The 143,242-nt window shown below is 42.3% G+C and overlaps 5 protein-coding genes and 1 non-coding gene across 8 annotated transcripts; 1 reads left to right on the top strand and 5 right to left on the bottom strand.

The window, feature by feature from the left end:
• Positions 1-439: 439 nt before the first annotated feature.
• On the bottom strand, positions 440-511 carry trnat-cgu (transfer RNA threonine (anticodon CGU)). Its single transcript has one exon. It is a non-coding gene; the product is annotated as a tRNA-Thr (tRNA).
• Positions 512-13,094: 12,583 nt separating this feature from the next.
• Positions 13,095-43,495, bottom strand: zmym2 (zinc finger, MYM-type 2). Its single transcript, XM_069663244.1, has 26 exons — positions 43,451-43,495; positions 37,239-37,919; positions 36,811-36,979; positions 33,434-33,588; positions 33,083-33,231; positions 31,894-32,056; positions 30,546-30,758; positions 29,557-29,707; positions 29,100-29,215; positions 27,655-27,780; positions 26,226-26,376; positions 25,809-25,981; positions 25,542-25,707; positions 24,530-24,558; positions 23,712-23,853; positions 23,340-23,461; positions 23,079-23,229; positions 21,890-21,975; positions 21,670-21,793; positions 20,987-21,111; positions 19,851-20,043; positions 19,572-19,714; positions 18,248-18,362; positions 17,245-17,487; positions 16,294-16,426; positions 13,095-15,918 (listed from the first exon to the last, which is right to left on the bottom strand). Exons 2-26 carry the CDS (start codon positions 37,902-37,904, stop codon positions 15,678-15,680), a joined length of 4,245 nt encoding a protein of 1,414 aa, XP_069519345.1. The 5' UTR covers positions 37,905-37,919; positions 43,451-43,495; the 3' UTR covers positions 13,095-15,677.
• A 3,210-nt stretch (positions 43,496-46,705) lies between these two features.
• On the bottom strand, positions 46,706-69,667 carry mphosph8 (M-phase phosphoprotein 8). 3 transcript variants are annotated; one of them, XM_069662762.1, is made up of 14 exons: positions 69,437-69,667; positions 66,399-66,560; positions 65,085-66,113; positions 64,557-64,653; positions 63,996-64,256; positions 63,695-63,817; positions 62,931-63,019; positions 53,229-53,369; positions 53,033-53,119; positions 52,414-52,568; positions 52,063-52,214; positions 51,787-51,911; positions 51,436-51,519; positions 46,706-50,032 (listed from the first exon to the last, which is right to left on the bottom strand). In XM_069662762.1, exons 1-14 carry the CDS (start codon positions 69,536-69,538, stop codon positions 49,991-49,993), a joined length of 2,649 nt encoding a protein of 882 aa, XP_069518863.1. In that variant the 5' UTR covers positions 69,539-69,667; the 3' UTR covers positions 46,706-49,990. The 3 variants fall into 3 exon arrangements, with proteins under 3 accessions (XP_069518863.1, XP_069518862.1, XP_069518861.1); XM_069662761.1 differs by lacking the exons at positions 46,706-50,032; positions 51,436-51,519; positions 51,787-51,911; ... (2 more) ...; positions 53,033-53,119; positions 53,229-53,369 and adding exons at positions 53,827-57,374; positions 57,811-60,160 and having other exon boundaries at positions 65,085-66,110; XM_069662760.1 differs by lacking the exons at positions 46,706-50,032; positions 51,436-51,519; positions 51,787-51,911; ... (2 more) ...; positions 53,033-53,119; positions 53,229-53,369 and adding exons at positions 53,827-57,374; positions 57,811-60,160.
• A 602-nt stretch (positions 69,668-70,269) lies between these two features.
• ttf2 (transcription termination factor, RNA polymerase II) lies at positions 70,270-81,416 on the bottom strand. The gene is made up of 23 exons (XM_069663057.1): positions 81,357-81,416; positions 80,984-81,089; positions 80,493-80,579; positions 80,318-80,387; positions 79,259-80,113; positions 78,989-79,109; positions 78,704-78,898; positions 78,335-78,492; positions 77,962-78,043; positions 76,864-76,989; positions 76,542-76,692; positions 76,119-76,224; positions 75,763-75,947; positions 75,509-75,662; positions 75,280-75,371; positions 74,686-74,771; positions 74,075-74,217; positions 73,794-73,973; positions 73,630-73,688; positions 73,157-73,310; positions 72,725-72,807; positions 71,488-71,562; positions 70,270-71,125 (listed from the first exon to the last, which is right to left on the bottom strand). The coding sequence occupies exons 1-23, from the start codon at positions 81,382-81,384 to the stop codon at positions 70,981-70,983; spliced, it is 3,441 nt and encodes a 1,146-aa protein (XP_069519158.1). The 5' UTR covers positions 81,385-81,416; the 3' UTR covers positions 70,270-70,980.
• A 1,152-nt stretch (positions 81,417-82,568) lies between these two features.
• Positions 82,569-94,453, top strand: cpap (centrosome assembly and centriole elongation protein). The gene is made up of 18 exons (XM_069663056.1): positions 82,569-82,943; positions 84,061-84,187; positions 84,327-84,476; positions 84,624-84,759; positions 84,839-84,944; positions 85,140-85,916; positions 86,054-86,888; positions 88,402-88,534; positions 88,729-88,894; positions 89,152-89,283; positions 90,198-90,335; positions 90,842-90,941; positions 91,107-91,276; positions 91,471-91,560; positions 91,727-91,867; positions 92,694-92,778; positions 93,092-93,212; positions 93,520-94,453. The coding sequence occupies exons 1-18, from the start codon at positions 82,569-82,571 to the stop codon at positions 93,710-93,712; spliced, it is 3,975 nt and encodes a 1,324-aa protein (XP_069519157.1). The 3' UTR covers positions 93,713-94,453.
• Positions 94,454-96,138: 1,685 nt separating this feature from the next.
• Positions 96,139-116,305, bottom strand: rnf17 (ring finger protein 17). The gene is made up of 37 exons (XM_069663414.1): positions 116,239-116,305; positions 114,772-114,884; positions 114,568-114,665; positions 114,341-114,425; positions 114,066-114,155; positions 113,008-113,111; positions 112,647-112,815; positions 112,393-112,469; positions 112,014-112,088; positions 111,341-111,633; positions 111,115-111,210; positions 110,007-110,165; positions 109,214-109,385; positions 108,934-109,072; positions 108,657-108,844; positions 108,372-108,501; positions 106,680-106,842; positions 106,341-106,456; positions 105,067-105,184; positions 104,877-104,994; positions 104,467-104,721; positions 104,111-104,261; positions 103,723-103,835; positions 103,439-103,529; positions 103,134-103,255; positions 102,702-102,897; positions 101,416-101,527; positions 100,834-100,997; positions 99,353-99,472; positions 99,023-99,103; positions 98,797-98,916; positions 98,663-98,719; positions 97,915-98,025; positions 97,249-97,372; positions 96,652-96,787; positions 96,376-96,562; positions 96,139-96,234 (listed from the first exon to the last, which is right to left on the bottom strand). Exons 1-37 carry the CDS (start codon positions 116,303-116,305, stop codon positions 96,139-96,141), a joined length of 4,806 nt encoding a protein of 1,601 aa, XP_069519515.1.
• Positions 116,306-143,242: the final 26,937 nt, after the last annotated feature.

Raw genomic sequence — 143,242 nt, forward strand, 5'->3', positions numbered from 1 at the left:
ATATTTGTTGTGTTTGCTTTGACTTTTGATCCTACATTCACAACACTGACGCAGACTTTCACAGTCCTAATGACTTTATTTGACCTGAACTCGTCTTCAGCATTCAAAACATTCAAGTTCTAACCTTACCGTGGGCCTGATTTGAAATAGGTACCTCTTAACACCAAGTAGACCCCAGTAGTATTTTTGTCTGCTGAGCTATTGATGCTTAAAACATCAGAGCTACTTCAACAGTGGCTACTTGGTGTACATTTCTTATTTCAACTGTGCTCAATATTTTTTTGTCTTCAGTCTTTTATAGTGTCCTGCTTTACTTGGAGATACTCATATAACTCACCGTCAACCATGAGCCAGACGGTGGAATAATCTGCAGGTTTCACTCGAGCCAACTAAGACAAAGAAAGTTTGTTTGCAAAGGAATTGAAGGATTAAAGAATGTAGGCATGGATGGGAATCGAACCCATGATCTTTGGTTTACGAGACCAACGCCTTACCACTTGGCCACCACGCCACACACTATATGAGTTTAGACCTTTTTCATCTTGGATCCAGCTGAGCTGTCTTACCAGTCAAAGGGAATTCTGGAAATCAGACACAACACAATCTTTATTCAAACTGTCTTGTAGAGAACACTTGTCTTGTGAACACAGCATAAGATCAACTGTGTCTCCTGTATTGACATCATTGGTGGTAAACTTCTAAACTGAAATCTTTAACCATCCTCCGTCTTCACGCTCTGTAGAGGTAAAGAACAGGGTAATATACTGACTAAAAGCTGTCTTTGAGGACATACAAACTTACAAGATCACTTCCTATCCACAATCTGATTAGAATTCACGACATACCACAGAAAACCTCCAGGGAGTCAAAAAAACATCAAGAGCACTAAACAAGGCAAAGAGTACGCAGCTTCGACCAAGAGAATGTCTTTAAACTTAACATCAAGGATCAGCATGAAAATAATATTAAGAACCAATATTAAGAAGTTCAAGAACAAAGCCTAAACAATAATCCAGATATAATATAAAGTGTAAGATACAGTACATGAGAAGACGTGATCTTAAAGAACTAGAGAGTGGAAGTCTATCTTGACCTGGGGAAACAGCAGTTTGTATGTAAGTAAGGATTAACTCAAGGTCCACTTACTTGCTATGATGTTTCATCTCCTGGTCTTCATCAGCTGACAGAGGTGTCAAGAAGAATGGAGACTCCTTTTTCAAGTGCGTCAATATCAATTCATCAAATTTTACACCTTTTTAAAAAATGTTTTACTTAAATTTCCACTGTGATAATTATGGAGAGACCATCAAATATATCATTTGAATAGATACAACTTTACTTATACTTTGGTTAAAATCTCTATTTCTGACTCAGCAAAATATTCAAAAACATGAAAACTATATTTTACAAGTGATACAATTATTTGAAAGATAAAGGATATCTATTGTATGTAACTGGCTGGTCTAACATCACTATTGCTTTTTTAAAATATATTATTGGCAGTTACATTATCTGTCTACAAACCAGATTTGGTGGTATCCTTGTTAATTGGACCTTCTTGCTTCCTGTTTGCCCTCTGGGTTATGTGTCGCCCACATCAGCATCAGGAGAGCTCATAAGTGTCTTTGGCATTACTCTCTTTGTAGACTCTCTGACCTCCGACCTCACTTGCTCACTCCCTCACTCTACTGCATTCCAACAGTGAATGTCAGAATGTAACGCTGATCCAGAGACACACATGCAGCCAGACCCGCTTCACAACTACATCCAGGAATAATTGAAATAAGACGGGCGCGACAGTCTTGCACCTGAGTATCAAACTCAGGCTGCTCAATCGCTAGAACTGAATGGCAATTTATAACACTGTGCAATACACTGTAGAGGAGGGGGGAATTTACAGCTGTTTGTTTTGATCTTTGGACACACTGGGCCTCGCAAAGCAACAGCCAAATGAGACCCTTGTACAAAGTCAAATAATGGGGTAGTTATATGTGTACTTAAAAAGTTTTTGGGTCATTGTAAATGAAAACTACATTTTGTAAATATTATTTGATTTCTTCCAAAGAAGGCAATGAGAAGATGATTCAATGTCCTGGTGTCTGGGTAGTGGAGAAATTGGCACTTGAGATGTGTTCAGCCTATCTTAGCGGAAAAACATAGCGGGGGGGGAAAGTGGACTACTTTTAAGTCGCTTATTGGGTAAAATTAGCAACACATACTGTGCATGGTAAAATAGACTCAATTAACTTAATGACTTGTGTCCACAAAATATCTTGTACACTACTCGTGCAGTAGTAGTAGTAGCTAGCTAGTAGCAAAAGGTTAATGAGTCACCATGTCATACCGTTTCGTGCAGCTCGAGGTGCCATTACGGTACTGGCCAATGGTGGATGGACTCAGGCATCCCTGTGAAAACACACAAAGTGTATTTGCATTGCTAGTACACAAGACCAATAAAGGCAGCTCTCCAAAAAAAAAATTTGATAAACAATGAATTACCTACCGTAATAAAAATAAGTCTCAAACTGTATTTCGTACTGTAGATACTGTACTATTACTTTAAAGCCTGAAAAGGAACTCAGTTTAAACTGAACCAAATGAAACAAATCATTTATTCAATATTCAATAGGTATAAAACATTGACAGCATAGAAAATACAAGTTAAGCACAAAGAATCAAGTTGACATTTAGCTAGCTGTAAGTTAGATGCTAACCTAGCAAACAACTCTCATTGCTTAAATGGGTTAAATTTGACAATCTAGTTCAGATTACTTACTTACTAGTGAAGATGACACTATTTTTTTTTACATTATTAGACACACACACACACACACACACACACACACACACCAGTTTATGTTACAGTTGCTCTAGCTTGTGGTCTCGCTTGCTATCTGCAATGAAGGGATTACCGTAGCTAAATAAGCTGACTGTTTACATTGAATATTAATAGAAAAGAAGGCAAAAAATAGCTGTCAAAAACAAAACAATGACAACACTTCTGTCTATTGTTAGCTACAATTACTAAGCTAACACTAGCTTGCTTTGGAAGCTAATGTTAGCTCTGTTAATACCAAAGGGAGTTGAAAAATCTAGACTCTCTCATCATCAGGATGGCTAAAAGTGTTGAGAATGTTGGATAATTACAACAGTTAGGGCAGTTAATCATAACTTGTTTTGACTACTGTAAAACAAAGTTGATAATTCAAAGTTCATTTTTACTTACCTCCTTTTTGGTGATTGATACACTACAGGACAAACTGCAAACCTAAGCAGCGCATGACAGCTAGCCTACCTTGCTGCAGCGACTTGTATCGTGTCTACAAAGGGAGCATGTTAGCTGCTGCGCTTGTGCTGCCAGCCTTGCCTCTTCACATTGAGATTAGCCTCATCAATATAATGAACTTATCCAAATACAAACAATTATGGAAACATCTATGTCCAATATGAGCTATTATAGCTTACCCTACCTTGCTACTCAGGGAGCTAACGTTAGCTTTGCAAATACACATAGAGCTGGAAAATTCTGTCCAGCTTTTTGTGAAATGAGCACAAAAGGCTGGCTTTCTTTATTTAAGCTAAACTCTTTGTAAGATGAGCATCAAATGTTTCAAAAAAGCTGCTATGGTTTACCTAACCTGTAACTTACCTCCTTCTCCACAGCATGGTAAAAGTGATAGGGCAGTTACAGCGGGTTATGAGGTAGCACAGTATGCTAACAGGTTATTAAAGAACAAAGGCAAGAATACACATATAATGTAGATTATTTCAAGCTTATATTAGCTTTAAATGATCAATGATCAATCCCTTAAAAAACTAATATTCCTTAAACACCCATTGACATATTTATTCCCACCAGAGCCGAAAGAGCTAACAGATAAGCTAAAGGGCTAACGTTCATCTTGCTAGCTTTCAAGGCTGTTATGGCTAAAGTTAGCACACAGTTGCCTACTACAATTCCAGTAGAGAAGCACATTATTATAAACCATGAGTCTAATTTCTGTTCTTTGCTCCGAGGTCCCTGGAAAATGTACTAAAACTTGAGCTAGCTTACCTTAGACCTCATTTACCACTGAGTTACTCATAGGGCTAGGCGCTAACAGTTGCTTCCAGAGAGTGGCTGAGATGACCGATTTCTGAAATTAAAAATGAATACTCTGCTAAAGAGGCTTCAAACTTTACAAAATCCCAGAACAAATATATATTTATTTTATTGTACTTTAATGGATATTTGGCTAAACACCACCAAGATCTATGCAGGCGATTATGTTTGTAAATTTGTCTCTCTTAACCTTATGATTCTGTAGTGAGAAAAAAACAGCATAAGGATGACTTTGCACATGATATTTGGCATCGAGTCTAACAGCAGAGTACGGGACATGAGTGCAGGGCTCTTGGGTCCAGTGGCTGAAGAGTGATGGGAGATAGTTGGTCTGTTGGCACGACTGACTGGAGGCCTCAGCCATGTCACTCAGTCAGTAGCCATGTTTCCACTGCAGGGACACATAGAGCTCAGTGCTTTTCAGGGACATTTTCCATTGATTAGATTTCCAGTGTTGTCTCATAAGTTAATTTTGTCTCACTAACCTGTAACGTTAAAGACACTGTTTCCAGGAGAGACGTTATTCTAAAAGGCTTACAGATTTCATGAATCAAAGCTACAATACTGTTTTATCTTTGATGCCACTTGTTTACATTTACCCCGTGTGAAACAATAAAATCATAACAAAACCTTAAAAGTGATGATAGTGGTTTCTGTGGTTGTTTATATCCCTTTTGCAGCCTGTGGTCGCTGTGAAGCCACACTTGGTCCTGTGGTGGAAAAGTGACTACAACAGTGACAGAGAGAATTGAGTCACCAGTCTACAGCTCAAAGCAGACAGGAGGCTATATTTAGCCTTTAATCACCTAACAAATTCACACTCAGCCCACAGCACAAATACCTCAGGCCCTCTTTATGTATTTCAGGAGTGTGATGAATTTGTTTCGAGGAGGCCTGACCGCTGGCTCATGGAAAGAGGTTGGTTTGTTTTTCTAGGTTGGTAGTAGACCTTTAAACTTCTGACTCCATTTTTTAAAGATCTGATTGCGCAACTTAAAAGCGTTTTACAAAATAGATTTAAAATAGAGAAAGATTAGAAAAATTACTGTAAATTGGATTTTTAAAATAACCAAAAGGAACCGTGTTAAAGGAAAAATATTGAAAAACAAAGTTTTAAAAAGAAAAGGACGCTTTACTTTTTAGAGAAAAGTTGGGAAAGTCCTTTCGTCTGAATCCAGCATCATAAGATTTCACACTGAGGTCATGAGTGTAAATTAGGCCCCGACCTCCTTAGCCACCAACAGATTAAAATGTCATCCAGTTTAGAGTTTAATTTCAAAATATGCATTTACACTGATTTTAATGAGTGTAGTGCATCCTCTTGTATACCCTGTTATTGCAATATCATGATTAAGAAAGAAAAATTGATGAGACGCTCTCTAGAGTGCATTAAGTGGAGACAGCATGATTTGTGTGCACTAGGGTGACCTTCCAGTGGACAAAATGCAACAAATGGCTCTAAAGGGTGCTCTTCCAGTGGAGAAAACCTGATAAAGCGACCTCAAGAGAGCCCTTCTACGGATGAAAATATAAACATGTGCCCTCTAGGATGCCCTTCCGGTGGAATAAACATGATGAAGTCACCTTTAGGGTACCCTGTAAGTGGAGAAAACCTGGTAAAGTGACGTCTAAGGTGCCCGTCAGTGGAGAAAACATAATGAATGCACCACAAGGATGCCCTTTTAGTGAAAAAAAAGTAATAAGTTACCCTTTATAGTGCAAACAATATGATGAAGTGCCCTTGTAGTAGAGAAAACATGATGCTGTACCCTCGAGGCCGCCCCTCCCGTGGTATAAAACATACTGAAGTGTGCTTTAGCGTGCCATCCCAGTGAAAAAGAAATGTAATGAAGCGCCTCATGTTTTGAGGAAGAAATGCAGAAACATATTCTGTAATTTTACCATGATAGAAAAAACAAAGACCTGAATTAAGTTTAAATCTTAGTTTTATGGATCCAAATGTCCCAAGATTCATCACAGAAAACTCACCGTAAAGCTGTTTTTCTACTAAACAGCCCTGCTTGATTGTCAGCTTTGATTGTCTTTTCAAAACATACAAAAAAAACGATCAATCAATCATTAAACATCCTGAATATGTTGTGATTACAAAGTGGAATCAAACAGGAAAACCCTCTGAAGGTTTTTGTTCGACCATGACTTGACAAAAAAAAGCCTCCAAATTCAAAATACTGACATGAAAATGACATTTCTGCCGCCATTATCCAAGAAAGTTTTTACATTTTGCTCACTGATAAAGAGCCTTTACACAAACCTTGTGTTGTTAACAATATAAATGATGTAATGTTGCAGCATATGTACAGTGTGCAGTCATGTGGGGCGGCTTGTTTTGACTGTCTGTCCATATAAAGAGGGAGGGGCTGCACGGGGAGAAAGAGCATAATGAGAGAATCATGTGAGGAGAGGTCAGCTCTGCGGGGACACCTACAGGTCAGGCGAGGGTATGGACACAGTGCCCACAATGCACCTGGCTGATATCACAAGGATACAATCATTGAGACTCTCCCTAAATGCCTCAAAGTAGACATAAAGAAAGATATAACATTGCATCACCGTGTGTCTCTCCAGAGCTCAGATAAAGACTGAATAAATGTTTAAATGAATGTAAAAAGCTGATTGTGATAGCAGCGTCTCCGTACTTTGACCTTGTGTGACCTGTCAGGTGCAGAGCTGTTTCAGCACAGAGCTGGAGCAGATTAACAGAGAGTTCAGTCTCCAGCTTTTCACAGGCTGTCGATGCTGTAAAATCATCCCAGTTTGGGCGTTTAATTCTGGGGTAAAGGAATGTTTTGATGATGCTTTGTCTTCTCTAGTACTTTTAAGGGCTCTCTTTAGAGGTAAACTATGCTGTGTTAACACATTTCTTATTTATTTTAACAATAATATATGTTTCCATCAAATTGTGTACATTTAAAATGTTAATTTATCATGATAATGGCTTCAATAAAGCTCACACTAAGTTATAGGTAAAAATATGTTGCACCTGAAAGGCAATCTGGCATCCTCTGATTGCTGGACTCCTCACAGGTTGTGTTTCTTTAAATGGTCATAATGCTGTTTTGTAAAATGATTCCTTACCTGGCAAAGCTCGACAACACAGTGTTATTAACTAGCTCATTTAAGAGCCTTTAAAGTAGGTACAAGTGACCAGTGTGTGCAGGAAATTGGCATCTTACTTTTAATGTGGATGAGGACTTATTAAAGTTTGCCTCTCAGCTTGAACACCTTTAAATGCATTTTGCATCCTAAGGAGCAGGAGCTTGTTACTTTCTTTCTTCAAGATTTAAATTAACTTACCATCATTAGATGTTTTCATGTTGAAAGTTCTGCAGAGGCCAAACTACATTTCATTGAACGCATAAGAGCTGATAATGTGATTAATATAGAATATTACTTTAGAGGAAAGTCTGTAGAAGAGGGGAGTAGCTGCTGTTGTAGATATGGTGGATGGGAATGTGATCCTGGCCTCAAAGGGGAACAGTGTGTGATCGAGGGGCTGATGTGTCAGCCAGTGGAAAGAGGTGAGTTTGGTGACTCTGCGCTGAAGGGACTGATGCACCCAGGGCTTCACTGTGGCTCCCCAAATAGGGTCAGGCCATCCTAAATTTAACCTAATCCAAGCCCCACACTCTGCCTCACTACCAGCCAGAGCCAAGGTTACACTGTTCTGTGTCTATAAGTGTCTGAAGGAGGGTAAATATTGCTTTACAAGCAGCCATTACCTCTGCAACAACCAGGATACAAAGACGAGTTTGGTGCATTTTGTAGCATGTAAGAAATAAGTCAGAAGAAAAGTATTAAAAATGATGAGAGGAAGGAAAAGCATTTGTGTTGCACTTTCACCCACATCCCAGCTGTCCCAGCTAAACTCTTTCCCGTCCTTCAGCCGGTCCTGCACCCCATGTTGAGGCACACAACCTGAGAAATGCAGTTGTCATCCATTCCTGCCCTCTGTGCAGCTGTACACTGCATCTACACACACACACACACACACACACACACACACACACTGGCTCTTCCCTCCCAGTCGCTGTTGTTTTATCATTAAATGGCGACATTAGTTCATATCATGTGATTCGAAGAGGATTCATTGCACATTAGAGGCCCTAATCGCCACCTATAGTCTGCCCCCCGGGCCTCGCCCACATGACCCTGCTGAGCACAGCGCTTTCTTTATGCCCCCTGAAAGAGCTGGGGATTGAGCCCAAACAAAAAAAACCCCACGAGGGTGAAAAAATGTTTTTACACCCGCCCCGCTCCCTCGCAGGCCTGGCTGTGTGGGCGCACACGCCGTTTTAGCTTTAGATCAATGGGACAAGTTACTGGAGTCTGGCCAACTCTGACAGATAGCACAGAAAGAAAAGAGCTTGCCTCTTCAAAAAATTGGGTTTTGTCACCGTGTTTTGTAACTCCACCCGTGCACATTCCCAACAAAATATGTGAGGAGAAATGGCCGCGTGTTTTTAATTTTTTTCCTTAAATCCTGCAAAAAAAAGTTTTCATGCTTTGCTTCTTCTGTATGGAGGGTGAGAGGGCGAGGCTGGGGGTGGGGTAGAGGAGGTGGGGTGTGTGCACAGGCTTATGGGAGGAGAGGGGAGAGGGCAGGCCGCCTCACGTCAGCCGGCTGCAGATTAACCTCTTCAGACTGACACAGAAGCTCAACAACGCCGCAGCTCATCCTGCAGCTAGTGATGGGGTGTTTTAGTCTCACAACAAGTCCGCTGGTGGTGGAAATGGCCGCACCCATTAACCAGGAGCTCAGGGACACTCCGTCACCCCCCGAGGGAGGGGTTCACGGCGAGGGTGCAGCGCCACCCATTGGGAGAGACAGGACAGTGCTCTGCTTCCTTCACATACAGACACAGAGGCCGTCTCGTCTCTGGTCATCACTGTTTCAGTCTGGGAATTGTTCATTAAAGCTGGAATATTCTGTGTTTCTCTTGTTGAGAACAAATCAAACGATGCCAAAAATAACCTGAATTAATGAACAAGTATTCTTCTGTGCCAATTTCACTAAGCAGCGCTGTTACAGTGTGTGAGTCACTCCACTACCACGACTACACACACTGGAGTTTAATATAACAGAGATGAAAAATGCCTGCTTCTGAAGTTTTAAATCCTTTTACCTTCAAATTACAAGTACACTATTTTGTTATCTTGAGGTAACTCAGCTTGTTTCCTCCTTAATTTGACATTTTCAGTCTAAATCAGTTTCTAAAATGATCAAGAAGCCATGGCAATTCAGATCTCTGATGATACACGATACACTTAATCGCAGCTCTATGACGCACGTGTTTCCCCCATGGTGAACTATGCCTCGGGGATACGGGGATTCAGAGACAGTAAATCTTCAGATGCTTTACAAAACAGAGCTGCACCGTTTTTTTTCAGACTTTCTTAAATTCGCTCCTTTACTTGTTGGATTCCTGGATCTACACGGAAAAAATGTGAAATGATAAGAGTGTGAAATCGCTTACTTTATGTCAGAAAATAGGATCAATAGGAAGGTTTTTCTTTGGAGCAAAATGTTCTCCATGGGCTGCAGAGCTTCATGCTGTTTTGGAGAGAGCTGGCTTACAATAGATATACATGGGAATAGTTTATCATGCAGCATGAACACAGTTAGACAAAAGTTATTTGCTAAATTTAAAGACAAATGGTTAAATGATATCTTGTTAAAATCCAAATTAAGCACAGTTATGGAACTGAACCATCTGCTCAGCAAAAGGAGTCAGTGGTGTTGCTCAGCTGAGAACGGGGATCCTTCCTCGGGCTCTTATAGTCAGCAGATTTAAAAACATCCAGGAGGGACACAGGTTGTGTCAATTATGTGACTTAGGAGAAGTTGAGAATGAATCACATTTTCTTTAGTATCATCCTTTATATGATGAGTTAAGAGCATCTTTGATGAATGAATTTTATGTTCAAGATCCTGAAACGACTACAGAATGGAACGGTGGTTTCATCTTAATGTCTAAAAGTCGGCCTCTTGTGTTTCTAGAGGCTGGAAGAAACGTCAGGATGGTTTATTTCTTCAATATCATGTCTGTTACCTGTGTGTCTACTTTTGGTTTCTGGTGCCCTTTGTCTTATTAATGGTCAGTGTTGTGACCAAGTCATCTTTGCTTAAGTCCCAAGTAAGTCTCAAGTCATTCGGTCCAAGTCTCAAGCAAGTCTCAAGTCATTTTATCTTGGGCAAGTCAAGTCACTTTTTTTTCCACCCAAGATCCAGCACTCTTACCTGTAGTATCCGGTCTTTATAAAGAGAAAAGACAAGGTGTTAGCAGCTCGTCTAATTATGATATTATTGGCCAATATATATAACCTGTTCTAAAAGTATGACAATGAATTGTATCTGTATTATCTTGGCACAGACGCAGCCATGATGATGGTCTGCTCTGAGACCGTACTGAGTAGTAACGAGTCGACTGATGAGGATTCTCTTTGGGTGCTTTGATGTTGCCATAGCGAGGAGTTTGACTGACAGCCAGTCGTCCAATCATAACAATCACATACCGGGGAGCTTTTTGAGTCGTCCAATCATGACTCCCAGTCTGCGCTGCGTACATACCTGATAGTTAGACAGAAACTTGACAACATTGAATTTTATCATTTTATATTTAACAGCTAACATTCAAACTTATGAACACACGCAAGTCATTCGAGTCATCATGCCTCAAGTCAAGTCGCAAGTCATCTTTTCTGTCAAATTTTGACGCTGCTTCAATCAAAACTTAAATTTTTTGTTGTTTATTTGTTAATCTTCTGGTTTGCAAGGTTTCTACAATGTATGTAGAGTAAAATGTGACCTGTATTTTTTATTCGATAGTTTCCAGTGAAGAAAGGATTTATATGTGCTCCTGCCGAGTCCCTCCATGAGGGAACACACTCCGGCCTCTTAAGCTTATCCAATGAGACTTCCTGTCGCCGTCACCCCGAGCTACGTCTCCCAGGCTGCTGCACTGACCCTCGGGTGTCGACAGGCCACACCTCCTCCGGCCCTGCTGTCCGTCGTCTCCCAGATAACGCTCCCCGCCTCGGTGTCATGTCCGCCTGGCACCTTGTAAAAAAAGGGACATGATAACGAGGAAGGTCAGAACACAGTGAAGAGGCCCCCGTGTTGTGCCAACGTTCACACGCTGTTATAATTCCTCGTGTTCAGTCCCTTTTATGTGATTAAATAACTTGACAGAAAGAATTAGAAGTGTTTGACATATCAAGAAAGGAATGAGATACTGCTGAAAGATGAACTTACAATGGCCAAAAGTATCTGCACACGTCTGCACACGTACTTTTAAGCATCTTTTATTGATTTTTAGACGCTTCAACCTCCAACTACGGTAAGTCTGAGAATATTTTTGTCAAAGGTTGGGGGAAGACTTTCCTGTTACAACATGACAATGCTAAACACCCAGTGCATAAATGATAAATCCATAAAGAAATGGTTTGGTGTGGAAGAACTTGTAAAACAACACCTGTGCTCTTTAGCCTTAAAGGAAATCCCTGCAGCCAGGTGGTGAAAAGCCTGAAACAATAAGAAGAGGGGCTGAAAAAACAGCAGATTAATGCTCATAGTTTAGGAATGAGTGTAAAGTTCATGTGTCCACATACACGTCGCTTTGTGGTGTGTATAATGAGCCTTATCTGATTTTTTATTCCCTTCCCCCCCTCTGTGTTTTCTCCTCCCAATCGGCAAATTTGCCCTTTCAAACAGTTGAACTTACCCTCGCTTGTAACGGGTCAGTTCACCAATATCAAAAAGAGACTTCTGTTCTTAGCTCTGGTGGTAGTTTGTTTTGATTTCTGGCTTTCTGATGTCAACAATGTGATTTAATTAACACCATCCATCCATTATCTATACCGCTTTACCCGTTCAGGGTCATGGCGGGGCAGGAGCCCATCCAAGCTGTCATTGGGCGAGAGGCAGGGTAACACCTGGACTGATCACCAGTCAATCACAGGGCTGACACATAGAGCCAGACATCCTTTCACACTCACACCTACGGGGAATTTTAGAGTGACCAATGAATGTCTTTGGACTGTGGGAGGAAGCCGGAGTACCCGGAGGGAACCCACAGCCCGATTAACACTTAATTTACAATTTAATTTGACATCTTAGCAGAAAGAATTCACTCAATATATATAATCAATAAAATTGCAGACAGTTAGATGAGAAATTAGACAGCAAACTTGCCTATATTACTTGTGATGGGGTGGCTTGGGGATGTATTGTGTACTTAATGTCTCGTCATCTTGTGTGTGTTGGGGAGGCGGGGGTGGTTGTACTAATGTCTTGTGTCTAATGTTCTGTGGGGGTATGGGTTAAGGTGCTCTTTTAATGTCTAGTTTTGTGTGTTTGGGGGGCGGGCAATGTAGGTTGTTCTCTTTTAAAGTCCGTCTTCTCAGTCTTATTTTACTTCCCGGGGCCTAAGGGCGGAAAAAGCATTTAGCTAAAACCTGGTACATCTGTCCTTCCTTTCATATAGGGTTAATGTTCTTTGTGCATTGTCCCTGCTCAAATAAAGAGACAGAAAATTAAAAAAAGTCAAACAAAATAAAGAAATGGAGCTTAACTAGAACCCACACTGACATCTTAGACTTGCGTCTTTCGTCCAAACATCAGTTCGAACCCCCGATTTTTCATTTACTATCAAAAAAGCAGCAAATCTTTGAAACTTTTGCATAAAAAATGAACGAAAGATTATCAAGATTATCTTTCAGTGGCTTAAACGGTAAATGTGCTAATCGTTACAGCTAACTTTTTAATGCTTTGAGGAAAGCAGAAAGATTCAATTCATCTCCACTGTATTTCGTTTACCAGACAAATGCATAGCAGCATTATTGCTAAACTTACGGCTCAACAAAAGTAGAAGCAGGATAAGAAAATACATGCTTATAAAAAAGTTAATATCTTAGCTTTCACCATGTGATTGTCTATAAAGATGAGCAAATAAAACAGCACCATTAAGGAGTCTGGTTAGAAAATGAAACCATTTATTTAACATGACCGTATCAGCAGATCCGCCCACACACAAAGCATCGGACTCAAGTCACAATCACTCACTTTCAGTATATACAGATAGGCACATTCACATTAGGCGTTAAAGCCCGCCACAGCGACTACTGTAGGTCCAAACCTGTGGTTAGAGGTTTGGTCACTGCCTCAGAGTCCAGCAGGAAAAATCAGTCAGGTTAACCAGGTTCCTCTGATCCGGGGTCAGTTTGTTAACGTCCTCAGTCAAGTGTAAAGGATTGGATATTGGGCTCTTAAATCCACCATCTCCGTTCCTGAAACTGCAGATCTAGATCTTTAAACGCACAGTCAAGTGTAGAAAATATCAGGAACGCAGCGGTTTGACAAAATAAAACTCATGTGGATCCTGCAGAGAAGAGACTGGAGGGTGTTTCTTATATGCTGAGCAAAAGAATACATAGTTTGGTGTTAGCCACATTAACATCTCAGTACGCCTTACATTAAAGAATAATCAATTTGATACTTTCTCCAATTTATTGAAACAACCAGGAAGCAAATAAAAGTAAAAAAAGGGGGATTTATTTATAAAAAAATAAAGGACATAAATGATGGATAGTGTAACTTCAGTTCATGAAAAACAAAATCTGTTTGAACAAATCTTTAAAACACTAGCTTTTCTTTGCAGCGCTAGCACTTGAAAACGTCTTGGAAGAAGGATAGGGCACTTAAAGTGCTCACTTGTCAAATTATATCCACATCGTTTAGAAGAGGCTGAGAACAACTGAAAGACGGCAGGAAAATACAAACGTGGGGACGAAGGCAGAACGGAAGAAACGGTTAGTTCAGAGTAATCCGAGTCCTTTATGTGTAGCAGGCTCCTGTGTGAAAATGGGCAAGAGAAGAGGCGAGGGTGCAGCAGGTTTTCAGTGGGTGATGCTTGAGAAGGAAATGTGCACCCATAAAAAACCCAACGTAAAGAGGATACAGTCAAACTAATAAAAAGGGAAATAAATAATTAGTCTTTAAAAAAAACAAAAGGCTTCTCAGGAAGGCGGGTTTTCAAGCTGGGGTGTTCTTTCTACAGCGTCCCTCTGTGGACTCAAGTAACCGCCTTGTTTCAGAGATATTTACACCTCAAAGCAACCCAATCTGGGTTTAGTACGCACATAATGCTACATTGCATGGATGAAGGTTCCCCTACTGTCCTATAAAGAAATGCAGCATGTCGGTAGGTTGCCGTTTGCCCCCTGCACCACAGCGAGGAGAGTCTCTTTCACTGTCCTGACTCCTCCCCTTCTGAGCTGAAGAAGTCCTCCGTGGTGCAGCGGTTTTGCCTGAGAGCAGTACTGACGGAGGAAGAGCGGTGAGCGGGATGATGAGGAATGGAAGCAGCGCAGTTAAATGTGAGACGATCGGTTGCCCTGACTCAGAGGAGGCGGCTGCTGGACTCGAGCTGTCGTCAGAAATTCCATCTTCATGCAACAGACTGTGCTGTCAGCGTTCTAATGCAGACTAATCAAACTAAACCATGTGCAAAAGCATCGCTGACATTTGTAGCTTGATGAAACAGGCCTGAACGTGACGTGAGCGACCTGCGAATCCACCAGAGCCGGCTGGAGATCACACCAAAACAGGACATGCAAGCGTGGATTTTTCAAGTGGACAGGCTTCAATAAATCTGAAACGGAAGGTGGGGAAAGTGTCAACCTTTACGATGAAGTCAGAACGGGTTACGCTTGACATGAGTGAGACCTGCTGGCTCAACGATACAAGCAAGGAAGGAGGGATGCTTTTAACGGTTGGACAGTAAATGTGTGATAATGAGCTTTATGGAGTGTTTGGGGTTAGCATAAAAGCTGGCGCAGTTTATCTGAACTGTTGTCAGCACTGACGGGTGATTTAATCATCTATTAAGGGAGATAAATGAAACAAAGCACTTTGGGTAGCAAGATTAGCAGCTAAATTGTGACGAGTTCTTTAAGAGCTGAACGTTTGACTGCATGAAGATGAAATGCCCACCATCCATCAGGGAATAACCAGCTGCCAGCTTTGTAAACGCGCCATCAGCCTTCCTGCTCGTCCTCATTGTAACCTTTTTTGTTGAAGCATGGTTGTGTGATGTTATAAGCTCCTTGTTTGACCACTAAAAACACGCACGGCCTTCAGAATTGATTGCAATGCAAAACATCCAATCTTCTTAAAATATCATGAAGATAACCGTCAATACACTTTGTCTTCTACCTGATTTACCTTTGTTTTAACTCCTCCCCCTCCTATAATCCCAACTAAGTCACACATTTGTGCCTGGTTCTTCTTGTTTACGAGAGGACAAAAGTTCTCTCCTCCCAATCAGCAACAGTTCGTGCTGCTCTGCACCGTTTTCTTCATCCTCTACTCTCTCTCAAGTTCCCTGCTGTGGACGCTCCTCACCAGGAGGAGACGGCGAGTCTGCGAGGAAGGGAAGGAGGACCAGAGGATGAGACAGAAGGAAGGAGAAGCACACACACACTATTAGCTATCCTCCTCTTCCTCCTCCTCTGCTGCCGACTCTTCAAGCTCTACTATCTGAGGTCCAAGCTGCTGCTACTCTACCCCAACTGCGTCGCCCCCAATGTCCTCTTCCTCCTCCTCCGCCTCCTCCTCCTCCTCCTCCACATGCTGTTTGTCTGTGTGAACGTCCCTGACCAGGAGGACTCTGGTGAGGAGGCTCTCCAGGATCTGTCGCTCCAGCGGCGTGGAGCTGAACCACAGCGGGTCGTCTGGACTGCACGACAGATCCGGCTGAACGTAGAAGAGATCCAGACGCTCCCGCAACAACGCCGGGCTGGAGGGAGGGTAGAAAGGTGCAGAAGAAAGAAGAGTGGAGGGAAAGTAGTAAAGTGAGAGAGAGAAGAAGGACAGAGAAAAGGAGCAGGTAAAAAAAAAAAGAAAAGGAGATGAGGAAAGAGGAGACGTGGACACAGAGAGAGAAAAGTGTGAATCTATTGTTCTTAACTTCAGACAACTGAGATTCCTTTCTGTTAAGTCCTCATATTTAAATAGTCAACACTGTGGTTCAGGATGTGAACAGCAATGAGTTATAATCACAGGACTCAATACACAAATAAAGACAAAACAAAGGTTGCAAATGACCAGAGCAGTCCCTGAATTAAACTCTGTACATATCAATGATTAAATGTAAATAATGTAAATAAAGTACCACTTGGATCTGTAGAGGTCGTACAGGTGACACTCGTGCTTCTTCACCGGGCAGCGCATCGAGGAGCCTCCTGAGTCGTCGTCCTGGTCGCCATCCTCCAACTTGCGCTTCTTCTTCCTCGACTCTGTTTGCACTGAAGAACCAAAAGATGACAACAATGCAAGATTTAGACGACAAAAAAACACGGCAATATATATTTAAAGAGCAGCTCCAGTCATGTTTTAAGACATAATTGCTCTGCTTGAAATAATGAATTGTGTCTGATGTGTTTTTTTTCTGATAAATTCGTTTAATTTATCACCTTGTAAAAATCCTCCCATGCCATCTCCTCCTTCTTCCTCATTAAAAATTCCCCACCTGCATAGGCCCCGCCCACTATGCACATTTCCAACCACCCCCTTTGTAAACAAAACACGTCTCTGCCATCGTTTAGTGGCAACTTGTTGAAACTTAGCCAGCTTGAAATGTAGTAATTAGTAGTAGTGACGCTAACGTTAGTAGTCAGTTTGCAAAGATAACGACAACAGTTACAGCTGGCTCGCACATCACCGAAGTGGTTGCCATAGGTTACACACAATGATATGCATAGCGTCACCCCGTCCATTAACGGGATTGGCTCCTTAGGTGTGTGACGCCTCAAACCTGCTAATCTGAAAACGTGTTGTTCAGCCTGTCCTTGGTACACTGCAGTTTAAAAGCAGAGCTTGCCGCACATGAAAAACACCATGTGGAGATATTTACAAGGTTAAACACTTGATTTTCACTGGAGGAGGTCTTTAAACTCTGCAGATAAAAACAGACACTTGCAGTACAAGCTTTAAGTGCTGATACAAAGGAGAGTCTTGAGACAGCACTGTGTTTTTCTTGGATAATTATTTAGATTTTAAATGAGGTTTATTTTTCATTTATGAGGGATTAAATTGTCACGTTATGTGCACGTGTTGGCCTCACCATGGTGGTCCTGAGAGATGGAAGGCACACGGATGCAGACGGTGGTCTCCTTCGTGACAGGATGGACAGTGTCGGGGCCGTAGACGTTGGCGAAGGAGAGGCGGAGGTGCTGCTCCACGGTGCGCAGGCCGAAGTATTTGGTGTTCAGGTAAACCAGCGAGCGCAGCAGAGCGGCAGGACTCTGCTCCCCGAGCTGCCGGCTGCTCCACAAGCTCTGCTCCTCCACTCGGCCCCACAGAGCGCCTGCAGAGAGGAAAACACTTTAAACATTCAGTCTGGGACATAAATAATCAAAAGTGTGGAGCTCGCTTTTAGGTCGGAAGGAAAATGAGGGGTGTAGTAATATTTTATCTCTCTGCAGACTTTAAGTGCACCTATTTTAAAACGGTAGCTTTATTCTCACCAAGTCCTCAACATGAAAGAAATAAATTACTAAAAGTGCGCCAGTTCAAAACTGACAAATGTAATTTTCTACCTGGTTAATATGTTTTTAATGTTTGTCCTGATCAATGACTGTATATGAAGATGGACGACGTCTCCATCTGCTCTCATTGTACGAAACAGAAGCCAAAATATCCCCAAGGAGGTCGCCATCACCTGACGCAGTGTCCTCATATTACAAATAGTGCAATCACAATATATCAGTATGTGAACAGCAGAAGAGTTATAATCATCGGACACAGCTGCTCCTAATAGAGAGCAACAACTACAGTATTACAGTGCTAAGCCACCAGTCTGTGCTCACACGAGCTAATCATTTCATTTTAAACTTCAAATTTCACAAATAATTAAAAACAAGATCTGAAGGGGCGCCGGTTAGCTCAGAGGTTTAAGCCCGTGTTTAGAGGCAGCGGCCCAGGGTTCACCACAGGCCCTCAGCCCTTTGCTTCATGGCATGCCCGCTCTCTCTCTTCCCTCATTTCCGACTGTACAACAAAGGCCAATCAAATAATCTTTGAAAATAAAATTAATGTCTGAAAATATTAATGAAAGATGGCCTTACCATCAGGAAGCACACTGGGCTGCCAGTCCTTCAGGACCTTGTTGAGCTCTTCTCCAAACTGCTGGTAGCACGGGTCACTGAACAGGTCATCCTTCCGGCCTTTGGCGTGAAGATGCTTCAAACAAAGAGAAACTCACATTATTAAAAATAAACACAAATACAAGCTTCAATCTGCGTTTGCTCAAAAGTTTAGTGTCCTCATATTTAAATGATCATCACTGTTTTTCAGGATGTGAACAGCAAATGATTATAATCACTGGACACACAAAAAGTTATTTTCTGTCTTGTTGCAAACAGATCTGCAAACTTTCCTCTCTTCTGCAAACACCCACAATTTAAAACATTTTAAAAAGGGAAGTACGAAGGCAGGCCTAGCAAAGCCACAAGACATTTTCAAGCCTTTAAAGTCACATTACTCAAACAAACTTTACGTAAAACATAAAATCTTTAAATGTTTTTAGTTCAAACATTCACTTAAAGTCAATCTTACATTTCTCTGTCAGAAAAATCAAACTCCAGAGGGCTTTGAACCATCCAGCGCTCCTTTCTGCCGCCATGCTTCTTCTGCTGCTGCCGCTCACATGTGAGAGCAGGAGGGAAGACGGTGCAGTTGTAACATGTCTCCTACTGGAAACGCGCACCCTACATTTAGTTCCTACCTCGAAAATGACCACAGATGGAATCTTACTTCAACAAAAAAGGAAAGTTGGCAAGAATAATTCTAATTTCTTTAATTAAGTGGAAACGCAAAGTGCAAATTATTTGTTCTTTTGTATTTTAAAACTTTGAAAGATTAAACTACTTTGTGGCCGTAGAGAGGAAGTCGACAAAGTTATATTATATTGGAACAGCTCTGCAACATTACATGAAATACCAAATACGCCTTACCTTTGTTTTACTTTTTATCTCTAATTCAATATTATTTGTGAAAACTTCCTTATAGTACATTTGCCTCTATTTAAGAAGAACCGATGTGACAGGAAATGGGGGAAGAAAGAGGGGAGGGACATTTAACAAAGGGCTCGACCACATGGTCAGCATGTGTGGCCCTTCTTCCATTCTTTTGTTTTCAAAGTAAACAGTAGAAACACTTTGAAGTTACCGTCTTTTCCAACCAATGTCAGGGGAATTAAAAAGAACATTTGACTGTTTTTTTCACTGTTTTAAGATTGTTGATTGTTTATTTATTTTTGCATTTTTATTCATTAAAGAGAAAGCTGATGAAAGACAGGAAATTTGGCACAATGAGGCAGGGTGACGTGCAACAAAGCCTGGTGTCCTTGTGTGAAGTTTGTGGGGTTCGATTTTCCGCCTTGGTACCAACCTGCTGGATCCCCAGACAGAGGTAGAGGATGCTGTCTGGAGAGTAGCGCTCCCCGCTGGGCCTGCAGACCTCCCTGACGAACCGGGACAGAGCCACGTTCAGCTCCTCTGAACTCAGCGACAACAGGTTACTTTTAGACCGAGCTGCAGCGGACAGAAACAGACACCAACTGCTATTACCAAACATATCTACATGTTTCCAGATATAATAATATCGACCTTTCATTTCCAGCCAAGAAGTACACATGGAGATACTTGTTGCGGATCAAGTTTAGCTTACCTGGTTTGGAGCGGCCCTTTACTTTGGTGTCGTTTGATTGGTCAGAAGCAGACAGTGCCCAGCGTTTCCATGCGTGGATGCCGTAGCGAGCTTTGAGCGGCAGCGATCGTCCTTCTGAGGGTTTTCCTGCTGGATGAGACGAAGAGGACGAGGCAGGATCTGAGGTCTCCTCCACCGCCTGCCTCTTGTTCCCCTGCAACACAAACATACAAGCTGATCAAGTCTGAATTACCAAGATGTCAGTTACTTTCGGAGAGGATTATCATTCAGTCTTTGGAGATAACGCTATCTGAAATCATGAATCAGAAAACTTTACAATCATAAGCACAATCGCGATGTGGGCATGTGCAATAGTCATAACACAGGACGTGCGATAGTGAAGCATGTCAAGCTGCTACATTCTTGCTGCTCGGTGCAGAACAAAAACCACTTTCTCGTTTCATATCACTAATCTGCGGGGAAAGTTTCGTCTGATATCACATTAATGCAGCTCTTCAAAAGAGCACACAGGGAACTGACTGCTGTGCAGCAGAGTCTGTGTGTCACCTGCCTATAAACTGTAAAGCATGTGCCAAACAACTGCAGCCCACAAGTTTAACTCTCTCTACTTTTTCATGCAGGTTTCAGAGTTGCTGAATCAAGTTTTGTTTTGTTAGAAGAAAAGACTTAAAATTCCCAAATATTAAAAAATATAATTGGGAATTGTTTATTCGTACATATAATCACACCAGTTTCCTGTATTTTTTAAAATGGCAATAAATATCGCAGAACAAAACAATATCGCGATTTTAGCAAAAACTGTAGCGTGTGTAGATATATCCAACAGAGACAAATCGTCGGCCCTTAACGTTTACCTAAATGCACTAAATGAACTTTCTGATCTGCTGTGATACTTTTAAGCCAAAGGCAAAGATGATAAAATGTCTTAACAGTAAGAAATATCAGCTCCTTCCTTTTCAGACGCTGAATTCAGAGCAGTCTTTGGCATCTCTGCTTGTTGCAGATAAGCATGTGACACACTAGTTTTCAGCTGGAAGTCAGTGAAAACAAGTAAATCGCTCTATACAGTCTAAGTGAGCCAGGACAAATGTTCTAATCGCTGCCTGTATAGATGTGTTGTATATCTGTGTGCTTACTTGTCTCCTGGGCTGTGGTCGTGGCACCGACTCCTCCGGCTCCTCCTTCTCCTCTGCCAGGACTGGAGGTAGAGAGAAACCCATGTCCTCGTCCATTCCCTCCAGGACTGGAACAGGGTCTGAGGCTGACACAGGAAACAAGACATGTTGAATTACTTTATTATTTCTTAGATTACAACACTTGATTATTATCTTTCTACCTACAGCAGGTCATGATATCAAGTCTAAACCCGGCGTTGTACTGCTTAAGACCATGGGTCAGACTGATAAAGCATGTTATACATCAGGCAGGAAAAACTAATAAATATAAATCTTATTCCCGGCCTGTTATTGACTTACTCCTCCTCTGGACAGTACGCTGCACCTTCAACCCTCTGCCGTGATAGCGGTGATGACAGCGGGTCCGGAAATAACCAGAGGGAAGAATTTTAATCTCAATTACCGTACTGATCTATTCAAAACAAACCAATGCGGTCGGATGTTACATGACACGCTGCTGTATACGCACAGAAAGGGAGAGAACATGGAGATGAATGTGGTGGTGTCTGAAAGTTTTGTCCTCCTTCGGTAGCCAGAATTTGTTTCTCAATAGGAGGGACAAAATAATCTGAATTATTAATCGTGCTCGTGACTGACAGCCTGATACTAACCGGTCTGTTTCTCCAGGTTCAGTAGATTTTTACCTTGAGGGAAGTCTGCTTCGAGGTCCAGATCAGGCTCGTATTTGTCCTCCTCCTCCTCCTCCTCCTCCTCCTCCTTCTTCTCCTCCTTCTCCTCCTTCTCCTTCTCCTCCTTCTCCTTCTCCTTCTCCTCCTCCTTCTCCTTCTTCTGCTCCTCCTCCTTCTCCTCCTCCTTCTCCTTCTCCACTTTCTCTTCTGCCTTCTCCTTCTCCGTCTCCTCCACCTTTTCCTCCTTCTCTTCTACAGAGCTGCTGCTGCTGGAGGGCTCCTCCTTTACACGCTCACTCTTCACCGTCACCAGCTTTACATCTAAAACACACAGCCAGGTCAGTGTACAGCTTTCTTCAATCACATGTAGCAGATTGGGAATTTTAGAACTGGGACATCGTTTGTAGAAAGTGTCACGTCTCAGAAACAGACATCTCTAGACAAGAATATCAGTCATTTTAAGGACTGTTTTTGGAGCAGAAGCCCCTTTTACACAGCCAGTTCAAGGCGGAATTATAACGCCTCGGTTACATTTCGTTTTCTATGAAAAATGCACGGAGGCAGAAAGGTGGGGCGAAGATGTTCCGCCTCTGAGCCGGCATTGGAGGGAGTAACAGAGGCGAAGCGGCGTCTGTGGAAACAGAACTCGGCCGCCCGGATCATCACCCGCACCAAATCGTCTGACCACATCATCCCTATTCTCATCCAACTTCACTGGCTCCCGGTGCAATACCGTATCCAATACAAAAACCTCACATACAAAGCTCTCCACCACCTAGCCCCTTCTTACCTCGGCGACCTCCTCCAAGATTACAGCCCCTCCCGCACCCTCCGCTCAGCCTCTGCTGGACTACTAACCATCCCCACATCACGCCTCAGCACCATGGGTGCCTGAGCCTTCAGCTGCTCGGCACCCAGACTATGGAACTCCCTCCCTCCCTCCCTCCCTCTCCCTTTTTAGACCATGTTTCCCACAAATAAGAACAAATACATTTGAATATATAGTATTTTTTAAAGACATTTTTTCATCATTTTCTGTTGAGAATGCTCAAGTCAGGTGTTTTTACTCACAAATAAACATACAGGTAAGTTTTACTGTTTCCAGTCAACTTCTTTAATATTTGTTTACCAAGAAAAACATTTTATAAAGTGTTTTTTGTGTTGGAAATTTTATGGGTTTTGTTTAGAATAGTTAAAACTTAAAAGGCAATTTAAAGACAGATTAAAAAACAGAATGGTTGAATCTTTAATCGTCACACTCACAAAAACATGTTTTTTGTTCCCGTTTGTGCTTCAATGTTTAACATAAAAAAAAGAAACCGTACATTAAAGAGAATCTGAATCTTTCCATCAGCATTGTATTTATGATTTTTTTTTGTTCCTCTAGTTGTAGTCCAGAACATTTAACCCTCACATGGACGTACCTGGTTTCTGGTCCTCTGCGATCACCTCAGCCATGGAGATCAGGTCGGCCTCCAGAGGGTCAGAGGGCACCTTGTTCTTCAGCTCGTTGATGGCCTGGACGATCTGCTCTGCCCCCTGCAGGGTGGTGGGCAGAAACACAGGCACGGGAACCTGGACAGGACCGGACAGGAGAGTTAAGCTTTAGTCAGAAGATTTAATCCCTTGTAGTTTAACATTTATTTTGTAGGCTTAAAAATGATTTGCTAAGACTCATGTCTTACCGGTACAGGCATAGAGACTGGAGTTGGGGTGACCTGGGCGTACATACTCATGGGCACGGGGATGAAGACAGGCACAGGTATGGGTACAGGTATATACTCCCTCTTCACACCATCGTCTACGTCTGTGGAGACAGACATACCGAATCATATCATTGTGATGTCATTTCTTCTTTCTTGTCATTTCATCATGAACATATAATGTGATTACTTTGCTTTCCGTCGCAAAAAGAAGTTTGTTTCCCGACTTTCTCTTCCTCTCTAGTGTGAGCTTAGTAATCATACCAATAAAATATGTTCAAAAAGGAAAGTAGAATAAAAACAGACTTTATATTTCAATTTGTCGCCTCCTTTAAGTACGATTCTTGCGTGTACCTGTCTGTAGAAGTTTGCTCTGCATGTGCGGCTTGCAGTAGGTCGCTTTGGTCAGCGTGAGCGGCTTGCAGAGAACTGCCTTGTTCTTGACGTCTCGCATCAAACCTCCACCGGCGTACGGGGCAGTGCCCTGGTTCACCAGCTGCAACGTGGCGGAGAGAAGAATTAAAATGTGCTGGTTTAAATGCAAACAGAGCGCTTACAAGACGATGAAAACTTCAGTCTGAGTCCCTCCAGGATTTTACACCTCCTTTTCTAAAATACCTGATTTCGCTGCAGATTTAAAAAAAAGTTGCAATGCAAGTTGTGACGTTTTAAGGCTTTTTTTGTGCGTTACATGTTACTCATCCACTGTCAGTGACTTAAATAAACGCTGCAATAAAGCCCTCTATTGGCTGAGCAAGCTGTGTGTCTTCTGACATCACTTCTGGTCAGTTTCCGAGTCCGGATGTTGAGGTCAGATTAGGCAGTTTATGAAAGAGAGACGCTCACGCCTGAGCCTCGTTAAAACAGCTTCACAGCAAGTCTCTAGCGTGCAGCGCTCCAGAGATATTTAAGGCACAGTAAACGATGCTTTCCGATGACAACATTGCAGATCTATGAAGATCAAAATTCGGTGATGGACACGTCGATGCCCGTGGGGGAAATAGTAAATTTGCAGAAAAGTTGCAGAGATTTGCTGAATTTGCTGAATCGCGACTTTGCAAACTTCCTGGAGGGAAGAAAATATTCGATCAACAAAGATCAAAGATATGAGGCGGTAAATTTGTTTGGTGCAATAATAGAAAAAGACAAACCGTAACCAATTTTTTACTCACCCCAAGTTTTGCCGCTTGCATCTCATACCCTGTGAAGAAGAAAATGAAAACCATCACATCTTTTCCTCTTACGGAAATCTGATTTTACACTGATTTATTTAGATTTTTGTATCATTACGCTTCAGATAGCCTTGATTCATTCCCATTGATCCCTAAAAACAATTTGTTCCATGCAACAGAGCTCAAGAGGCTAATACGCTTTGCCTTTATTAGATAGGACTGGGGGTGCTCCCATCAGGAGTTTTCCGGCTGACGATCACCGATAACTTGAATCAGTATCTGCCGATGCCGATCACTGATCACCGGGTCTATTTGAAGCCTCAGATTGGTTGTGTAACTGCGGCAGGCATACATCCGTGAAATATTTACGCCCCGGCAGAGAGTAACGAGGATCCATGTATGACATGAGTTGTCTGAAACCCTTGTCTGACTGCGGACAACTGACAGCAGCAAGTGATCAAGGCAAATGAATTCCAGTATTTTGGCGGATATTTCTTTTGGATTTTGCTGTTTGGTTGCTGTCGTTGAAATGTCTCTGCTACGGACGTTTAAATGAGTCTCGGCAGAGTCGCTGATGCCAACGGCTCTCTCTCCGCCTTATTGCTACGAGCTCGCTTTGAATACTCGTCATATTCTTTGACGTGACTCACCTTCAAATGTCTGATGAGGTTCGTGGTGCAGAATCCCCCAAGAGCTACTTCCTTGGAACACACCTTGCAAATTGCGAACTCACTATCTTGTTCAGACACCTGATAAAACTGCCAGACCGGTGACGCCATTTTAGTGTCGCTTAGAGAAATTGTCTCCCGTGTTTTGCGTCATCTGATCAGCGTTTAATACAGACCGGATTTAGTTAGAATGAATAGCGTCTGTTCACACTCGGTTGCTAATCAATTGGGGCACCCCTAGATAGGACATTGGATAAGATCAGAAAGGCGCGCGCTTTAACCGCTGAGCTAAGCCGCGGCCCTCACTTGAGTTTCTTCAAACGAAACAAACACACAGTTATTACCCAGTGTGGAGTTCTCGGGGCCTTTTTGTGTGACCATGATGGGCTCGTTCTGCTGGCAGTAGAACTTCAACAGACAGTCCTGGTCACAGAACTGCTTCATCTCCGTTCTCCACATCACAGACTCAGTCAGGCTACCCTGCACTTTACAGCAGTCACACCTCGCCGCCTAGTGGACAAAAAGAGACACAATTACAAAACCGCAGTCTTTGGTGTAAATACTCGCACAGTATTCTGATTTATTTGCAAATGAACAGAGAATAAGCAGACCTTGTAGTACCAGTCATGGAACTTCTTGCCACATATTTCGCTGCAGAAGTCTCGCGTCATGCCGCCGAGCTGCTTGGTCACGCCTCTCTTACAGAGCTGGTTGCAGTGGTTACAGCTGACACACTTCAGACCCAAACGCCTGATAAAATCCTGCTTGAATAAGAGCTTACATCCTGGGAGAAAAAAACAAAGAGGAGGAAAACAAAGGAAAGAATAAAATGACAAGATGTGATTAATTAAGATGAAAGCAGCGCCAGCTAGAAGCAGCAAAGCAAAATCCTCCAAACATCTCAGAGGAACAAAAATATGCCTCAAAATGGCAACAAATAAATAAGAATAATGGCTATATGTAGCTTTAAAACTGCTCAGATGTATCAGGTGTCCTAGAGATGACAGGAGAGGAGGGGACATTAGTACCTTCGCTGCAGAAAGGTCTCTTGACTCCGGAGAACTTCACCGTTTCGTGTAGCGTCTTCTCCTCTTGGCAGTACTCGCAGAACGTCACGATGCAGTGCAGCTTCTTGTAGTCCTCACAGCACGCCTTACTACAGAACTGGTAGACCTTATCCTGAAAACAGACACATACAGATACATGGCTGTATCTATTATTGCTGTAAGATTTCCATGCATGCACTTACAAAGAGCAGTCTGCCCCTGGAAAAAGCTGCTGTCAGTCAAAGCTGGTGTTCTCTGTAAACGCTAGAAGCAATAATATTTAAAATTGGCGGCATAGCTGTGGAGAAAGTCGTACAAACAGCTCGTGGTTTCGCCCATTCTACATTCCTACAACACCCAGCGTGCATTGCGCCCCTCCCTCTGAAAGGAACGGCCCAGCGAGAGACGCTGGAGTGAAATACTACTGTTTTTGCTGCAGGCAACGGCTATACCAGTGGATTGTCTAAAACATCTTCAGGTCTGCAGTCTACATTTCAAACCTGACGATTTTGAACGAGACATGACATCGGAGGCGGGCGTCTTAGATTGAGGAAATGTAGTTTAGCGAGCTCCCTCGCCTCGGCTCGAGGTTTTCCAGGGCCCATTGGAGAAGCAGATAGCGTCCTCCAAAGGCACAGGCATTTTTTTTCCTACCATAATGGCATTAGCTCCCCATAATAGCATGATAGGACTGAGGTTTGAAATCGGCAGACTGGCCCTTTAAGATCCTTTTTTCCTGCCCATCTTTGTATAAACAACAACTCTACAGACTGTCTCTGTCTCCGAGGGACAAACCTGTCCAAAGATGAACTAGGGTTGCAACTTTTATTATCAGTTAATCCTCTAGTGCTACAATGATCATTACATATTTTCTTTATAACATCTAAATAGTATATAAGGCCTGTAACAACTTCCCAGAGCCCAAGTTTACATATCTAGATGCCTTGTTTTGTAAGACCTATAGTGCATATTATCACGGAGAATCAAGGCAGCCATATTTTTAAAACCAATGCAATAAGCAATAACACGACATATCTTTTAAAATGTATAAAATTGGCGTCTAATGGGTTTAAAACGAACCAAATTAACGATCTTAAATCAGCCTTGAACCTTTCAGACTTTTTGTGCAATTCAATTTTTATAAAAAGATTATGTGAGTGGCGCTGGTTTAACTCCGTTTGTAGAGCAGGCGACTCATATACAGAGTTCAACTCCCGCCCTCGGCCCTTTGCTGTATGTCCTCCCCCACTCCCTTCTCCCCATCTCTCTCAGCTGTCCGATTAATAAAAAATGACTGAAGAAAAAAAGGTTGAACTCATTCGAGTTAATGCAAATGAGCGACACCTGACTCACACATGCAGGCCGCTGGTAAACTATAACATCTGTGAGATCCTCTGGAAGACGGTCTCACCTCCCAATCCAGGATCTCGGGCTTCAGGCTGAACGCTCCTCGACAGTAGTTACATTTCAGCTGGACGGAGTTGTTTGTGGTGGAGAGCGGCGTCTGTCCGTTCGTGGTCGTTTGAAGAGTAGCGTTCTGTGAAAAGATTTATCACAAATCATAAATAAATGATGACTTGCAGCATCCTGTCCAACTCCCTTACATAAGCATCTTAATACTTGACAAAATAAAAATACACAGCACCTGTTTTACTTCAGAGGGAATTAATATGTTGACTTTCAAATATCTCCATGCTCTAAACCTTAATTACACAACGGGGTAGTATAGTTTGAAGTCTGTTTTTGTAAAACTTGGTGGTTTCACGGAAATTAGCTTCCTCGTTGAAGTGTAAATTTATGCAACGTGGTGCTAAAAGTCTAACCAGGTCACGGAGTGTTTTATGCTGTTTTTCATAAGGATGTGTCAGATGGTAAAAGGTTAATCTGGGTTGTATTTTCCATCAGGTTTAATAACAGTATGGTGTCACGTGCTGTGTTTATGTTCTCTGAATCTGCAGAGGATCTGCTCTTCTTCCGTATTTCTATTGTTCTTATTATTCTGCTTTGCTTGGGACATTTCTGTCGTAGCGCCACGGTGACACGGCTGTCTCTCTGCTGTGCTCTCTGTCTGTCTGTAAGTTTAGCATCTTTATGAGATGTGAAAGGGACTTCAAAAAACATCTTAACTTGCCGTTCCGTGAGTGAGAACAGTCCGCTGTGTCGTTGCTGTATAAGAGCTCCAGGTGTGACGGAGGGCGGAGCAGACAGATACACACAGTCGACTTCGGCCTATAAAAACTAAACCCTGTACCTTTCTGCGGGGTCGTACGGAGGTGTATGCTTGTTAGTGTGTTGTTAAACCGCTGTGGAACAATCAGAAACGATCACTCTCTTCACTTCCTGTCCATGTCGCTCAACCACAGCTTCTCTCTCTGTTTTGCTCGCAGCAGCTTTGGGTTGAAAATCTGACTGTAGATCTTTTTGTTAAAGCTTCAGTTTTTTGGTACTATCGGACGTAAAAATAACAGATCGTATCGTGGTATTGAACAGCATCGAAGTATGACGCTATCTCCCACATCCCTTTGCCAACTCTGGGGAACGTAACCTACAGTATGCACTCACTACTTTGTACAGACATTAGGACACAGGAGTTCCTGCTCCACACAACTTCTCATTACAGGGGGCACCAGAAACACAACATCTATCAGACTAGACGCGAGTTTGATCCAATTATCTCAACTATTTATTGCACAAGATTTGCATATATGTACACCTGTTTATAGCAGTATCTTACTTCATCTTCACAGCAGCTAAGACTCTGCAGGTGCATAAGCAAATACTGTGTTTTCAACAAACTATATGAAAGAAATATCGTGCTGTCTGTCTTCTGGTTTGAAATGACAGACGAGTCCTCACCTGGAACTTGGTGACACACTGTGAGCTGCAGAAGTTGAGGATGTTTCCCTCTGGCAGCGTGGCCTGGTACTGAGGTAACGAGTTCCTCTTGCAGAAGTGACAGGTGGGCTCAGTGTCTGCACACACAGATATTTAACATTTAGACAAAGGTGCATTTATTACACAATTTTGAGTTTACTATCGCCTGCTTAGTTTGATGGGAGGAAAAGTCACGATGAGGAGCGGTGAAACAAGCTAACAGGTTTTTTTTTTACAGCTATGCCAAGGACACATATTCATACCTATTGTTAGGACATGATTATCACAACTTCTTTTAATCCTTTTAAAACTGTTTTAACGATATTAAAAACCTGTAATAGGTTCAAATTAAAGGCACACTTTGGAAGGAAACTCCCTGATCCTGCAAACTCTGTGCCTCTGTTTTGTGTTCACCCTCTTGCTGGCACGGGTTACTCACTGATGAAGGAGGTCGTCGCCAGCTTGCCCTTGTTCATGCAGTTGACGGAGCAGTAGGAGCCCATGGTGCCGCCCGCTCCGATGCTGTGGAGCACCTCGCCCGTCTTGATCAGCGTTTTGCAAGTCACGCAGCTCGCGAGCTTACTGTGAGCCTGGAAAACATCACCTTTTAACAACAAGCATCTTAGCGTTCTGCAATGACAATAAGATTATATTAAGGCGTGGATACAGCTAACTGATTAAAAATAAAAAGGCTTTGATGTCAGCTCATTTCAACGCTCAAGGTGATCCCTACGCTAAAAAAAACGAGTATTTAAAATAAGATTTCGAGAGCAATTCTTGGAGGTTTGAGACATTTTTTTCCGCACAGACAATAACATAAAAAAACAACAATCAATAGATCATCTAAATGTTTCTGTTTGTACTGGACGCAGTGTTTATGAGAAACACCAGCTCTCAGCTTCAATGAACAGCCGTCTGAATTGTACACCACTGAAGTGACAGACCCTCTGGTTTCTTCTACTTATTAGTGGCATGTTCAATAAGCTGCTGTTGCCAAGCAACAAATACAATTACACCCTTTAATATCTGGCCGCTATTGAATAAAAACACAATTTAGTTGTAAAATATTCAGTTAAAATTCAATAGCAGAATTATTATTGGTTTAAAGAGATAAAGGTGTGTGCTGAACTCTCAGGGACCCGAGGCTCATTAAAACCTGCCAATCGCCATTTCAAGATTCAGCTGCTGCATCTGAACAAAAAGAGATGCAATGTTTTATTTTATATCAGTTCAGATTTAATATTGTGCTTTTATTTATGGCCGTCTCTCTCTGGCTGCGGTCGGGAGGAGGGTCACCGCAGCTCAATAACAAACCCTGCCTGCCAAAGCCGAGCTGTAATTCTAAATGGATGTGGTTGATTGATATAAATGAGGCTCCATTCAGGTACGTTTTCCACACCTGCGGCCTGCCCGTCGGAGCTACAGTACCTGCTTGAACTCCCTGATGCAGTTGTGGCAGCAGAAGCGTTTCTGTTGGCCGTCGACCAGCAGGAAGTGGTTTGCTGACGCTCGGCTGGGCAGGTAGTCGCCACACTGCTCGCAGCAGTTCATGATCAGCCCGTTGGCCCTGCGGTAGACGTTGAAACAGGCGTCGCTGCAGATCTTGTGGGTGACAGTCTTAAAGCTGACCTCATGCCGGATCTGCAAGCAGAAAAAAGAAGACACTAATTAGCTTAACTACATTTACCTTTCTTTTACATGACACATTTCTCCTGCACGCTTTGCTTAGCTTTACTTTAGAGGAGCTCTCGTTTAGCAGAACTTTTCATTGACGTTCAAACAGTGTGAAAATGAAGGCTTGTATTTGTTTGCTGTTCTGCATTCTCTGTCCTTCAAAGTGGAAAATTCATCAATTCACAAATAGAGTTTGAGCACGGACACACACAATTCCTCCAAAAGAAGTGTCCAGCTAACCATTTCAATTAATCAGACAGCTCTTACAGGCAAGGATGCGAGCCGATTCAACTGCACTTATTTAATAAATAATTCATTTATCCAGCACCTTCCGAACTAATCAAATGTATTCAAAGGGTTTAAAAGGCCGTTTACAAAACGCAAATGGATTTCGAGGCAAATCCAAAAAGCATGACAAAAAACGATAACAAAAGTAGTGAAAATACCTCCATTTCAGTTTATGTTTAACTCTCTGATACTGTCATTACCATCGGAGCTAAACTACAACTGATTTAAAGATGTCAGACGCAGATAGTTGTGGTTTCTTTATGAGTGCAGGTGACAGAACAATCCCACAACCTAATACTGAAAGTGAGAGCTAGAAAATACAGTGAAGAAAGTCTTGCAAAACCCACAAGTGGCTGCAAGGTTAGTTTGGATACTTCTGTTGTACTACATAGCAAACTCACACTGTGGTCGGGGAGGGAAACTACTCTCCACTTTTGAAAGAACTGTTTTAGCACGTGGTGGCCGTGAAGAAGAAGCTAAAGCTTACTGAAAATGGGCCCCAAGAAGCCATGCTGAAATTAAGTGGTGGAGAGAAAAGGAAGGAGGGAACAAGAGAACAGTGAAGTCGCACAGGGAACAAGAGAGAGTGAATAATGAATGAAAGAGACCTGAGCAGGAAGACAATAAAGCAGAGGTAGGGAGGGAGACAGAGGCAGTGACATGGGGCGAATTAAAATAATAGTAAATAAGGAAACAACACATTTCTAAACAGGGATGTAAATGATGAAGGGTAATTGAAGCCTAAGTGTAAATGTAAAGGAATTATTCATTCCAGTGTCAGGAGTATAGAGGGACATACGTCTCTGTGACTGACCTCTGTGAGCTTGCCGCACACAGTACATTTGGTCTTGAGGCCCGATTTCGGAGGGTTCTGCTTGTTCTCGTACGCTCCTAGACATCCCGTGCTGCAGAACTCCTGGAAAGACTCGCTGGAGTCGACCTGGGCCACGATGGTACCCTTCATGTTTGTGATGTCCCTGACAGACACAAAAAAACACAACAGAGCATTAAGATCTCAGAAAATGAGAGAAGACAGCCATTATTATGTTTAGATGTTTTAGGGCTGCATGATGTCGGAAAAACTGACTTTTCTTTTCTAGATCGTATACTGCAACATGAAACAAAGGAAGGCAATATAACCAGATACATGCATCGTGCAGCTCATGTACACATGTGCAATTAAAAACATAACTGAACATTGTTGTTCATCATTTGCGTATTTTAAACGTCTGTTTTATTCTGACACAACCAGACTTGTTTCAGCTCCTTGCCTACAGAAATCAGCTTCAATATTACAATAATTTTCTCATTTGGAAATAAAAGATGTTCAAATGTATGCAGCCCTAGCACGGGTTAGAGTCATCTAACAATTGGGACAGGCAATTATTCAAAACTGCTGGAAACTCACTGGAAGCTTTATTTCACACAGCGCAAAACCTGGAATATAAATTGCACCAGAATATAAACCGTAGTCTGTTTTGGGGGGTAAAAAGGTTTTCTATTGCTATTCACGAATAAAAGCGTGTATACAATTATTTGCAACACTATTTTTCAATTCAATTCCTTTGAAACACATTCAAAACACACAAATTACAGCCAACCGTCTGTTTCAGCAGAGTCGAGTTTGCAATCCTGCTAGCTCCCGGTGTGGTAGTCGAGCTCAGCCTACAGTAACGCTGATTGTTGTGAGGGTGGCGGCTGCACCGGCGAGCATGACGGCGCATGTCAGTTACAAAGCTTTAGCTAGATTATAGCGCATTCGTCTGGGTAAAATACCTTAACACGATAAAATACCTCTCTGGTTTATTGGTCGCACCAAAATGTAGGACACAGATCACTTTTAGATGAAAAAAAATGTATTGAAAGTGCGTCTTATACACCGAATATTACGGCAATCGAAATTCAAACTGCATCACAGGTTTGTTTTATTGTCGAACTCCCACATGATTTATATACAACCCTAAAATTAAACCATAAAACATCTCCTGCCCAACGAGACTCACTTTTTGCACATGGTGCAGCTCTTCTTGGGGGCGGGTTTGTGTGAGAAGGCAGAGAGACAGGTGGTGGAGCAGAACAGGTGCGTGGAGCCTTTACGCTGGTAGGCTGTTTGGCCCTTCTTCAGAGGCTTTTTACAGTTAGCACAGGTCACCTGGGATAAACAAACACAGAAGTGACTTAACGGTCAGGAAGTTTTACAACAGAAATAAATGATCCATTTGCTCTTAGTCGTACTTTTTAAACACCTGAACACCTTTTGTTTTAGCCTTGTGATCACAAATCGTGGGGACAACTGAATCTCAAACTGCAGAGTTAATGTACATAATGTGACGACACGGGACCACATGAATTACCTTGACGGTCCTGGGCTGTGGCTGGGCGCCTGAGGAGGAAGTAGACGAGGAAGACTGGCCTGGAGGTTTAGGGAGGGAGGTGGCTGGTGACGGAGAGTCGACCCCCGTCTGTTTCTGGTTACGGGGGACCGAAGCGGACTGAGAGATCCACGAATCTGGAGGGCAAGGAACAGACTGAGTTAACCTACACGTCTTTCATTCTTGACTTTAAGATAAAAAGTGAATTCATCCTAATTTTCCCTTTAAACTTCATTTTCCTTCCTTCTTGCAGATATCCGAGCATGTGTATCCTTTCCATGATAACCTTTTTGCCTTTATTGGACATGTGTAAGGAGGAGGGGGAAACAAAGAGAGGCAAAGGTATGGCATGCCTGAAAGATCACTAGCAGGAATCAAACCAGGGAAGGTATTTGATAAACCATACGGCTACCAAGACGACCAATAACAGAGCACAATTAGCTTTTTAACGCCCCTAATACAAGTGACAAAGTGTTGTGCATCGAGAAGTGGCTGCGTATCGGCGGACACTGCGAACATGCAGCTATGATGCATCCAAAAACAACAACAATCCTCCAGCAGCCACTATTAGAGATCTGTATCCCTACAGCGCCATCTGTAGTCCGTGTGGAGCTACACAAGATCATGACATTGTCTCAGACACAGTCCAAATGTCCCACCTTATCAATTCTTATGCATAAAAGCCAAATAGTCTGTGAGGGTTGAGGACTGACCCATTATAGAGTCATTTGGGAACCATTTACGCTTTGCATGCACGCTCTCCTTATGTCTGGAATGCTGCTGATTTTGCTCCAGGGAAAAACCCACAATCCACAGTTTGCTAGCGTTAACCGAGTATGAAGGGGTATGTGTTGAGAAGAACAACTCTTGTGTGTCTGCTACTAAAGCTGTCATCTTCTGAACCCGATCGGGCCTGTTGTCTTCCGCTCAGCACGCAGGGGGGTGTTTAGGAAAGTTTGCAATGGTTCACGCAGGTTCACTCAGTCAGACTCTTCTTTTAAGACTATTTTTACGGCTTTCTGCCTTTTTCATTAGATGGGACAGCTGAACAGAGACAGGAAACAGAGGGAGGAGAGCGCGGGGGATGATATGCACCAAATGATCACAGGCCGGGAGTCGAACCTGCGATCAGTGCGTCGACATGAGGCGCCTGCTCTACCGACTGAGCTAAACCAGCGCCCCAGTGAAAACCTTTCTACTCTCCCTACTTTGCATTCATTGGTTGGTAATCTGATTTCTCTGTGTTCCCTTTCTCTGGGTGTCAACATCAGTTCTGCTTTGTGTAAAAGAGACCCACAGAAGAGTGAGATTCCCTCAGAGAGAACATCCTTTATCCTTACATAGAGGTGCACTTTGAAGCTTACTTGTAAACAAACAAAAGCTTTGTATACATTCACTGCTACTCTGCTAAACAGATTATTTGTTTCTCTTGGGCTCCAACAATGGGGATCCGAAACCTGCATTTTTATATTTATATATTTTCTGGGCTTGCAGTTTTCTGTTTTCCTGCAGTTACCGGCACATTGCAGCATCTTTTATCGTACCTGTAACCTGCAGGTAAGTCGACTGGTGTGACCCCATAGGCAGGAATGTGTATGGCAAAAAAACTGCTCCACATCTAAAGGTCAAGAACACTCAGGATACCTTGAAATGAACTTAAAGGGCCAGTTCACCAATTTTCATTCTCAGTCCTATCATGCTATTATGGGGAGCTAATGCCATTATGGTAGCTTATGTATGTACGGTTTGGTGCCTTTGGAGGACGCTATCTGCTTCTCCAATGGGCCCTGGAAAACCTCCACCAGACTACGTAAAACGAGCTCGCTAAACTTAACTTCCTCAGTCTAGGACGCCGCCTCCGATGTCATGTCTCGTTTAAAATCATCAGGTTTGAAATGCAGACTGCAGACCTGAAGATTTTTTAGACAATCCACCGGTATATTCTCCTATTTCGGATTCTGTACCGCTTCTGGGCCATTCCTTTCAGAGGGAGGGGCGCAATGCATGCTGGGTGTTGTAGGAATGTTGAATGGGCGAAAGCAGGAGCCCCTTTGTACAACTTTCTCCACAGCTATGGCGCCAATTTCAAATATTATTGCTTCTATCGATTACAGAGAACACCAGCTTTGACTGACGGCGGCTTTTTACAGGGGCGGACTGCTCTTTGTAAGTGCATGCATGGAAATCTTACAGCAATAATAGATACAATTCAGTTTTTTATTTCGCTTTACTTGCAATTAAATTAGTTGGGTTGCAGTTACAAGTTATAATCTCTTCTTCCATCCCACTGCCCTCCTGTAACACAATGCATGACAATAAGCCTGGTCTGTTTCCTTGTGATGAGCATTCATTCATAACCCTTTTATATTTTTACCATTTTTCTCCAGCAGAAATGTAGTAGCATCACAGAGCATTTAAACCAAAAAAGCAGCTTACAGAAAGAAAATAAATGGGATGCATTTGCCAGGATGCGCAACTTATAACACTAATGACATAAACCCATCCACAGACACCAGTTGGGGAAATATATCAAAGAGTTTGAAGGCTTATCAGCAGGCAAAACGCTGCTCTTCACATGACAAAGTAACCCAACAATCCAATCCCAAGTGTGCTTGCAGGTATTTGATTAGCCAATCATGTGCTCTGATGTATGACTGCACTGTTTTACACCAAAGGTTAGTTATTGGTTGTGTTTGTGCAAGAATGAGGCAGGTGGTTCAATGTTTGTACGCAACATTTTATAAGATACAACTTCATTAATCCTGAAGGAAATTACAGTGCGATATGAATAATACAAAATGCAAACGACTCGAATATAAGTGAAAATGTAAAATATAAATGTGTGGGTTAACGCAAAAGAGACAGAGCCAGAAAAAACAACATTACAAAAGTTCACTTTAAAAGTAGGCAGGAAGTAATGTAGATTATTGTCTCTGAATTTTAGGGCTTAAGATCTAGTCATGAATAAATCAGCTGCTACTGACTCACCTGATCGACTTTTAGACATTTGTGTTGCTCTATTGTTTGCGTCTCTATATTTTTAATTTTGCAGTATTAAATATATTTTTTGTATGTATTCAAAATGTGTGATTATTGTGTACTTTGATGCTTTGGAAAAATTGTTCCTGACACTTTTATGCGACTAAAACTAATTTAGTTAATGCGTGTACTCCTCAGTCACAAATGAGGTGGTAAATCAAGAACTAATTACGAGATAAATAGACACAAACTGCAGGTTGCTCAAAAGTGCCAATCTCGTGATATTGCTGTATTATCTAATTTTCACAGTGCGATGCAGATGTAATAAAACCAGGCTCTAATTTCACCTGAGCATGCCAAGTTTAATCAAAATGCATCACCTGCTCTGTTGTGCGTCCCCGTGTCTCCATTCTGGACCAGCTGGCCCATGGGACCCGAGCCCCGCCCGGGGTTGAAGGAGGCTGTGTGTCGACCAGGTGGGGTGTCGGGATTCAGGCTGAACGTGCTGCTGATCTGGAGACCGTTTTCCTCGGCCTGGCCGTCACCTACCTGGGCAAACAAGAGGCTTAGGTCAGTTTAAATCATCTGGAGATGCAATGATGTCGTATGCTGTGAAGTCTTAGATGATGAAGCAACATTAGCATGAACACTATTTGTTTACAAGTGTCTTTACAAAGATATGATCATCAGAATAAACCTGCTCCAACAATCTCTACCACATCAATACACCTCACATTTTCTGGAACCAGTAAGAAGAAGGCAAAAAATACATTATATTTAAAATAAACTCAATTCAGGTGATTCGTACTTCTGTTTCAGCTGCCTCTCCGCCCTGCAGTGATGTCACCGATGTGATCATCAGGTTCATGTCGGCCTGGTCGTCCTCTGGATGTGGTGGAGTGTTGGTTGCAGAGGTGGTGCTTTCTTTCTGGCTACTGGAGCCCAGTGTGGTGACGCTGGCGATCCTGATCTCTGAATCCGGCTCGGTGCTGCTGAGTGCACCAGGTGAGTGTGCTGCGGAGGAGCCTCCAGGGTGCGCTGGCGAGGAGGAGGAAGTGTCTTTCTGCTCGGAGTCCTCCTCATCGTCAATGACAATGGGCTCTGCTGCTGTGGTTGGAGGTTTAGGTGCTGCTGCTGTGGATGTGCTGGAAGACGCAGGTGAAATGGGAGTCTTGGAAGGCGTCGCCGCTGTGGACATGTCTACAGCGGCCGGCTCCAGGCAGTCTGTGCTTGGTGTGTCTTCTGTGGCAGAAGGCTGGGGAGTCTCCTCCCCTACAAGAACCACATCATCGTCATTGTCCTCCGTGCCACCCTCCTTTGTGTCTCCATCTTCGGTTACCATTGAAACGGCCTCCCCAGCCTCCTCTGAGGGAGGCGTGGTCTCTTGCTCGGGGGAAGGAGTGGCATCCATGGGCTCCACCCGCTCCCCTGCCTCTTCTGCTACGGCAGGGTTTGGATCTGACTCCCCGTCCATGGCTAAGGCAACCACCTGGCAGCACAAAGAAAAGAGGACAATTAGGTGAAGCCAGCAGCCGCAGTGATTGGTGTCACGATGCCTGACAGCTGTTCAGGTAGAGCAGGTGTCCCAGGAGAGAAACTCCCCCCCCACAGAGCCTCCTTCTGCCTGGAGATGACTCATTGCCATTTTCCACTACCACCTTTTCTGTGTGAATGTCATCATTGGCTGTTTTTGGTGGACTTGTTTAAGTGTGAGCTTGGTTAAAATCCTACCTTTACACATCTCTCTAATTTTCAACCACTCTTGCCCCAGATACGAGCCTTTGAATTTAAACTATCGAGCAGAAGCAAGGACCCTGATTTAACCGGATGCTGTGCTTATTCTTGGCTTGAGCCAAAATGGATGCCATGACAATGCTGTGGCGGTGATTTGACCACATCTGCTGCTGTGGTACATTAATTAGGTCATTGAGTTCTAGGAAAGCAGCTAACAATCATTTTCATTGTCGATTTATCCGTAGATATTTTCCAGATTCATCGATACGTTTCGTTAAATGTTGCATGTAATATATTAAAAGGGTTGCAGGATGGTGCGTGTCTTTGTGCTCCAGCGTCGAGCCTTTCTGGTTGCATGTGCTGCATGAAACGTGGGCATGAAAGTGGGCAGCTAAGTAGCGGCGATGTCTCCATGTCGTATGAACGTAGACTCTCAAGAGCTGCTAGGAGCCTGCGCAGCAACGGAGGAGGCATCTTTCCTCCTCCTCCTCCATGTCACATCTCGTCCTCTCCTCTACACCTCCTCACCCAACCACCCGGCACTCTACTCCTCCTCTCACCTGCCGTCATTCACATCCCTGCTCCCTCCCTCCTGTGTGCACAGCCTCTTTCTTGTTGTCCCCGGCAACTGGTGAAGCTACACCTTGGTTGCCATAGTGACGCTAAGGCCCACCACCAACACCACAACCACCACAGGGACCACCACCTCTACATCTGGGTGCTGTTGAGTTGGCGAAGACAATATTAGAAAGAAATCCAGATGGTGTGACGGCGATTTAATAAATGCATTTAACAGAAAAGTATCCTTCAAAAAGAGAAGACAATACGATGACAAGAAACATGTTGTAGGCTGATTTGGAGCCACACTCTGGATCAAATATTATCTAAAGCACTTTTGGGGACGTCTGCACTCACTAGTGTTGATCTGTTTCTGTCAAAACCTCCCTTTCATGTTACACGGCAGTGAGGGAGGCTGTGAGCCACACATCACATCGCTGCTGACAGCTGCAGCACAGAAACTCACACACACACACACACACACACACGCACACACACACAGATGCTAACTCACACACACACTCCCGTGCAGCAGACAATGATCTTTGCAGCTTTATGTTCTCCACCATGAACAGGAAAAGCCTTTAAGCATCTGAACGCAGCCTGTAGAGCAATATCAGAGCACAGTCTACACTACAGAGGAAGCCAGGTCATATCCTTGACATCATCACGGCGGCCATTTTGGCCCCAGCGCTATCAGAATCTGAATCAGAATCAGCTTTATTGGCCGGCTTTGTGTTCAAGGACTGCACAGTAAAACCACATGCTGAATTAATAATAAATAAGAAAAGATAAGTTATGCGAACGAGACATGCTTTCTCACTAACCATGAAAAAATTATACCTATTGGATGGAGCCCTTGGCATAATGGCCGTGCTTTCACAGCATTTTCATGCAATCAGATGAAGCCCAAGCTAGCTATCAGCAACCCTCAGCTTAATCGGTGCAATAGAGAGTTTAATACTGCTGTTAACTTTACTAACAAATAAAATAATACCATTTTTCAATATTTGACATGACAGTTTCCTTGACCAAACTTTAGCTCAACCCTCACATGTGCAAAACTCTCGCCCTGCGGTGCTACAGACAACAACTTCAAAGGACTAGCATAAAGTTCAATCAGCACGTCTGACTCATCAAATATCAACCATTAAACATTTAACACAGCAGAGCTATTGTGCTGTATTATCTGATGATTCAGGTTCAGGTTACACCTGGACCAAGGCCATAAATACAACATCCAATTGCAATTCTGACTCTTGTAAACACTTTAAAAATATAAAGGCTACTGTATATCATGTGTGTTACATCCTATCCCTTTGTTTACAGCCCATGTTATTCTGCATTTTAAGGCTAGCATGCCAGACACTTAACATATCATGCTGACTAATTTCATACTATTTTAAGTCAAGGCACTGTCTATTCATAGATCCACATGGGATGCAGGATTTTAGTCATCTTACTCATCTGAAAGTTATAAGAGAAACAGGCTGAGCTAAAGTTAGCGGCAACTCGGCTCTCAGCCTCCAGAGCACAGCTAAAAAGCATCGAGGAACGAAGGACTTTTAATGTAAAAAGGCTTTGTTTGGTGTTTTTACCAGTTTTAAATATCAGGTCAGTTGTTTAAGAGCAGAAAAGATCTCTGTGGATAATTTGGCCCCTGTTAGAAACCTTGTGTACGAAGAAAACGGAGGGAATCCAAGCCTAAAAGTCAAGCTAATGTTGTTAGCAGCTGCTTAGCTCGCAGCCCCTCCTGATATATTGTCCACCAAAGACACCGATTTTAACATGAAACTGTTTTATTCTTATTTTGTTTTTTAAACCAGTTTTAGTCGCTGTGTTTATTTGTTTTGAAGACGAGGAAGCCTGTGCAGATAATTCTGCTCTTGGTAGAAATTTTGTGAACAATTAAGACTGAAGGAAAGCTAACCTAAACAATTAGCTACCATTGTTAGCTTTAGCTCAGCTTGCAGGCCCTCCTGATGTGCTGTGTTTGCCAAAAGCGTCATTAACTTTACTTAATAAAAAAAGCCTTCTTAATGTGTGATAGGCAACTGAACACAAGCAATAAAAGCAATTATCATTCTGTAGTTTAACTAACGAACCGGTTTCTTTAGGCTGCTGTCATCATCTGGATACTCTTCAAACTGGCAGCATTATCAAATTATAGATAGGGATAAATAATAATATTGATCAATGCAAACATTCATTCAGCGGTTTGTAGTATATTTCTTTGACTTTCTATTTTTCTTTCAGCTATTTAGTATTTGGTGTTTAATGTAACTAACAACAAACAAGCTAAAATACACGCCTGAAGATGCCAATATGCTGAAATGTTTTCCATATTTGCCTCTTTTCAAACAAAGCAGATACACATCATTTCTTTAATGCAGGTGTATTTTGTGTAAAAGGTCAGTCTAAGTTTGTACTTTTGCATAAAAACATTATACATACATATACATGTTATTACACAGGACAAACACCAGACAGAACCAGAGCTGCATACGTTATGTGTGATGAGTACTTCACTGTAAAACTGAGGCTGGGAGAGGAAGGGTTGCTCGCTGTGACCATGTGACAGGAAGTACAAGTCAAAACAGCATGACATTCAAGATCAATAAAGTGTTCTGCACTGTTCAACAGCACAGGATTGCAAACTGTTCTACAAAGCTAGTGATGGTGTTACTTGAGCTGGTGTTTTAGAGGATATAACTCAAGCAGGTGTGTTAAGAGAACCGGGTTACAACACATCTGCCTCTGTGGGGTTAACTGGTTTCAAAATATTAAGACAGGACCCACAGGCTGATGTTCAACACCTCCCCAAAGCCAAACAGAGGAGCAAGAGAAAATACATCACTGCTTTTACATCCTGATATTACACCAACAGACCAAATCTGTGCAAAGCAACACAGTGGTGCTCTGAGAGGAAAAAATAGCCTGGTCCAGACTCCTTTCAGACTGCAATGCAGAGCTATGAGCCTGCCTGCATTCACGTGGATGAGAGGAAAACGAGGCTCCAGCATTAATGAGCTCTGACATGCAACCTTGCTCCAAACGTCAGCACCAGGTGGACAGAGAGGTGGGCCGGGCTAGGGGTGAGGTGAGACTGCCTGCGTGCCACAAAACACTAAAAATCAACGGCTGCGCCACATCATCACCTCACACATAGGTGCTCCTCTACCTGTCTGTTTGCGTATGAAGCCAAGTTGACATCATTTCCCCAGGCTGCTGTTTGCGCCAGTTGCGCAGATAACAACAGACTAATAACAAATTCAAATCAAACGCCTGAGATTATTATATAAGGCTTATGTCACTGAGAAGTGATGCGTAATGCGCAGCCACCACAACATCCCCCAAGCCAGCTGATGGGCCAAAATGCAGTCCATTCCGGTTACCTGGCAGCTGAATGCAAAACTAAACCCGGACTATTCTCAGCCCCACACAGCTGATGGGCTCTCCTCTGAAATGTTAGGAAATCTGCACACAAGGACAGCCTGTACAAGCTTCCAGGGGTCGTTTAAGTCCCCCCTGGCCGTGCCCTTGATTATCAACACCGGGTAGAGGATCAGATCCATAGCGAGCACCAAATCCGGTCAAGGCACCCGGTTACAGCGGGGCTAACACTCGACCTGATCCGAGCTTCCTTTCCCTTTTTCAGCAATAATATTTAACAAACTTGGCTTCAGAGAGCAGAACCAAAACTTTAATCAAGAGCAATAAACAGAACCAGCACTACCTGAGCTGCGCAACTCTTCCATAAATAACCCAGGTAAATGAGGGGGTAGGTCGGCTCCCAAGTTGGGATCCAGGAGAAACGTGGTTCAGGGTGTTCCGTTCCGCTCCGCTCCCACCCCTGCCCTTCCTGGCGCAAACAGCCATTGGATTAGCGGCGGATCGAGGGGAGGAGAGCAGACACAGACTGCGCCATTGTTAAACACACCACTAAAAATGATCACAACTTATCCACATCAAATGATTTCAAAAAGGAGGAGATGTTACACACACTGACACTCAAAAACACACATCCTAACGGCTGGAAACGTGTGGTTTAACTACACCACCACCCCCACCGACCATCCTCCTCTCGTGCAGTTTATTTTTCCAGGCGCTCACGTGCCAGTGGCAGCAGAAGAGACCAGGAATTAGACAAAAAAGCCCGATTTTTATGATACCTGTGACGCTGGGTTTTAATTGGAAAGTTACCCTACACAGAGTCCACCCCTGGCGCAATCAGTGGCAACTATACCCGGCTGCCGCTAGGGGCGCCCCAGCGTTACGTATCACATGAACTGCCTTCATTTGTGTCATGCGGTGGTAAACAACCTGGCGCAAAGAATTTCCCGCATCGTGTTTACATGAGTCTCTCGGGGGTTCTTGAGACCCAAAGTCACGCATTAGCCTAATGAATTCACAACCATGTAGAATTTACCCCCCTCCCCTCCTCCTCCTCCCCCAGCGGAAAACAGCACTGCCTGCCGTCCGCCATTAGGGAGCGAACTGAACAATACTGGAGACTAGAGGCGGCAGCAGCCACAGCACACACACACAGCAAGAGGGGGAATCTGTTCAAATTAACAGTTTATTTGTTCCCTAATTGTGTCTCCTCGCCCCAGAGTGAGTCCTCAGAGAGTCCGTGGACTTCCGGCTGTAGGCCTGCACAAGTTCCCGAAACTTTGACTAATTAGGCGTAAAACTGGAATATAAAAAACGGCTGTGAAATTCGCTTACCGGAGTAGAGCTCGAAACGGTGTAGCGCCACTTTTGTGCCTTGACATTAATCCCGGGGAGCGCGTGCGCACAACATAGAACTTTCCACTTTCCGTCCAAAGATCGTCTATTGAGCAGAGGACTCACTCGGCATGGATGGCGTGTCAAGTGACGTAACACGCCACGTTGGGGGGCTGAAATGAGCACTTGCCTCCACAGAATTGAGAAGACATTGATTATTGATCGCATAAGCTACATTATATAGACAGATATTTTGGATGTGGGTAATCTGCTGATTATCTGTTATCTTGCATGCCAAACTGTGCACAGCAGCCACATTGAACATTTATAAAGGGGGACTGAAGAATCAAAGAGAAAATTTTAAGCAATTTATCCATCTATCTATCTATCTGCACTCAAACTTGACCCACATAACTGTTACAGATTTCAGCCAGTTTTTGCATTTTTAACACACATAAATGAATAAACAACAATGGCTTCCAGTGAGAAGAGACATTCAATTTGACAAATTATACAGCATGTGTGGTTATCAATAATACAGTTTATCTCCATAAAACACTGGCATGGTCCTTTAAGCAGGAAGTCCCTCCTTCAACATGTGTACTCACGTTTAATGTTACCGGAAGTAGAGGTAGAGTGAGACCTCTTTTGTTACTATCCTCTCTGACGGCTTCCATTCGTATTTCTGTTTTTTTTTCGTCGCGCAAGCGCAGGAAGAGCAATCAGGTTGCATGGTTGGCAATCAAATTGCTCCATTAAGCCGATTTAACCTCACAGATACATATCACCTCTCCCATGTAAACTGACACCAAATCAGTCGGAAAAACATGATTTACTTTCATCATGAGTGGCTTTTTATTGAAGCGGTTACAACAAGCTGCATTGAAGTACACACCTCGGGTCCAATCAGGGGCAAGGATCCGGGTTGAAGGAGTTCATGCTCTGTCGGTCCAACATCGGGTTTCCTCACGTAATTTCACCCAGACTAACAGGAGGAAGAACCAAATACTCACAGAAACAAATACTTATCCAAAAGCAGTGTTATAAAAACAACAGAAGAAGTCCTGGTAGGATGAAAAGGATGTCAAAAGAGCTAGAATACAGTTAAGTACCATAAGAGAAGTCCAAACTCACTTCTTAGTACATCAAGATCAAGATAAAAGCATCTCAGGAGTTACGTTCTGACTTTCTTACGTCATGGATGAAATAAGGGTAGAATAAAGTGATGATCACGTTTTTAATATGGCGGATCAGGTGCGTTCAAGGGACCAACACTTACGGTTAAACGTGCGGAGCAGATTCACGTGAAGGGGTTTGAGATGGAGATAAATGATTTCCAAGCCTATAGCCCCGCACGTTTCTTTTACATGAGCAGATTTCGTTGATTAAACACCGCAGGGAATGGAATATATGGTTTTATTTCCTTAACCAATCTGACAAAGTAAACAGCCGGGTTGCCAGGTCTGCTGTCTGTGTTAGTTGGTGAGCAAAATGACGGGGATTTCTATGCTCCAACACACAAATCACACTGGAATATATCAAAATGTGATCCAGATTAAAGCAGGAAAGGGCTTAAAACTGATCCTTAATCACCCAACTAGTTCGCATAGCCTTTATGAAATTACATCGTCTGTGAGGCATTTGAGGACTTCAGTTTTTTCCAAATTTGTTCCCTGATGAGTGCAAATTTATAGTCCATGGTGCAAACGCGATGTTTAGGTCTGCGTCCTTTAAAATGCATGTGTCTGATGTTTGTTTGCATGTTTCTCTGTATTTGTCTACAGGGGTTTGTATTTATCAATATGCAACTGGTGGCAGATTTGACATAAACACAGCATCTGTGTATAAATAGCCTACAAGGCTTTTGCAGGCAAAGCAACTAAAGTAGTCTACATTTATCTATGCTATATGCTGAATATTATTGATTAAAAAATAGCACTGAAACTTAATTTTAGCAGCTTTTACAAGAAAGCCACCTAACAAAGGCGTTATTGTAATGATCCAGTGACCTTACCACCAACACTGGGTCCAAACAAGTTGGCAGTACTATGTCAAGTTAAGTCAGTTATTCTCAGTGTGTACTTAAAGGAATATTACAGCGATTAAGTGGAGCACTTCCAAAAGGTTTTGTGACTCACGATAGTCAGATTAATGAAAGACTGAACAAAATCCAACACCAGAGCCTAAAGATTTCTGACTTCTGAATGAGTCAAACTCTCAAAACACTGGATCCTACATTTCCCATAATTCTTTGTGACATCATCTTTTGTAATAGCCATGTGAATGCACATCAGGCTTTCAGTATATGGTTGAAATAAGGAAATATTAGCTGCAATTTACTCAGGTCATAATAAACATTAGATATTGTTTTAAAAGGACCATTTTCTTCAGAATTAAAGCTTCTATTCTGGTACTTTTAGTATATTTTCATTATTTATGTGTAAGTAAGGTTTTGAAAGCAGGACTTTTACTGGTAACAGAGTATTACTACACTGTGATAAAAGTCCTTTCTTTGAAGACATCATTCAACTGTTTTCACAGGCTTTGAAGTAGTCCTCATGAAAGGTTTACTTAGCATTATGTAGTGTACATACAAAATATATAATCAATTAACAGGATTTAACACATCTTTATTGATTTATAGATAACCAACTGTATGTAAATGGCTGATACTGTGCCAAACCCTGCATATATTATAGACTTTTATGTACATATTGCTGATAAAACTTACCCATCGTTCATCATCATTCCTCTTTTTTATTCACGAGACATTTCGTGTTTTGCACCGTGTTTGTTTGAGCTGAGTTCATCTGGTTTCTGTTTTCCAGGGAGGAAAGACTGAGGTGTGTTTAAAAGCCTTGAGAGGGTTTTTATGAGTTCATCAACCACAGAGTTTTTCTCCTTTTCTAGTAGCTACACCAAACCGTTTAGTAACTTCTTTCTTATGAACAATATCACGTGGCTTTCATCAGTAGATGGAAATGTTGATTTTCTGATGTTAAAATTGAGAAGCTGAGCTCTCCAAGGACTTCTCATCCATGTTTTTGATTTTATAACCATTAAAATCATCTTGACAGTTGATTTTGGAAACTAATAGTTCAGCAAACAAAAAGAATCAGAAACATTTAGTCTTTAGCAAAGAAAAAGACACTGCAAGGTCCATTTAGTAAGCGATCAGGAGCTTTAAGTCATATCACATGATCTACAAGTACTCCAGGCAAAAAAATGATGAATGAATACACTCAGAGAAATGAGTGGAAATACATATGTACAAGTTTTATTCAGGACAGAAACACAGCCTCAGGCTCAGCAGTGACTGACTGCAGCATCTATTCAAACAACATAAGGCTCACACTTTTCTCACACAGAGGGTTTACCTGCAGAAACACTCAGGTAAATATATCGAAACGTACAAGTGTGTATGGGAGAGTCTGAAGCTAAGACAGAAGAGCTGTAGTATCTGCAGCCAAAGGACACAGGGGATAAAACTATCAGCAAACAGAGAGAAGAGTCTCAAACAACAGCCTGTTCACGCTGCTCTTAAAGGAATAGTCTGCTGTTTGTACACAGTGAGACTTATCTCCAATAAAAACCAACCAATTTTGAACACAAGCCTGAAAATCTCAGATATCTTCGTTAATGTTTTTCCTTCCATGCAGCCACTGATGCTGTGAAAATCAATTAACAGAACCTTTAAACTTTCCGTCAAAAAGGTCAATAAAGGAGAACTGAGCACAACAGAGGCGGAGTTAAAGTCTAGATTGGTATGAACAGTCAGTTTTAACGACAACAAAGGAATGTAACCTGCCCTGTAAGTGTACATAAAAATCTGCTGTTGATTTAATACCATTTGGCAATAAATAGGAAATTCATAAAACAGCCCTTCCACTGCCAAAGTCCAGACTTATAAGTTTATATCATTATATTTTAAAGACTAATCCTATAACTTGTAATCTTCCCCATCTGTTTTAAATCTGATTGTTTATGTCTGATCACAATCACAGGCATCACTTCACTTTAAAGCTAGTGGGATTTAATAGTCTCCAAAATCTGAAACCAAAACATTTGATTCCTTAATCTGACAGTGTACGGAGAAGATGAAAATCTGTTTAAAGCCAATTAATGGCTGATGTTGCCTTGGCTTTATTTTAATTTAATTCCCCTGCTACTAAACATTCAACCAAACACTGAAAATGAAATGTGTTGGAAAAAAGCAAAAAATAGTTGGTCTTGTAGGAGTGTCAGCATGAAGGAAGGTCTTTGTTCAGACTTCTGGAGCATCTTTATGCCTTTCAAGACTAAACTGAGTTTTATATCTATGACAGGTAAATAAGAGGTAAGTAACTCCATATTGGGATAAAATAACAAAAAAATATGTTTAAAAAGTTTTTGCTCAAGAATGCACGCAGAACAAACCTTTGAAGCCTTTTACATTTTCATGCAAACAGCAGTGATTACAGGTCTCCAAATCGCCGTCAAGCTGTTGATCGTACTGTTGCTTTAAGCGTCAAAAATTGTACAACTGGGTATTTTCCTCCTCCACTTTAAACTTTGTCAGGACTGAAAGAAAAAGTGAAAACTGTGGGTATTAAGGCAGCATCGAGAGGCCGGCAACAACTTGGAGTTTCTGACAGGAATATCTAACGCCGCAGAAACATGTCACCATGTCACAGTTAATAAAATCATACAATCAAAAATCTAGGCGTGTTCTCACATTTGGCTTCATGTCTTACAAGAAGGACTCTTAATATAATCTCATCCACAGCTTTAAAATCTGGACAGAAACAGATTGTCAGAGGAGAAACAAAGGGAGCGTTTGGCTAGGTCAGGCTTTTTACAGCGTGTTAAAGAAACGTCTAAATTCTGCAGCTATCACTCAGCGACTAAAAAGCTTTTCAAATTAAAAGCCCCTAACCTTTACGAACAGGAGGGCCAACTAAGATAACACACTCTAGCCCTTTCAAGTAAAAGCAAACCAAACGTTTTATTGTACACACAAAATAACTTAAACTAATCCTGTGTTAAAACAAAAAGCAACAAAGCATTCATCAGATGACACTTTATAACTGTATATTTGTATGTATATATCTATATATAGTATGTGAATATTTACAGACCAGAAAATATAAACAATAACTCTTTGCATGGAAGGCAAAACAACATTTTTCTTCATTCATTAAAACACGCAACAGTTTACTTTGCAATCACTTCTATCTGATGTATTTACTTGTGGTTATCTAATTTAACGACGCACACATGATCCTGTTTACACTTGATTTTTAAATTGCGTTTTTGGCAACCAGATCACACGTGGACAGCGCAAAATAAGCAAAGTAAGCAACTGCCGCCAGGTAATGTGATCGTTCAAACCGCAGTCAGGGACACATCTGCCTGCCTTTCTTTTGTAGTGCAAAAGGTAAAGTGTCCTGATGCTTTCCCGACAAGGACATAACCGGATAAATGAGTCATCAATGCAGGATGTGGTGGTTGTTCTGGTGATGACGCCAACGCTTCAAAAAACGGTCTGGTGTTATATCTGTGCAAAAGGACATGACGTTAGAAGAAACAAAGGAAACATAACAGACTGACACAGACACAGGTGTGAAGCGCAGCGTGTTTCTGCTGCCGACTTGTATACCAAGTGTCAACAGGGTGTGAAACGTGTCTGTGCTGCAGGACAGTTGATTCCGGTTAGAACCTGTATTTCTTAATGTGAGTGAGATATGAAATAAGTAACTACACCACTGACAGAAAACTGGGCTCTGATTTTTGGTAAACAATATCTGCGTGTAGAAATTTAAGCTAAAAATATTTCCATTACCTGTCATCAGAGAATTGCTAGACTTGACATGAACATCACATCATAGCTTTAGAAAAGGCTTTTGACTGACTTCCACCAGGATAAGAATACCATCCTCAGGGAAATGCCGCATGTTAATATTTTTAAATAAAACGTTAGTGAATACAACATGAGTAGGAAACTCGTTAGGTTGGTCCAAGAAAAATGGTAAAAAGTGAAAAAACGGGAGATGAAAAATCCCCTCTATCTTCTTCAAACGCATCCAAAACACTTCTACACACAAGCTAGATTTACAAACACACGTGTCTGTCATGTCCACGCCGACAGAAGGTGAAGCGAGGAGAAAAGGCACGACCCAGAAGGTTTCCGTCTCCAGGGTTACTCCAGTGAGGGAGAGGAGGGAGTCACTGACCGCCTCCTTCTACCAGGAACCTGCATAGCGACGGCATCACCAAAAAATGGACGGGCTGCTTGAGGGTTACTCAAGGTTTGATCGGCCTCACAAGATTGTCTGATTTGTGCTGCATACGTGGATCGACGCAGAGCTGCTGGACAGGATTCAGATGTCATCAGTGAGTTTCCTCCAACATCAGAGGAAGCTGGCTTTTAAATCTCACTTCACTGTGTCTCCCAGAAGACACTGGGCCTGGCATATGCACGTTTTTGTGCAGTGGTGTGTTTATTTGTGTAATTTGCTAGGTTGGTCAGGAGTGTGACCTTTGACAAGATCAGAGGGGGCATCACTGCAGCTGGACCCTGTACGCACAGATGAGGAGCTTGACCTGAAGAAAGAGGAACATGAGAGAAAAACGAAATGCAGTCAACACACTAAAAACATGCTTTTTTTTTTACACAGCAGCAAAAACAAGTCACACGTAGGGGATCATTTCCTCTGCTGCAGAGAAAATCTGTTGTATGGGTACATTTTTGATTTGAAAAAATACAGGAAAACTGGGGCTCTAAAGTTTAAGGCTGGTTATAATCTTTACTTTTCTTATTGTCAACAAGTCTGTTGAAAACATCAAGTCTTATCTGTTTATCTGAAGCCTCATACAGCTCAATCCTCTGTGCCAAAAAGCACAAACATTAAAAACTCATCAATTGGCCACACTGCATGTCACGTTCCTATATTAGCAAGAACACATACTGTAGACACAAGTTTATTTTGACTCAATCATAAGGTGGCTGCACACTGCCCAGACAAATGCTGACCAACTCCTACCAACACCAACTGTCGGGGCAGTGTGTGCCGACTGTCTGTGTGTGTCGAGGAGTTGTTCAAGTTTGACATGTCCAGTTGGGTTTGATGGAGTCGTGTGCGTCTTTTCCCAACAAACCGCAACATTCTGAGAGTGCGTTCCCTTGACAACTAGCCTATACTCACGCGTGGAACATCAGTACGCATGACTTTCTTTTACTAATGTCGATTAACTATCTGTCTGTTAAGCACTCACTTTAGTTTAGGTTTCACATTTAACTTTAAAATGGCTTCTGGAGAGAGGAACGTGAAGAACGTGATTGTGCTGTGGGAAGAGAAACCCAAACTTCATGACATAAGGTCCCAGGCATTTTCCAACCGCGATAGCAAGATAAATAGTGAATAACAAGCCCTCCACTTCGTCCAAGTAAAATACAGCAAAAACATAAGTAAGACAAAGTAGTCAACAAAGTTGTCGGGACGTTCTAAAGACTGCAACCAGCAACTGCCAACTTTAGAATGTTGGTGGGTTGGGCAGTGTGCAGTCACCCAACACTGACCTTCTGCAGAAAATACGTACTTGTTGTGGCTGAATGTGTATTAATCTACTTACTGAAAATAGTCCCAGACAAATGCACTTTACTCCTTCTGCAGACTGCCATAAATTAAATTTGTCATCAGTTTATTTTTCCAAAGGAATTGGCAGCAGGAGGGAACTTGGGAAACATTAGGTGATGGATTAACACACTACTGGTTGCCTGTTGGTCAGAGTGCAACTCCATCCTTGCTCACTTCTTCAGACACTTCTCTGTATAATTCTGTTCTGATCTTGTGCAACATTACCACCGCTAACAAACAACTGTGCCAATAAACCTGCTGATCATTTTATTATATTTATAGAAGTCTCAATCAGACTGTTTGACGGCCCGATTGGCAGCAGTCGTATTAATGTGTATGTCTGATATTGTGTGTGTGTTTGTGTGTTACCTTGGCTGTTGGAGCCTCTGCTAGACGAATGAAGAGTCTGTTGATGCCTGGAATCGGACTGAAGGAGTAGATAAAGTGACTATCCTGAATGTTTGAAGGCAAAAATGAATAAATTAGGAAAAATAAACATTCATGCACTGATGTCATCTTCTTCAGTAACAATGAAAGCCAGTGTATAGAGAGGTCATTTCTGAATGCAAACACTGAACAGCTACTGCAGTAAAAGTATCTTCTGTTTTACCCATTTATGTTTTTTATTTTTGCTGATAAAGCAAATAATTAATATTAATAATAAATCTGTCTTTTAGCTAAATGATGCTGCGCTGTGTGCCATTTTTGTAAAGAACCAACCAGGAAAATAGGCAGCTGGAACTTGTCGTTGAGCACCACGGCATGAACGCTGCAGGGGCCGCAGAGCCTGGCTGCGATTTCATTCAGGAAGTTAGCGTGGAAGATGAAGAGGAGGATGCCCGAGCCTGCAAAAAAAGCGGAACAGAGGATTTGTGGATCAGAGAAAGATGGATGGATAAAATATGTCCATCCTCTATCAGTTCATAGCCTATGGGTAAGAAACTTGGTTGGATCAATGACAACATGATCTCTTAATCCGTGCGAGATGATGTTTACCCTCTGGTTGTGGCTGTGACTTGAAGCCAAACTCCATGGAGAAGTCCGGTCCCTCACAAAGCCTGTGGCAGGCAAGAGGGAAGACGGGCTCCAGCAGCACGAGACGAGACTCAAAGTACGCTCGGATTGTGTCCTCGGCCACACTGGAAAGCCTGAGAGACAAGTTGGCCGAAAGAACAGTCTTAATAACTGCACAAGAATGCAAACACACCAAAAGGGAGAGAGTCTGTTTTCAACCCTCCAGAAACACCACACTTTGGCATCAATAAAGCACTTTCATCTTTCAAATCCATATGTAGGCTCCATCCATTCCCCTATAGCAGAGTTTAATGAGCTGTTGTTAGCACTCACATGCTGATGTGGTCCTTGATGAAGTCGCACACCATCAGGTTGTTGCTGAGCTTGGCGAAGTACATGGCCGTGTTCTTGTGCTTGGACAGGATGTTGCAGTCAGCTCCGTACTCCAGCAGGAGGCGCACTACGTCAGCGTTCCCTCTTTTGCAAGCCTGGAGTTAAAGACAGGAAACATTTACCAACACAACCTGTGACCGCTGTAAAGATCCTACAGCAACAAAACACTCGGGCGAAGAAGTTTGATGATAAATTAAATTTCTCTCCACTAATTTATCTCCCAAACTTTTCTGAGTTTTACAGGTGGGCGTAGGTGTATTTTTATTTAATCTTTGCACAGAGTTAGGCTGGCTGTTTCCCCCCCATTTCTAATCTTTGGGCTAACCTTATCTCACAGTCCTTAAGCCACAGCTCCATATTTAACAGTCAGACATCAAAGCAGGATACTTCTCCTCTAACTCCCAGCACGCAAGAAAATTAGCATCATCTTCCTCAGTGTGAACGATTCCTGTTACAGTTTGCTTGGAAAAATTAACCTGGTGCGAATGGTCAATCCTGAGTTCGTATGATTGTTCTGGGTCAAACACAGGTCAGGTGTAGGTGTTAGTTGTAGCATTACCTTCATCAGTGCCGTCTCTCCACCTAGTGTCTGAGCGTTGACATAGGAGCCCGCCTCCAGCAGGATGGCAACAGTTGTCAAGAAATTCTTACAGAGGAGAAAAATAAAGGTATGAGAATGTAAATAATGATGACCTTTGCCCGTCGTCATAGCAAACTATAACACACCCGTCTAATCTTGGCTGAGAGGCGGTTACCTTTTCAGCAGCGTGCATCAGGGCTGTGGTGCCGTTCTTCTGTCGTCCGTTCACCTTCACGCCCTTCTTTATCAGCAACCTGAGGATGTCGTCCTGACCCCCTGCTGCTGCCAGCATGCTCAGGGACATCCCACTGACGTCCTGTTGACAAACAGAGAGAGAAGCAATGTAAAAGGTAGAAGCAGCAAACCAGCCTCCTAAAGACATGGACTGATGATTTGCAGTTCGTCCTACAGCTGAAGAGGGGGGATCCCTACAACCTTAGTTTTCAGTTAGTTCCTTAAGAGAAAGTGATAGGTGAAACAACTGTTTGAAGTTACTGGTGTAATTTTTTCCCCTCCACTGCTGCAGGGTTGCAGGGGGCAGAAGCCAATTTAAGCTGACATAGGGCCAGAGGTAAAACAAATGCAATTTACATTAGCCTCAGTCACTCAACAAAGTCTCTTTCAGCACTTGTGTGTTACAAATAATCTATGGAAATGTCTAAAAACAAAAAGCCTGTTACAACTCAACGAGGTGAAAAAAAACCATGATGTCTTCATGACATTGAAATCTTCAAGTTTTAAGCCAAGAAGCATTTTATTGTACAAGCAGAAGTTTCTTACAATACTTGATAAGAAGCATTAACTGAAGGCATCATAATTACAACAGGATGGAGAGTAACACACACAGTCTGTGCTTATACAACAGCAATGAAAGAAAGCCATTTACTATACAAGAAAAAAAGTCGCTGTGCAACACTAAAGAGCAATGGAAGTGAACGAATGATCATCCATCATTGACCTAAAACTGATTCATATTCCAAACACAAGTTTATCTGGGGTGTAGCCCTAATCACTGTTTATACTGAAACACATATATCCCTCTTAAAAGGAAGCATTGACACAGGAAACATGTTTGCTGTCTCTGTGCATTAGTTAGCATGGGTTAGCTTACCCAGGTCTGCGACCCTGCTCACACTCAGTGTTTTATTTATGGACACTAATAGCTTTGGTATGAAAGGGTGAACACTGGTTTCTCTACACAGGCTTAATACAACTGCTACTGAGGATAACAAAATCTTCTCGATCCATTTGAACACACAAAAAACAAAACAAAATTGTAGATTTCTACAATCAACCGACTCGACCAACAGATGGCTCAAAACCCACTTGAATAACCAGCACCGAATGAACACTGTAAAAGCGCCTAATCTCTGAAACTAAAATGTGACAACCCTGTTAAACCAGGGCGACGGTCTCACAACCTGTGGCCAGCTGCTGCGTTTGGTGCAGGTTGAACCTGTTTTCAAAGTGCAGTAGAAACCTTTGACAGGTTTGTATAAAGTTAGGCTTCAAATGAAATGTTTAAGGAGATCAAACTAGGAACAATCTTAATTTGATTAACATCAAAAGGAATTTCTCAATCAATGCCCATTTCTTTAACAAATGTAAAGCAATTTCAAAATTCTTCTCTTAACTTTTTTTTGTTAACACCATATAAAAAACTTAAATGAAATAAAATCCTCGACTGTGGGTTTGCTCACAGGAGCTCAAAGCAAAATCAGGGTTTGTGTTTGACACAATCAACATGTGATATAGCAAATATTCAACATAATAAGGCAATTGTATCTTGGCAACTGGATATTAATGTCCCAAACCTTCAGATAATAAAAGCTTAAAATAAAGTGATACAAATGGGACCAATGCAGTGTATTTTTTTTAACCTCAAATTAGAGTACATAAAATACAAGTACTAAAATATTCTACACAGTTGCTGTATAGTGATACAAAAAACAACCAAACTTTTCAGCAGCTTGTTAACACACATGAAAATACAAACAGAAGAGAAGATAATGTAACATTTATAAAACAAAAATATTTCTAATATTTAAGTAAGAGGTATATAAACAGAGCTCCTAATTCTCTAACATCAGCAAGGAAGGTATGCCGTTACTGCTGCAGGCAATCAGGCGCCATCTACACTATAGGCTACTGGCTAAAGCAGGAATATAGTACACTTGGGCCAGGCATTAAGGAATTAGGTCAAGCAACTCAAAGCACATCTTCCACGTTGCAGGGACAATGCAAAGATTTGCAAGTAGGTTTCGTATTTCTTTATCATCAAAATTCGTAAAAATGCTACTGAAAACAGAACAGGCAGAAAGATCGATGTTTTGAAGTAAAGACGAGTAGAAATCCCTCTAGAAATGCAAAGTCTACCTTTGCTCATCGCAGGGTTTGAAATGCCCATGTAGCAGTGGCTAGGAAGTCCCAAACAAGTCGGCCATTGTTGTCAACACTCTCACAAATATTGTGTTCAAAATTGTGAATTTGCTTTGGAAGCCACAGTGGCTACCTGCCACAGGCAATGACTAGTGGCAAGTTGCAAATGAGGTTCACATTTACTTAATGATCACACATCGAAACTAGAACACTCTCTAGAGATAACCTGTGATAATCTGAAAAACTGACAGTGTTACATATTTAACTGTGTTACATACGTATATGCATTCTAACCATATTTAACATTAAAATCTGCTTTTTCCAGGCAAACCTACAGTACAAACATCCTCCGAACCACCTGTTAAGTGTATATTCATGCAACAGCACATCCATAGCTTAGTCCTGTCGACTTACTTCTGAATACTTGGGAAACCTTTCAAAGTGTGACTAAAGGATTTGCAGGGTCGTCTGTAATTGCTGTCAAGATCCACATGGCTACAGAGACCAAGGTTCATAGACAGTACATTTCACAACAAATCATGATCTGCTGAATTCTAGAGCCCCTTAAAATTTGAGGTAAAAGCAGAGCCCCCACATACCGCAAGTCTTACTGTTCACTTGTTTTAAAACATGTCCAGTTAAAATATTTACAGCGAAAGATAAACAGGACCATCCCACTCCGGGTTCTGATTTTGAGTCTCTGGTTCAAGTCCTACACTTTGTTTTGAGGCGACTGGATGCCCTCTTCTTTTCATTGACTGAATTGAGTTATGTACAAAGTATTTGACTTCCCTCCATGTTCTGGTGTTCAAGGCAGGCTCTGCAGCTAAACATGCATCACAATCCTTTTTGCCTGGCACTTTCACCAGTTTACAGAAGTCTCCAAGCTGACGCCTCACAGCGGCCTGTTCCTCCTCACTCCACAACCTCTTATTTCTCTTTGGAGGCTTGTCAGCTGGAGTGACTCGTTTTCCTGCAGTGGACTTGGGTGTAGTGTCCTGTACCACTGGTGTTCCATCAGGAACCCCTGGTCTATGGATTGTTGGGACAACTTGTGCAGTTGCAGGAGCCCTAGATGGGTCTGTGAGGTAAGCTGGTGTACTTGGATGGTTTAAAGGTGTGAATGAAGAAACGATAGGCCTGCTTCTGTCATTTAGTGTTGAGAACGCAGGGATCATTGGTGGACTTGCAGTATTTAATGACGTGTATGTAGGAACCATTGAGGTACTTGGAGCACTAAGGGTGCTATAATTAGGAATCATTGGTGAACTTGTAGTGTCCTGTGGGCTATACACAGATTGGGGCGCCATACTTGTAGCATTCTGGGTATAAGAAGAAGACATCGGCATGATTATGTTGTTCTCTGATGTGTAGGCAGTAGACATCAGTGCACTTGTAGTGTTGTGTGGGGTAAATGTAGGAACCACTTGTGTATCAGTGGCATTCAATGGCGTGAAACTAGAAATCAATTGTTGACTCGAATGTACCAAATTAGTGCTAGTAGAACACAAGGTTGCATAACTAGGAGTCATGTCTTGTGAGTATGCTGTAGTTGAGTCTCTCAAGTGTGTTGGTGGTGCCATTGTCATACAACAGTTTGAACTTTCCCTCAGGTGATCTGGATTGACTGTTGTCAAAGTACAGACAACGTTTGTGTCTTCCAAATCTGTCTTTGGGGTTTGGACACCTGCTTTTGGACTCTCATCTAAATTTCCTTCAGATCTACTTCTCCTCCGTATCGTCTGTAGTGTGTTGTGCACGTAGTTTTTTACATCCGTCCAAGATCTTCCACAAAGATCTGGTTCAGCAGCTATGCAAGCGTTGCACTCCTTTTTGCCGGGAACCTTCATCGCTGTGATGAATTCACTCAAGTAACTCTTCACAGCTGTCTGCTCCTTCTCACTCCAAGGCCTTCTCTTCAAAGGAGGCTTTTGTACAGTTCCTGAAAGAATAGAGTGTAAATACTCATGATTACATAAGAAATGTATAATCTTTATCCAATTAAGGTTGCATTATACTCTCAATATTAAATTATAAAAACATGTAAACTTCAGAGCTTGACAGTTAATTCCTTAACTTGGTAAATGCAGGATTTCATTGTTAGCTGATGTTTGCAAGACTGCTCGGTGTTGTCAAAAGCTCCCAGACCAATAAGTAAGTGGATAATGAGTGGAGAATGTTATTCCTAATGCTGTTTCAAATGTCAAAATAAACTGTCAAGTCTTAAAGGGAGTTTCAGTACAAGCCAGATTGGGAACATTGATTGGAGATTGTTTAGGTAAATCTAACTTCATTTTGAGATCACTCTTTTTCTTGTTTAACCTTTGTAATCAGAGCACTTTAAGGTTAAACAATCCAAAGAAGAAAAAGGTACTCACCATCTTTTGCAGTGGTTGGTGGACTTAATGGCAGTGTGCGATCCATTTTGAGAAGTTGTTTGCTTACTTCCTCCAGCTGCAAAGCATTTTTTGAGAGCCTGTAACATTCCTGACTGGTCCGTCCCACCAGCATGGCCACTCGATCCAATTCACTTTCACTGAGGCTCATTAGCTGCCAGCAGCTGGCAATCTGCTCTCTTAATGATGAGGACAGGAGTGCTTCTGGGTTTTTTACTCCACATTCCATTGCAGCTCTTCGGAAACAATCCAATCCTCTAATAAAGGACGGACCTTCAGTCCGTGCAAACAAGTATGGGTTATTTTTTGCCACGCCTGCTTGTTCTCGATTTGCAATGATTAATTCTATTGACGAGACCATACTTTCTGTAAGCAGAACAAGCATGTTCCTCCCATACTGGCCTTCTAGCTCCAACCTGGTTAAATTGGTTCCAAGGTCCAGCTCCAATTTTGTGCTTCTTCTTATCTGATCTGCAGAGGGCACAAAAGTGTCCCTACTCTTTCTACAAGTGTAAGTTTGCAAGAGCATTCGACCAATATTTCCTACCCTTCCTCTGTTAAACAGACACACATCTGCTAGAGTAGCCTCGCTGAGCTTTTTCCACGTTGACAAACTAGGACTTTCTTTCAGCTCCCTCCTGGCTTCATCTTCTTCCCCTGTGATAAACCTGTGGAGTTTAATCAAATCTTCTGTCACAGTAGATTTGTCTACTTCTTTCTTGACTTCATGCTTTAGAGACAATGCAAGTGCCTTGCGAGAAAAACACCCACTCCATTTTGTATCAAGAAGCTGGATGAACTTTTTCACTTCGCTTTCAGTCTCACTGTCCTCTGTCATGCGACTTTCCCCGAAAGCTATTTCTGCAGCTCGTTTCAAGGAGTAGCCAATCTTTGAGACAAGAGAAACAGTTTTAAACTTGCTGGAACTCGGATCAAAACCACTAACTTTCTTGGCTCCTTCAACAGCTAATTCAAATCTGGACGGCTGACATACTTCATGCAAGAACTTAATGCTCTTGTCCACCTCATTCACAGCAAGCACGAATCTACCAAGTTCCCTCATCTTTTGTGCAATATAGGCAAACTGAGACTTGTCATGGTCATACTTAGCAGACAAAGCATTGCCATATTTACAAATAAGTGGGTCATTTCTGATATGCCTTGAGATGTCATCTTGGTGCATGATGTGGATGATTTCCTCGCAGCCTCCAGTTAGGAACTCTGACATTGGAAGCAGTCGGGAGGCAGCACTGTGGACACTGCTTCTTTTTGTCCTGTCAGATAATTTCTGATCTCCCTTTTTGGCCTTACATGATCGCTCATGTCTCCATAAATCAGTTTTGCGATAGAAAGCAAAGCAGTGCTGACAAGGTAGGTAATCACGAACGGATATGCTGGGATTTTTTACCTGTTTCTTCGTCACAATTTCTCCCTCACCACTTTTGAGAACTTGGCAATTATGTTCATAATCGCCTTTATTGCGAATTTGGTCAAGCAAAGACTGCCTGACTTTGGATCCTCTGGGAAAGTGTATTGCATGAGCAACATCAGTTTCCTCGCCGTGTTTCCTTTCCAAATGCTTTGCTAGTTGGGTAAAAGCCTGTTTGCAATATAAACAGAAGTGCTTTTTGCACGGCTCTTTCTTTTCCTCAGCCTCCATGCTTGGTTTTGTTTCAAGCACTTTCTTACAGGTCCTTGAACTGGATCGTGTTGGCTGGTTCTTCTCCACCTTTTTCCTGCGGCGTCGTAACCGTGTTTTAGTTACGCCCTGAGCCAGACCCGTACTGTCTGACTGACCTTCCACAACATCCTCAGGCTCATCACTTGAGTCATTTGCTTCCTCGTTTGAACTTTGTTCCTTAGCAGCAACCTTTTGTTGTCTTCTCCTTGTCAGTATCCTTCCAGAAGTTCTGGTTGGATTTAAATGATCAATGTTCAAATGTATTTTATTTAATAAACCACTGTTCATGTCCTCTGACATCCTTTCTTCCTGTGCTTCCTTCTGGTCTTCCTTTTCCTCATCGTCCTGCTTGGTATCTGAATAACATTGAGTGTTTTTGGATTCAGTTACATCCTTCCCACCTTCTTGGATGTTTTCATGATCCCTTAATGTCACTTGCTCACTGTTTGTGCTAGAAGAAGAGCTATACATTTTTTCGCCTTCTTTTGGACCATCCAAATCTTGTGGGATATTCTCTTTTACTCCTGGAGTACCCTCTTCATTTCTTGCACTGTCAAGGTTAGAAGTCAACCTAAGAGCATCACTTGAACTTCTCTCTTCAATCAAGCTCCTCTCTGCTTCAAATGACCTCGTCTCACCAATAGTACAAGCCTGTAAAAGAACAAGTATATGTAAGACTCTTTGCCAAATCAGAAGCCATGAATAATTTGAGTAAACTTAAAAGACAGACCCATTAGGAAAATAATGTGAGGGGATTAAAACTAAAACAAAATTTGGTTGGAGTTTTGGTTAAGTGGTGGTGGTAGGTCAGGTAAAATTTTTTAGTTTTTCCATTTTCAAAAACTTTTCTCCTGCTGTTTTACACATCAGCACCTTGGCAATGCCCCACACTGATCCAGGCTCATTCAAACAGAAGTCAACGTGATGGCCACACATCACTTTAAAGCCCAACGTCGGTATCAAAAAACCCCTGACACCTCTCAAATCTCCGGTACAAAAACCACATGTGACCCATTCGAGAACAGTTAATGGCTTTATTGGATCAAGCAGCGTTTTGACATTTTGAATGTCTAACCAGGTATATGTATTCATGAGGTGTTGGATGAAATGCTACATGAAGAGAACAATATGCACTGACTATTCCTACATGCATCGCTTTCAATCAAAACAAAATTTTGGCTTAGCATCACAGCGTTTTTTAAGTAAAAACTATGAAAGTGGTAATTTTACACAACATGTCTTCATTGTGGCTAAAACATATACGAGTCCAGGACAAAGCCAGGTATAGGTGCAACAAATGGGAACACTTTAATGGTGTTCAGCCATTTAAATAACAATTAGTTTTTAATTTAGATGTTATGTAGCTTTCAAATTTTTGATGGTGAGATAAAATAGGTTCCTAAATGTATGATATTTACTGGTGCATGCCTGTTATACATATTGTGCTATGATTATGACGATGATACATGTTCTAAAAGCATTTACATTATGTACCTGCTTCATTAGGTTCATCATGTCCTATTACTTCATGTGTTCAGTGTCTTCTTCCACTGGCTTGTTCCCTGCAAGAAAAGATGACACCATGGTCTCTAATGTGCACACATTACAATGACATTTAAGTTAAGAATGAATATTTGTTTACTATTGTTCAAGTACATGTTAATTAATATAGCTATTTCATTTTTCTGCCCACATAAAAGCACAGAAGGTCAGGTTGAAAGTAAGCAACATGGCCCTTTAAATGCCAATACATTGTATACGGTATAATTTAACTTTAAACCCCTCTAATTAGCACACTGCTGTTCTAATTTCATAAAAGACCAACTTACAATAAATGAAATCTAACCATGTGACTAAGTCATAAAACATTTAAATAACTACAACATGGATTAACAAACATTATGTTTGTTTACAGAAATTAAAGCATTTGATGCCACACTCTTACCTGGGTCTGTTGCAGAAGGTGCTCTGGAGTTGTGAAAAACATCTTGAGGTAGATGTAGATCTTGTAGAGACAGATTCCTTGATGCAAACTTTTTTTTTTATCTATCAGCTGTATGAGTTTAGGACTAAGGCCCTTTGAAGGTGACGAAGTTACCTCTGTTACATGCTGTCCCATAAGCCATTTCCCTAATGTTAAAAGGTTCGGTATTTTCCATTCCTGCTGGTATCATTCTGGGATTTTAATGATTACATCCAAGTTGGAAAATTGCCAAAAACACTTGTTAATGTGGCCTAACCATAGACTGTATAAAAAGATGGACGACGTGACAGCTACCTAAAAGTGAAACCAAAACGTTTTGAGCGCCCCCTGCTGACTGGCTGCAGTGTAAGTCATAAAGCCCGCCTCCTCCATGTTAACAGATGGGACATGAGTCAAAATATAAAATCAAAACACACATCAAATAAATTCATGGTTTCTGTCATTATAGCTAGTTCTTATCATGCTGATTTATGTCCAAGTGTTCATTTTTCTGACAAGTTTATTTTTAATTTGTTATTTGATGCTATAAAAAGGATGATTGACAGCTCTGTTGACAAATCCGGCTCCTGCAGTGTTCTGTTCCCGAGTAGCAGAGGAGAGGAGGAATGGCGAGAGGAGAGGAGTCTTAACTAACACTAACACTACAGTCATTGAACTTTCCATATCCGTGAACGTTAACCTCAAACCAACATAAAGAAGCTGTTCTGCTGCTAAACATGCTGGCATGCGTGGTCTTTGCCGTTTTTTTCGTTAAGTTCAGTGTGTGTTTTGGTTAGCGGAAGTGGCTACGGCGGCTCCACCTGCCGATCTCTACTGCGCAGACTCTGGCTTCAAATGACGTCACCATTGTGAGACGGCAGCGCCTAACACAGGGGCTATTTTGGCATCAATTCCGTACAATGACTGCAGATGGAGACACGTCATCCATCTATATATGCAGTCATTGGTCCTAACAGATACCAACAAGAATTATTTTAAGTTTTGAAGATTGTGCTTTAAACAACTTGTCTTGTGAGTAACTCCACACAGGACAAACATTTCCTGGAAGAAATATTCAAACAACATTGTGCCTCCTTCTGTGAATTGATGTGTAATTTCAACGCAATGTTAGCTAATGATTTTTAATGAGAGGACCTGACTGGGTAAGTGTTAGGGTATCTTTTTCCATGACAGTCACAGCACTTTGTTATACCAGTCAACCACAATCGTCAGACTGCACAAACACTCCAACACATACACACTGGGACAACCAAGGTGCGAGCAGTAAAACTTGTAAAATGTGCTTTTGATATTGAGGCATCAAGAAGCCTTAAGAGAGTCAACCAAAAGTAGCCTAAATATAAAGGTCAGAGGCCGGTACTAAAAAACAAGATGGCTCAGGTAAAAGGTTTGAGAACATTTACAAAAATAAAATCTAATGATAGGGATGGAACATACCTCTTGGTCCAGATTGTAGTCCTCTTTGGAATTAAGTGCCAATTTAACTGCCATGTAATCTCCACTTTTCACAGCATCCCGCAACTCACCTGACAGGGACAGGGTAGAACCAGGTTTAGTTTAAAGGCAGGTAGACATTATAGATCTCACAATCCAACGTAGTATACAAGTTATTGAACAAAGAAAAGTCAAACAACAACAGTTTTTAAAATAAATAAAAATACTCAAAACTAAATAATGAACAAATCAAGTATATCTGAACAAAAGCCTAAAACCTGTAAAATTACGAGTTAAAACAATCTTAATATAAAGCAGAAATTATTGCTTTAACCACTCATTTGCCACAATAATAGTACAATTAAGGGCAGCCTGCAAATAGCCTGGCGTAGGGCCTACGGCTGGAGATGTTGTAGTGTATAGTTTAATTAATAACACAGCCTTGTTAAGCTGTAGCGGCGCAAAATTTAGGAGCGATTGTGTAGTTAGTTTCTAGTTGAAAAACAAATGTTGGCAACACCCACAGCTCCTATCCATGAGTTTTCTTTAATGGAAGGCAGAGCTGTTGCAGTTTTGAAGATAATGTTTTTGTTACATTTTTGGAAATAGTAAGGAAGTAAAAACTGTTGTTGCTCTGAGGCCTTGGTTAATGATACTCCAGTAGACATTGGTATTATTTTAGAATTTTAACTAAGTGAGAAAATATCCAATTAACTATCTGAAAGCTTCTAAGTTGCAGCGGTAAAGATGTAAATCTAGTTACTCACTGGGAGATAACGGTGGACCTGACAGGATCTCATCTTCCCCGTTTAGATGCTTCTGGAAGTCGTCCAGAGTCATCCAATCCAGGTTGAGGTCCATTCCTAGACTCAAAGTGGCTTGACCCTTATCTGTACAACACACAGGAGAGAGAGAGAGAGACACTTAATTAGTTTGCAGGCTAAAACCTCCCACACTGCAATTCAAACTACCTCCTATTCTCTCAGAAAAGCTTATATCATGTAATGTATGTTTCAACACAATTCTCACAAGTAAAGTAACAAAACTGAAATCCAATCAGAAACGTACCAGATTTATCAGCGCCCTCTGCTGGGTCCTGCATGTCCTGATTGTCATCACATGCCATGAAGAGTCTGGGCTCACTGTCCTCTCTCTTCTTCCGCCTGTCGTCTGCTGAGGATCTCCTCTCCCAGCTTGGCCGCTGCGCCTCCTCTGGCCTCTCTCTCCTCTCCCGGGTTTCCTCTCCAGGCCTCGGCCTCGCTGTGGATTCCTCTCCTTCTCTCTCGTCACTGTCCAGGCTGAAGCCGTGACTCTGGCCGGGTCTGGAGGCTGAAGTGGGAACAGAAAAGTTGTGAAATTTCTTGGGAGTCAGAAAGCGACTCGGGTGCGATTTATCCTCCATCTCAACAGTCAATCAAGAGGGTCACATTTTTGTGGCCCTGGTGGGATTAACTGCTGTTTTAGTTAATAATAATTTGATTCTAATTTTTTCTGGCAATCAAAAAGCTAGCACATATATTTTTAAAAAGGGAATGAATCAAACTGTAGACACATCATCCTTATGTTCGGGCCTCTGCACAAAGAGTCCAAAGGTCATCAACAACATCAGTGTCTGTGTGTCATGGTTACCATCTGATTGCTTGGTCTTCTCTGTCTTCTCAGGCTCTGGTTTCTGAGCTGGAGACTCTTTGGTTGGCTTGGAGACCTTCTCAATCTTTCCTATTAGCTGTTGTTAGAGAAAGAAAATACAACGTTAACACCTTGTATCTAACACCTCAAAAAAAGTCAGCTGTCCAGGAAATTGCAATCCGGGACTTTTACAGAAGAGCTACATTGTTACAAGTGTTTTAGGTTGAAGAAGTATGTTATTATGTTTTCTTTGTTGACACACAGAGGACAACAGTGCAGCATCTCTGATTATTGTTCATTACATCAGCTCAGTACTGTTTCCAAGTTCTGTGTCTGTGTACACAAAACCAGTAATCCTAAATACTGTGTAATCTCTACTGTAAATTATTGACAACAACAAATAGCTCAGCCAGGTGAGTTTCGACCAGATAAACCAAATAAACACTTTCTGCAAGTTGTAATGTACCACATTTAAAAATAAAATGCATATTAAAATAACAGAAAATATGCATTGCACTAATGCTGTACCTTTGTGGGTTTGCTGATGCTCTTTTCTGGGGTGGGCTGATGCACTGGCTGCCTGCGGGGGGCGCGGTCCTTGGCCTCGCAGTTCAACAGGAACTTCTCAAACAAGTTAGTGGAGCCTGTGGCATCCTTCTGTCCCAATACCTCCTCTTTAGCCACCTCCTCCTCCTTACCCTTAGTGTTGCTAGCTGCTGTGACGGATGATGAGGAGGACGATGAGGATGTGGAGGAAGACGGGACTTTAGGCGGCGCGGGCGTGCTCTCCTGCCCTTTGCTCTTAGCTTTCCTGTGTAAGGTGGAGCTATCACTAGAGTCTGAGTGTGGGGCAGCCTCCTCCTTGCTCTTAGAGGTGAGGCTCTTTAGTTTTTGGAGGCTGCTTTCTTTTAGCGTAGTGTCTGGCTTCTTGCTCTTTTTGTCATGAATGAGGTCCTTAATGCCCTGTAGCTTTACTTCCCACTTGCCCTTCTTCTGCTTAGACTTGTCTTCCAAACGGGCCTTTTCAGAGGACTTTGCTGCTGTATCTGTTGACGCACTATCCTCAATTTGAGACTCTGATGGGCTGTCGCTCAGGTCGTCTTCCAGAGGTGCAGCTGCCTCATCGTCTGATGTTTCAATCTTCCTTTCCTTCTTCCCTTTTTTTTTCTTTCCTTCCTCTCCCTTTTCTTTCTTCGGCTTTCCTCCCTCTTTTCCCTTTTCCTTCTTGTGTTTTTTGGAGGGGACAGGCTCATTGTCCTCCTCCTCAGAGTCAACCACACGCTTTTTTGGTTCAGTCTTTTTCTCCTTGGGAGGAGAGGGTGGAGTCAGGGCTCTCTCTTCTTCTTCATCTGTCTCTGGTGCTGGTACCGGCCTGATATCCTCCTTCCGTTTGTCTTTCTTCTTCTTCTTCTTTTTCTCCTTTGGAAGTGGCTCCTCTTCCTCTTCCCGGATCTTTGTCTTTTTCTTCTTCTTGATGGGTGTCACATTTGGATGATCTTTGTCGCTGTCACTCTCTGAGTCGGCATCAAACACGTCGCTCTTTGTTGGCAGCAGCTTCTGACAGGAAAACAAGATAAGAAATGTCACATTCTAACAACATATTTGTATTTTTGCTTTTTCTAAAGGCTTCCTGTGGACTTTAAACCTTTAGTAACACTGTCCTTTCAATGGTGTCAAACTTTTCCCCTGATGTGCAGGTGGCTAGAATGCATAAAAATATGCAGCAATAATACAGCTTAGTCAGTCTAGAATGCTACAATGAGTAAGAGTCAACACTGCAATCCATCAATTATTGTTTTGGTGAATACAGTATCATTATACCCGACTGTCATTTAGACTTACCACAGTCTTCTTGACTTCTGCTTCTTTCTTGGCCTTAACTTCAGCCATGGCCTTCTTAAAAGTAAGGAGGACCTCTCGACAATCCTCCAAATGGGCCTCCGGCTCCCAAGTGTCATCGTCAGAGCAGTAATTTTTCCACCGCACTCTGTAGAGCACTTCACCCTAAAAAACAGAGAGAGAAAATATGTTAACACTCACTTACAAATAGGGCAACATAAATAATCGCTCATTGCAGAAACGCATACTTCTGGACCTGGACCACACTGTAAGAATTTTTGCGTGGCAAACAAATGGGGCAAGCTAGGAAAATATTTCACTGTCAGGTCCAGAGTTTCCGAGGTGATGCATGCACGCAAAAGTATTTTTATATGAAAACCAAACTTAATTTCACACTTGCAGCTCAGAATATATCAAAGGAACTCCAAATGGTATGCAAACTTGATTACAGGACAGCCCAGACTGAGCATTAAAAGCAGAGTTTACAGAGAAACATGCTGAAAAACTGTTAAAGAATTCATTATTGTGAAGCTAGGGAAGTTAATCATTCATTTGCCCTCCACAAAATACAACAGTTGAATTAAATCAAAATTTTAAGTCATTTTTGTTTACTTTTAGCTCTTGTCCAATGTCAGCTGGGATTAGCTCCAGCCCTACACGGCCTTTCGGTGGATTAGTACAGATAATGGATTGATGGATGGATTTAGTCAGGACATTATTTTCATTACAGAGCTGTAACTTATTCCTGACGCGTTGGCTTACATCAAATGACCCAGAATAAAGGTATAAAAGTTAAACTATCTTCTCAAATGTAAATGTGTCTGCAGAAATAAGAAAAAACAGATATTAACTGAAGAGTCTCCCGAGGATACAGCACATCAGAGCAGTTATCAGTGTGATTAAATCCATCTTATGCTTTCCAATACTTGTATTCTGTTCCATTCATTACACTGACATGCTTTTTCATGGCTGCAGTTGCCCTGTACTTCATAATCAGATACAGAGTTCTGGTTCAGTGCACCTTCTACAATCACAGTAAGTGCACTGTTATTATGTTATTATGTGGCCTTTTAACATTGTGCCACTGCCCTTATCTTTTGCAACATTGCATAAACAGACATTCCATTTCAACTGCTGCAAATTCCTGCAGCGGGCTTACTTTCTCACTTTGCCTTTTTTCACTCTCCCTGAGATTATCCACACAGGTGGCACAAACCTTGGTGAAACTCCCAAGATACTCTTTAAAATCCAAGGCCAGCAGTTGCCCAATGTTAAGCCAAATGCCAAATGTTGGTGTGTGAATAGCTCACTAGGGATAGTATTGGCTCCACTGCCTCTTTTATCATGTGATCCTCATCTTGCACCTCCTAGCCGTCCGTTAATTATCCCTACAAGGGGTAACTTTTTATCAGTCACAAATGTAATATTCCTAAACTTTGTGGTTTTATAGTGTGATGGAAATCCATACATTCACTAAGGTTCTTTCTTAATCTTTTAGCACAAATTGGTTTATCCTGTCCTGTAAAATATTAATCAAATGAAACTGGTATTATCCTTTATATAAGAAATTTGCTACCTTTCAGAAGAAATGTAATTTTGCAATTAGTGTTGCAATTAGCATAGCTCTGCAATTGGAGATATTTGTTGCTACTGACATAACATTTTTAATCAGTTGGATATAACAATGCACAACTTTGAGTAATGAGCTCTCCTTTTCGCCCCACCAACTCTCTGCTTAATCCTGTGTCTTTGTCATGCTAATCAATGTGCACACTTCATAAACCTTTTGATATCCAGCTGAGCTCAATCATGGCCCATTAACAATGTTTCCCCAGCATGAATACACTTATGCAACATAAACATTTCTTATTCTTATAATCTTATAAATTAACTTTCAGGTGTTATAAAAGCAGGGGAAAATCTGATTGCTTAAATTGATGTAAACAAACAGTGAATGTGGAGTATGTAGAAAGACCTTGCACTCAAGGAAAAAAACATACACCACCCTCCACCCCACTCCCACTTATACATATGCTCTTGCTCACGTGAAGGGCTAGGTAATATGTAAGTGTAAATATGTGCCACCATATTGTGACAAAGCACGAGTTGGTAAACAGGTCACTCAGTTTAGAAGTAAACATATTTTCCTAAAGAAATGGTAATGAACTGTGTAACCACATCAACAGAGCTGAAACATATAGGTAGTCTGATTTCACTCTGGTTTTTAATAACATGTTGATAAGTTCTAGATAATTAATAAGTGAGTTAGACACTTAAAATATTGGCCCATGAGTAACTATCGCTCGGTAGGATGTACACAGCTGTCAAATATTAGTATGGTGCATGTTATAACGAGCAGTGTCAAGAACTCAACTGAGATATACTCGTAGCTTAACGTAGCAGGCACACGTTACAAGTACGTTACTATTCTTACAAAAACACAACGTTATTTTAAGTGTATGTGAGAGAAAATAATCAATTGCAGTTCATTATAATTCACAAAAAGTTAAAAAACACGGTCAGTTGACACCACGATGGGAACGTAACGTGCAGCCGTTGGTGAATTCACATCGAGTATTACGTCAATTGCATGTTTTTAACCGTTAGCAAAACTCGCAATACAATATGTTCTACAAAGAAGAGCACTAGCATTTTTCTCTAGTATTTTATTAATCTAGCTGTGCCACTGGCCAAGAGCACCCTTGATGAAAATATTTGCAAGCTTGCAAAGCGTCCGTCCTTGGCCCCAGCAGGGGAGAGGCGAGCGGACATCATGGGAGAAGTTGTATAGAAAAACGACGCTATGTTTGGACGAGCAGTGAGCCACAGCAACGCACAGAAGTCGCATAAGATTAAGAGGCACAAGAGCAATAAAATGCATCAATATCCACCTAAAATAGAGTGCATACATGTGTTTTATTAACGTAAAGTGTTTGGACACAGTTGTAGGTGGGCTATGCGTCGTGAGAGTGGAGTGAAAGCAATGCCAGCCATGTTTGCAAAGCTAGCCAGGCGGCTAAGTAGCAGTTAGCTAGCTTTACCTCTTCCACCCGCATGTCAATGATCCTTTCCACTTCGTACACATCTTCTCCTTCATCTTGTTCGCTGTCCGCAGGCTCTACCTTCTCGGTCTCAGCCGCCATGGCTGCGGGTTGGTGCTAAAATGTAGCTATTTTTGATTCAGCACTCGTAAAGGCCGCGCTGGCTGTATGGTTACAGAGGCAGGACGCTCGCGTACCTGACTGTAGTTGCTGCACTAGCTCTGCAGCTCAGAGGGGTACAGACGAGCTACCGCCCGCTCTAACAATGCTGCGTTCACTTGCTGCCCCTAACCTCCGAATCTAAGGTAACGGTACTAGCTCTAAATCAGTGTGGGTTTGTCGGAGCATGTAAGTGTAAAAACGACTTCGTGCCTTATAATAAGCAACATTAACAACTTAACTTAAAAGGAGGAAATAATTCGTGATGCTAAATATTGGCATTCAGCCAACACATACATTGTTTTAACAACTTTTGTCTGCCATTGCCTTGAATGACGTTTTCCTCTTCCCCCTTAAGTCATATCATGACTGCATGGTTTATTGCGAGGCATGTGCTCTACCAATAACAATTGCCCAAATTGTTATTTTATTGCCCATCTACTGTGTCGTTATTTCAGATGTAGAAAATCAAAACTCCGATTTTTTATAAAGGTAGCACGGACAAAAAGAGAGGGCAATGAAAACATGGTGGACTGTAAAAGGCAGAGCAAAGCCAATATATCAATCTCACAGAAAACATTAGCACGTGTTAATAAATCATAAAGAATAATAATGAAACATCTTTAACATACCGTCACCATTTATTACACAAAATTAACTTTGAATATGCAGGGTTTAGATTATATAGGTTGGTGACAATAGAACCATTTATATGAGCAGGATGAATTCCTTATAGAAAGAGCATATGATTTTAAATTAGCAGCATCTATATAATGAAATCGGGGGAATTCATTTTAAAATCCATTTTTCCTTAAAATTTCAATATGAGCAACATACTTTGGTAGCAAATTAGCCTGAGCAAGTAACAGGAGTTTTACTTGTTAGGGGAGTTTTTGGATTCATTTCCCTAATAATTGATTATTATTTAAATGCAGTCTACACAGCGTAAGTGGTGACAGTAACTCATATAACTTAAATACATGGAATTTATTAAAACATACACATATCAAAAAAATACACCATACTTAAACGACATTTCAAAAGAGCTTTGAAAAAAAATAAACTCAATAGCTGACACAAATAAAATGAAATATTTCAGCTACTACAAATTAAAAGACTTTGACAGAGGAAACACCTGTTTTAAGTGTGTCCTTGTGATAAAAAATAATTAGAACTTGAAAGACATTTACATACAAGCATCTAAAAATATAACTAAATTGTTTGGACTAAGAGAAGAGTAGTTAAGAGACATGCTAGCCTGCTTTGGCATTTGCACTCAAACACAGGTCCCTAGTTATAGCGTTATGACCTTAACTCTGAATGTGTGTATGAGCAGCTATCTGGTATGACTTTGGGTCTAACAGCGTCCTCCTTTTCCTCCTGTCTCAGACACCGAAAATGATTCTGAGGTCAGCCAGGGAGAGTTTCGTGAAGGTGCTTCCTGTTCCTGACAGCACATTCTGGGCCAGCTCCTTCTTCTTCCCCTGCAAAGTGGAAATCTTCTCTTCCACCGTGCCTTCACACACAAACCTGGAACAAGATACCAACACAAACTATTGATTAACACACGTACATAACACTAAAATACAGGAATGAAAACAAGGCATTCAGTAAGTTTGACTTACAATGACCAAGCATTCAAATTAAATTGTGTTAAGATTTAATTAGAGCTGTGAATAAAACATTCCCTCAAAACAAACCTTTGTTGTTTCACTCCTACTTACATGATGTGTACATTAAAATTTGATCTCTTTAGACAACTTGACTGTATTTTGTTGTCAGCTTCTTTATGTCATTAGTTGATACTTGTTTCAATATATTTCTTGTCCCATGAAGTAAGAGTAAAAAACAGAACCCACATGCATACATCAAATGTCCTGCTGATTCATTACCTGTGGATGGTGACGTCTTTAGTTTGTCCAACTCTGTAGATTCGGTCACAGGCCTGATCCTCCAAAGCTGGGTTCCTGTCAGAGTATTCAATGTTAGTACAAAACTCCTTATTACACTGACCATGCCAAAAAGATTCCTATTTTATCATTACACATCATCTGTTTGTGAAGACAGAGCCCCTGCAAAAAAGCAGCATGTCATGGCCAGCCCAATCCATTGAAAACCTCCTGAATGTGATCAGGAGGAAGATGGATGGTCACAAGCCATCAAACAAAGCCGAGCTGTTTGAATTTTTGCGCCAAATTGGCCTGACGTCACGCAACAGCAATGTGACTGGTGGAGAGCATGCCAAGATGCATGAAAGTTGTCATTTAAAACCAGGTTATTCTGCCAGATATTGATTTGTGAACTCTTCCTGAGTTAAAACATTCGTATTCTGTTTAAACATGAACTTGTTTTCATTGCATTATTCGAGCTCTGAAAAACATCTTTTTTGCATCTTTTGGTTATTTTAACAAGTGATCATTTTCTGCAAATATAAGACCTACATGAGAATACTTTATTTAGAAGTTGGAGAAATGTTGTTTACAATAAAACAAAAGTTAATTTTGCTCAAATATAAATGTATAAATAGAACCAGAGAAAAACATGTTTTTGCTGTGGTCTCTTATTTTTTGTCCGCAGCTTTATTTAAAGTAACAATCTCGAATATTTCAGTTTCGTGCTCTTGAGCGCCACCCACTGGCGATAATTGATTATTACAGGAGCGCACTTCAATAACTGGGCGCCGCTTGTGATTTTTTCCGCAAATGTCGCCACAGACACCCAGTCCAAAATTCTACTATATACTGCAAATGCAAAGGTGGGCCATAGGCTTAAACACTATTGTGTTAACTCATTTTGTCATAGATAGTGACTTAAAAGACATTTATTTAAATTAAAAAGTTTGAGATTGTTACTTTAAGTGTTTATTTAATGGAAAATTATTTGTTTGCTAAATGTTTTAAAGGAATCACAGTTGAAATTAAAGCGCTGAAAGGGTGAAGAGAAGGTTAGTGTCAGTCAAAGCATAACCACTGGAAGGAAGTCAAGTTTCAGTTCAACTGAAAGTGCTTTAAGTAGTTAGAGGGTCAGAAGTTCAGCAAAGGTTCAAGTCAAGAAAAATAACAAGATTGAATTAAAAACAGCACCATTAAACAAACACAAGCCTTCGTACTCTTTGTATTTATCTCTCACCAGTGCATATCAATGAGGAAGAGATGATTCCCTCCAATGAGATTGAGTCCAACTCCTCCAGCGCAAAGAGAAACCAGCATCACCTTTGGCAGACAAACAGAAACATGAATCATATATTAATGCGTGTCTCTCACAATAGGCTTAATGTTACACTGGTCTTGTTCCAGTTATATTGTGTGATAAAACAATGGGCTTACAGGCATACTTCCTACACACACTCCACACTTTAGTCAGCTGATAATTATTGAAAATATAGGCCTGTGACAGTTGATGAATACAAACCTTTAACAGCAACAAAAATATTAACTTTGTTAAAGGTTAAATTGCTGTCTGGTGTTTATATATAATAATACATTACTCTTATTAATGTATTAGTAGTAACAGGCCCTAGTGATGCGTTTTATATTTAGGGTCAGGAGTTTTGAGATTTACCTGAGGTCCTTTAGGGTTAGTGTTAAATTCTTCCACCAGGTCCATGCGGCGTTTGGGGTTGACAGTCCCGTCAATAACGCCGTACCTCAGGCCCATCTGCTTCAGGTGAACGGCTACAATGCGGAGCATGCTGGTCCACTGGGACACGATCACGCTACACATTACCAGAGAGGTAGCGAGGTTAGAGATCGTGTATACAGAGGAGCATGAGACAGACAATCTTCCTCGGCAGATGGAGAAGTTCTTAAAGTGCCAAGAAAACATAAATTTTGAATGTCAACATTTCCAACTCCCTCTGCTGAGGAAAACTATATGACACAGTGGAAAGAGGAGGTGGATTGAAGTTGTTTGGCAGATGTTTCTGTCTGCCAAAGGAATACTTTGGAACTTTTTCTGACGGAATAAAAGATCAGTAAACTCGAGCACATTTGGTGTAGGAGGGAAACTTGTGTCAAAGTTGTTGAATGTTTTACCTTCTCTGATCAGCACTCTTCTGCCTGATTGCCTTCAGCTCAGAGACAATGGCAGAAATCTGAAAATTGTGACAGAAGACTTGTTAAATTATGATAAAAGAGAGAGAGAGTTCACATATGACTTTTGACTAAGGTTAAAATCTGTATAAGAAATGGTAGCCCACCTTGGAGCTCTCACTGGTGTCCTCAAATAGCTGTGAGGGGAAGCGAGTGCCGTTAAGTGCCACGGTGTCTTTGGGGTCAGGGCCCGAAGACGAGGGGCTGGACGAGAGCGACAGAGCATTGAGCTGCTCCTCCAGAGACAAGACAATCCCATCACCTTGCAGCTCCGTCGAGTCAAGAGTCTGAGAGGAAATATGTTTACAATTCAGGATATTTATGTGTGTCTTTTGTGATTGCAGTCAAAGCAGGTAAGCCGAGTCAGAGTATGTGAGTGTGTGTGTACCTTCTGAAGGAGTGACAGGTGACAGCAGCACTGTCGGAGACGCAGCAACAGCGACAGGATGTGGACGGTGCTGGACGCCTGCTGGGGCTGCTGGGAGCTGGACAGAGCAGTGTCAGCCTGGGACATACCAAACTCATGAGCCACTGGGGAAGGGAGAAACAAACACATTATTATTATATTATTTAATTAAAAAGCAAAATATGATCTTATTTACTTTTTTTATTTTGTATTCAATTTGTTTATTTAAAGATATAATTTTAGATTTTCATTTACGTAAATGTCTAAAAAGGAAAACAACCGTCAGCGAGGAAAATCAAGAGTTACAACCGAAACAGAGGGAGCCAACCGTAGACGTCTGGTTATCTGAGATGTAAGCACCCGCAATTACCGTTTATCGCCATAGGGTGGCGCCAAATAGAACGAAACTGAGAACTTCGAGATTATGACTTTAAAAAGCAAAATATCATCATTACGTAATGATAGTTTCTCAATATGTGCTTTTAATAAAATCTTTGTGTGCAAAACATTGACTGCTCAGGATTGGGGGACGAATATAATACCACACAATCACATGCGCCACAATAAAACTATAAAACGAGCAGATATCTCACCTTTGTCGAAAGGATTGGAACCGGAAGTGTTTCCCTTCTTCATGTCATTTCCTTCATGTCTCTTCAGATAGTTCTGCAGAGTGGATCTAGAAAAAAAAGAAGACTTTACAGCAGCCCAACTCTTTATTTAAGCAGTAACACATATTACGGTCCGAGGGAAACCCTAAGCATCCATGATTGTAGTCTTTAAAGGGGAGTATTTATTAGTCCACATTTCTTTCTTATGCACTTTTCAATGCTTTTGATGGAAGGCATCATGAGATCAAAAAAAGTTATGTGGGCAATATCTCAAGCAGTTAGGAAAATGCAAACATAACACAAACAACACAAAATTCTGAGGAAATTTACATTTGTTGTTCAAATATTAATGAGGGAGCAGCGGGAGGATGTTTTTATCTCCTTCTCTTGCCTAAAAAAATGGTCCTGTGTGTGAGCAGAGCAGCATCAATCTCGAGCATTTTCAGAGCCAGATCGTAGTTTGAAACTCTCTCAACCAAAAAGGGAGTTATTACAAAATAAAAGACAAAATGAAAATATGGGAGATGTTCTGTCATAAATGTTTGCTTAAAATAATCAGGGAAGTTGTCATGTTACCTGGATTGGGCGAAGACAACATCATACACAGCCTGTTCATTCGGGGACAGTTTGAGTTGATGCACCTCGCAGGTCCGATCGGGGAGAGACACCTGAAACATTAAACATCTCACCTCAGCCAGAATCTAGAGTGTGTGTGATTCAATGACAAACTAGCAAGGTGTAGCCTTCGCAGTAAGTGTCCTCAATGTAATGTTGTCATAAGTATAAAATGTCTGTCTGTCCCTACCAGAGGTTTTCCGCTGGTGTCCAGCTGGGTTTTGGTGCGTCGGAGCAGCAGAGTCCTGGTCAGGATGTTGAGTCTCTCTCTGCCTCTCTTGGAGCCGTTGTCGACCTGAGCTTTCCACAGTTTGAACTCATCAAATGGAGCGCAACGCAGAAACCTGACACGTGGGCGGAGAATGACCGTGAATAAGCATGGAGGAAGCATGTGTAAGAGGAACGATTCTTTAAACTCCTGTATTCACTGTGTTTTTGTCTCACTTGAGCAGAGAGTACATGTCCAACAGGTTGTTCTGGATGGGTGTGCCGGTCACAGCCCAGCGTGCACGAGCCCTCAGCTGACAGACCGCCATGGAGGTCTGCACTTTGGGGTTCTTGATGTTGTGGGCTTCATCCAGGATCACACGCGCCCAGGTTATCCGCAGGAGAGGTGCCGAGCGTGACGACTGAGGGAAACAACACGATATGAAGTGAACGTGTTTGTTTTTAGGTCTTATTGACAAGTATTACATTGACAGTATTTTCAATGCAACTGAAGCTTCAGAAGTAAAGCTTTTAAATGTATTTAATTTAATGTATAAAGTCTTTGCTTTACATCAGAAACAGATAATACTCACCACAGCTTCAGCGTCTTTGCTGGGTTTCTCAGCCTCCTCTTTCTGGACTGGGATCTCCTTAGAGACCAAACTGTACGTGGTCACCACCACATCATGTTCTGCCAGCCTGAGAGAGGGACAGAACACACTCCATTTAGACTGAATTTGTTTGCTAAATAAATCCCCCAAACTGAATTTTGTCTTCAATGCGTTCTGAGTTCATGATTCAGTGTGTCAGAATGCGTCAGAATGCTAAGAGGAGGTCTTTTGTAACGCTTTCTCCAGTCAGGTTCAAAATGTTCTGCGCAGCTGTGTTCCTGTGTTTTCTGACACATTCAGACTTTAAAACAAAACAAAACAAAAAGAAATACAACATATATTTCTTCCTTTAGTGGTAAAAACAGAGTCAAATCCTGTGATGTGTATGTGTGCACGCTTCCTCACACTTTGGCGCTTCTCTCCCTGTTGGGGCCGTGATACAGGTACACAGTCAGCTTTCCTGTCTTCACATGTCTGTCGATCTCCCTCTTCCAATGATGGATCAGGGAGGCGGGACAGATGATCAGAGTGCTTTTAGAAACCACCACGCTCGAGTCTGCATGATGAAAAAACAAACTAATTAAATTTGCATACTCAAAATATTTAAACTAAGATTTTCCCTTCATATTCAGACATAGAAATCTAATTCAAATATCAGTTGTATGAGCTGTAATAGTTACTTTGCTGTATCATACCAACTGAAGGAGTAAGAAAAGTCTGTAGTTACCAGCTTTGGACATCCAGCCCTCAGTCTTCTCCTCTTCCTTCTTTTCATCTTCCTCTTTTGCCTTCTTCTTCTTGGACAGTATGAGAGCAATCATGGTGAGGGTTTTCCCCAGACCCATGTCGTCGGCTGCAGTCAAAAAGAGAGAAGAAGAAAAACAAGAAACAGAGGAAAAAAACAATTATGATGTGAAGTCCTTTCAGAAATGTCATTTTTAAAGAACATATTCCTGGCTTAACAAACTGCTTTGTTTTGAGAGAGAAATTGATTATATTTTCAGGGAAGGAAAAGAGACCACTACAAATGTTACTTAAATCAGCATCTCTCTCTTCATGTCATGGCCAGCACACTCAAGATCTGAACCCCATTGAAAACCTCCTGAATGTGATCAAGAGGACGATGGATGGTCATAAGCCATCACACATAACACAGCCGAGCTGCTCCAAGAGCGGCCGAACGCCACCCAGCAGCACTGTGACAGACTGGAGGACAACATGCAGAGATGCATGAAAGCTGTGTTTAAAAACTCTTCCTGAGTTCACACATCAGTTTTCTGTTGTTTAAACATGAACTTGTTTTCTTTGCATCATTCGAGGTCTGAAAAACTTTATTTGCATCTTTTGGTTTTCTTAACCAGTCGTCATTTTCTGCAAATACAAGACCCCAATGAGAAGAAGTGAGAAATGTTGAACACAATAAAACAAAAGCTACTTTCACACAAACCCATAAATAGTAGAACCAGAGAAAAACACGTTTTTGCAGTGGTCTCTTAATTTTTTTTCCGGAGCTGTATGTATAAACGTATTTTTCTTTGTCTTGAGTTGAAATAAAAGATCTAAGAAGGTTTCTATGGCAACCAAAGGCATATTTCTCTCAAATCTTGATCACAAATTTGATTAAATCTGGAATGAGTATTACAAAGGCTTGCCTGAGGCTGGTAAAAAAGGAAAGACACTCTAAAATGTGCAGTTTTGACACACAACACGATACGTCAGAACAAATACATAACTCTTGGGCTTATTTTCACTCCTGAAAAAAAAAATGTACCATCTCAATCTCACATCTCACATGTTAAAGAAAGGAAATAAATGGTGAACGTACCAAGAATTCCTCCACAGGGATTCTGGGTTTCTCTCCAGAGCAGCCAGGCCAAAGCTCTCCTCTGATGGGCCAGGAGCGTCACCTAACCAACCAATCACCGGAGGACAGTTTTATTTATAGGTATCAAAGTGGACCGATCAAAAAAAGATAGTTTTCATATCCAGCTGCAAATGATGCGTCAGGCTCAGATGCCAGACAGCCCAGTTCTTCCACAACAAACCATTATTTGGAGAACTTGCTTTCTGCATGGGGGCTTCATCAGTTTTAAAAAGGAAAGTTACCATATTTAGTTTAAACAATAGTATGTCGACATGGCTGAAGTTCTGTAAAAATCTAAAAACTGCTGTCTGATATTCTGAGTGAAGTGTGTAACCTTGATTCCCCTGGGATCCGGAGTTTCGGCCTCAGCGTCGGGGCAGGACTCCAGGGATTTGTGGAGATGGTCGATGGCCTCGCAGGTGGCATTTTTCACTGCCAGCAGACGGTCGTCAGTCATCCTGCCTCCGTAAAAGGCCTGGGCCTGTGCATTAGCTGGAAACATACAGGAATGAGAGTTAGGGTGTTTGAACGAAAAGTGAAAGAGAAGACAAACCCATCAAAAAGTACAAAAAGCAAGGCATCAAATATTGGTCAGGAAAAGAGCAGTAAGAAAGCTTTACAGACACATTTTAATACACAAATTAAAAAGTTTTAAACAGTTCATATAAGATAAATGGCCTGAAAGAAACTAAGAAGGTCTTACCTCCATGCATCTGTGTGTATCCCTGGCTAAGCTGGAGCCCCAGGGAGCTGCCTGAGGCCTGGTGTAGTGAAGCACCCTGGGCTGGTGGGGCAGGGAGCAGGATGGTGCCGCCCTGTCGGCTGAATGGGTTAACCTGACTGACATCCCGACTGGCATCCCTGCTCGTAGATGCATCCTGGGATCCTGAAAGTGATTCTGAATTACAGTTGCAATAGTCAGCGATCGGTTCAGTAGAATGAAGTGGGTTCTTTGAAAATCATTCACACTGTACAGTGAGAGATTTACCAGGCTGAGAAGCGGCTTTGAGGCTCAGAGACTCCAGCGCGTCCTCCAGCTCTTTGACCTGAGTCCTCAACCTCTCACCTTTATCTGGTAGAGCCGCTACATTAACCACAGAGAGAGTGGCCTTAACAGGAGGGAGAAAGAGATGAGATAAACAACTGATACAGATAAAACCGACACATGGAAAATACAAAGATCCATCTATGATATCTACTGCTTTTCAAATCTGGCTAACCCAGCAATCATGTATTTCATAATTAGTCACTTGCTCACCTTTTTCTGTTCGAGTTGTGTAGTGAGCAGATTGCGCAACCCTCTGGGGTCTCCCTGCTGAGCTTGGGCCTTAGAAGCTGGGTTGAATCCAGGGAAGGCAGTCAGGGTCTTTTGCACAGCAGAGACAGGAGGAGTTTTCTGAGCAGCAGGTTTTACAGACACCACTATGACATCATCATCATCTTCGTCCTGGTGGCTTTTGGTTTTACTGGACTCTGATTGTTTGTTAGATGTGGAGCTCCTGGAGGCCGGGATGCTGGTACTGGGTGCAGATTTAGAGACACTCTCTTTTACAGCAGGGTCAGTCTTTTCCACCTGGCGAGTTTCTCCATTGGTAGGTTTCTGAAGCGAGTCCTTGTGAGGATCCTTTGACGTCTGGTTTATTTTCTCAGGATGAACAGCCTTGGCACTGGCAGCAGGAATAGTATTTTCTGCTTGTCCCTGCTCTGTGTGGCTCTCTTTAGCCTTGTCTGGCACCTTATCTACTGTTTGTTCCACGCTGTTAGCTTTGGAGCTGTTTTTGTCCTCATCTGAAACCCTCTTCTTTACCTTCATCCCTGCTGGAAGTTGTTTACCTCTGTAAGTATCTGCTGAATTCCCTTCCTTCTGTCCTTCCGCTGCAGCACCTACGCTCTCCACTTTTTCTGTCAGATAACTTTCTCTTCCTTTTGCTTTATGACCTTCCTCCCTGTCTTTCTCAAAACTTTTAGTCTCATCACCTCCCCCACCCTGCACCCTTCTCCTTTCAGAGTCCTTTTCTGTCTTGCTAGGGGCTTTAAAGGGGTTTCGGACAGGCGGCAGGCAAGAGGGGGGTAGCTGTGTGTCTGATTGAGGCTTTTTGTTTTCTTTCTCTGGCTGAAATGACAGAATACAACAGACATGTTAAAAATGGACAGCAGACAATTAACAAGGAAACTATTTCTGAGAGTAGGAGATCAAAGTTGACGACAGAGTTTAAGAGAGAAAAGTACACATATACAGCTAATTATTTCAAGATGGTAACAAAGGGTTTTTAAAATATAAGTGTGTATGTGTTGTGTGTAACAGGTGTCGTCTTACTGCGCTCCAAGGAACGTTTCCACACCACCTCTGGCCTGCTTTTTTACCAACAGTACACCGGTAGAACAACCTTAGAAAGAGGAGAATAAAGTAAGCATAAGGAAACTACAGACAGGTGTCTTGTCCAAGAGCCAAATCTGAATGTAAAGTTGTTTTGGGCCATAAAACCACCAACCTGTGGCTCTGCTGTTGTTGATTGTAGGTGAGAGCCTGGAGTTCAACCACTGAATCTTCATGATGGAGGCAGTGGGATGGTGTGATGCTGGGAGAGATGATAATGATGATAATGTCAATGCAAATCAAACACAGTAACCTTTAGGGAAGCATAACCCAGTTTAACCAAGCATGAATGAAGTTATAGCTGATTAAAGTGGGCAGTATCAGTATGTGCCTAAGAGATAACGTTAGCAAACCAAACGTATAAAGCTGTCAATTAAATTGTTAAAGGATTATACAGAAATCTAAGGAATAAACAGATGTTTCAAACGCTTTTGCTGGTCTAATGCATCTCTCTTTTGGTCACTTCAAGTTTCCTAAAACTTCCTTATTGGAAAAACCTGCAGCTTTTTCCACAATAAGAGGGTTTATAATTCCTGTCACTGCTTGAACTCATGTTGGACACACGGTATCATTTTGACGGGAAATACCCCTCCGTGATGTAAATACCTTGCCAGCTGACTGAAACCACAGCCTTGCTTGTCAACGCAGACGTAGAAGCTTTTGCCTTTATTTGGTCCATCTTTCACGCCGGTTTTTAACATACACACGCAGCCTGTATGGGGAAATAGAAAGCGAGTTATTAGGCAAAGAATATACACTTCAACTCACTGTAATTTTGTCACAGAAATGCCTAGAAGAAAAGGGTTTGGTTAAGTTTAATGTTAAAGCTAGATGGACCAAGAGAAACTGCCTTGTCATTCACAAAACAAACTGTATGTCTGGGAATAAAACATTAAGGTGACCTATGGAAACTCAAGACAATATCTAACTATCTATATCGTAGCAAAGAATCAACAACAATTGATTTATTTTGACTTACCGTGGACATCGCATATAATCTTTTTCATTGTGCCAACGCTTTCAGTTCACTCTCATTACTAACTCAACGTGATATTCAGTATTTTCGTATCGACCAATCACAACTGTCAGAGAACGTATCCGGTGTTTGAATGTCAGTATAAAATCTGAGGTTTACATTATATAATATAAACAATTATGTTAATGTTGAAAGGTATAGTAAACTTAGTATATGTAGTAATACAGCGAAAACTACATGAGTACGCGAGTAAAAAAAAGGGGAATCTTAACGTTTCGCCAGTGTATTCACCCGATGAGCTTTATTGTGAAATATATTTGCGAAGAGCAGTTAAAACCGGATACGAGTCATTTTTTTGAAACCGATTTTACTTTTAATTTTTCAAACGACAAGTTGTTTGATTCTTTACATATAATAGCAATTATTATACATATACAATTTCTGTTATTTCTGTTAAAAAATAACGAAACATTTAAGAAATGCGAAACGTTTAAAAAAATGCAATTGAACTACATTACCCACAATGCAACACACTAGGTTGTCGTCGTTACTCTCGCGGGCTTTGTTTTGATATGGCGGCAGGCTTCGAAACTTTTGTCTGTTGTGTCTTTATATCGCATGTTTTCGCTCCAGTAACACCGCTTTTCACCTATGTTACAGGTAAACCACACTTGTTTTTACACTTTTGATAATGTTGCGAATTTTTTTGACACGTCACTCCATTTCAACTCTACATTTCAAACTTTTTGTGTCTCAAGTCAAACGTAGCCTACTAGCAACAGGTAATATCAACAAGACAGACAAGCCTTTTAAATGCAGTGATTTGGCTAGCACTCAAAACGATCAGGTTAACTGTATCGTCAGGTAGCTTAGCTGCATGTAATGAATGTTGTCACACTGCCAATGATTCAGCCGTTTTGTCTTTATTAAAAGCTTCGATTAAGTTTGTTGTTGCTAACCAAAGAGACACTCATTTAGAACCGATACTCTGCTATTGTGACATTCTGTGGTTTAACTTTTAACCAATCTAAACTACATACTCATTAAAATAGCTACTGTTATTTAAACATTAGACGGTTACTATATATAGTTTTCTTGGAATCATCTAAGTTGGAGTCAGTGTTTATTCACGGTGTGATTAACCCCTAACCTGTCACCATAATCTGTCGCTCAAATCCCGGATTAGCGAGCCCTGCATGAGACAGCGCGGTCATCATGTCATCTCCAGCCGGGCTTCAGTACTCGCAGGCAGACTTCTTGGCCAGGTGGATGCCAAGTAGCACCAGAGCCGGGGTGATCCTTCCGGACTTGACTGGCTCCATGCGCCACATCTCTGCCGTGGGGTCCCCGTCCCTGGAGCCAGACGACTCGTTTGTCTCCGACTTCGCCCCCCTGCCAGCCTCCGTAGACAGCAGCTGCATAGGTGTGGATGGATATGCCCGGTCACCTGGAGGAGAGAGGGCTGGGACTGACAGGCCAGTGAACGGTCTATCCTCTGTGCTTCCGAGGAATTCAGATGGAGAGTTGGACAGTTTGGATGAGATGGCAAACACGTCACAAGATCTGCCCCTAAAGATGAAGCTAGAACAGGTGAGGAAGGCAATTTGGATGTCAAAATGTTTGAACATCTTTGAACAACTATTGACAGCTCTTAAAATAGACATCTATTAGACAACACAACTGCTGCTTTTTCACACCTAAACAGATACTTTTTTTATAATCTATTGGTACTTAATGAAGTGTCCTTAGTTATAGCGGTCTTAAGTGACAACACTGAGGCTGAATTAACACCTTATTCTACTGTCTAGATAAATTTAACAGCTTGAGTCAAACAAATATAAATAGGCCTCCTTCAATGTATCTAATACCAGTATAAGAAAATCTCTTGATGTCCTAGCATTTGAATTTCTGGCACTTTGTGTGTAATTCAGTGTTGATTACATCACCGCTTCCTAGTTACTTAATAACCCCCACCTCCATCGCGCACGCTCCGACACAAACACTTTGCCTCTACCTGCTAATATTAGTAGAGTTCACCTGAGGCTAGTCTATTTATGCTGGCATGGACTCAAATAGTGGTGGAGGTGTGTGCATGCAACAAAATAAGCACTTTTAATATGTTAAGTCATTCGTATGTGCAGTGTGTGGACAGCCAGTCACAAATAAATTAGCATGTTGGAAAACACTGAGCTGTAATTAGTGGCAGTGTGGGGTCACGTTGGGTTAAATACACTGTGATAAGTCTGGTAAACAAAGGCCAAGGCCCTCGTTAATTGTTTTAAAGCCTACTGCAAAGCACTGGGAGACACTTTGGATGAGAGAGGAATGCCCTGATCTGACATTTTCAGTCATGAAATAGATACCTTGGCTTTCGCTTTCGGCTACCAACTGGGATCAGATACCACTGCTTTATTGGGAACATTGATACTTGCTTAGTTAGTTGGTTAGTGTGTTGTGTTATGTTTTGTAGTGCAACAGTTACCCCTTAGAATATTGGCTTTCAGATATTAAACTTGTTGTTGTAGCAGGCTCGAAAAAAATCAGCTGACACTTAAACTCCGTCAATGGTGGCGAGATAGGTCCCTCCTTCTACCTCAAGAAAAATGGCTGCTGCTGGCACATGCTGAAGTATGTGTACAGAGATGCAGACATACAAGTCTGGTTAGCTACATGGCTGGTTAAAATGTAATCTTCTGTGTTTGTGCAGTTGAGGAAATGGCAGCAGCACATGCAGGAGCAGCTGAAAGCCCATCAGTTGGAGGAGCTGCTTCGCCTGCAGGAGGAGCAGCAGAGGCTGCTGGGAATGATGAATGGATCCCAGGACTGCACAGGAGGTAAAGAAGAGGAATTAAGAAAATGACTGCAAATTTGATTGTTTTCAAGACATAAAATATGATGTGTATATATGATATGTATTTACTCTGCTTCCCAAAACTTATCTTAGCTTCTTCATGTGTATATTTTTCTTCTTAGAGACCCCGCACAGCCCCACCTTAAACTGCCATAGGGTCCCACAGGGTTACGCTTGTGGGCGTCGACAGGAACCAGAGCTCTCACCAGCAGGGAGACGGGAGCAGCTACAAAGAGGTCAAGATTATGAGGAGGTGGAGGATGAGGAAGAGGGTGAGAATATATTTTTATACAGATTTTGTATTTGCATTTTGAGTACAGCAGACGACATAAGCCAAGCTTTTCTTTCTTCAAATTGTTGTTAATATAATTGTGGAGTTAAATCCCCTCTGTGTGAAACTCTAACTGTGTTTCCTACAGGCACGTGGAGCTCCAGAGAAGATGAACAGAGTGTTGATACGAGCCGTTTTTATGAGCATGATGACACGTTAATACAAAGTAGTGGTGCAACTTTGACTGACGACAACAGAGCGAAAGACAAAGCTGTCCATGATAGGTAAATACGATTTTTTTTATTCAGTGTTGTCTTAATGCATACATTGGCTTCAGCTCTTTTTGTGTCTGTCCCTCTTCAGACCTATAAAGCCGGGTATCGGTGGTCAGCAGAAGACGTTTGAGGAGTTGTTGGAGGAGCAGCTGAGGCTGGAGGAGCAGAGGCTGAAGTCTGCCCAGCAACAGCAGGTCAGCTAATATTAAAATCATCCCTTTATGAACCTTAAAAGTAAAATCATCAGTACATAAACACAACAGACGAAAGGAGAGTTTTTAAAGCAATTTCTTTCAGATTGAGTATCTTTTCATTGTAGCCATAAGTTTGTGCGGGAAACGATTTCAGTTCAAGCTGACTGAGTTATCATTGTGTCTTCTCACCTATAGAGCCAAGATGAAGCTGCTGCTGCTGCCCCTCCTAAGAGAGCCTTTCTGAAGCGAGGCGAGGGCCTCTCAAGATTTACCAACAATCGCAAAGCTGTGTTACCAAAAACAGAGTTAAAGAAGGACCCGAAACCACAGCCCCAGGCCAGAGTACTGTCCCGCAGCAACTCAGAGCCTGTATCTTTACAGAGAGGTGGAAATAATAGCGCTCAGCGGCTTCCTGTCCAGCGTAAAACCGCCACACTCAACAAGGAAAACCGACCGAGAGGTCTCAGTTCGCCGCCTCAGGACAGCAGAGGTGATAGTAAGGCAGCGAAGACGAAGGTTTTGGGGAGTCATCAAAGGCAGAACACGGCTGCATCACAGTCCATTCAAACAGACACTGACGGGAGACAATCCAAACATCAACTGGAGCAAATAAAGGAGCAGAATAACAGGAAAGTTGGTCCGTCTGCTCAAGTGGTGAGAAACGCTGGTAATAACATGCAGCCAAATCCTGTAACCAAACAGGTGGGCATGCTGAGAGGGCCGGAGACAGCTGACAATGATGCTGCAAGAGGGAAAGGCTGTGTTTCAAGAGAAGAAGGAGGAAAAGGGTCAGAGGGAGGAGGAGGAGGAGGAGGAGTTCCTCAGGATTCGTTTGAGCTGTCGTTCCAGGAGAAGCTGCAGCGTTGGGACTGTGACCGGCAGCTGGAGAACATGGAGCTGGGAGAGTTCGAGCTGCTGGAGCAAGCGGCCGATGAGCTGTCCTTCTCGTCCAACTCCTCCTTTGTCATGAAGGTGCTTTATTCATCTCTGTAGTGGTTGCTTGTGCTCATTGTTTAATCTGGAGTTTAATTTGTTTATTTTTGCTTGGATCTCAGCTCCCGTGCACTTGATTAACCTTTTATATTAAACTGACTGTTCTGTTCTCACAGGTTCTTCAAATGGACCAGCTGCAGGCTGCCAGGGGTCACCCTCCACGACGGCTCTCCTCCACACCCATCAAGTCACCTCCAAAAGGTGCCCCTCGGAGGTGCAGAAGTGTTGGTAGCAGTGCTGGATTGGCGAGCCAAAGCCGTTCCGTGAACCCAGAAGTGTTTGTGGTAAAGTTAAGGGACGATAAGAACAGTGTTAGTGGTGGGGATACAGAGGAACTGGACAGCGGGAGAGAAGACAACCAGAACTCTGATGTTTCATCCTGTGCCAGCTATGAATCTGAAGACCGGGGAGTGGCTGTCAGACCACCTTCGTTTCCCAGCACCCTTTGCTTTCCTGCACAGTCACACCTGCCATACGACAAGCGTTCATATCAGGACGAGGACAGCTGCAGAGACTCGGCTTCAGACGTGACACAGGTCGATGACAGCGAGAGTGACAGCGTCCTCAGCAATGCAGAGTCCACTCTCACAGAGGACAAAGACGGGCAGCAGGATCGAGTTGTGTTTGATGACAATGACACCTGGAATGACCTGGAGGACACTGCAGTCAGCACAGCCAATCACAGCAGAGGAGTAAGTCCAGTTTCCAGGGTAACGGCCAACAGAGCCTCGCCTCCTGAGCGGACTCTGCTGAGGAAGGTGGCAGGGAGTAAAGTTGTAGAGCTGGATAAAGGCACAGTTATCGGGTCAGCCAATCAAGAGCCAGATCTTCCTCCTGCCTCCCAGCTCATGACGAGGTTGTTCCCCTCGCTGAAGCCAAAGACCCAGAATGCAACTCTCCCCCCTCCCCCTGCTGCTGCTCCTGAGCCTAAAAAGCCAGAGGAAGAGACAGGTGAGACAAACAAGCCTCGTGAACATCACTATACAGTTAGACAGGAAGTACATTTTTATCACTGCACACAAATAAGTGTGATTGACAGCAAGTCACACATTTAAAGTTTTCTTCTCCGACTAACAGTCCAAGAATGAAACGATATTCAGTTTGCAACAACCTGACTGATGCTGGATTTTTGAGTCTTATTCCAATAGATGTATTTGGCTCTTGAATAGTAATCCTTTCATTTGAGAAGCTCATACAGTTAAAGCTGGCTTTTTTTTGCTTCTAATGAGTTGTACAATTAATCACGTACTTATTTTACTTGATTAAGTTATTGTTTCAGCACGACTCTGTCCTTTTGCCTTCGATTCTTATTTCTTTATGTCTCTAACACTTGTACAGTATAAACTTTACAGCACTAAATACCACAACAATACTTTAATTACCTTAAGAAGCTGCACAAATTATTTATTTACTAAATTATAGGAAATTACTTTAGAGAGGTGTGTCCTCCAAACCACAAGGGAGATAATGATGGAGATAATGTTTGGCATTAATTTGCATGTAAAAAAATAAACTAATCTAATTTCATATATATATATATTATAATAAATAAACTTATTATTCTATTCTAGAAATGGTGAGGGATGTCTTATTATTGATGTTTTAGAATTCAGGCTGTCAAAACAACGCGTTAATTTTGGTTAATTAATTAAGTCAAAGAAACTAACGCAGATTAATCGCCTACTGTTATATCCACTGACCTTATATGGCGCTGATCATACGACCATATACGGCAGCTTTGAAAACATGTCGGAAACACGTGACACAATGTTACTTGGCTTTTAGATTATTGTTATTTTGTTCATCTGAGATCGATCATTAAGAGGCCTTTTCCGTTTAAAATAAACCTAAATCTGTCGCTGTTTTAAAGCGTGTTAAAGGTGCCGATGTCGTTTGGAAACGAGCGATGGTTTTGAGACGTCATTAATAACATCCCTCGTGAACACGCGGCTCACGTGCTGTGACAGACTGCTGATGAAAACAACAAAGCAGACAGAGAGAAAGAGAAGGGGGCGGGGCCAGCAGCTGTGTGCAGAGGTGCAGGTGTGTGTGGGGAGGACTGACTGAAAGGAAAGTGATAATCAGATTAATGTAGTTTGTGAATTAAGAGTTAATAAGGTGAAGAAGAGAGGGCGATTACAGAGTGGAAGTAAGACAACCATCTAGAAACAGGCTACATGTAATGTGGTGCTTCTCACAGAACTCGTTGATATATGCGATTAATTGTGATTAATTACAAAACCTTTAATTAATTCGATAATTTTTTTAATCACCAAATTAGAATAATAATCTTGTCATTTATTTGCCCTGAAATCCCATATATTTACAACTAAAATGACCACAGATCAGCAGTCAAGGATCAGATGTTCAGTTCTTGCAAGGCTGGGAATGTTTAAAGTTGTATGTAAATATTTGTGTGTGTGTGCGTGTGTGTGTGTGTGTGTGTGTGTGTCCTCGTCCCCAGGCCAGCAGCTCCAGTCCAGACAGCTGCGGGAACGACTGGTGGAGCTGGAGATCGAGATCGAGAGATTCAAGAAGGAGAACGCTGCCCTCACCAGACTCAGACAGGAGAACGAGAAAACCCAGGAAAATCTCAGGTGAAATATCAGACTGCACTTGTTGTTACTTTTGGACTATTAAACCTACCTTCAGAAACAAAGGTAAATGGCAGCACAAAGCTGTAATGTGTTTCTTTATTTTGTCTTTTGTTTGGGGTGGAAATATTCGAAAGACTTATCGGTCTCTTTCCTTAGCGGTGTGATTTATCTCCTCTTTGTTGTTGTTTTCGTAGGAAAGAGCGTTTGGAGTTTGAGCAGACTAAAGCCGACGAGCTGGCAAAGTTTGAGGAGCACAAGAAGGAGGAGAACAGGAAGCTGCAGAAGGAGCGCAAACTGTTCGAGAAGCACGCGTTAGCTGCCAGAGCCATCCCCGACAAGAAGGAACGAGAGGAAATCCAGGTGACAAACCTGTTCCATGTCAGCAATTCATATGTTAATATTTTAAGCTGGCTTTTTTAAATACAATGTATAAGTTAGTTATATTAATGTGATGGTGCAGATGGTGCATTTTGCAAGTTGGCAAAAGGGACTTAACGCAGGACGTGGCAAAGCCGTGTCCTCAGTGACACCTGCAGTGTGGAGTCCTGTAGTAATTAAGAATGAGATCTTAAAATAGGTGGAACTCCCCTTTAATCTTTCCATGTCCTCCCTGCCAGGCGTTAAAGCAGCAACTGAGCGCCCTGCAGGAGGAGCTGAGGGGGAGGGAGAGTCGCTGGGCCTCCACACACGGTCGGCTGAGGCAACAGATCGACTCCCTGAACCAGGAGAACGGTTCTCTGCAGGAAGAGGTAACCATCTGACCTCTGACCCTTTTACATCTGTGATCTCTACCTGGGTACATTCACTTGATAAGGAAAAACATGTTAATCTACCATAATCAGGATACGCAGAACGTATTGCATTACACCCCTCTCCTAACAAAATTAGTGCGTTGACATGGGTTTATCAGACCCGAGAAGTCCCGCTAATAAATGCCGATTCTCTCTTTTCCCATTGCCAGTGAAGTATACTCCTTTTGGTCTCTTTTCTGCTGCTTCACCGCCTGACGAAGAAGCTCTCTCACTTCGCTGTCTTGACAGTGTTGCTTCATCCTCCACGAAACAAAGAACAGACTGCCGTTCTATGTTGTTCTTTTGTATTTTGGCGACAGCGGCGGGAACTTCAATGCGTGTCATAGCACCTCGCCGAAAAGGGGGCGGAGATTAGTGTGTCGACTCGCGTTTTGTGTTCCCATCTTTGCTGATTGTAGCGATAATTACCCGGGCCTACTGCAGTCATTTCACCCAGGTCTGAATGCCGATTGTAACCTTTCCCACTAAGCAAAAAAGCCGAGTGTTGGTGGGTTTTTTGACCAGTGGGAAAGAGGCTTTAAATACAAGGGCATGGTTGGGATGCATTTTAATAAAGGGTGGAAAATGGGGCCTATGAGTAGCAGAGAAATATATCAGTTAAATGTTTTTTTAAAGGGTAATTTTGCAGATTTTTAACCTTCCCTTTATCTATTTGAGGTAGGCATTTAGTGTAAAAAAAGCATGCTGTTACTGCAGCAAAACCTTTATTCTTCCAACAACTGGCAATGTAGTTTGTGGCTCAGACTAACTACATGCTACCTCTGCTGCATGATCAATTATCAGTTGCAGAAATATATAATATAATATTATATTAAAAAAATGTTAAAGCATTCTTTCTCTTGTAATTTCAGATCCGTATGTTGGAAAAGCTCCGCCTCAGCGCCTGGAAGAAGAGCCCGGTCAATGCAGAGAACAGCAAAGAAACAACAGAAGCTCCAAAGATGTTTGAGAACAACGTGCCGTCTGTGACCAAAGGAGTGAAATTTGCAGTAAGCATGTTCATACAATTTAGTCTTTTTATTTTCTCCGGAAAGTGTCAATAAAAGTCTGTGTATGGTTGAGACCTGAGTAGGATAATAAAAAACAAGACAACATGTTTGAAAGCAGGTGCGTGCTGCAGACGTAGGTGAGGACAGCGGAGGAGCAGTCCCGCCTAGACAGAGAGTCGCGTCAGGTCCAATATGCTCCATGATCCGCCATTGCGATGTCGCAACTCTCTCTCTCTCTACGGCTCTGAAAGTACCATCACTCACTCACTCAGTCAGTCAGTTACTCCCTCAGTTAATCACATACAGAACTGTGTGTAGGGCTGACCCCGGCCGTCAGCCAAGAAGAGGGATACAGGGTGCTCTCGGTAGCAAGGTCCAGATGAATGCCAGGTTCTCTTAAAGGCTAAAAGTTCACTGTCCTAGCCACACCTCTAGGAAGTAGGCGTGGATAATGTTGGAAAAAAGTCTGTGGCATAAAAATCTTCTTTTTTTCACTTTGTTTTCAGAGTCCTCTTGACTCCAGAGGAAGCAGCAGCAGTCCTCCACTCAGCAGCATGGCTGCAGCCACTGCAAGGAGCTCCAGGGAGAGCAGCCAGGCTTCTGCAGGTACAGTGAAGTTTCAATCACAGGGAGATTTCTTACACTGAACTTTTTTCGGACAAAGATTTCTGGCACATTTATTTTTTGTTTTTATCAATCAACCCTAAAGATAAAGGTTTGTTAAGTGAACTAATGGCCAATGTTGTTCTCTTTTGTGTCGATTGTCAGCAGGTATAAAGAGCAGCCTGAGAAAGCCATCAGTACCAGGTTCCTCATCATCATCATCCTCCTCCTCTTCCTCCACATTGCCTGGCAGGAGGAAAGAGGAGAGGTCAACACCCGCCCCCTGCAAGAGCCAGGACAGACCGCCAAACCAAGAACAGTCACATAACTGCTCGACGGTAAGAATCATCCTGTGATGTTCTTTCCTCTCTAATCTACACTGCTATACAGTTTACACCATCAATGATTGTTCCTTTACTGCTGCACATTTACAGGAAAATACCAAAAGACAAGAAGTTGCTGCTCACCATAAGGGCTTAGTAAATGCATTAAAGTTTAACGGTTTGTTGTTTTTGACGTCTCTTCATTGCAGAAAAGAGATTCTCCGCCAAAAGAATCAGAGTGCAGTGAAGCAAAGGAGCCAGAATCAGCTCAGGAGGTGATCACACACCCTGATGGGAAGGTGAGAGAGTTGAACGATGTGTCACTTTGCACATCAGCACAATATAAAGTCCTGACAACTCTGTGGCTTGATGGAATTAAGATACAAGACGGCTATTGAAGTTGAGTTTAAGTTCAGTTTGTTGTTATGGATGTTAAGAAGCAGCTGCTGGTTTTGTTCCCTCCAGATCGAGAAGGTTCTGGCGGGTGGTGATCGAATCATCGCCTTCCCCAACGGGACCAGGAAGGAGGTTTCAGCAGACGGGCTGACGGTCAAAGTTACCTTTTTCAACGGCGACACCAAACAGATCACAGCCGACCAGAGAGTGGTGAGACATTTACCTTATGTACATTAAATACAGGCTGCTTGATGGTGCAGTGGTTAGCGGTGTCACCTCACAGCTAGAAGGCTCCTCGTTTGAATCCCGGTTCGGGCGTAGTGGGTCTTTCTGAGTGGAGTTTGCATGCTCTCCCCGTGCATGTTTCCTCCAGCTTCCTCCCACAGTCTGAAGACATGCTCGTTAGGTTCATTGGTGACTCTAAATTGCCCGTAGGTGTGAATGTGAAAGGTTGTCTATCTCTTTGTGTCAGCCCTGTGATTGACTGGTGATCAGTCCAGGTGTAACCCCGCCAGACCCCACGACCCTGAACAGGATAAGCGGTTGGATGGATGGATGGACAGACATTAAATTTATTTTCACAAATATGCTTGTGTTAACTTACACTGAGCAAATCACAAGTGATACTTCTTCATTAGTTTAGTTAGGAAAGAGAAAGTTGCTGTTGTGAAGTCATTGACCCACCTTATGAAATTAAGGTTGGCAGGTATCTGTCGTCTTTGACAGGAGATTATATTCTCTGATAATTATAAACTATGGATGGTTTTAAATACCTAATTTCTGTTGAAATAAACTTGTTTTTGCTGTCAAGGTTAGAAAAGTTGCAACGCTCTGGTGCTACAACTAAAGTCTTGGTTTTCAGTCAGTCAAACTCACTATGAGACAATTTCCCTCTTTTATTTAGCTTAAAGTGATGTTTGAATCCCAGTGTTGTGTAGAAACATCGCTTTACTGTTTTCCTTGAGGGCTAACCTACGAAAGCATCTTTACCACCTGAATGGTAACTCTGTGATGTGTCTCTGCTCCTCCTGTTCAGATCTACTACTACGCTGAAGCTCAGATTACACACGTCACCTACCCAGACGGCATCGAGGTCCTGCACTTCCCCAACAACCAGACAGGTGAGTGCAGATCAATAAACTCATTACATAACAAGGCCTTTATTTTAGATTTACTGGAGTAGGTTTACTTTTCTGATATGTAAGTTTATATTGAAGATTAATATAGTTGAGGTTATTATTTATCATTTCTTTTTTCCTGGATGTAAATATTCCTTTCTTTCTTCTAGAGTTCTGGTTATTTTTACTTTGCAGTTTGGGATCTATCCATCCATTTTTATGGATTTAGATAGATTCGAGCCATCTGCTGGTCTTATTTTCATCTTGTATATTTATACCAGCATGATTTTGACGACTGTATTTTCTACCTCTCTAGAAAAGCATTTCCCAGATGGCCGTAAGGAAATCACCTTCCCAGATCAGACAGTCAAGAACCTTTTCCCCAACGGCCGGGAGGAGAGCGTGCTGACAGACGGGACCATCATACAAGTCAAACCGTAAGTAGAGACCATAGCTCGGGCTCGTCCTGCTGCCTCTGTTGTTAAAAGGTCTGATTCAGCCAAATGTCTTTGTTTTTCCTCCCTAGATTTATTTTCTTTTTCACTGTTAGTATTTCCTATCGCTTTAATAATAACTTGAAATTTCTTGTTTTTGTCCAACCAAGAAAAAAACCATAGGATGCTCAGTTTACTAGCTGAGATAAAAAACATTAATTGCACTCATTGAAGAAGATGGAACAGAAAATAAGCTAAATCCACCTTTAATGAACGCTGACTGGGTGTGAATGTGTGCTGCCTCTCTCAGGGACGGCACCAAGGAGATCCACTTCAACACGGGCCAGAGGGAGATCCACACGGCCGACTACAAGAAGAGAGAGTATCCTGACGGCACCGTGAAGACCGTCTACACAGACGGCAGACAGGAAACGCTGTACCCGACCGGACGACTCAGGGTCAAAGACAAAGATGGAAACATCATCGTGGACAACAGGGTGTAGAGTCGAGGTGTCGAACAAACTTTAGACATGTCCTTTATTTCCCAAAAACAGACAGTTTGTCCTTTTAGTGCTTTTCTATCTCAGTGAACTTCTTAATACTTGAACGTGCTGCCACGTTAAGGGGCAAAGCTACAGCTGGCAGTCAACAGTGAACTAGTTTAAAGAAGTCCTCAGCCTTTCAAACAGGATTTTAATTTATAGCTTTTATTTATTTACGCATTCAACATGTTTTTCAGACTTAACAGGAAGTCCACAAAGCACCTTAAACGTTTCAGTGATGCCGTGATAACAGCCTCTGAAGGTATCTGAAACTTTGCAATTAATCCGTTTTTATGCTAGTTCTGTTTTTTTTTTTAAGATTTTATTTTGGGCTTTTTATGCCTTTTATTTTAGAGAGAGGACAGTGGATAGTGGCGGAGATGGGGGAAGAGAGAGTGGGGATGACAGGCAGCAAAGGGCCGAGGGCGGGAGTCAAACCCAGGGCCGCCACATCGAGGACTACAGCCTCTGTATATGGCCGCCGATTTAACCACGGAGCTAAACCGACACCTTGATGCTTGTTTTTTGCCGGGATTTTTAAAGTTAATGATCTACCACCAAACTTCATCCAGTCGCATTAATCTGAATATTAAGATCAGAGGAACCGTATTGTTTACATTTTCAGTAAAGGCCTGGGGATAATGAAATGCTGTACAGTAACAAAATGTCGCCTGTGCTGCAGATTCAAGCAGAACTACTTCAGTGTGGCGGGTTTTTAAGTGTTTGTTTACAATTGTTTTGATTTGTAAAAATGTTAAATACATATTTATTTCCTTAGCTGACTGTATATGTTTTGTAAAATAAATTTTATCTTCTTTCTATTTAGAATCATGAGTCTGTTTTGATAATTGTTGAACTCTTATTTGGAAAGAAAACTTCAGCCAGCATTTGAAGACTTTAATCTTCATACAAACAAATCCGTCTCACAAGTCAAACGACTAGAAAACAAAGTGACAGGTAAACGCAGCTCGCTCAAACACAACAGCTAGACTTAAAAGTAAAACTCTGCTTTACAGGAACATGAAAGTAAAATCTTCTTTAACATATAAAAACTCAGAACAGCAGTCAAACAGAATGAAATGATGTTAACAAGATTCTCCTCCAGGAGTGAACCTGCATAAAAAAAAAACAAGACAGGAATTTATCAGCAGCTGCTCAAATAACATCAAACTCATGTTTTATGTCGTAAAGATTCAGCATGTTACGACATTTCATATCAGAACCAAATGTCTCTAGGTCTTCCACAACTCAATCATCACCTTGGAGTCCAAGTACCGTAAAATGCAGAATAGAGGTCGCACCTGAATATAAGACGCAGTCTGTTTTGGGGTTATTTCAAAACTATTTAAATTTTTAATTGAAACACATTCAAAACACACACAAACTGCAGCCTACCGTCATGTCGAGTTAGTAATCCTGCTAGCTACTGGTGCGGTAAGTGAGCTCAACCTACAGTAACATTAGCCCCTTATACACTGCCAGTTCAAGTTGGGATTATTCCACCTCTGTTACGTTTCATCTTCTATGTAAAACACACGAAGGCGTAATGGTGGGGGCCAAGTCTTTCCGCCTCCGAGCCGGCATTGAAGGTAGTAACAGAGGCGAAACTAGTGTAAACATCGGAGCCGGCAGTATGTTTATGTGAACCACCACCTCGCGCACGTTTTGCTTCCTCAACGCTGTGAAAAAACACACACTGGGGCTGCTTTACGCCGGCGTGGCTTGGTCCAATGTAAAATGCCAAAGGCTGCAGGACAGCGGAGCTTCCTTACAGCGCTGTGTAAAAAGGGCTGTTGATTGTTGTGAGTGTGGCGGCTGCATCGGCGATCATGACGGCGCACGTCCGTGACAAAGCTTTAGCTAGATTATAGCGCCACCATCTGGACAACCTAACACGATTTAAGACCTCACTCGGCATTTTATACTGGTACATTTGTTTATAGGACACAGCCCACTTTTTAGATGACAAAAAAATTTGTCTTATACACAGAGTTTTACGTTAATTAGGATGGATTTGGAAATAATGGATAATGGAAAAAACACATGTTAACTCTTTTTTATTCACTTAAAAAGCTTTGAATGTATAAAATGTAAAAAAAAAGGGAAAAGTCCAACATGTTTCCTCCGAATCGAAAGTGATGACTACAAATAGCTTTTTTAGAATCATAATTTCTTAGCAACTATAAATCTTTATCTTTCCAGTCAAGATTCATGCAACATAAGAGTAATTGCTTTTTGAAAGAGACAAATGTGAGGACATAAAATAAAACACAAATCAAGCCACATTTTAAAGGCACTTTGTCTTGTGATTTGACTGTATTTAAAATGAAGCTTAAAACTTACATGAACTGCACCCTGTGGGCCGAGGAGGTCGTTTCCGCTCTGCTTCACTCGAGCTCGGCCAGTCCTCTGCTCACCAGAGTCAGATGGACCAGCTCTCCATCCTCGTTGTACAGCATCACCGTGAGCTGTGGTTCCCGCACCTGAACAGGCGACAAAAATCAGTTATTATGTTTATTACACTACCGGGTATCTAAAGCAACCTTTCCTGAACTGTCGGTCCAATTCACCTAAACATCAGTAAACATAATGGCTCTTATTCTTTCATGTTGTGTGTTTCTTACCACAACAGAGGCTGTGATGTTGCTGTGTAGCAGGTCCATCATCTCCATTGTAGCCTTCACGCTCCACTCGGGGCTGTAGGGCAGCACGCCTTCCTCCGTCTGGACACTCGGAGCCTTGAAGCCGCCGACTTTGACCTTGAGAGCCCGCGACGGAAAGCCCAGCAGCTCGGGTGGTATCTGACGCAGCCTGACAGGAAGTGACAGAAAAATCATTAATGGGATGTCCTGAGTGATGAAAGGAGATCATCTACAGTCGAGTATGTGTGCGGCTCATACTTGCTGGGGGGCAGAGTGTCGTCAGAGCCGAAGTCAACATGCTTGACCAGGATCGTGACGGGCTCCATGCTGGCGAAGTTGATCAGCTTGGCCCGGTAGTACTTCCCATCACTGTACTCTGCCAGACAAGGACCGCCTGAAAACCACAGATTGGGCCATTTTACTGAACTCTGCAGAGAAATGTCAACAACACAATGTCTGCTGTTATTGAGTAAAAAGAGCAGCAGCTGCTCAGGTTTAAATGTATTTACATAGACAAAACCTCTGTGTGCTATGTCTGCATATTACGGCCATCGTCGGTCCTCCTCTGGCTCGGTTTTTCAGAGAAAAAACCTGATTATTTTCTAAATCTGCGGTCCTGGGTTCAACTCCCGCCCTCGGCTCTTTGCCGTCTGTCGTCCCCACCCTCTTCCCCAGTTTCCAACACTATCTACGGTCCTAAATAACGGTAAAATAATCTTTAAACAAAGAACAACAACAAAGGTTTCTTCTCTGAATATTACCCCAAAAAGAGGTTTTGCTGACATGATGGTAAATAACGTTTTTTAAAGCTCCATCGGTGCCTAAAACCCGACAGATATCACAGGTAAATGTTACCCTGAGGGAAGCTGGTGAGTCGTGGCAGACTGTTGATGTCTTCATTGATTCTCGTCAGAGCCTCATCCAGAGTCTCTCCATCCACCTCCACATCACTGGTTCCCTCCAACGGCCACAGGAACAGCTGCAGGACACCCAGACACACAGGGATTGTCTTCTTATGCATACAAGTCAAGTATGTTTTGAGGTGACAGCGGGGGCAGACCTGACCGAGGATGGAAGGCTATTCCAAAGTCAAGGAGAAAGTACAGTCGACCTCCAAGTTTAAAATTAGAGCGGGGCCCTGCGTCAGAAGATCTGAGGGACCTGGAGCGGGCCCAGTCGTTCAGGGCTTTAAAAACAAGCGGCGCAATCTTACAGTCAACCCTGAAGCGGATTGGAAGCCAGTGAAGAGACAGGACTAATATGCTCCCTTCTTCTGGAACCAGTCAGCAGCATTTTGGACCAGTTGCAGGCTGGAAAGGGACGACTGGTTGATCCCAGTATACAGGGAGTTACAGAAAACCGAGTTGGGAAGAGATGAGCAGCAAACAGCAGAAAACAGTTTAGTTTCCTTTAAGAAGGGATAATGATAAAGTACAATTTAATGACTTGTGAGTTGCAGTTGCAGGGTAGTGTTTAGTTTGTTTTGGATGATCCCAGTATCAAGATTTGGTTGATAGTTACCTCATTGGGGGTCCACAGGTGCTTCACCCTGACTTTAAAGTGCTCTCCCTCCTGAGGCAGGTTTGGGTAGATGAATGGCCCCAGCATCGGCTCCTCTGGGCCCCTCAGTCCCTGGAGACACAGCATCTGTATCAGTCTCAGACTTTGTCATCCTGTGATTTGTTCTTGTCGAGTAAAGACTAAGCATGACTGTCAGCTGCAGCAAAAGGCATCCAAACAATTTAAATGTGTTGCCAAATAAAGTAACTGAGCTCTTATAAACTCAGTTCTGAGACTTTTTAGGCTCACTGTTTTGATCGTTTCTTTCTCAACGTCTTGAATCTTTGTTTGGCTTAAAGCTGGTGTTCTCTGTAATTGATAGAAGCAATAATATTTCAAATTGGCGCCATAGCTGTGGAGAAAGTTGTACAAACGGTTTGTGGTTTCGCCCATTCTACATTCCTCCAACACCCAGCATGCATTGCGGCCCTCCCTCTGAAAGGAACGGCCCAGCGTAAAACCTAGATTGAAGTGTAGTTTAGCGAGCTCCCTGGCCTCAGCCAGGTGACGCGCTTTACGTAGTCTGGCGGAGGTTTTCCAGGGCCCATTGGAGAAGCGGATAGCGTCCTCCAAAGGCACAGAGCCTTACTGCATTTTTTCTACCATAATGGCATCAGCTCCCCATGACAGCATTATAGGACTGAGGTTGAAAATCGGCAAACTGGGCCTTTAACACAAGAACGGCAAATACAGGTGACTGTTTTAATACCTCAGCGTTGATGTCCCAATCATCCAGGAAGGGTGGAGGACTCATCATGTATTGCTCCTGCAGAGAAACAGATATTCCTGAGTATGTTTTGGCATCTCTGATAAACAGAATAAAAGACAAACATAAAAACAAACCTTTGCTGAGATGGTCTGGTCCATAGAGGTGTGTTCGTGGTGACACACGATCCTGCTGAGGCTCAGCCCGTCCAGGAAGAGCTCAACTGTGAGCGGTCCCCTCGGGTCAGACGGCAGCTCCTAACACACACACACTCGTGCTCACTAACTATAAACACCTATTCCTCTATATATTTACACGGTACAAGCACATTCAGGTCTCTATAAAAGCTGAGTGTAATTCTACCATGACTTGCATGTCCACGCAGCGGTTCAGCAGCAGCTCCCTCAGCAAGGCCAACGCATCCAAATGCCACCGACCACTGACCTGAGTAGAGACAGAGACATAATTAAGTTAAAATAAAATAAAGTACTACAATGATATAATTTTTACAATATAAAAGTAAACACTTTTAAGATCTATATGTAGAGAATATCAAACTCTAGAGCTCCAGCCCCTTTTCGCTGAAGCAGACTGCTCTGAAAGTCTCTTCAGTGGACCATCAAGATCACTTTGTGTTGTTTTTGTATTTTAGATTTGGCTGTTATTGATCTACCAACACACAGAAACTCTTACAGGTTTGATGCTGTGCAGCTGGCAGGGCATGCAGAGCTGAGGGACGTCTTTACACAGCGGCATGGGGTACACATGCACCACTGGGATGTTCTCCACCAGTCCGTAGTCCACATATTGTACCTGTTAGCACACAAACACATGTACATTTACTTATAAAGATAAAGATAAGATCCATAAACTGTATAAAAAGGACGACATCACAGCTCCCTAAAAGTGAAGCCAAACCCTCTCTATCGCCCCCTGCTGACTGGCTGCAGTACAGGTCATAAAGCCCGCCTCCTTCATGTTAACAGATGAGACATGAGTCAAACTATAAAATCAAAATACACGTCAAATACATTTTTCTCAAACATGGTTTCTGTCATTATAGTTAGTTCTTATCATGCTGATTTACGTCAAAGTGTTCATTTTTCGGACAAGTTTACTTTTAATTAGTTATTTGATTCTATAAAAAGGGGGTGTGGCCTCATGATTGACAGCTCTGTAGACAAATGGGGCTCCTGCAGCCGTTCTGTTCCCGAGCAGCAGAGTAGAGGAGGGCAGCGAGAGGAGACGTAACTAAAACAATCACTACCGTCATTGAAGTTTCCATATCCATGAATATCTGCTTCAGACCAACACAAGAAGCTGTTCTGCTGTTAAATACGCTGACATGAGGGATCTTAAGTGTTCAAGTCGAGCTGAAACGGCATTTCGAGAGTATCTAGCTTCCGTGTCATGACGTATTTCCGAGTGAAACAGGACGTGCAGGCGGGACATATCATTAGAGGGATTTGATTTGATCGTTGAGAAGTGGGCGTAGACAGACGTTCTCCACAGCGCAGTAGCTAGCTAACTGACCGAGCGTTCTTGGTGCTCTGCGGCTAAATGTTGCAGATTGATTGGTTGAAATTGTTTAGCTCTAACTTACGTAAGCACGTGTGAAATTTAGTTTTACCGGAAAAAAAAAAGATCTGATTTTGATATAAGAATACGAAGAAATGGATTTTCTGTATCTTTTTTGGCCTATATTGTCAAATAGATGCACAATATTACCGGGGATGTGATCTGAAAGGTTTAAAATGACATTTTCATTTCACCTCAACTTTAAGTGTGTGCTTTGGTTAGAGGAAGTGGCTGCGGTGGCTCCACCCGCCGATCTCTACTGCGCAGCTCTGACTCCAAATGACGTCACCGTTGCAAGATGGCAGCGCCCGCCTCGGGGTTATCTTGGCTTCCATTTTTTATAATAAGATCAGATGGAGAAGTGTCGTCCATTTTTATATACAGTCATTGGTCGTGTCTAATAGTCAGCAACAGGTAAAAAATTAGGCTTGAGTAGAATCATATTGGAAATATTCTGAACTGACACACTGGCAGGGAAGTGAAAAGATATATATCATATTTATAAGTCAGGTGTACTGAAAAAAAAAAAAAGACATCAGATCTTTGTGATGGTCTTTGTTTCAGTGTTTGTGTGTGTGTGTGTGTGTTATCTTGACCTTTACGTGTCCTCCCTGCACCTCCAGCAGCTGTCCCCGGTACCACAACATGTCAGATCCGATGACAGCACAGCCCTGGACTGACTTCCAGGTGTAGGGCTTCTGTCTGGGCAACGTCTTCATGCTCTGCTGAATCCTCTCCCTCAGCAGCTCCAGCTGACACTCTGAAACACGCCCAACAGCCACTGCTTCACACACTGGTATATGCGCCATATGAACACCGTATACAGATCGTAGTTTCATCTTCCATTTTCCTTGCTAAATTGAAGCACCAAAGTCAAGATAATTAAAAACCCCCAAAAAATACTGATTTGAGAGCAGACTTTTGGCTGTTGCCCCCTTCCAGGCAAACTGTTTACAGACTCAAAACTTGAACTCATCATGTCTTTGTTGTTTTCCACGATGCACGGTGGATCAGGATTTCTCTCACAGCAACAAAACAAGGACGTGTAAAGATTTTATTGTGTAACCAGCGAATAAAACACAAGAAGAAGAATTCCATTTCTGCAAAAATATATCAAGTATTCAAAAACAGGTGTTAATCTTAAACTAAAGTCGGTAATATTTTGCTCTTATACACACCTGCATTCGATGTTCTGACGTAAATGATACCGTCTTCTCCGATGGCAGAAACACTTATCTGGATGTGACCGAGGCACGGCAGCTCAGGTGGGTGGTACAACTGAGTCTTCACCTGTACACAGAAACCACATTTATTCACATAATATTTTACTTTATACTTTAGTTATATTCAGTAGATTCTCTCAAATACTTCTTTTACACATCCAGGCAATGCAAGCTTATTTGTATGGCACCTTTAAGAATGATAAAATATATAAAAGACATGAGGATAAGATATAAAGGAAAACCCAGGGAAATATTAAAATACACAAAAGGCTTTTAAACTAGAGATAAAGATAAAAAGATGATAATTAAAATGCAGCTACAGTGCAGAGCAACATAACATATAGTACCAATTTTTGTTTAAGGCAGCAGCTAACGAAAAAGTTTTAAGACTTAAAGTTATAATCTCCAAGTTCTCAGTTTCGTTTTATTTGGCCACACCTTATGGCGATAAAAGGCCAATGCGTGCGCACACTTCCCAGATAACTAGACGTCCACGATTGGCTTCCTTTGTTACAGTTGTAACTCTTGATTTTCCTGGCTGACGGTTGCTTTCCTTTTCAGACTGTTTCAATCGAGTTTGTTTCTTCTTCTTTGGATTTTCACTTCTTGTTGAAGTTGTATCTGTAGTCATCCATCTTTTCTTTGTTTGTTCAGCCATAGTAGATTACTGTTTACTCGCAACACTTGCAGAGAGCGGAAAAGCAGCCGCTTAGCTCCGCCTACCCTCTCTGGCAGACCAACCACTGCTGGCTGATGGAAAACGCGTCACTAACTGGGCGCCGCTTGGGATTTTTTCCGCCAATGTCGCCACAGACACCCAGTCTGTAATACTGCAAAGTCAAAGGCTTTCATCAGTGGGCCATCGGCTCAATCACCATTGTGTTACCTCATTCGGCGATAGATAAACTTAACAGACATTTATTTACATGAAAATCTTACTTTAATTGAAAGAACTGAAAGTTGTAGCAGAATGTTTTGGAGATTTCATTACCGATATATGGTGCATAAAATGTTGCCATTACTGGTTTGGTTTTACCCCAAGGAAAGTCAGCAGACTGTCCCAGTTTGGAGAGTTTATACAACATTGCATATTTGTGAAACACGCATCGTAATCCATTTTAACTTTTGCACCCACTGATTATTGTGCCGATGTTGATACTTGATGTGTTATTGTATTAAGACAGAATCTTGGGGCATAAAAATAGTCTCTTGTGTTGAGCGTGTTTGTTTTGTGTGATCACCTTCTCTGCAGACATGATGGTGCGGGGCGCTGGTTTTGGATGGGTGGGAGGGCAGACGGGGGAAGGTGAGGAGGGGATAGTAGGAAGAGAGGGACCTGGGGGAGTGAGTGTTTTGTCTCCATCAGGACCACCGGTTTGTGTCACCTTCACTGGAGACTCTGCATCAGTTTCTCGGGGTTTTTGATCACCAGCATCTCTGCAATAAGACAGGGACTCACACTGAGGGACTAAAATAGATGCACACTAACATCAGAGAGACGTTGGTTTAAAACTGAAAAGAGAACATTAGCTACCAACAACAGGCACGTGTACTACCTGTTCAAAAATATAGCAATAAAATGAGAAAAAAGAGACAGTAAGCAGGAAATGCACTGCGAAGACAATGTGCTCGTGTTATCTAGTATAATAATAATAATAATCACACACTCAGACCTTGGTTTCCTCTCCCTGAGAGCGAGGCCCTCGCTGGCTAGAAAGTCTGCGATGCTGACGAACTGTCCCATCCTGTTGGAGCAGAACAGAGTGACGGGTTGTGGACACTCGTCTGTCAATTCCTGGATGACAAGAGAGGAGAGGGAGACATTCAGTGAAAGTAGGTCATTGCAGCAGCAAAGAAAAGAGGTGCGCAAAGTAGGACAAGGAGGAAGCTTAGACATTATTCATCATTATTATCAAATGTATGCGGTTAGAGAAAAGGAGGCAGAAATGTGTGCACAAGGAGAGGAGGGAAGGAAAACCTTGATGGTCATAACAGCCGAAGCTCCGGTCAGGTAGTAGGAGAATAAGTCGCAGGCTGTAGCCGTCCAGGTGGATCGACCTCCTGCTGGTCTGAAAGGGAGAAAGGAGAGCGAGGAAAATGTCAAGGTGAGAAAAACTGAAGCATGACGGAGTAAAGCAAACCTCAGAGGAAACCTTGCACACACTTCAGATTACAATAACGAGCTACTAGCTTTGATACATGGACACATACTGGATGTGTCTCAATGCATTAATAAATACAGTGTGTAAATGTGTTTGTAACCTGATGTCAGTGAGCGTGCACTCCAGAGTCAGAGAACCGATCAAGGAGGAAGGAAGCGGCCGCAGGTTGCTGACAGGGATCTTCACTGTGTTGCCATGATCAGTGCGCATCACCTGGTACCAGCGAGCAGACAGGAAGACACATATCTAACCACAGTAATGTAAAGGAAGGAATCTATCTGTACGTCTGCTCTTCACATATCTAGAGAAGTGTTCATCCGAGCCGAGCATTCAGCCTATTCTGCACTATTGCAATCTAATGTTAAATTACGCCTCTAAAATAAAGTCCTTCACTTCATTAGAAGGCCAATCAAACAAAAACAAGGGCACAACTATTATACTGACTTAGTGAAATATAAATAAAAAACACATTTTTATAGTTTTCATACCTCTGCAATCTTGCTGGATGTGACGTCCGAGCAGATCCGTCCTCTCTCCCAGACCCCGTTAATGTGAGCAGCACAGTACATGTCTGCCTTCCACACCATGTCGTCGTCGGGCTCCATAACCGCACACTCCTTTTTCACCAGCTCACACATCCTGAAAAACACGGCATATAAAACAGCCGGACCTTTCCTTGGTTTATTCTCGTTAAACACCTTCAAAACGACCTCTTTCAATGGCATCAAATAAGCAGCCACTGCACTGTTCACACATTTATTGAACTGTTTATTCTACAAAAAAGGACTGATCTGTTCCTCGACTGGAAGAAGAGAAAGTTAGAAATTGTGTTTTTGCTCCTGACCTTTTCAGCTGAGGGTCGTACTTGCTGAGCTGGACGTAGAAGCTGCTCGGTGAGTTGACGTGGCTCACTCTGACTTTAAGGTCTTTGAGCAGCGCAGGGAGCTTCAGCTGAGGCTGAAACTCCATTTGCTCATTCTCCTCTCCATTGACTTTTTGGTCCAGGGCATCGACGTCCTCTGTTGCAACTCCAAGATCAAGTGGAGGGTCCCAAATGGCGGAATCGTCACCAGCAGGCCTGGTATCCTTGGACTCTGTTCTGCAAGAGGGGAGAAGAAGAGATAGAGGGAGGCAGGAGAAGAAAACAGAGGTGTAATGGAGAAAATGAACGAGTAAAAAGAGTGAAAATATCTAAATAAAGATGAAAATATGATATAAAAAGAAATTAAACAAAGCAAACAAGGCCACTCTCACCCCTCTTTGAAGCAGGCCAGCTCCTCATTGACGAGCAGCTCGGCGATGTTAGCTTGTGGCCCGTTCAAGCTGCTCTCAAACAGTTTCACCAGCAGAGGCTCAGTCTTAGGGACTGGTCCTACATGGGAGAGAAATGGTGTGAAGTAAGTGCAATATCACAAATACATGCTCACAGACTCACACACACTACCTGTAGCCACAATAGTGACCAGTTTCTGGTGAGCCAGGCTGATTAATCTGCTGGTGCAGGCCTCACTCCAGGTCTCTCCATCCAGAGGACTCACTTCTGACAAACAGCAGTGGATTGCCTGGACAGCAGAAGACACACGCTCTATTAAGCTTACCCAGTGCTATTCAGTATTGTAAAGCATACAAATACAAGTGAATGTGCATATTATTTATATTATCTGTAAAGAAAAGCGTCAACAATTCAGTGTAACGACATTTATGCTTTTGGGGGTCTACCTTTTTGGAAGTTTAATCCAGAATATCACAAGTGTAAGCCGACATATAAGATTGAGAGTGTGTGTCTAAATGTAAATATTAAATCTTAAAAAAGTACTGACAAAATAGCGGTCTCGGATCCCATCAGCTTTAGTCTGACGACGATACAGCGAACAGTTCGCATAAACAGCTTCCGTCAAAACTTACTTTTTCCGCGTGCTGCATTGTTTACAGAAAATAAACTGTTTTTCTTTCTTTTCTGTAATTTGCTTTAATTAATTAATTAATTAATTAATTTCAAATCATGATGCAGTTCAGTAAAAGTCAAAAAGTCAAAATGAAGCTTTGTCAGGTCTGTCCTCAAGAGAAGAAGAAAACTACTTTTAAAATGCTCTTTTGTTCAGTGGAATTCGGATCTGTTATTTCTGATGCATTCGAGGAAGTCGGGAAATCTGAATGCTGAACAGTTTTCGTTACACAGAGTCAAGAGAATTTATGTCAAGTTGAATTTGTTATCTAGAGCAGATGGTTAGCTGTTAGCATGCAGATGTCTTTATATAAGGCAAATCGTTGTCAGATGACGCTGATGTCATCACGCCGCATTATGTTTTCACCTGCTTCTGCTCTCCACACTGACACTGTTTTTTTTCCCTGCATCGATGCAGCATGCCGATACGTGATTGGTCAATATTACTCTGACGACAAGCGTAGCACAAATGGAGGCCAGAACACTTGCCTTCCCTACAATCCACATAACTGCAAACAGTTTCTACATTTCTATGAGATTAATGAAATAGTAAAGGAAATAATCTTGGCAACTTCAGTACCAACAGATTAGTTACAGAATTGATAATCTGCACTGCAGCATACAGAAACTAAAGAACAAAAAAAACTGGATCTTTTGTTGAGGACTTCTTGCCAGGTGGGTCAAAGTCTGATATCATTCTTCAGAGACGACTTACAGCAGGTGTGAAAATGAAACATAAATACCAGCTCATGAATCAAAAACTGTTTTCTCACCATGGAAGGAAGTGCAAAGAACTCGTCCTTGATCTTCCTCAAGTCGCTGACTGACAAGATTTTCTTATTGCCAAAGTCAACGTACCGCACCTCCACTTTCCCTCCTTCTGGATGACCTTCATTATGCACACAAAGATTACTTTAGTGTATTCAGCTTCTTTGCTTGTGACATGATGCATATAATCTGTGCGAGGTGACTCCAGAGCGGGCAGGAGCTGCTTCAAACAGCTGTGTGCTCATGCTCTGTTTGAATCACTATTAAACACACATTAATAAGCAGTATTGCAGGTAAAGCAAACATTTATTCAAACTGTGACCTTAGCACAGACACACCCTCACCTATGACCTGAGCTCTGTACCACAGCTCGTCCTCATAGCGGGCGACATAGGCCTGTTCTATCACAGGACAGTAGACTGTGAAGTCATCTTCTCCAGCTGCTGTTGTCGCGTTGTAACACTCCATGAGCTTAGACGACAGCAAAAAAGACTCAATGCTGTCAACCTGGTGGAGGAGTGGGGAGGACGGAGGTGTGGGGAGGAGGGGAAAAGATAAAAATTGAGACAGACAAAAGGGTGATGACTTTAAAAACAGAAGAGTTTCTTTTTATGACATTTCTTTCTGTGCTAACCTTCAAGGATTGCAATGTTTTCTCTCCACACAAGCACAATTTTGTTTCTTCAATTACCGTAATATTCGGTCTTCAAGACGCACTTTTAATACATTTTTTCATCTTAAAAATGGGCCACTTCCTACATACCGGTGCGACCAATATACCAGTATAAAATGCAGAGAGATATTTGCGGTATTTTACCCAGACGGTAGCGCTAAGATCTAGCTAAAGCTTCTTCACGGACATGCGGCGTCATGAACGGCAGTGCAGCCGCCACCCTCACAACAATCAGTGTTACCGTAGGCCGAGTTCAACTACTGCACCGGGAGCTAACAGGATTGCAAACTCGTCATGGCGAAAAGAAGAATATATACTTTATTAATCTCACAAAGACCCGAAATACAGACGCGCACAAACAGGATCCCATGGACATACACTAATGGAGAGATGTCAGAGTGATGGGGCTGCACATGGACATGCACCCCGAGCAGTCGGGGGATTCTGTGCCTTGCTCAAGGACACCTCGACGTAGGCCAGAGAGGGAACTGACAGCTACCAGCCCCAATTCCATGCTTGGTCCGTACAGGGACTTGAACCACCCTCCTGTTCCCAAGCCAAGTCTCTACAGGCTAGTGCTTTTCATTTGATTATTCCCTCTAAAAAAACACAGATGTTCGAACTATTTGAACATCTATTTTTGTGCAATACGTCTACAAGACGGCATACCAATACAACGCGAGACAAACGTACGTGCAAAGATATTCACTGAAACATAAACATGCCTTTAAAAGATCAGCACAGGCTCACTACACCAAAATAAACAAATATAATAATCAGGTTACTGAACGGACATGCAGCGCTCTGAGTGAGCTGTGCTGTGACAGGTATATTTATTAAAACATAAACATGTCTTTTAAAAATATCATCATTCTCCGCCATCATCACCACACGCCACACGGCTGTTGTATTAGCTGGTTTCAGCTTGACTAATGGTTATTATTAATGTATAAAGAGACATCGTGATGCATTCAAAGATGCTCCGTAAACAAGAGAGTGCGTGAGACAGCCATGGTAGTTTTTTTCACATCGAATATTCATTTTAATAATCGGATCCGTTTTTATTAAAATACGGTCATAATATTCGTTGACAGCCCGACTACAGACTGAGCTACTGTCTACTGTAAAACAGATGGAAGGCTATAATTTCTGTGTGTTTTAAATGTGTTTCAAATTAAAATAAATTGAAATAATGTTGAAATAACTAGTACACACGTTTTTATTAATAAATAGCTAAAGCAAACCTTTTCCACTCTGGGATACCCCCCTAAACAAGCTGCGTCTTGTAACTTAAAAATTATATCTCAGACAACAGAGACTGTGCACAGTATATAGATTGTGATTTATTAGTGTGCATATTTACCAGCTGGATGTAGAAGTCAGACGGACTGTTGATGTGGGACACCACAGCATTGACCTCTGTGTTGATCTTGGGGTAGACAGGAGGGTAGTAAGACAGGGGCTTCCTGCCCAGGGACAATGGAGAATAAAACCTGGAAGCAGTTTTAGAGGGGCCTCGTCAGTTGTAGAAACTGAGATACAGAAAGTCCAAACTGAATTTAAATCCATTTAATTCTCTTAATTATAAATTTACGTCAGATTTGCTATTGAGAATGTTTCCTGGGAACTTTCAGATGCTTTTGTTTACCTGGCCACTTCAATGAAAACCAGGAACTCTCTGATAGAGATAGTCACATCACTGGATTGGTCCATGGGAGCTTTCTTCAAGTCCACCAATAAAGAGTCTCTGTCCTGACCCATAGGCCGCATTTCCACTGCTGCAGAGCCAATCACACTGCGGAACTCATCCCGAGCCTTTTCACTCCAGCCCTTTGACTGAAAACACAAACGCAGTAAACTCAAAGCAAACAGACCTCCTGCTCCTGCTGCTGATTCTGTATCCATCTAAATCTCAGAGGTCTTACCAGTTTATACGGGACCAGGTCCTTGAGTGAACACCGGATGGCCTGAGGAGCAAAGGAACGCAGTTCTGCTTTCACTTCCTTACACACCTTCCTCAGGTGGTTGTTCACAGCCTTTAGTGACAGTGAGGGCTCATCCTCACTGGAAAATGTGTCAGAGGAGAGGAGAGGATATTTAGGAGTATCTCTGCACAGAATAACTCATGTAAGTTTTAATGCTGCACGTAGTATATATTTAAGCGCAACTTCGTCATTGACAACAAAACCATCAAATACTGCGTACCTCGGGATAGTGAGGTTTCTGGTTAGGCCATGGTCAATGAAGAAGACTCTGATACTGGAAATCTGGGGGACTGGGCAGGCGCTAACAGCCTCAACACATCCATTCTGTTTGACTTCAACCACTCTGCCCCGGCACCACAGTCCCTCCTTCTGCTTTACAAAGATCTCGGAGCCTGGAGAGGAGCAGAGAAATGGATTAGTTGTCGCTTTCCTACTGATGATGGGAACACAAAACCCGTGTCGACGCGCTGATCTCCGCCCCCTTTCAGGCGCGATGCTATGCTCCGTCTGTCTAACTCCTGTGACTCCTCGACATCTCAGCTACAAATTCCGCCCGTCTCCGACCAAGCAATGCTCGAACATCGTTCCAAATTTGTTGCAGCTGAGTTTGATACACAGACTGAATCAGTAATAGATACAATAAAGACCAAACCACCGTAACATCTTCACTGTTTACTAACCCTGTTTCTGGCGCGTTTGCAGAAAAGAGACTGAAAGGAGTATACTCCGCTGGCAATGGGAAAAGAGACAATCGGCGACAATAGAAAAACCCACATCAACGCGCTAATTTCGGTGGCACAGGGGTAAGAGCTGCATTCTCAATATTATCTGTTGGGAAACAAACAATAAAAGGGACCACAAAAGAGTGGAATAGTTTTATCGACAAGCATCGTCAGCTGAACATCTGCTATTTATCTTCTAAACAAATAGCTTCCTATTTGAACAACCAATTCTAATTTGACTGACAAAATTCTGAGTCATGTACAGCCCTAGAATAGTGCTTTCACACATACCAGTCTCCACCGTGTCACTTGAAGTGAAGCTGTAACCCCCGTTGCTGCAGAAGTGGTTGATCTTCCTAGATAGGATCTCGCTCTCCCTCTTCTCCACCACATAGCGGACGTAGAAGTGACTCGGGCTCACAATGTGGGTTACCACAACCCACTGGGTGACTAGGACAGAGGAGCGGGGAGAAATGGGGAGGAGGAAATGTTGAATTGACAAAAGAGTTACAATGGAGAGATGAGAGTTGGCAGGGAAGATGCAAGGTCATAATAAAGTACTGTAAAACTCGGTGTACAAGACGCACTTTTAATACCTTTTTTTTTTTATTTAAAAAGTGGGCTGTGTCCTTTATCCCGGTATAAAATGCAGAGACGTATGTTATTGTGTTACGGTATTTTACCCAGACGGTGGCACTACAATCTAGCTTAAGTTGTTGGATGTTAAGTGGTGACGTCACACCTCCACATTAAATTGTTTTAGGGTCCAAGCCGCTACAACGTCTCCCGTTAAATATGCCGCAGTGCTGTTTGTGTTTGACTCACTGTTTGAATCGAGGAAAACTAACTTGATTGTTGCTGACGCTTCGTCGCGGACATGCACCGTCATGATCGCCATTGCAGCCGCCACCCTTACAACAATCAGTAGGCTGGCAGCTACCGTTAGCTACACCACCGGTAGCTAGGATTGCAAATTCTACATTGCGAACACACATGGTAGCTTGTGTTTCAAATAAAAATAAATTGAAATAGTGTTGAAATAACTTGTGTACACGTTTTTATTAATAAATAGCTATAGAAAACCTTTTCCCCTCTGGGATACTCCCCAAAACAGACTGCGACTTATATTCCGGATTTTACGGTAAATGAGGGAGGAAGGAAGCAGGATAGGTAAAGAGACGGGGGATGAAGAGGGAAGAGGGAACAAAAAAATGAAGGCAAAGGGAAATGAATTGGGTAAAGTTTTCCAGTCAGAGTCAGAGAAGAAGGAAATAAGGACAAGGACAAGTAGTCTCAAGGTTTCAGAGTACAAAGCTATTTAGGGAGCAGGAGAGCAAATGCAAGGATGTCCTTTGTGTTACAGTGATCATCGTTCATCATGTTAGTTTTATTATACTACCCCTACCACTTCTCTTATTGACGAACATCTCATTTTTCCGTCTCCTTTGGATTCTCCATCTGTCATTAGCCAGCTCAGGGCCAGTTGGTGGGAGCGCTGCAGAAAGAAACAATGCATTTAACAAAAATAGACTAATTCTAGTCCACCTCCATAATGTGCAAATGTATGTTCGGATTGGATTTGACGTTTTTTAACAGGAACATGCTTTAAAGCCACACACACACACCGTGCTGTTTGTCCTCCTCTATAATCTCCTCAACAATTATGTCTGGAGTTCCGAGGTCTGAGGCCGAGCTGTGGGGGGAGAAGTGAGACCTGCGACGAGGTTTGGGGCTTGGAGACCAGCCCGGTGGCGTGGAACAGTTGCTTCTCGGACTCCCCTGGTCCTGTTTTTGTGGGCTGGGGAGCTTGTTGCGACTGGGTGGGATACAGTCTCTGTTCCTGCCCTCTGCACGCTGCCAAGGGGACTTTTTGTTGGAGTTTCCCGGCTGGTATTCTTTTGGTGGAGACTCGGACAAGCTGAAAGGGAACCGCAAGAGCGCTTAGTTTCAAAACACAGATGCCACGTTAGTTAAGAGCCAGAACAGAAGAATGTCATTTACAAATACTTAAAGTGGTAATCTCAAAGATCTCAGTTTCGTTCTCTTTAGCGACACCTATGGGGATAGACGGTAATTGTGGGAGCACACTTCTCAGATATCCACAGCGACAGCGTCGTTGGCTCCGGTTGTAACTCTTGATTTTCCTGGCTGACGGTCGCTTTCCTTTTTAGACTGTTTGCCTTCATCTGAGCGTCAAGTTTGTTTCTTTTTCTTTTGACCATTTAATTAACAATGAAAATAGTTGTGGGAAGCAGCCCTAAAATTTAAGAACATACTGAAAGATATCTAAGGACTCACAGTTTTGGGTTGCTGGCTTCCATCTTCAGAGACAGCGCCAGGCTCTGGTTAAGACCCTCTGATTGAAACACACAGCTGGAACACACACACGCACACACACACACACACAGACACACACACACACACACACACACACACACACACAAACCCAATGTTAAAATCAATAGTATAAGAATAGTACTATTAGTATCAGTAGAATCAGAGTCTGTCACTAATGTTTGTCAGGCTCCCCCTGCACAAGAGGAGCTGAGAAACAGGACAGCAGTATTTCATATTCCATGACACTGACATGCAACATATTTCATAGATATTTGTAATGTATATTTTTGTCATGCAGATACTGTTGCACATTATAAACATCAGGCTGAGAGAGACAGACCTCAGTCCAGAGCCCAAGGTTATGCATTCCATATCGAAGGACTGCTGATCGACTGGAGCCTGCAGCGTCTCCAGAACCTGTCACACACACGCAACATAATTAAGCAGCCGCTGGATTTTAAATCATCTTGTCTGACTTTGTTGTAGTAATAGAGAAATTGTTGGATAATAACTGAAAAAAATTCAGCCATATACATACATTGTGCACTCACAATAGGTATCTGCTTGGATGTATAGAAGCATAAAATGTCACACCTTATCCAGGGTGCAGTACTGCTCCAGGAAGGGAACTCTGCGTATTTCTCTGGCCATCTGCATGGCAATCCCCAGGGACTTTATCCTCTCCTGGACACGGCACAGCTCCGCTTGGCTGGTGGAGAATCGCTCTTCCCATTTTGTCAGCTGACCCAGCTGCACATCTTTCCTACGGATAAAGACAACAAACATCAAGATAATCATTAAAGACTTAGAACAACTCTACTACTTCAACTCATTCGTGATTTTCAAAACAATCTTTTGTGTTTCATATCAATAGATAGGCAGTTGTTCTGAAGAGAACATGCACCATCTCATTATACAGCTATTGCGTAAGTAAATTCTGAGTGTATATCCATACCACTTTTGACTAGCATGCATGGCCTTGTCTGCAGCTTGCTTGATCTCCACCTCCAGCCGAGCTCGGTCACGCTTTACTTGTTCTGCCAGGCCATTCTTCAAAGTCTGCACGGATGAAACAAACACTTGTAAAACTAAAGGACAAAAGTTTGAACTTTTCTGACATGTGAAACGGATGATGTTTTTCTACGAGTATTAAAGGAACAATATGTAATATATTTAGTGGAATTTATCATAAAATGAGCATGATATGTCATCAGAGATTAAGGAAGCATGCTAAGTTGAAATACTGGCTTCTGCGACAGCAATCCTGCAGTCCGAATATTCTCCTCCTCAAATGTCAACTCGGTGCAGAACGTCTGTGTGTGTTTTGGCCTGCGCGATCCCGCCCACTGCCCATTTCGACACCCCGGGTTGCCAGATATGAAACAAATTGACACACAGGACTCGTTGCTTGTCATTGTCAAAGCGCACGTCATGCTCTCGAGTAGGTTCAGTATCCTTAAACTGGCAACCCGCATGAGCTTCGTGTTGTAGAAGCGTAGCTCTGTTTAGGAATAGCTGAGTGCGTGAGTGTGAGTGGTGTAGCAAGTGAGTGACAGAGACAGGGAGTGAGTGTGTGCGCATGAGTTATGAGAGTGAACCGGGATCGGAGCGGATTAGCGGAGAGTGTTATCGGTAACCGAAAATAGCAGTACGACTGTACAGTAAGGCTGTGTGCATGATAAAGCCACATACTCCTCAAGACTGAAGCCGCGCTCCTGTGTCTTGCTTCCTGCTCGCTGCTGTGTGTGTAAAGTGACGGGAGTTAGACGCAGCTTCGGCCGTGGAGTAGATTGATAAGTCTCCCCTGTGCTTTCCAACCACAGTTGGAACGCTGAAGCGGGAAAGGCTAACATTCGAATCTGGGGAGGAGGGGGCAGGGGGAGACAACGCTCTCCAATATTTTGAATTTGGACTGCAGTACCCTTTTTAGACGCTAGATGTCAATGTTACATATTGTCAACATTCATGTTCTAAAAGCTGTGTGCAGTATTTTGGATCTAGCAGACTTTTTACCTCATTAATGTTTTCAAGAAGAGAAAGATTTCTTGCAGCCTGGACCAACGCCTCGTCCACCATCCTCTCAGTCTTCTCGATATCAGCTGGCTAAATAAAACATAACCAAAATAGGATGGAAAATGTTATTCTGCCATGAGGCATTTCAGATGCTCTAACTGAAACTATAACTTGAGCTTACTTGAGTAAAAGCATGACACAAGGAGTTAAAACATTAAAAGTTGGGTCTGACATGACAACTTTCTCCACCAACCAGCCCTTGTGTCCAAACATACCTGCTCCATATCTCCTGCACTGGCATTACAGTCTGGGGATGGAAACGTGTTCCTTTTGCGGTTCTTTGATTTCTCACACCGAAGGCTTCGAGAGAAAATACAAAACAAAAGCAACTGTAAAGGTAAACACACATTTTCTTTCTAAATTACAATCTAAAAACTACAATCTTAAAAACGAATCAAGTGGGCAAAAGTTGTAAAGATCAACATTCAGAAAAGTATATTACTTCTTCATCTTGTTCATTTTAGCTGTGTAGATGAGGCCAATGATTCTGCTGTCTTCCTGCAGAGCATTCACTCCACCTTCAGGAAGGGTCAACTCAACCTGCAGAGAGTGAGGTGTTCATTTTCATCTCACAGCAACAACATTAGCAGCCTTGAACTTAATGTAAACCGCAAATTTGCCACTCTCTAGCTCCATGATGACTTACCTCACAGTCTGGACATTTAATGGTGCCGTCACATTGAATGGACAGCAGGCAAGATGTGCAGTAGATGTGGCCACATAAAAGCACACGAGGGAGGTTGCCCTCAACTTCATCCTCTGAAAACGAAAGAAAAAAAATTATAGACCAGGAGGTATAACGCAAAGCCAGTAGTGCTTGTTTTAGTTACGTTTCCTCTCGCCGATCCTCCTCTACTCTGCTAATCCAGAGCAGATCGGCTGCAGGAGCCATATTTGTCGACATCAATAAACAGCTAATTAAAAATAAACTTGTCAGAACAGTTGGATGTAAATCAGCATGATAATAACTAACTATAATGACAATGTTTGAGAAAAATTTTAATTTTATAGCTTGACTCATCTGTTAACATGGAGGAGGCGGGCTTTATGACCTATACTGCAGCTAGTCAGCAGGGGGCGATCAACATGTTTTGGCTTCACTTTTAGGGAGCTGTCATGTCGACCATCTTTTCATACAGTCTATGGTGCACAATCCATCAAGAAAGGGTCTATTTAGTCTTCTGTTCAAAACCTCACAATATCTTCTTACATTATGTTAATATGTGAATTTTTACCATTTGAAAACTGTCAGCCAAAAAAAGAAAGGTGTGTTCAAGAACTTTAAGTTTTATCCGGAAACAACATGGACAACACCATGAAGAGGTTTTGATTTTTAACTAATCTAGGTCACTATATAGACAGTAACTAACTAATAACTTAATACCGAATAATAATTTACAAATGACCCAAAAATCTATGGAATGCCTGTTTAAATAAACATTTTTGACCTTGAATCTAACATTTGCTTTGGTCCGCCATGTTTCAGCGCGATATGACGTCAGGTCGGTCAACTGTCGTGCCCCAACTTATTTTCTTCTCCGACTAGAGGAAATATACATGTGAATTTTCCCAGTGAGAATATCTTTTTACAACCATTCAGACACAACGTGAAGCAAGGCACAGTTTAGCATGACATCTCGAAACTTACTGAAACCTAAACACTTTAACCCCGCGTAAAAATGATCATGGAGGAACTCGACATAATTCAGTTGATTTTTAAACATCCAGCTTGTTGTTGCAAGGAATATTTATGGGGTTAACTTAATACTTCTGCTGAGCAAATTGGCGCGACATTAGTTAACGTTAACCAAAGGTTTGATGTAAGCTTTACCTACCACATCCCAAAGGAAAAACCCTCTATAAACCTTGGAATTTTTTGTTTATTTTGATGATTATTAATATTTAACACGTTATAGGTTCAGATACTGATCTACGTTCTTCGGTCTTTCAAGTACCTGCCAATACACCTGCCTGTTACATTAGCCAATTAGCCAGCTAGCCGCGACCACCAGCTTGCTAGCAAACTGCCTTCTTTTAGCTTGTCAATACGTTGATGCTAAAACACGGTATACCTGGGCGATACACTTTCAAAAATGACATTTAAATATCCTACCTGGGAGAGTAAATGCCTCTCCACATAACTCGCAAATCACGGCGCTGTTGTTGTCGCCGCTGTCCATCTTCAAGTCTTGATAAAAATGTGTTTTTTTTCGTCTGACACGAGGAGGCGAGGCCGGTTTTCTTTGTCACGTGACCATGCAGCATGATGCATTCAATGTCAATGGAGAATAATGGATGATGTGTTAGTTACAAACTTTTAATGGTTCAATTTTACGTTGCCTTTCTGGCTTTTCTTGCTCATTAATTCTAGATCTGTCTTGGCTTTTCGCAACAGGTATTATTCGCCCTGCAGATAGTCTTGTAGCTCATTAAAATGCTGGTAATGTTTTCATGAGAAAGGGCATGTTTAATGCCGATACATCTGATGTTTTAGCAGACCAGACAACTAAACCTTTCTCATATCGCGGGTGAAATAAGTTGTCTTTTTTTGCAATTTAGCCATTTGTGTAAATATTATTTTGAGCCAACTGAGTGATTTCTAAAAAGGGTGCCTCTGCAGTTTCCAGGTGGTAGAAAGATAGATTTTAGAGTTTCTCTAAATAGAAATCATGAATTGGTAGGGGTAAAAGTGACTTAAAGGGGGTTAAAATGACTTAGGAAGTATGCAGACAAGTTCAAATCTTGTTATATCTAAACTTAGATATAATCTCACAACAGTTTACATTCAGTAAGGTCATCAAATCAAGCCATGTTAGGTATCCCATATTTGGACACTAAATGCACATTATAGCATCCAGTACATATGTATTTTATGAACACCTGTTATGAAGTCAAATAATTTTATTTCATGCTCCTAATTATACAATGTTTTCCTTTGACACTTGGGGGCGCCAAAGACTAAGGCAGAGAGGCTGAGACGCAGGTGTTCTGTGTGCTGATGGATTCACAAAGGCCAGGTGGAAAAATACACCCTTGAGCTCTTTAGATGTACAACCATTCAATTGTTTTTGCTCTGTCTTTGATAGATATTATGTTATACAGTCTGAAATGGTTAAATATGCATATTTGGCATCACATTTCATCAGACAGAACATCTCCACCTGTTGGAAATATCCAGTTTGACATCTCTCTGTCTGTAGATATCTGGTTAATTGTTAATGGTGATGTTGTATGGATATTTAGGATGATGTTAACATATGCATGGAAAGCTAATATAGTATTAAAGTATTTGATTTCACTGAATGTAAACCTGTAACAGTTGGCTACGACAGATTGCATCATTTAAACTGTGTGTTTGATCTGTTTTTACTTTTAATATGTTCCTTATTGTTTTACTGTTTTATTATCATCATGCCTTTTATCTTTCACAATTTGAATTGCTCCTGAACCTTGCGTGGTGTGATATATTCTTTTGTTTCCTTTTGAACCAATCACAGGGCTCCTAACAGCAGCATGTCGCTTCTCTCCTCCATCTGAGCACAGCTGCCAGCAGCACTGTCGCCTAAGGACAACGGCCAGCCACCCAGCGAAGCAGCAGTAACCTGGAGTGACAGCCAATGGAGCGCAGGGAGGCACAGACATCAGATGGTAAAGGTAAATCATCTAGTATTCAACACGGCAAAAACTTTAACCTTCAGAGAACGCTAATCCAAATCCCTGGAGGGTTCAGACGGAAGTGCAGCGCATCAAGGAGGTCTTTCCTCTTGGAGCTGGCAGGATGCAGCCCCAAAGAACAACTTGAAATACATGTGATTTAACAGAACTCCCGCCTCTGCAGTAGTGTCCAAATGAATACAGCTGCTAGCGTTGATCTGAAGTGAAAGTAGAAAACCTTTGTGTGAGGTGTTAAAACACCGGCAGGTATAAAGTACACCTGTCTGCTAATAGGAGGCAGGAAAGCTTCCTAGATCAGTTAACACATTAGCCCACGGATGTTTAACACTTCATCTGACTCGCCCTCTTCTCTTTCATCATTTTTTTGAACATTTCCTATGTAAACTGAGCCATTTATACTTCTTTTATTTGATAAGACAGGGCAAAATATCACATTAACCTTTTTCTATGTATGGCAGCAATTTACAGCATGTGTTTAAGAATCTAATCACTAAGAAACTATGTTTTTTTTATTGATAAATCGCTTCTTCAGAGACGTTTGCTGCTAGCCTGCGCTCAGTTTTTGCCCACTCCTGTCAAACAAAAGAAAATGTCCTCCCTCCTGTGCTCTGAATTCCTGCAGATGGAGAGAGAGTGGAGTTATGCATGAATCTGATTAGGGCACTGAAGGAATCTGGCCATTGGTCTTCACCAGGGCAGGATGATCATAGACAGACCTAAAGGGGGGCAGGGTGTGTATATGTGTGAATGTGTACTAGGGTGGGGGGTAGTGGACATGTTTACTATGGGTAATGAACCAATCAGCAGGCCGCCCAGGGGGGAATATGGGGGTGCCAGTTAGGGGAATGGGGGTTGCCCCCCATCTTTCCTCTTTCCAAATGTGGGTCACTTCCCATCCTCGGGTGATTTCCCTCGTGTTTCCGTAAGAACAATAACCCTCCTTCAACCCCCCTCTAAAAGCCTTATCAAATCATTTGCTCGTTAATGATGCTCCTAATTAAGCCGTGTTGTCTCGTTAGCTCTCTCCGGATGTCTTTGTCTGCTTCATTGTCATCATTTAGTTATTTCCTGAATCAATTATTGCCCTTCACGTCTTAGGAAGAAATGATGTCTAGAGGAGGACGTCTGTTTGTGTGTACCTCAAAAAACACAACATCCCTCCTGTTCCTTTGATTCCCTCCTACAGATGAGAGCATGAGTGTTGGGTAGGAGTGTTACGGTTAGATTAGATTGACGGTGTGCTCGCTAGAATCAATCAATCACACTTTATTTGTCTGGCATTTTTAATTCAAGCCAATAAAACACAAAGTATAACCCCCCCACACTCCCATAGTAGCAATAAGTGGTTAAATTGCCACCCAAAAAACAAATAAAAACAGGATCTATTAACACACTGTCATAAATCTCATACATTTTAAAATTCTAATTGGTAAACCTGCATATAAAACAGACAAAAACACAATTAAAATGACAAGATAAAAGGGTTAAAATACAATAAATAGACTAAATAAAAGGTTAGGCATATAAGGTACATTAACAAGACCAGAAGTTAATTAGCATTGATGCTACTTCAGCAAACATGGATTGTTTCCGTGGAGGACCCTTTTATCTGTCTTTGAATCTTGGAAGAAGCCCCACTGACCCACTCACTTTGTGTGCATGCTGTGGAAGCGACCTCTTCCTGCTTTTCAGGTTGGGTTATGACGGTCTGAATTAATATAAAAAAAACACAAGGAAAGGTCACGCACGGCCCAGGAGACTCATGGACTGGCTTTAAGTACTCGCCGCTCCCCCAGGCGACCTGATCACAGCATGAAGAGAGCAGGGCAAATGACAGTCGCTTTATACCTTCCCTGATCTCTTTGTCTGATCATAGAAGAACCTGCTATCACACAAAGAGGGCTTACCATCAGAAGTAAGAGATCTGCTTTCAGCCCAATAAAACCTCTGGCTGTGAGGCAAGTCAGTCTCATTAATTAGATCTGATGCACATTTGAATTACTCTGTCTGTGAAGTCAACTTTCTCTTCTGATTGGTGGATATCTGCCTGCGAGTAATGGTTATAATTAGATTCCAGGTCAGCTGACACAAACAGACACAGGACTGCTCTTTTTTATGTGAAGGGACCACATCAATACACGATGCACATTTTGGGGGAGGGGGATGTTTCATATTTGTTCCCTCTAAATGGACCCATTATATCCGCTGGTTACTGGTTTCCAACTGACAGCCTGGGGCTATCTTTAAGGGCTGGGGGCCTTTTTAGTTGCAGCCTTTGGAGGTCTTGGTCTGTCCAACCCACTTGCACTGTTGTGTTTGTGTTTTTTAGATAGCAATGTTATTTTGAGATCTTTTTTAGTGTCAGGAACCGGAGATATTCTGGCTATTTAAGGTATTTTAAGGGACCCTACAACTGCTGTTTTAGGGCACTCCTTATTGGCTGTTTAAAAGTAGATAACTGTTATTTTAAAGAACCTGTAAGTAGCTGCTTTAAGATAGTCATAGATACTTGTCATGTTTGCTTGTTTCTATAGCAATGCAATCTTTGAGATTGTTCCACTTGATTTAGGGTCCGGAACCAGACGTATCAATGAGCGATCAGAAAAATATAAATATTTAAATGCTCTGCTGCAATGCAGTTCATTAGTCCTGCAATGAAAATGAGAAGCAGTTTTGCCCTATAGCTGCTGTTTGAAGGAAACCTTTAGCAGCTTTTTGTAATGTATATTTCAGCCAATGTTTTAGGGTACCATTTAGCGAATGTTTAAAGATGACCTGAAACAGATTTAAAGCACCCTTCGACAGCGGATCCTATATCCGTTAATTTCACATACTGTGTCTGTAAAGAGCTGTTTTAAGGTTGTTTTGTTTTTCTTTTCACTTTATTTATTTACTGGCCTTTTTATGCCTTTATTCAGAGAGATAGCACAGTGGATAGTGTTGGAAACGGGGAAAGAGAGTGGGGATGACACGCAGCAAGGGGCCGAGGTAGGAAGTCCAACCCAGGGCCGCTTCATCCGGGACTCTGGCCTCTATACGTGGGCCGCACACCAGTTTTTAGGTACCCTTTAATGTATTTTTGCATTCTTTCTATTAACATTTTGGAAAGTTGCAGTTTGGTTAGGTTCTGTTGCATCATGTTGTATTTTAACAATGTTGATGTGAACATGGAATTGTTGTTTCACACAGTGGCATGACAAAGCATCTGCATTTGACAACCTGAGAATGAAATCGGGCCAGGTCCATAGTCTTTGAGAATCTATTGCCAAAGAGCATTTGAGCTTTTCCGGAGGCTTATGGGGGCCAAACGCCTCACGAGTCAGCTTTTTCTTTTTTCTTTTTCTAATAAATTGTTTTTTCTCTTTTTTTACATCAGTGGAAATTGGGTATGAAATTACGTGTCATAAAGGAAGTATGTATTAAAGGACTGTTGGATTACTTTGCATTCCACCATTTCTGTTTTTCTGGTCCCTCAGCGTACATCAAAGTCTGTTGTGTTAATCCTCGAACAAACTGGTGCCAGCGTCATACATCCCACCTTAAAAGAGGGCACCAGGCCACGGCAGCTCCAACAATCCCTCATTAAAAACAATCCAAAGTCATGGATACTGCCCGTGAACCCTTTGTGCCTTGAGTCACCCTCCTTCCCCTCCTTTCTCGCACTCACCCACACTTACATGTACATTCACATGTGCACTCATTCACATAGAGGTTATGCTTCCTTGCATCCTCAGCCCTTCATTCCTTCGGTTCAAAGGGACAGCGAGAAGGCGGAGGTGGCCGAGGTACCAGTCGTTGGAAGTAACTGGAAAAGCCGGTGAGTTTGTAAGACTGGCCTCGCCGCCTCTGTGACCTAAAACCCGTCGAACATCACACAGATCCACATCAAGGGGAAGGATCGAGAGAGGGTGGGAGAGAGCGAGAGATCAGACCAATCGGGCCGCTCGTTAGCCCGGCTTGCTAATCGCTCTGTCCCTGAGCATTTCATAACCTGTCCATCCTAAACACATTCGGCTCACTCCGGTTGCCAATCGGCCTTTTACACCAGAGGCTGTCTTTGGAAAAGCATGTTGTTTTGAATGTTGTGCAAGTCGTGAAGGGTTGGGTCTAAAAGGGGGCGGAGCCTGGGTGATTTTTTGGAGAGGGGGGAGGGTGTTTTATTAGTAAGCCCAGAGCAGTCTCTGTTGCAATTATCTCACTTTGCTGCACTCACAGAATGCTTGACCTGCTTCTCAGCATCGATATGGCACATTTCTCAGGGCGAGGCGGGGGTCGGCACAGAGGGTTCCGATCTATGTGGGAGTGTGTGTGTGAATGAAAGATACTTTTGACTGTGTGTGTGAGAGAGAACATGTAGAAGTGTGATAGTGTGTGTGTTTCTTTTACCTGTCATCTGCCCTGTGGTGGGACTGAGGCCGTGAGAGCGTCGGCCTTCCTGGGTGGGCGATAGGAAGGGTTGAAGAGGCAGAGTTGGCTGATTTACCTTATCACAAGACCCAAATACAAGAAAACCCAACCCCCTTCTTTTAAAGTAGAACAAAATACACACTCGTACTGCAAGAATACATACAGGACACTGCAAAGAAACATACCGTATCCAAGATTTACCGTATGTTGTTGAATGTCACTCGTACTTTACATCTTATCTTACGGCAAAAATGTTGTTTTTTATAGTTATTGTAAAAAGAAAAGAAAAACAAACATCTCATTTACTTTTAGTGGTATCTAGAAGGGCAATACACTTTGATAGTTTTTGTTTTATGTGCACAGATTCTGGGACATCAGACTTGGACAGAGATTACAAAACTTGGACCAATAAAACCCAAATTACCTGCATGGCTAGATACCACCAAGAGTGTGTGGAAAAAAAGGACATTCTTGGACTTTTGTTGAACTGGTCATCAAAGTATAAGAGCAACAAAAAATGCGTTAAACCTTCAAAGATCCTCTGCATTACAGTGCAGGCAGAGTTTAGCCTTAACATCTTCCAGGCTGTTATTTCTTATAGGCAAAAATTACTGATTGGAGCTGCTGGTTCTGGAGAGTACGAGGATCAAACCTGCAACATTTCAATCAGGAGAGACTTCATTAAGATAGAACAATTATTTATTTACAAGTTTGGAAAGAATGAAATGTGCAAAGTCTTTGGCGATTAGACTCCATCGTGAGGTCTTCATGTACTTGAAGATGTCAAGAGGCCAAGAGGAGGATATGTAACCCCCCGATGGAGTCTAGACACTGGTGGTGAAGACAGGATGAGCTGAGGAGCTGGACTTCGACACTGATTAGATTGATTGGAGGTGAACGGGGTGGAGGAGGGTCACAATGATCGAGCTGAAGCAACAAACTGTCTGCGGAAGAGAGGAGAACAGATTTAAAGTTTGACAGCAGCGGGATGATTGGCTGACAGACGTCGAGGTTGAATCTGGTTGGTTTAGTACTTAAATTGTATACGCCCATAATCAGCTGATCACCAGACAGGAAGGACAGAGCGGGAGAGAGAGAACGCGACGTGAATGAATTATGCTAATGAATGAGTATGAACAGTCTTCCTGGTTGAACTTACGCTCAGCTACATTTAACCTCCATTCATTTTTCTGTTTCTCTCTTGCATGCTAATCAGTAGATGAAACATGAAAACAAGCAGCACCTGATGGATACAGCAGGAATTATGATCTTTCTTTTGAGACATCGAAGAACAAAATCTCTCCTTTCATTTTCTTTTGCTGTGTAGAGCAGAACGTCTATTTCCACCCAGGCCCTGACATCAGCGGATGACAACAAACACTGTCAACACATTTTGTGTTTGCCAAATGGTGACATCTGTCAGGAGACATGATTCGCCTTCCACCATCAGGTCTTTGGCATTCACTCAGCTACCGCTCTCCCACCTTCATTATTTCTGCATGAATCAGATGGAGGAACAGCTGCTCCGTTGATGCAACTCGAATATAGAGCAGAGAAACTTTGGAGCCAGAAATTAGGTCTGCTCGGACAATGTGCTGAAGTATCAAATTAGTTATTACTTTATTTTATGCAAGACACTCTATTGGCATGCAACAATATTATGTTGTGTAATTCTCAGATACAAGCAACAATGGGGGGAAAAAACTGTTTCTCGTGGTCTTCTTTACAGGTAAGGATAGAGTGGATCGTAAGATTGACAGATTGGTTGGAGCAGCGTCAGCAGTAACGCAGGCTTCTAAACCAAAATGTTGTGGTCAGGAAGGGACGGAGCTGGAAGGCAAAGCAACCTATGTTCCAACTCTCACCTATAGCCATGAGCTTTGGGATCGCAGATACAAGTGGCGAACATCAGCTTCACCTGCATGGTGGTTTGGTTCAGCCTTACAGATAAGGTAAGGAGCTCAGACATCTGGAGGGCGCTCGGAGTAGAGTTGCTGCTTCTTTGCATTGCAAGGATATAGCTGAGATGGTTTGGGTATCTGATCCGGAGGCCTCCTTGGTGCCTCCCTTTGGAGGCTCTGTGGGTACGTCCAACTTGTAGGAGATCCAGAGCAGACTAAAGCTCGCTGGAGGAATTATGTTTCTCATTTGATTTGGGAACAACTGGGGATCTCCTGGGGAGCTGGAAAAGTTGGTGGGGAGAGGGACATCTTGGCTATCTTGCTTAGCTTGCTGCCACTGTGCCTGATCCCAGATGAGCTAAAGAAAGTGGATGGATGGATGATTGGAGTTGTCTCAGTATTTCCTTTCTCCCAGGCCAAAGAAAGACATTTTAATTCCATCACAAGGGTTTTCATTTTGGGCTGAAATTCAAACTATTAAGTCTGCAACTTTGCACAGATTTTCAAGCTTTGCGCCTTAATTCCCAAATGTTGTACCAAAGATTCCTTTTAAGGAATTGAAAGTCTAATTTAATTTATTAGGACTAGAATGCCAAATATCAAGTGAAGAAGCAACCAAACCCCGTGGAATTTGTGCAGGAGCTGTTTTCTTTTGATGAATGAAATTTAAAAATAGGTATAAGTCCAATGATTTTACCATTTCAAGATGTTGGCAACAAGAAATGAGCAATGATCACTCGCATACATTCGAATCCTGACTCAACCACTGGTTCACCTGTCCTTCTTAGGGCAGGAACTTGGGCAGAAGACACACACCTGGGCTCGTTGGCAGGAATCCTTTCTTTCCTGTAAAGCTGCTTCAAAGCGCTGCCTGGAAACTTCAAAAGCTTGAGAAGTTCAGTAGAAGTGGCGCTCTGCTTTCCTGTGGAACTCAAAGCCCTGTTATTCATCAGACTGTTGTTTTTAAATAGTCATGGATTTACAGTAAACACTTACACTAACTGTACAGCAACACACACCTGGTGCAGACGCAGGAGTGTGACAGCTTTAGCCATGAGTGAGGAGACAAACGAATGGAAAGTTGGCGTCGTATACGAGCAGCGAGTCCAAATTGGCTCCAGAGTTACATTAGAGCTGTGTCTTTTCTGGCTTCCATCTCGGCAAGTTGAAATGTATTGTGTGTAGGGGGGAGTGCGAAGGCTTCGAGGTACTGATCCTTCATGTTCACTCATTAATAACTTAATAAATCAGATTGTGGTCTAAAGACTTCTTTCTGGTTTGGCACATTTCTATAATTAATGTCATGTATGTCAGAATCTGTTTTTGTGGCCGTCCAAGTCAATTCAGGATAAATTCAGGATCTAGATGTGACTGTCTGACACACTGGTCCGGTGACATTGTTTGAATAAGAATACTGGAAATCTGTTGTAATGCTACATACCACGATTGTTTATGTTGCTGCATATTTAAAACATGAGTGGTGATGAGAGCTGATGATATAGATATGATTCACCAGGAAGTTCTCCTACAGTACAATCTGATATGGCCCAACATTGCTCGCACGGTGACAAGCAATGAACCTGCAGGAACCTGCATGTCCTAATTTTTGTGGCACGTTTTTGTGGTGAATAAGTACCCAGAACTTTTTGATGCCCTTAATTTTCTCCAAATATGAAAAGAACTCTCTACTGTTGGTCTCCAAAAGTCCAAACCCTCATCCTTCCACTGGAGATAGGAACTGGCAAAGTATAAGATTGCCATACAGGGCAATGTACGGTGGGCATTGTTTCTGCACGCATTAGGGCCTCAACAACTTGGAGACATGCTCGCTAATGGGACACCTGAACTGCAACCTGGGTGGGCTATCCAGTTGAGTGCAGGTTCCAATTCCAATTTGCCCTCATCCACTGTGTCAATCAACTGCTGTCAGTGACGGTATAGGTAGACGAATAAGGTTTGCAAAAGGCTGGCAGTCGGTGGCAGAAGATGGGCCAAACAACACGAGACCATTGCCCTGGAGACCGGGGTACGAGTCCTCAACTTGTCCATGTCATTGGATATGATGTTTCTGCATGAAACAAGGTAATGTGCTGTCTATCAGTTTTCATATCTCCTAGAAGATTTGACTCATAGTGTGAATATTTTAGGACTGAGCTGGTCTGTTTCTGTCTGGGCTGGATTGACTGTCGATTTTAACAGACCCATTGTTCAGTGGTGCAAGTTTTCTGTGGTGGGAGTTTATTTCCCTGAAACGATGACACAGAACGAACAGAGGTGAACCTCAGGAAAGGACACAAACACCTGCACCTATACATTACTGGAATGCTGCTGTTCTCCGTTGTCATCTCAAACATCCCTTTGTTGTCAACTCTTCTCCCCTCTTTGTTGGCAGGCAGTGAGTCTCTATCATCTCCCCTCTCACTCTGTGTCACTGAAGACAGACAATGACAGCAATGCCAAAACCCCACGGCCATAATTACAGCCCTGACACAGAGCCGCACCGCCCTCTTGTCAGTCAGATCCACAATAAACCATGACAGTGACCGTGGAGGAACACCTGGGTGAATGTCTCAGAGGTGACGAAAGGCTAATGTGGTAGTAAAGAGTGGCGCCGCGCCACGAGCGCACTCATGACCCTGTAATCTGGGGAAGCTGGAGAGGAAATGGCTGACGGAATGACTTCCTGAAATGTAGTTACACAATCATAAATAGTGTTGTCTTCTCAGCCAGGGCCACAGCAGCAACAGTCTGACTGTATGGACGTATTGAGAGAGTTTTGTTGTGGATATTAATGTTTCTAAAACTAAGTTCAACCATACTGCATATTGGTGAAGCATGAAAAGGTTGTATCTGGGATTTTTATACACCTGCTTCCTCTAAATTTACATTGATCTTAGAATTTCCAACTGATATTTTGCACTGATACTTCGGCCTGTCACACATTCTCTTCTTCTCAATGAATGAACTACTCACGGTAGTCACAAAGGAATGTTTAGCATCTAAAGCATTATGAGGTACTTTGTAGTAGCATAGAGATATGTCACAAGCTTGGATCATTACTCATCAGTCATCAGAGTCAAACAGGACAGCTTGTTTTTGTCTTTTGTCATTAACTTGCAACCTTTATATCTCATTAAAACACAAAGAAAAACACTTTGATACCACATGGGTTTTATTTTCATAGCTCTTGCCATCAGTTCTGTTCACACTAATTATTAATTAAGTACAAATATCCAGTCCCGTCTCACACATCTGCATACAAAAAATGACTTTATACATTGAAATAGCTGTCAGTGCATACGCAAATTTAATATACAGGTGATGTGCCAATCCTTTGAATCCTTTTTGCATCGTGGCTATCAGTGTGCAACTTTTTACCATACCAACGAACCAATCTTTACCTTGTGTGGAAAACGGATACGTCAAAGAAAGTCACTATAGGGTGTCATTTAACACCATTGCATTTTGTAGTCTGGAAGGCAGGACATGAAGAAGTCAGGTGACCTTGGTCGTCATAGCTACAATATTAAAACATGAGCTGTGTCCCGATCCAGGGGCTGCAGCCTTCGAAGGCTGTATTTGAAGTCCGATTGCGTCACAGGAGCACGCAGAAGGCTCCTTCAGATGCGGCCGACAAATGTGTCCTCCGTTTCCCCGGCCCACCAGATCCCGAGATACACTGCGCGCCAATTCAAATGTAATGGCGGACTTTTAAACGGCCGAGGAATACACTTTAAAATATAAAAGTTTTTGGTTTCAACTCAATCAAATAGCTACACATGTTTAAGAAAACGAAAGGGCCCTTGAAACAAATTATCTTTAAAATAATAGGTTAACTTATGCGACGTTAGTTATGCTAGCTAGTTAGCCTGCTAGCTACCTGCTGCTGGTTGACAGGAGCGGCGCTTAGTGACGCAAAGGTAAACCAGACCGTCTCATGTCAGTTCGGCTTTAGCGGTCTAAGCAGGCTCTGAATGGAGCATCCTCCTCGGACCTCCTCCTTTAAAGGCTGCAGCCCCTGGATGGAGATACAGCTATTAAGTAAGTAAGCAATTAAGTAACTTCGTAGAAGACTTAAATGACACGAGGTAGATCATGTGACTTAAATACGTTGCATGATTAAGTTTAATAAATCAGTGGTGACTTTTAATTTCACACGGGACACAAACTGGTCTCTCGTGAGATCATCAACCACCCATCAACCCCCACCTCCTACCTGTGTGGACTCACCTGACATGGTGTTTGGACACGTGCTCTTCAAGGAAATTAATCTCATTGTGTCATGGTAATAAACTTTGAATTCAGATAAAAATCTTGTTTGCTTATATAGAGGTCACATGTTTGTCTTGTAGTTGGAGGTAAAGTCCTTCTGGCCTTCTTCATATTACTCACAGTGGTTTGAAGGGCTCAGCATCAGGATCTCTGTTATCCAATGTAGATGTTGTTGTATTTAATGTTGGGATTTGTTTCATAAATGAATGTTTCTCTTTGTGTCTCTCAGCCTCCGTGTTCCCTCTGCCTGCTGTACCAGCTCTCACATTTCCCTCTTAAGTGCTCTCCACATCTCCTCTCCTTTTCTCATTTGCATCTTTCTCCTCTGCCTCTGATTTTCTCCAGGCTCTCGGTTGACCCTCCTGCCCTCTCTGTCTCTTTCTCCCCTCCAAGTGCCGCTCTCTGCCGGTCATGTTTCATATGTTCCCATAAATGGGCCTTCATCACCCACTGGCACTGGCGTAATCACTTACATGGCTTACTTGACTCCAGCAGACGTCCCCTCGTGTTAATTTCAGAGTGCACTTCTTTAGTTTCCAGCTTCGGGCTCTACAGTTGTTTTTCCTGCATTGACATTAGCTACATTAGTGCTGAAGCACGCAGGCGAGGAGGCACATTGCTTAGCAGCGTGACGGCAACGCAGGCACTGACGCACATGCATACACATACATACATAGTGAAGCATGTGTGTACTTGTATGTTTGACTCAGAGGGATGGGTGTCAGTTTAATGAAAAGATCAACAGCAGGATAATCGCCGGGGTAAACAGACACTGCTGTCTGTTTGATAAAATGCCTGTCAGCTCACACTTATTGCTAACTCACTGACATCATGCTGAGAGAGTGTTGCCGTGCAGGACGTGGTTACATGAAAAGAGGTGGATCCGGAGAAACCTTTGACCTGTGAAATTAACACTTAAACTCTCCTTTAAACGTCAAAGAAATCCATCAAACGTCCGTAAACACCTCTCAAACTGCTCCTGTTGCATCATCAACTTCTCCCCCGCCTGTGTTTGTGCTACAATGGAAATAAAGTAGTAAATTTGCAAACTGTACAAATATAAAGTGCTTAAACTTTTCTTCAAATGCCACTTTATACTTCTACTTCAATTCTACAGTTATTTGGCAGCTTGAGATTCTTTACAAATTGAGATTTCTGCTCAAAAAACACGTATAAATAGAGTCGAAATGACGGGTCGAATAATAGATGCACACAATATTATCTGGCTAAATTGTTTAGTCATTTTTTTAAGCATAAAAGCAAACAAGTGTCATGGTTCCTGGCTCCTCTAAATGAAGGATTTTCTGCGTTTCTTCTTAATAATTTCAGTAAATTTTAGGTTTCTTCTTCTGGTCAGTAAAAACAAGCAGTGGTTAGGAGTCAATTTGGCCTCAGGTTCTGTTGATCTTTTCTAATTTTCTAAACTAAACTACTAATCAATTAAATCATTTGCAAATTAAGTCATTTTGGTGTTGCTAAATTATTACTGTTATATCTAAGTCCACAGCTTTTGTTTGTTTCGTTAGAGCTCTGTAACTGTAAGCTGTTTGCAATCAAAACCGATATAAGCTAATTAAAGTTGCTTGTGACAAAGATAAACAGCTTACACTGAATGTTTGCATTAGAATGAGATTCAGAATGTACAGTAGAAAATGGTATCATAGGGGGCTGGAGTTTGCACGTTCTCCCCGTGCATGCGTAGGTTCCCTCTGGGTACTCCGGCTTCCTCCTAAAGTCCAAAGACATTCATATTATTTCACTCACTGGTACAGTTTGACAGATTTGTCCTTCTCCTCTTCCTTTGTACTTGGAAGTAAATAAAAGAAAGTGTTGATTTTTAACTTCTAAGAAAAGATGTTTACTCTGCAGGCATATTCATAAGTCAGATTTCAGATGTTGTATGGACTAAATCTCACAGTTACATTGAGTACAAACAAAATGTACTTTGCAGTAATATTGAACACTGGCAGGAATGAAGGCCAACAGACAGTGAAGCAGTTTCTCCTTCTCTTGTTGCCTGGATACACATTTCTCGTTCCTATGAATGTAATTTAATGGGGTCTTTCAGACATTGATCAAAGCCATTTTAATTCATTGTGATAATCTGGCACTCATGATTAGGGACTCCATCACCTCCTGTAAAAAGCTCTTATTGCAGCTGAATGATTCCTGCCATGTCACACAGGAATGATGCCGTATTTAAACCCATTAAAGTGATGGTGTTGTTGGTTAGAAAGTCACCTTGATTTGTCAAAAGTCCAGCCAAACACTGTTTACATGATAACAGCGTGAGTCTTGATGGGTACAGTTGTTGAATTTGCACACAGTCGGGAGCCCTGATAACTCAGTTGTGTTATTTTTGGATTAATGGCCTCCAGCGTGCAGAATCAGCTTGAATTCTTGCATTAGTTAATCCATTATGAATCCTCCTTCATTTTCTTCCAGGGCCTTCAGTGTCCATTAGTAAGAGAATAAGCATGAGTCAGTCGGATCGGGCCCACACCCTCCCTGTTTACACTGACACTAATGACTTGTCCCTCGCTGCAGCCTCGCCGCGGACATCCACACATGGAACTGATTCTCGTTTGTGCACAACAACCCGAGACCGCCTGCCGCATCGCTCCAACGGCATCATCCTGTAAAGCAATCAGGTGGTGTTGGAGACATCCGCGATTTAAGCAGGAGCAGGAGTTGATTATAAGTGGGCCAAGCATTGAAAAGGGAGCATATGGGCCAAGGAGAAGCATGACATCAGTGTCCACACGTGCACATGGTCTAGAAATAGAGTCATTGTGTTTGTCTTGGCTAGTAGCTGCTATTATTGGGCTTTTGTTAAAAGCTTGTGTCAAAACGTGAGCTGTTGCAGATATCATCTCGCACATGCCAGGAAAACTGTTTATAGAATGATTAAATCAGCCGAAGGTATTAATGCACCCAAGGCTATACAGACGGTCAGCTGAACATTGCAATATCACTCGACTGGCCTGGTATGTTTACCCAGCAATGACGACAGAAAGAAAAAAAGAAACGCTTTGGAAAAACACTGCGTGGTTGCGAGCATAAAATCTCCCCGGCACTGAGAATATTTGAGCAAACTGTGGCTTTTTCCTGGTGTGTCTTTACTTTGCTTTACCGCGTAGAACGAGGGGCCACTGCCTGTATAATGTAACGTCAGATTAAGGTACCGCCTCGAATGTAGGTCAGGAAGCGGCTGCCGAATGAACAGAACCCGTTTCACAGCGTGTAACATAAACACTTTTCCCCGATCGGTGCCTGCGTGGCCACATTCCTCGATCGCCAGAGCTCTCACGTTCCGGTAATCCCTCATTAAAACCTCAGAATGACAATAAAATCCCAAACTGTAATCCACCCATACATGCTCGACGTGTCTCACATGCCTTGTGAAGTTAAGACCAAATGATTCGCGACTTTCAGCCTTCATTGTTCCTAAGTCCTTAGTACTGTGTGTACAGTCATGATGCAATCATGACGAGTGCACGCTGCACTTGGAGGAATTTTACACACAAAAGGAGTTGACTTTGGCTTTAAACTCTCTTGATAGCAGATGTCAAGAATTGGGTCTGACTGTTGATAGTATGGGATTACAACACACCTGATCAACAGGAACACAATAGGCATTCCTGAGCTGCCCCTCATTCAGGTTTAATGCTTAACTCGGCTGTAAATACACGGATATAGATCGGGTTGTGCAAAGTCAGGGCAGTGTGTAAGAGCCGCAGTAAAGTCCTGTGATGTTAAGGCGAGTCGACGGTGTAGCAAACGCCACAGGATGTGCACCTCAAGGTGAGGTGGAAAAAGATTTCTGACGTGGGTGTCGTCCTGGAGGGTTGGCTGGTATGGCTGCCCAGACTTCTTTGGGGTGGGGGCAAATGATGAGTGGGGGGGGATCAGTGGACCGGCACAGATTTCTTCCGGGCCTTTCTGAGTGCCAGTGTCCAGACGGATGATGATTAACGGGGGGTGACTGGTGCTTGGCTGGAACCGACCTGAGATCAAATCAGGTCTGGTCCAAAAATAGAACCGGGCTACCTTTCCCCTTCTGGCCTCTCCTCTTTCTCCCCTCCTCACCTCCCTTTGTCTTACCCTTCCTTTACCCCTGCTGCTTTTCTTCCTCCCTTTTTCTTCAGGTTCCCATGAAACAGCTTGCAGAGGGCTATTATTAAACATTTGCACGTGTGTTTCAACAACTATAAGATGGATTACCATGAAATTTGAAGACTTTTGTGTTCCACACAGGGAGAATATGTTTCAATGATGCTGCTGATCATCTGACTTTTCATCTATTGCATCTAATTTTCCCAATACTTAAATTACCTTTATGTGTTTCCCATTAAAGCAGAATGCTAATAAGGGCTTTTCACAGATACTAATATACTTTTAAAGCAGCCATTAACGCGTTAGACGTTGGGAGACAGTTACAGTTATGGAAAGTTCAGCGACTGTAGTGTTAGTGTTAGTTACATCTCCTCTCACCTCTACTCTGCTACTCGGGAACAGAACGCTGCAGGAGCCCGATTTGTCAACAGAGCTGTCAGTCATGAGGCCACACCCCCTTTTTACAGCATCAGATAAATAATTAAAAGTAAACTTGTCAGAAAAATGAACACTTGTCATGTCTTCAATCTTTTTATACAGTCTATAGCTGTGTCCCAATCCAGGCGCTGCAGCCTTCGAAGGCCGTATGTGAAGGCTGATTGCATCACAGAAGCACGTCGACGGCTGTCCCCACTTACTCGACGTTAGTTATTCTAGCTAGTTACCTGTTGCTAGGCGACAAGAGCCGCATTTGGTGACGCAAAACCAGACTGTCTCATTTCAGTTCGGCTTTAACGGTCTACGCAGGCTATGAATGGAGCATCCTCCGTGGACCGCCTCCTTCGCAGGCTGCAGCCCCTGGATTGGGACACAGCTTATGCTTTAGTCACATAAAAATTCCAGAATCATTTATTTGGATGCAAAATTAGTAAACGCCCCTGAGCGCAGGAGGAGTCATTTTCCAAGAAATTTTTCAAGAAATTTCTAACTAACAGCTACAAATAACTTATTTTGTCATCACCATTCCTTCCCAGCTTCTGTCATCATTTCCCCACCCTTTCTCCCTTTCCTCACATTTTTCTACCTTCCTTTTGTTTTCTTGCTTGCTCCCCTTTCCTTCTCTCACTTCCTTGCCTTATTTCCCTTTATCCCTTTCTGCTGTCTTTTGCAACTTTCCTACCACCCAAACTCTCTCTTTTTTTCCTCTCTTATCCCGTGTGTCCCTCTTCTGTTCCGCCTCACGTGGTCTGATCTGACCGCTGGCATCGTCCTGTTCCAAAAAGCCTCTGAGTGTTTGAGCTCAGCATGCAACAAAGAAAGGAAACTCTATTTGTAAAGCACGCTTCATGCAGGGTTATTCAGAGTGCTTTACGTAAGACAGTTAGACATAAGATCTAGCAAAGTCCTGAAACTGATAGAACAGCTAAGAGAAAATATATGATCAAAATAACGATGGTTTTGTAGCTTTATGAGGAAAGAGGTCAACCTGGTTTGTCCTCGATTCATGTGTTCTTTGCAGCAATGTCGTGAGGGGAGAGCAAAGCAAAGAAAGCAAACTTCCACTCTGACTATTATAATTGAGGTACAGGCTGAATGACTGCATAAGCCGCCAGCATCTCCTGATGACTGATGATGCATACCTGCCTCTGTCATCCTCCTGAGGGGAAACAGGGCGCACGAGGCACAGGACCAAACATTAGTGTGATGTTTTTCAGGGGGATAAAAATAGACTCTCAAGTGCCTCGAGATGGTGGAAAAAGTCACTGATTTGACCTTTTAAGAACACGTGCAAAAGAGGACATTTATCTTTGCCCTTGCAGAAGTCTATTGTCAAAATTATCGACAAAAAAAACCAAGATTGCTGAAAAAGTTAAAGCCTAAACCACTTCCTTTTTCATTGGCTCTTAGTTTAATCTGCAGTAACATCACTGTGTATGCACAAGCAGTTCCTGTGCAAACTATTTGTGCATAAAGTGGTTCAAAGATAAATAATTAATTTTTTCTAATAATCTTATATATCTGCATACAAGCAAGTTTCCTCCACAGGGTGTCTGGGCTCAGCCTGAGAGAGAGAATGAGGAGCTCAGACATCCAGTGGAGCTGCTACTCCTTCGATTGAAAGGAGCCAGTTGAGGTGGTTTGGGCGTCTGATTAGGATTCCTCCTGGGCAATTCCCTTGGGAGGTTTCCTGGGTACATCCAGCTGGTAGAAGACCACAGGGTAGACCCAGAGCTCGCTGGAGGGATAAAACATCCAACCCGGCCTGGGAACACCTTGGGATTCTCCAGGAGGTCTACAGGAGGAGCTGAAAACTGTTGCTAAGGAGATGGACGTCTAGGCATGCTTTTTTTTAAGGTCTTACCTGTTAGTCTGTTTTATTTAGTTGTTCCCTGGCCCTTTGTCACATGTTATATTAAAAGTAAAAAATCAAACAATATACCAACTGATTATGGCAAAGCGAGGCCTTAGAGTTAAGTTTCACGCGTATGTTTGAATATAAACCTTTTCATTTCAGACCTTTTCTCCTGACGCGTGCGCTAACATTTCTAAGGATTGTGCAGCACTTCAACCAGAACAAAGAATAATATTCTTTTTTTAAATGTTCAGCCTGGAGCTATACTTAGCTCGAACAGCGTCTCAAGGCTGTACCTGAGAACAATAAGGGATCCTTGCATCAACCTGTGCCTGCAACATTTTGCTACCATGGCAGCTGGAGCAGGGAGCACCGAGTTCATCGAGCTACCGCACGAGAAGCAAATAGTTAACGTTGCTGCAGTGTGGCGTCTCTTAAAGTTAATACACAATCAATTATGTCTTGCAGAAAAAGGAGTGCATGCTGTGTGATCTCTCAAAACATCAAAACAAAAATAATACAATAAAGGCAGCTGAGTTTTTCGGAGCAGAGGTCACCGCAAGGTTAATTTCTAATTATCGAGCTTGAAAGGATCATGTGGCTGTAACTTCAAGCTGAGTTCTGTAAGAACACCTGCAGTTAGATAATGTGAAAAACCCCTTAAAAAAAAGACCTCCTCCTCAGGGGGAGTCACATGTTTGATAAACACAGTGATGGCCTGTGTGTGTGCTGTCAACACACACACAAATTACCCCGTCTAATCTGGCCAAAGTTTTATAAATGGTTATCTAACTCCCCAGCAGGCAAAGTTACATAATACTTATCTAACCACCTATGAGCGGGGCAGGAACATCAGTATCTCTGTTTCCGTTTTTAAAAAAAAGACGTGAAGAAGCTGATTAGTACAGAATCTACACAGTGAGGTCCATGGGTGGCTGTCTGGCAGACAAAGCTGTTTTTCTTCTCGGTGTGTTTCCCTTGGCAGAGTGGTCTCAATTTCACTTTAGGAAGGAGTGATTGTTTTTTCATTATAGTAAAAGTTATTAAAAAGGAAAGTAACCCTCCAGCATCCTCAGCAGGCAGCAAGAAGCTCGTGATAAGTTCAAATGTATCAGCGTCTTAAAGTCCTTTTGAGGGGCATTTGTTTGTCTCTTTGTTCCTGTGTGAGTTTAGATGAAATGGAGACATAAAATTGTCTGTTGGGTTTGTTTGTTTTTATCAGAGATTGGAATAAAGTGTTATGCAAACTGTAATCATGGGAGGATTATGAGACAATGGGCCTCTGGGCATGGAAATGTAGAAGTCCCCCCACCCCTCCTACATCAGATATAGACTCTGTTTAAGATATGTTTTTTTGTGGTTATTCTGTCCTTTTAGTTGTTTTTGCATCTCTTTGTGTTGGTATTCATTATTTATTTGGACTTTCTCGTTTCCATAATATTGCATTTTCTTTTATTTGTTGTCTATTTTATAAAATGCTGACCCAGACAGCTGATCCAATACCGTGCACTGCATGCGTAGAGTCGTTGTGCAGAGTCACCTACATCGGCGGTCACTCAGGGTTGAGTATGACCGTCTTCCTTCTTGGTCCTCGTTGGTCTTCAGTTGGGCGAAGAGGCCGACTCCGGGTGACCAGTGGTGGTGTTTGGTGTAGTTTGGGCCTTTTTTGCGGAGGATGTCTCCTTTCTCAGTCTGCATTTTTCATGCGTGTGCGATAAAAGGTCGTTGCCACACAGTGTAGCACCTTCACAGACGCCCTTTTGGTTGCTGTGGTTTCCCAGGTGTTGAGGTATCTTTGATGTTCATCTTGATGTTGTCCTTTCACCTTTTCTTTTGGCCTCCCGGAACGTGTTGTCCTTTGAGCAGCTGGGAATAGAGGACTTGTTTTGGGAGGCGAGAGTCAGGCATATGGGTGACCTGTCCGGTCCATCTCAGCTGGTGTTGGGTAATCGTGGCAGTGTTGGTGGGGATGTTGGCTTCAGCCAGGATGCTGGTGTTGGTGCATCTATCTTTCCAGCTGAGGTGAAGGATTTTTCTGGTGATGTGCCTCCTGTGTCTTTACGTGCCTGCTGTAGGTGGTCTAGCTTTCTGACCTGTACAGTAGGATGGGCATCACAACTGCCTTGTAGACCAGGATTTTGGTCCGGGCCTGGCGCAGACTAAGAAATAGTGCAGAGGAAGAGGGCTGTCTGACGCTAAGGTGAAGCAGTGACAAAATTCGAGCGTACACTTGAACTGAAATGCACATTTAAATGTTGGACTTTTTGAAGTGGCTAAAGTCTGTGGTACTCCTGACCCCATCTGTAGCGGTGCTTAGCTTAGCTTTGGTGTAGGAACTCTGGCAGGCTTCTACTAACTGACTGTTTTCTACTGTGCGTAGTTCACTCACTATTAATAAGTACCTCATACAACCCCGGCTCTGTCCTAGGGTCTCGTATCTGGTATAAATGTTTGTAACGCAGTCACCGTATTCAGTCTAACGTGTTCACAGCGGCGTCATCTCTGTTTGACTTCCTTTAATTACATTTCAGCATTCTGAATGCAACCAAACTGTGTTAAACTTTAACATAATAAAGCTGTAACATCTTGAATTTAAGCTTCTGTCGACATTCAATCAAGTTGAAAACTTTCTCATATCTTTTTCCTTGATTTCAACATAGATACCCCCCTTCTAAGGAAATGTGTGATCGTACTGTATCTTAGGGATAGAGTGTGAAAATGAACTTGTTGCAGAGATTTTCTGTGCACAATCTGTTGTTCTTAAAGCACCAGCATTGTTATTTGACATACTTAGAGGAATAAGAAGCCAAACTATTTCAGCTTGGACTTCTACTTTCAGCCTTTACATGATTTGCATGAACTTGCAAAACTAGCTAGGAACAGTATAAATTGCAGACGAAACATTTTACAGTGTTTTGGCTGACACACTGACATCAAATGTTGGCGTAAGGGTCCGGGTCTTGTATCCGATGTGCATCTGGCCGTGTGATCAGAGTTAAACAAGTATCTAATAGCATGTGATGAATAACGCATAACATTCAAATGTATTGTAATGTGTCTGGCTGTAATTTAGCCCCACGACTTAATTCTGCTGTGGCTGGCTGCTTCTCATGAGTCCTTATACACACCAAAAATCCCTGCTCAGCACTGGACACCAGCATGACCTAGAAAACCACGCAGGTGCTGAATGTCCAGCCTCTGCTGCCCTTTTCGACTCCCTCCCTCCCTTCCTTCTTTTTGGTGTATGCTCCGACCCTTTCTCTCCATCCTCCTCCTCTTGCAGTCTCTCCATCTGTCCTCCCATCCCCGCTGTGCTGACTGAATGACTTTGTCTGTGTTTTGATGAGCTCATTGGAAAAGGATGTGCCGCAGCTTCGCTTCTTCTTTTCATCTTCTTGCTTGGAGACTTGGACAACACACACTGATGCTCTCAAACAAAACATGTTGGATGTAGGTCCCTGCTGGGGCAGTTTTTTAAGCTTTGATTTTAGTCCACTCTGGTTATTTTGAAGCTAAAGTGGGGTAATACAACATTAAGGTGGAAAATGGGGGCCAATACAAAGCACCTGTCTGCTGCAACTTAATCTGAATGTAAAATAAGCACCTTGAACTCGTTGTCGTGTTCCTCAAACCATTCCTGAACCATGTCTGCAGTGTGGCAGGGCACGTTATCCTGCTGAAAGAGGCCACTGCCATTACGGAATACTGTTTCCATGAAGGGGTGAGCTCGGTCTACAACAATGTTCAGGTAGGTGGTACGTGTCAAAGTGACACCCACATGAACCCAAGGTTTCCCAGCAGAACATTGCCCAAAGCATCACGCTGCCTCCGCCGGCTTTCCTTCTTCCCACAGTGCATCCTCGTGCCATGTCTTCCCCAGGTAAGTGACGCACAGCACCCGACCATTCACGTGATGTGAAAGAAAATGTGATTCATCAGACCGGGCCACCTTCCTCCATTGCTCCATGGTACACTTCTGATACTCACGTGTCCATGCACTGTATGATCTGACACCTTCAGCAGCTCTAATGTTGGATCCGACCCCACGGGCCAGACTTCGCTCCCCAATGCACATCATTGAGCCTTGGCCGCCCATGACCCTGTCGCCGATCCATCGGTTTTCCTCCAATCTGTGTAGGTCCTGACCACTGCAGACCGGGAACACCCCACAAGAGCTGAAAGCCTGGAGATGCTCTGACCCAGTCGTCTAGCCATCACAATTTGGCCCTTGTCAAAGTTGCATCAAATTCGAGGACATAATGTTCACTTGCTGCCTAACATATCCCACCCACTGACACCCACTGACAGGGGCCTTTGTAACGAGATATTCAATGTTAGACACTTAACCTGTCAGTGTAAATAATGTATGTTTAATGTAAATGCAAATATTAAATCTAGTTGGACCACTGCCAGGAAGAGACAGAGAGAAACAAACGCAAAGCGTGTCTGTGTGAGGCAGAAAAGTTCATCCACAGGAGCTCCTGCCGCTCTCTGAGACGCGAGGCCTCGCCGCTCTATCAGGGTCGTAATGTTACATTTTTCACACTTGTCAGCCTTTGAACATTTAAACGTACGTCTTGCCTCTGGGAGTTTTACAGTAAAACAGTTGTGGCTTTTTCTCCCCCTCTTGTAATAGTTGTAACATGCATGCCCAGGAGGACTGCTGAGTGGATGTTCGACTTGTTGCAGCAAATTATGAAATGCATCCCCGTAATTAAGCGCAGCATTCAGGTTAAACTGTGAAATATATACCTGCAATTACCTGCAGAATTTAGGTTAAAACAAGAAATGCAGCCTCAACCTTTACCACAGAATTAGGTCAAACTTTGAAACATATCCCTGTAATTTACTTTGAATGTGTCACTTAAATGAAGAGGCAGAAATGCCTCATTTCCCGCCCACCAGCCTCATGTCAAAATAACCCTTTTAGAGGGATTGTAAAGGGGAAAAGAGGCACGTGAAGCTCTCAAGTGCCGACAGATGAATGTAATCACAAGTCAGGTATGTGATTGTCGTGCCAACAGGTACATGAAGACATAAATCTGAATGAGAAAAATGACAGAGAGGATATGGAGAAGACTTAAAGAGGGAAGGAAGAGATAAATGTAGGGATCAAGATTAAGGATATCAGAATGGAACAGGTGCTTGTGTCTGTTTGTTCTGTACATGGGACATAAAGCAGCGATGAAAGAGAAGGACATTGCATGCAAATCAAAACAAAGTGTTTGCACAACCGTATACGATAGAGATTAAGTTTTGTAGCTGTTTTTTTAGCTGTTTTTTAACACGAAACTGAATATTTGTAGAGTAACTGCAGCCGGACTTAAACAACACAGGGTTCCACACATTTTTACCACAACCAGTAGTATGTAGGGCTTACAATGGTCCATGCTAACCCTGCTCCTCTGTACAGTACACATTTTGTCTTCAGTCCTTTGTCCTACATTCCTGTCTGAGGTTTTGTTGCATGAGAAGGAGCTACAGTACATTTGGTATGAACAGTATATGTGGATGTTTGTGATAAAAAGCTTGATTTGATTAGCCCTGACACTGCACCTCCCAAATGAAGCGAAACGTGCCGATGAAGCTGGGCGCGCCTGTGAAGACAAAAACAACAGGCAGCGGAGACTCTGGCTCGAGGGGAAAGCATCAGGTCGTGTAGATGTTGTGAACTGACGTTTTTCGCGAGCTGAGGAGACAGAAAGCGAGAAAAAAATTAAGAAAAGAAGGAGATAGAGAGGCCGAGTCATACACTGAGTATGTTCTGCAGAAACAGACGAGAGAGGTTACTGTTTATGGTTTTATGAAGTTCTCCTGTCCTCTATTTCTCCCTTTTTTGAGCTCTGTGAGATGAGCTGTTACAAAATTGGTGTTAATTAATAAAACAGCAGTTATACAAGAGTCATGGGATACATTGGAGTTGTCTGAGTAACTCATGACCGTCTTTGATGGGAGATCAGAAGTGTCAGGCGAGCTGAGTTTGTTTTGGGATGAGACGGTGGTGACCCTGAAAGCCAGAATTGTTCAATTAAGGAACCTCAGCCTCACGGTGGAGAGGGGGGGGGGGGTGATTCTGAAGCTGCTGTGAGAACTGTAAAGGAAGTCCTCACTGTCATATTTGGATCTACCTCCGTTCCTAAACCAGCGGGTCTCAGAAATGAAGAACTTTTGTGGATATTAATCAGTGTTAATTACTGAAAAAAATGTTACCAATTTGCACAAAAATAGCACATGAGGGTTTAAAACTGGATTATAAAACTATTTCACATTTCTTAGCACGCCTCGTCATCCCTTCTTTCAGAGCTTTTATTGTACCAGAGCTTTAAGCTACAGTCAATGAGGAACAACCAGTTTCTTGCAAAGAACTTTAAATGACCTATAATGATGTCATTTTAGTCAGCGTCTGCTAAGAATTTGAAATTGCAAAAAGAGTAAGACCTCTGTTGTGCGCTCCCGTCTCTGCTTGAGGCTAGCAGCTTGAGGCCACATTAGCTGCCACAGTTGCATTGTAGCTAATGTAGGCACCAGGTTATGGCAATTAGTACTGAGGTTGCCTTACTTGCACTACTTTTTTGCACACATTGGACTTTTGCATTTTTCCTCTAAGTACACATTTCCATTTCTGTATCTGCTCTGATTTTTGACTTTTTTTTTTGGTTGTTGGTGTTGATGTTTTCCTTCTCTGTTGTGTCATTTGTGTCGTGTCTGATTTTTACGTCCGATCTTAATTGGTTCTGATTTTACTGTAGATGTCATCCTTGTGTATTGTGTTCTGTGTTCTCCTGCTGCACAACAAATTTCCCCTTATGGGACAATAAAGATCATCTGAATGGAGGAAGTACATAGAACAGAAATGACCCTTCTTCTGGTTTTGCTACATCGCTTCTGATCCTTGATCATGACTCTGACTGTTTTCGGGATGCAGTGCTTATTTGCTGAAATGCTCTTGTTGCTCTTTCATGCAGATATCCACCAAAAGGCCACTACCTTAATACCACGCTGAGCATTTTTTAGCATGAACAGCTTTTCAGAAATGGCGTCAAATACAACCATTAACATGCTAAAGGTAAAAGCTTTCCCAAAGAGAGGGAGGAGCATCCAATCCTGTACAAACAGGCCTGTGTTGTTCTGTTGGTGCCTGTGTGTGTGTGTGTACGTGTGCGTGAGTGTTACTCTGACCACCAACAACGCTGTGTCCAGTGATTCTTGTGCACTGACAGTCTCATTACTACATTAGCATTTAAACAAGCCATATTCAAATCTCAATGTGAACAACTACTTTAAAAGTGGCCATTAAAAGTCATAGTCAGCTCTGTATATGGACAGCTCTGTCACTGTTTGTAAACCTATTCTGCTGTTAAACCATTATTGTACAGTAGGCTATATAATTAAGGTGATATATTACACTTAAATATTATTCTAAGGCTTCTAACGTTTTAAACACCGAAATGTAAGCTAACACAGAGAGACGTTTTGTTAACGCTGCAGACACACTCTGCAGCACGGCTGCAATTTATTGCTTTTCTTAAGGGAAAAAGCAAATCGTCACATTTGGGAAGCCGGAAACAGTCAGATTTTTGCTATTCTTGCTTGATAGGTGAGCGAAATGATGCATACAATTCTAGCTAGTTGCCTAATTTAATTAACACACTAGCACTGACAGAACTTTAATAGACTTTTACCCTCTTAAAATTGATTAACCAATAAGAATTAAGCCAATTTTGGCCATTTTTAAGCTGCAACTGGTAAATGATCGCGTACTCCCTTTGCAGCTGTTACATAATATATACGTGTGTGTGTGTGTGTGTGTGTGTGTGTGTGTGTGTTTGTGTGAAAGGCCTCGTAAGACCACGTTGCTGCACGTGTTTCTACCGAGGCAGTAGTATTCTGCTTGTTTACTCAAAACACGCTTTAGTTGATTGTCCTCTAATTAGTGACTGCATTGTATTAAACAGACTGTATGGGTACTGTATGTGCTGTGCTGTGGATGTGGATGACCAGTTAGAACAAATGCCAAGAACACGACAGAGAGAACAACAACATGCCTCTGTGTCTTTGTGTTTAGAGATGATTTAACACAACATCAAAGCTACTTTGAATCGAGGACCACAGGCTGTTTTTGATTGGTCCACAGTGAGAACATCAAACCTAAAGCTTATTACCAGCAAAGGACACGCTGTAGGTTTACTGTTTATGGGGACTGGGCCAATTAAAAGGCATCTCCATTCACTCCTAGTGAAGCAGAACACTGTTTGTTGTTGGGTTTCTGAAGTTATGTAACAGAACAGAACATATGGCAGGGGGTGAACAAAGGTCAGGGATACGTTGTAATACAAATTGTCTTCAGCCAGTATGTTTGTTTTCACACTCTCTGACTTGGGTGTATAACATGAAAAACACGTACAAATGTTGCAGATGTTTTTGGTGTCTCTGTCTCAGCTGCAAAATCTTTT

The sequence above is a fragment of the Semicossyphus pulcher genome, unplaced genomic scaffold (assembly GCF_022749685.1).
Source record: "Semicossyphus pulcher isolate SPU_LCO1_2020_fin unplaced genomic scaffold, fSemPul1.0.p SCAF_15, whole genome shotgun sequence".
NCBI lineage: Eukaryota > Metazoa > Chordata > Actinopteri > Labriformes > Labridae > Semicossyphus > Semicossyphus pulcher.

Excerpts from the sequence above, each read along its gene's own strand:
- zmym2 (XM_069663244.1), bottom strand. The coding sequence starts at position 37,904 with ATGGACGGGGAGTCAGATCCAAACCCTGCCGTAGCAGAAGAGGCAGGG. Across the intron at positions 21,976-23,078 it reads CGCAGAGGACCAGAAACCAG|ATGTAAAGCTGGTGACGGTG; the intron begins GTACGTCCATGT and ends TGTGTGTTTTAG. Across the intron at positions 17,488-18,247 it reads GCCCAGTGTGCTTCCTGATG|GCGCTCTGTGGGGCCGAGTG; the intron begins GTAAGGCCATCT and ends TCCTCTCTGCAG.
- mphosph8 (XM_069662760.1), bottom strand. The coding sequence starts at position 69,538 with ATGGCGGCTGAGACCGAGAAGGTAGAGCCTGCGGACAGCGAACAAGAT. Across the intron at positions 63,020-63,694 it reads AGGTCCACCGTTATCTCCCA|GTGAGTTGCGGGATGCTGTG; the intron begins GTGAGTAACTAG and ends TGTCCCTGTCAG. Across the intron at positions 57,375-57,810 it reads ACCAACCACTGCAAAAGATG|GAACTGTACAAAAGCCTCCT; the intron begins GTGAGTACCTTT and ends CTATTCTTTCAG.
- ttf2 (XM_069663057.1), bottom strand. The coding sequence starts at position 81,384 with ATGAAAAAGATTATATGCGATGTCCACG. Across the intron at positions 76,990-77,961 it reads TCCCTGTGGAGGAATTCTTG|CCGACGACATGGGTCTGGGG; the intron begins GTACGTTCACCA and ends TTTTGACTGCAG. Across the intron at positions 75,372-75,508 it reads ACACCAGCGGAAAACCTCTG|GTGTCTCTCCCCGATCGGAC; the intron begins GTAGGGACAGAC and ends TTAATGTTTCAG.
- cpap (XM_069663056.1), top strand. The coding sequence starts at position 82,569 with ATGTCATCTCCAGCCGGGCTTCAGTACTCGCAGGCAGACTTCTTGGCC. Across the intron at positions 89,284-90,197 it reads ACGGTTCTCTGCAGGAAGAG|ATCCGTATGTTGGAAAAGCT; the intron begins GTAACCATCTGA and ends TTGTAATTTCAG. Across the intron at positions 91,561-91,726 it reads TCACACACCCTGATGGGAAG|ATCGAGAAGGTTCTGGCGGG; the intron begins GTGAGAGAGTTG and ends TGTTCCCTCCAG.
- rnf17 (XM_069663414.1), bottom strand. The coding sequence starts at position 116,305 with ATGGACAGCGGCGACAACAACAGCGCCGTGATTTGCGAGTTATGTGGA. Across the intron at positions 104,995-105,066 it reads GGTCACTATTGTGGCTACAG|GACCAGTCCCTAAGACTGAG; the intron begins GTAGTGTGTGTG and ends TCTCCCATGTAG. Across the intron at positions 103,256-103,438 it reads CGGCTGTTATGACCATCAAG|GAATTGACAGACGAGTGTCC; the intron begins GTTTTCCTTCCC and ends CTTGTCATCCAG.